This window comes from Corapipo altera, unplaced genomic scaffold, assembly GCF_003945725.1.
Source record: "Corapipo altera isolate COAL_440 unplaced genomic scaffold, ASM394572v1 57, whole genome shotgun sequence".
Lineage (NCBI taxonomy): Eukaryota > Metazoa > Chordata > Aves > Passeriformes > Pipridae > Corapipo > Corapipo altera.
Genome location: NW_020884905.1, coordinates 1,321,142 through 1,465,320, shown reverse-complemented (window position 1 = coordinate 1,465,320; position 144,179 = coordinate 1,321,142). Strand labels below are relative to the sequence as shown.

Genomic DNA, 144,179 nt, shown 5'->3' with positions numbered 1-144,179 from the left:
CATAGAACAACCAAATCTCTCCTGAATATTTCATCAGAGACATCCACCTCAGAATTCTTAACAAATTTGGGACAATTGTGTTAAATTAATTTATAAAGTAATCTCTCTGAAATGTACTTCAGAAGACTCACTCTTCATGGCTGTCTAAATAATAATAAAAAAAAGAAGTAGACAGCCATATGTAAAACTAAGTCAAGAAGCATTATTCACATTAATAGGTAATATTCCGCTTGGCTGATAAGCACAGGAGTATTCATTGGCTGAAAAGAAACAATTTAGTCTGCATTTTTTGTTACTTATTTCTCTTTGGTGAAATGAAATAAGGATATTAATCTGGTGCAATGGAAAACAAAAACCAAAGAAGCTGTTTAGACTAGTAACATTTTACAAAGTGGATACGGGTCTCTGTGAGAGTTTGCACTATTCACCGTTAGTCTGGTCTTTTTTTACTGCTAAGCTTCAATCAGCACCTCAGGAAAAAAAACCAATTCATTGCAAGGTTTTCATCAGGGAAGCTACACCTGTGTACTGATCTCTAGCAGCCGTAATGGTGTACCAGTGCTTTCTCTTATAGCAATTATTCCCATCAATGCAAAACTAAGCCTTGGAGAGTCAGTTTTACATTGATGAAAGTCTCATCTGTTGAATTTCTGACCACAGTTCAATAGAGGCTGGCATTCAGTCTGTAAAAGCAAGATGTCCTAGCGATGCATACAGATTTACTCTCCTTAATACTATAGGATGTGCTTCAGTACTCAGTCTTCCTCTCACCATGTCTGTTGGGGAAGGTTGACAACTCTTACTGCTCTCTTCATTAATTCCATGCCTATAGGAATGGACCACAACATGCATGGGCATGTCCCTGTGTATTTAAGATATTTCATTCCATACCCACTCCATAGCACTGTGGGAATCTGAACACATTTTGCACAGTTTTGTGGGCTGGTTTTGTTTTGCTCTTTTTTTTCCCCTAAAAGTATATCCTAGGGTCAGCAGCTTTGTGCCTACTGCTGTTCAGAACAGTTTGTCCCAACAAGAAAAGATGACACCAAGGAAGAATTGTTTACTGCCATATAGAAGATTTCAAATGGAGCCTCCTTTAATGAAAGCAGTTTTAATAATTATCAGCCAAGATATCTAAACTGACAAAAGTTAACAACACATTTCTCACATTTCTCTGAAATTAAAAATTAATTGGCAGATACCAAAGGGGGGAAAAAAGTGATGTCACATATTGCATCTTTTTATGACAGATGGTTTCAAATGGATTAATGAGGTGAGTGTTGAATTTCTAGGTTGTGGTTAATATTTAATCTCCAGCCAGCAGATACCTCTAAGATTTTTATATCTGAGTGGTCAAGAAGCCTACCTAATGGAACTGTTAAAAGCACTGTGCTAATTTGAAAAGTATCTGCCAAATGAAAAAAAAAATTAACAGATATTGGAAAGTTAAGGGGGGAAGAGGACAAGAGAGACCTTGTCACAACACTGGTATGGAAACATAAATTCAATACATTTTTTTCCCATCTGAGAAGCAGAGGAGAGACATACAAACTACGTGAGTTCATATTGTTCTATGTCAGACAAATTAAGAGAAAGAAAAGGATCAGTAAAATAAGTAATTTCCCCTCCCCCCCCTTCATTTCTAGACAGTTTTAGAATGGTAAAAACTTACCAGTTCATACAAAAAAGATGCCAGAAAGCAGCTCTGTGGAGAACGACTTGGGGGTCCTCATGGACAATAAACTGTGCATAAGCCAGCAGTGTGTCCTTGTGACCAAGAGGCCCATGATGTCCTGAGGTGTATTAGGGAGACAGCAGGTCAACACTGTACAACAGTATCTACAAGAATTAAAAAATGAATGAGAACAAAGTCAAATGAGAAACATTAACATTCCTAGTGCAAATATTTACCATCCTAAAAAAAAATAATTATCAGGACATTTCATTTCATTATCTTACTATTGCATTTATTCTTTTCCTGGGATACAAATTAAAGTCATTCTGAAGTGACTTACTGTTATATTGAACATCCTGCATTTCTCCAACAAATGGAAAAAACAATGCCTAGTCACATACTCTTATACTGTAGCTATTATTCTACAGTATCTGGTTCACAGAGAGCCTGCATAGGCCACAGGTAACTTCATGACATATCCTAATCTTTGAAGAGTATAGGGAGTGTCATTATTCACTAATAAACCAGGAAGAAAGAGATTGAAAAACAAATTATTATCTTGAAAAAAGGAAAAAATGTGCTGATTATGTGGATAACAAATTTCTTTTGGTTTCAAAATCCTTAAAGAGAATACTGCTGAGTAATTTGTGACAAAAGAAAAGAATAATACTCTTCATTTGAACTGCATTCCATATATCTATACACCCCTCTTTACAAATTCTTTATACAAAGCATTCATTTCTACAAAAAGCTGTCACACAAATTGTTATGTAATGTATTTTTTTAAGTCTTTAAGAAGAAAAAAATACACATACATGCAATATACATAAATATAATACATAAAAATGTTCCATATATCTTTAGTATTTTCTATAAAATATATTTTCATCTAAATAAAATGCAGAATATGCTCTTTGATGGCTGGCAATATCTACAACCTTTGACAGATTTGTGCTCTGTTTCAGCATATCCCAGGTAGACATTCAAGAAGTAAAATAATTAGCCAAAGTGGAATACACGGTGATTATCCAAAATGGTACTTAGAATTCTGCTCTAATAAATGTGATGAAACCCTTAATGATTTCAAGCAGCAAGGGGAGGGGGAATTGAGGGAAGAGAGATTGAAGCTGTTTTCATTATGAAAACCGACAGCTCATGGTTCCATTTTCACCCCGAACTGCCATAGAGATTAATATTTTTCTTTCAAAGCCACATTTTTATAAGAGATTACATTTTCCTAAGAAACCAGAAGAGCTCCATTCAAAGACATTCCCATTTGTTGTTGTCAGATTCTGCCTAACTGGGCTGAAAGCCTACTGTAGCTCTGCGGATCTGTGACCTGCACTTCACTCCCTCCAGGCACTATAAATAATTTCCATGGAAACAGCACTGAAGAAGATATCTGCAAGCCAAGAGATATCTATAGACTTTCTGTTAGATTTATGTCTTTTATTTTTTCTCCTACATTTTGTCAGTTAAATACAACATTAAATACATTTATTCTATAAAATGTGTTGCACACAACAATAAAGTTATAAAAGAAATAAAAGATACAGGGGAAAAAAATGAAGGAGCTTCCTACTCCACCATATGTATGCATCTACAGATTACCTTCACATCCTGCATTCCCCTTTGTCCTGAGGAAACAGTACATTGCATCCACACTGCATTTTTTTCACACACAGAAGCATTCTCCCTTAGTCATAAGATACGAAGAGGTATATCGTAATATCATAAGGTATTTAATGAAGACTGTTCTAATTCACACCTTGATGAGGCTGAGAAGAAGATATATGTGAAATCACAGCTGAAGGGCTCTGAAACAGCCACATCAAACCAGGAAGGGAGGAACTGAACACAGTGGAATACATGGCAGTCTTGCCAAATGCAAATCCGCAGCTCTTCAGGCCTAGATGTCAATTCACAAACAGTGAGAGTCAGCTAACTTCCCAGCCACTTCTCTTTCAGCAATGGAAAGATAATGCTCAACATGGGCACTTAGTAAAGATAATCTGGAAATCTGAATTCTGTCCCCTCATGATCCTCCAATTAATGACAGCCCCTGTATATTGGAGGTGTACAGTACTCCCTCTTTCTCCTCCTGGCCACAGTTTGCCCTCCCTGCGAACTGTACAGCCTGTATTGGTTTCTTTTTCCACTGAAAATGCAGATGACTAATCCCAAGTTATAAAAGTCTCTTTATTCCAAGATCAGTCTACAGATATGGGGAGAAACGGAGATTGCCTTTTCTCTCCTTTAGCTGGACTTATACAACCTGCCTGTAGCTTAGGGTACAAAGGAAGCGAGTCAATGCATCAGCTCAAACACAAGCACCTAAGGAGAAATAACTGTAATCACTGCTCTGGTTTTGGCTTTTCAGTATAACAATAGCTGTCATTGAAAATAACAATAAATTTAATTAATTTTTCTGAGGTGTTTTTGCAGCTGCTTTTCCCCTCCATGCTCCGCCTATAGGACGTATTTTATCCTCACACAAGTTTTGAGTGCTGACTATGAGGTTTTTCTTCACTAGAACACATCAGATTCCATATAATTGTCTACATTTTTTTCCTGTTTATTGTTCTCACGTCAGGAAGAATTCACACAGTTCATAGTAGTATCAACACTGAGATTAAAAATAATGACCTAGGCTTCCTCAAGCCACTGCTATAAAGGAAAGGTTGCTTGCTACTACATAAGTCTTTAGCTGCACTCACCATTTAAGGCTTCTCTCTTTAGTGTAAGTGCTAGAAAAATACTTGAGAAGCCAAGACTCCTTTGGAATGTTTTGATCCAATGAAGTTTAGAAAAATATCAGATAGAAGCTAATTCATCGTAAGAGACACTTGTATTTACATCTTCTGATAGCTACTGATATCCAGATTGCTATTCAACTCATGCTTGAGTTTTTAGGTCCAGTAGCTAAAGGAACGGGAGTATCAAGATTAGAAAAACTACTTCTTGTTCTCAGTCTAAGATATTCCAAAGGTGGTTATTTTTTAGGTTGTTCTCAGATCCCACGTCTACCTGTCAGAATTCTTACCGTAACTACTTAAGATGCTACCAAAGTATTTAACATCATGTATATTACTTAACTTCTCTGTGCCTTGTCTTACCACTCTAAAATTAGTATCTCATAATAATTACCAATCTTCTTTCACAGAATTATTAAGAAGGTTAATTAATTAATGTTTCTAGCACTCCTGAGATTCTCAGATGAAAAAGCAGTACATCTGTGAAAGGCTTTGGAGAAACTTTGAATTCACTGTCATAATTACAATTAAATCAAGGAGAAATTTTACATTGTTATTCTCAGATTCTCTTTTCTTAAGTTCACTATTTTATTTTTTCCTGCAAGTTGCCATTTGTTGCAAAATATCTATAATATCTATTCAAAACTCTATAACTTGCTTTAGAAAAAAGTAAGTTGCATCCAACACACCTTAATCAATTATGTATCCAGATAACATAGGTGAGGACAGATCATGTTTTTGCAATCACCCCTGTGGACTCAACACTCTCGCCTCTTTCTTTCCTTGATTAGCCACACTGGACCAAAAAAAGATTAATATAAGCACAATTATTCTCTAACTCCTGACACCAATAAGATATCTCATCAGAATCTGCTCACTGGGAACAGCAACTCACAATAATATATATGAAATCTACGCTGATCTTCCTGCCATTGTACTTTGACATTCAGCCCTTAGTTACTCCTGCCATCATTTTGAATTAACAACAGAGAAACAAGTTATTTTGTAAAATATGGTCTAGACATTAAAAAAAGTAATAGTCAAGAATACATGGATTAAGAAACAGTAAAAAAAAAAGTAAAAGAAGAAATTCAATTCTACTATATTGTGTATATAAAATGTATGCTGACTTCTTTCTGGCAGTTTTCAGTGGAAAGATAGTCCTTTCATTCAACTTACCAATGTTCCCAAGATACATTCATTTAGTGTCTGCAGTAATTACCTGATTAGAAATCTTATAAATTACAGTAAGATAAATAATGTTCAGAATTCTGCTCAGAATTTAAGATCATGACATTTGATTCATCAGAAATTGCAAACTGTTATTAAAAATATGTGGTCTTGTTTCAACTTTCTGAATACCTGTTTATTAGCTAATCATATTAAATAGCTCAATATTCTGATAATTACTCAAAAATTTACCTTTGAAAAATAAGTCTCCAGAAGCATCATATGCAGGTTTGGTCACTGAAATATACACCTTCAAGAACTACATGCGTTTATGACAACAGCATGCATGCTTTCAGTATTCTCTTAATTTATATTTACCACTGAACCTGAGGATGGTTCTGACCTCTGTTATATTCAGGGTAACCTCATACATTTATTCCACTAACCTGAATTGGGTTAGCTTTAGAATTCAGTTTGGACTTACTTTTATTATTGAGGATGCTTTAGCCATAGTAATGTACTTCACTGTCACACAACCAAACTGCATTTGCCCTATATGTAAGTACATACGTATGAGTTCATATTTCTTGTTTCAACTTATGATCTGATGTGGAAAAACAGACCAATTAGGTATTCCAGTGGCTTCTACCAGAGCATCCTGAGCAGCACCACTGTGAACCTCATGCTGCCACTGCAAGATCACCACACAGTCCCATCTTGGACAGCCCGAGGGAGGCAAATGGGACATAAGCCACTGGCAAAACAGAACTGTCTCTGCAGCAGCTTTTAAAAAATTAAAAATCAGTTTTCTGCCAACTGTTCTTAGCTGAAAACTTTCTGACTTAGTGTTTAAGCCAACTATGAAACTCCCACATACAAAGCCACCTTCTGATTTGTTCTGCTGGAGAAAAAAAAACCAGTAAAAGCATTGTTTGTGGCTTCCACTTTGTGTGGTTATTCAAACCCATGGAAGTTAGTGCATACTAATATGCCTGAGGAAATTTTTCCCTTTAGTGCCTTTTTAAGTTTGCACAAGCCTTCATCTGTTCCTTGCTAAGTCATTCCCTTCGAAATAGAATACTAAGAGATTACCCCATTGCCCCTTCATTTTGGGCCATATAAGTTGCTACAGCAGCAGAAGGTGCTCCAATAGCCAGTGGGGAAAGTTTAAAACATGAAACAAACAGAATTATAGGCAAAAATTAAAGAAAGTAAAAAGAATCTTAACCAATTTTTGAGCCTTTTTTGATGGGCTGGCTCATAATGTTGAAATGAATAGAATATTACATTATAATAATAAAATATTATTAAAATAGCAATTTAAAGATTAATAAAAAGTAATAATAGTAAAAAATAGAATATTTTATATTCTACATTATATTATATGTTATTGTATAATAGTAATTATAGTAATAATAAATACTATTAATAACAGTAAAATATTACTAACCAGGCAGACATCCTGGTGGGAATATGTTATAGAACTATTCTATAACTACAGAACTATTCCATAAAAGGCTGGCTGATGTTTCACAATTGTCAGCCCTTGTTCTTGTGGGAGACTTTAACTTACCAGATGCCTGCTGGAAACTCAACATGGCAGAGAGGAGGCTGTAGAGGAGATTCCTGGAGTGCAAGGAAGAAAACTTCCTGACATAGCTGGTGAGTCTATGAGTGGTGGTGCCATGCTGACCTGCTTTACAAACAGAGAAGGGCTGTTGGGAATGTGGTGGTCAGAGGCCATCTTGGGCATAGTGACCATGAAATTGAGTTCTCGATCCTCGGTGAAGTAAAGAAGGGAGTCAACAAAACCTCTACCCTGGACTTCCAGACTGCTGACTTTTCAGCCTGTTCAGGACACTGGTTCAGAGAGTCCCACAGGAAACAGCCCTTAGAAACAAAGGGGTCCAGGAAGGCTGGACATACTTTAAGAAGGAAATCTTAAAGGTGCAGGAGCAGACCATCCCTTATGTGCCAAAAGACGAGCCAGCAGGGAAGACTGGCCTGGCTGAACAGAGAGCTTTTACAGGAATAAGCAGAAAAAAGAGAGTTTATGACCTTTGAAAGAAGGGACAGGCAACTCAGGAAGAAGAGAGGGATGTCATTTGGTCATTGTCTCAGTTTGAGACAATTTGGAGGGGTGGAGACCTCGGACAGAAGTCTCCTTCTTTCTCCAGTACAGAGAGAGAGACCAAATATGCCTGGATGTAAGTGAAAAAATAACTCTTTACCTAGAACACTAATAACAACACTGACAAAACTGGCTTAAACAAGCAGATGAGGAGGAACTTCCCAAACTCCTCCCGCTAGACCAGATCGAGATGGCGACCGGCCTCCTCTACCCAGAAAAAACACACGTGGCCACAGGACAGAGACAAGAGGGCTGCCCTTCCACGTGGTTTGCCTCCCCCACACCTGGAAAACATGACAGGAATGGTTGGAGAGTCAGCACTGGCAGGAAATGGCGGATAGCTGAGATTAAATGCTGGCAGATGCTGGTGTGGTGCTGGAGTGAGGCTGCAGTGCTGGTACAGGCAGCCAGAGCTGGGCTTAACCTTAATAATTCTATGATTCTATATCTCATTTGCATTCTATTTATAGGACCAGAAAATTTTCAATTCTATTCCTAGAATGCTTTTTTATACTAGTTGCTACTTTCCTGCCGTATGTAAAATTTCTGAAGAAATTCAGCATAGTAATAAAAAAATTGCTTAAAGCACTTGAGGTATTAGAAATAAATATATATATGATTTATAGATTTCTAAATGATGTTTGTATCTTGCTTAAAATAAATGGAACTTTAATATATTATTATAGTAATACATGCCTATATGTTATACATCTAGATACACTGTATATTTATGTTAATATATCCTAAATATTTGTACCTATTTTAGGGGAACTTACTATAATGTGATCCATAACCTTTAGGAGTATCTTAGATTCCCTCTGAATGTATAGAAAATAATTAAAAATACTATCACAGTTATGTAAGTGTCATAGTAATGATGAAAATACAGAAACACAAACATGCACCTTCACAGCACTGATACAGAACATTTAGGGTGACTTAACAGAGCCTTTCAACACCTGCAACAAGGTTCTTGGAAGGATAAAGTTTTCTGCAGAGATGCCTTACAGGAGGATGGGAGACATCAGACATGAACTAAAAAGGAAGGTTCTGACTTGATCAGGAAAATAGTATTTGACCGTGATAGGACACAAAGCAGCAGAACAGGTTGTCCAGGTAGCCCAGTAAGTCTCCAGACTTGAAAGTTTTCAAAACCATGAGAAACCTACTTTGAGCTCAGTACAGATCCTGGACTGAGAAGTGGGTTGGACTGGGTCCTGGGTTCCATTCCCCGCATGAGTTTGTGAGTCTATACATGTCTATGAATAATTTCTTATACATAGATTATGAAGCATTCCAGATGCTGGACTTTTAATTTATTTTTCCCCTACAATTCAGATTTTTGAAATGAGAAAAAAATCCCAAGGATATATAGAAGAAACATACTCTAAGTCTTTGACAGCTTTGGAAGAGAGCTGACAGATGATCATAAACATGTAATTGTGACAGAGGTGCTACTTGACTCCTGCACTGTGGTCACTTCCTCTGAAAGTATTCTTTAATACGACCCAAAGCTGTGGTTTAAGCTTTGACAGGGCAGAGCGTAATGCTGAGATTCACAGTTTCAATTCAGAAGTGATAGGTAAGAAACAGTATAGGCCAGTCTCCACTCTGGTATTTACACCTCTGAGCATTCAGACCTTCCACATCTGTTTGTATTTATTCTTACCACCTGTTTGACACAGTTGACCTACCTGAACAAGTTCTCCCTCAAGCCAAATAAAGCATAAAGTTTAAATGAAAAACAAAAGCTGCAGACATAGTCAAGTTATTGGAGTCTTTAATTACAGGATGAAAAATCCAGTTACTCTCACCGTGGTTTCTGGTGCCTGGCAATTTGTAACTCTGGTAACATACATGTAAAATTATGGCTGCTAGCAACCCATGAGCACCAGCTACAAGCTTCACACTTCAGCTGTGGGTTTGTGGTGGCCTGGTAACTAGTTGATACGTTCCTATTCTCAGATGATTCTCATCTTTTACAGATATTAAATTCTGTGGTTTAATTACTAAACAGTCTTTCACAATCTTCTTGCTCTGAGTACTCAAATCATCTGGGACTAGGCTATAATTAATTATGAACAGCATTCCTTACAAGCACACCCACTTTCATGAACAAATCTAGTTTTTGCATTGGGTTTTGCTCCTCACAGCTAAGCATGACTTATGGTTGGGCTAAACAGGCTTCAGCCAGTGGTCTCTTCCCATCATGGCACAAGTGGGTCACTGCAATATCTTAGAAAGTAGGCTGCCTTCTGCATCATTCCTAGACACAAAAAACGCTTAAGTCGTCAGGGTTCTCCTGTAATTGGGCATGACATAAGCCTCAGGCTCCTACTATAGTGTTTTTACAAAGGACAATATAATGCTACAGTCTTAGATGGCAGTGTCTAGGATTATCTTCATGTTGAGTTTCAGAAAAATGATAGCTAAAAAATGCTGCAGAAGGGAAATAAAACACAACTGTTTTATACAAGATGTGAAACAAACAGATTTATTATATAGCTTTACATAGTTTAAAAATGCTTCTGTGAATAAATCATAGGAGTTGTGTTTGTGAGGATGTACAGTATCTCAGAAGCAGTGACACATATATATTCACTGAAGTAGAAGCCAAGCATTGTTTACATAACTCCTTTTCAAAAAAAACCCCAGAAGACTTGCTTTCACTTAGATAGTCACACAGCTGCAGAGCTTGCGCAAAAATTGAAGTTGGGGGGGCTTAAGAGCAGTGCTGTTGGGTTTTTCCCCTGAACGCTCCTTAATTTTTGTCTCATCCTGCCCCCTGGTGGGAGCACAGGTCTGTTGGTTTCACAGAGGCACATTTCTACACTGCATCCCCAACCTACACGGCATTTCACAGATTTCACAGAGTATGCTGAGTTGGAAGGGACCCACAAGGATCATCGAGTCCAATTCTTAAGTGCATGGCCTGCACAGGGATCAAATCCATGACCTTGGTGTTATTAGCACCATGCCCTAACCAACTGAACTCAGCGTCATTTCTTACAGAGCTATTTGTGATAAAGAATCTGTGTCACTTCACATGGGAAGGATTTAAGTGAATACTAAGGGAAATACAATAGTATTATCAGTTAATAAAATAATTGTGTTATCTAAAACTTGACAAATCACCTGCAGATATTCACATTGCAATAAATATCCTTCCTATTCTAGTTAGATATTTAATAGTCATGATTAAATGAGAATGGATAGTAAATTATACATATATATATGTATAGATAAATAGAGAGAGAGAGAGAGAGAAGCATACAGTGTTTATTATTCAGTGGTGTTTTAGTTGGACCTCAAGATTTAGCAACATCTATAACATGAGAGAAAGTTTATCTACTTAAAGATTATATAAATTCCTTTATTTCTAGAAGGATCAACAAAGATGATAGCACAGACCTGCTGTGGGTTACAGCTTGGTAGTTGAAAAGGTACTTTAGATCTAACAGGTAAGAAGAAGAAAAGCAGAATCAAAGGCCTTAACACTTGCCATCCATTTAACTGCTGCAACTCTACTCTCACTAAATGATTTCCTCTAAGAGTTACAAAATAAGCTACTACCAGGGCAAGTTAATGCTAATTTTAACCTCTTCAGCACATTCAGCCATGTTTAGATTATTTTTGACACATCTGTATTGTAACCTCAACTCCTTTAAGCTCAAAACACTTCTGTATCCTCATGAACTCCCTCAGGCAGCCAGGTCACCCACTGGCATTTCAGCTGTCTCTTGCCTCTAACTCTGGGTGCTGTAGACTATTGGCTGCAGGCAGCACATTCTGCTCTGGTCTACACTAGAGCTGTAGTGGAGGTGGGAAAAATCATTCAGCCCCACTCAGTTCCCTGAACAGACAGTGAAAACAGCAGCACTGCAGTCTCTGAACACACCAGTCATTGAGGCAACATAGTTTGGCTGAGGTGTGACACTGGAGTACACTCACCTCCCCGTGCTCCAGGAGCCACCATGGGCATCTTGATAAACCAGATCCGTCTCAGCTGCAGCCAAAGCCCTATCCACCCTGCTTTCTTCAGGTACAGCTGTCAAAAACCAAATAGTTTCTTACACCTTTCCTTGGTTTCCTATCACAGAGAGCAAGAGTTACTCTTGAACATGTATGTATATATGCAAACTGATAGAAATACTCAGTCATGTTTTCACCCAGACAATACAAATGAGAAGCTACTGTAGAGGCATACGTCAGAACAAAATATTAAAACACCAGAAAATATCAGCAACCATAGCGAAAGTTTTATGATTTCCATATATATTTTGGCCTGGATTCTCAGCTGGTATACAGCAGCGTAACTTCCACTGCCTTCAACTTAACTGCTTTGCAATCACCAAGAATCCAGCCACGTGCGCCAGCTTGGGGCAAAAGGAGATTAGACATCTTACTGCAGTTACATAACAATTTGCCTGAGTGGTAAATTTACAAGTTGCAATCAGATGGGTCTACCCTGCACAGGCAGCCATGTGAAAATACCTCAGGCTGTGTGACACAGAACTACATAATGTCCCTGACTGATCAAAAACCCCTAAGAAAAGGTAGGTTGCAAATAAAGATGAACTGCCAGCTGCAGTCTAAAACCAAAACGTTTAGAGAACAATTTCTTATGACTGTGTATTACCATGGGACAACCTTTTCTCTACTTAAGCACCCAGTCCAGACTAGTTGTGCTGAAACATTTAGGAATTATGTTTTTATGACCCCCAGCTACTGGGGTATATAGGATTGTGCTTTTAGGGCTGTTTGATGACTTATTTTAATTATGCTCTAGCCATACTGTTAAAACCTGATGAGATCTCGGTTTGGTTAAGTTCAATTAAATTGCCAAGGGTAATGTAAGAGCTATAAAGCCTAATTAAAAAAAAAAAAAAGAAAAGAAAACTTCACTCTTCTTACATGGAAAAACAAAGAGGATTTTTGTTCATCTCCAGTGATTATAACTGATTTATACAAATTCATATTCTCAATAATTCAGATGAGGACTTGATTCTGCAGTCCCTGTTTATGTCAAACAGCATATACTCAGGTGAATAATAACACTGATTTTAATATAGTAACTGCACACGGGAAATAAGTAGGAAATTTTGCAAGGTGAGAAATTATCTAATTTTTTTGGCATCATGCTTAAAAGTTGTTTATCAACCCCATAAGCAATTTACTTGATGTTCTCAGGGAAGAGGCACGTAGTCAAAACCTGCCTACTCACAAACATCCTGGGAAGTCAGAGCAACCTTCCTGAAGCAAACCAGAGATGGCACAGATCTGTCTCACCTCTAGGTGACAGAAAGGACCCCTTGGGGCCTAGCTTGTGTTAAATGCTGCAGGAGCTGCAGAATGGACAAAATTCCCACCTGAAAAGGTCTTGGGCTTTCAAGACCTCTCTGTGTGAACTACATTTACCTGCTGTGATGCTCCAAATTTCTTGCCCCAAGACCAAACACAGAGTTGGAAACAACAGAGGGAGGTGGCAAAGGCTTTGGACATAGTTCTCAGGCATGCTGCTTCACATCTTGGGGTTGCTGACCAGGAGAGCTGACTTCTTTCATCAAAACAAAAGATACAGCGGGGGAAAAAAAAGCAAGTTTTCAAGATAAATGCTCCTTAATGGCTTATATGTGCCTCCAAATTTTTTTTTCCCAACCAAATAATCTGTCTATTATAAGGTATTACCCTCTGCCTGTTCATCTTGCATACTCACCAAGCACTTAAAGAAAAACCTCTGTCATTAGAAAACAGATTCTCTTCAAAGAAAAAGGAGTGGTTGATACACATGTCTTGCCTCTAGCCAGTTTTTGCTGTGGACTGCTAGTGGTCCTCCCTCATCTAAGCAGTGCACAGCAAAACTTGTATCTGGTTCCTTTCACTGATATCACACAGGACAATTTCTAGAGTTCTGCATTTCCCAGCAGTGTTAAGTACAGCATGAACCATCAATATACCTCTATGTGTGTGCTGAAAGTGGAACCAGTTGCCCTGACAAATACCAGAAAAGCAAATTCCAGCTGTGCAAAGTTTAAAAATCAGTTGCACTCACATTCTGTTAGGTTGCATCAGACACAATATTTTACTACACAAAGTAGATTGCAAATATTTGTTTTCACTATAAAAGAAACAAACTGTAGATAATTAAATATCCCACTGCCTTTGGAAAATGGAATAAGAGCCTGAGAGGGATATCTCTACTCAGGTCAGGGACCATTAATATAACCAAGGAACCTGTCTCACTTGTATCACAAGGCACTGGTTTGTATTTTCATTGCAGGCTGTGATCGGTGGCTGGGCTCTCACTCCCTGTAGCCTGACTGGCAGTGAATTCACCTTCTGGAAAAACTCCCGGTAGAGATTTTGTGGCAATGCCTAGTGGGGATAGTCAGGTTATCCTTTTCTTCAGACTCAAAAGTGTTTTAAGCATTATGACCAAAGGGTGAATGACCCAGCTCAAGAATTAAATATCATTAATATGTTGCCGTGGGATTTAGGTGCTGAAAAAATCTCCGGAGCAGTTAATTAGGGGTGAGATAAGAAAGGGTTTATTTGCCAAGGCTAAGATGTTACAAGACGCACGCGCCCCTGTGCCCGAGAGGTTACATTTTATAACATCATCCATCCAATCCCAGATGCATCCACCCTGTGGCCTTTTCTCTGGACCACCCTGGGGTCCACCCCCTTAAAATGGGTCTGGGGTGCATTTTGGGACCACCTACTTCATCATCTTCATCATCATCGGCGCACAAAGGGTACACAATTACATAATTCTTGACGCATTCTGTGGTTTAGGCCCAGATATGCTGTTCTGTCAACTGTCTGGGCCTTGCCTTGACAAAAGACTAAACATTCCTATTAGATTCAGGAGTAGGGCTGATATGGGGAGCACAGAATGGGGGAAGAGGGTTAAGGAATGTATAAACAAGGGTGCTGGAGGGAAAGGGAAAGGAACAAGGGACAAAGAAGGGAGGGTTTCTGCTTTTCAAACCTACTTATAAAACTTACAAGTCTACAAATACTAAAAAATAAAAAAACATTAGGGGCTTAAGGCATCAAATACTTGTATATTTTCTGTCTCCTAAGCAACCACTCTTCTTTCTTATTTCAGAAGATTTAAAATATGAACACACATATGAAAAGGTTAAGGCAAAAATACACATTATTTCCTTCAGAAGGATGCGTGCTGTCCAATGCCAGACATGTTTCTTTGCCATAGCTTGTAACCAGCAAGTGTTAGAAAGACATTTGCTTCACCTCATTGGAGAGATGTGAATGAACCTGTTGGCTACATTAGGGAGGTCCCATCCAATTCACATCCTGGATCTCTGGTCCTGCACCTGGAGCTCCTCCTCCTCCCTCTCGCTCTCCGACTCGGGGGTCACAGGGCTGTTTCCCACACTTTTTTCCCCTCACTCCTCACCACCTTTGCGGCATTTTGCCCTTTCTTGGATGTTTCCTCGAGGGCTCAGCGGTGCGCGACTGAGGGGCTCTGGGGGAACCGGCTGGCACCGGCCCCGGCTGCCCCTCACAGCGGCCGCCCCTCAGCCCTCACTGCCCCCCGCACCCGGTACGGGCAGACCCGGCACAGAGAAAACTCACGGCAAAGGGCATTTTCTGGAATTCAAAAAAGTGAAACTTGCACGGCTTAAGAATGAAAATAGTCTCCTGGTTTTCCTCGATGAAAAGTGCCAGTTTCCCACACTTGCAGAAGGGACTTCTCTTTAGTAATTTTGTGAAATTTGTGTGATTCCTTACAGTCCGAGAAACTTGAAATTGAATTCTCCTTAGTGAAATGAGTCATTGCAATCTTTCCCTGTCACATTCCTAATCATATCCCTGTCTGACTATCTGAGCTGGTCAAAACTACAATGAAAGAATTATACCATCAGCTGAAAAGCACCTGTATGAAAGAAGTGAAAGGAATTTGAGAAATACAGCCATTCCCAGGAGGCAGCTGTGTTGCCTGTTAGCAGCTAAAGAAGCACCAACCTGGTTCTCCTAAAACAGAGCTTTTACTCCAAGAGAGACTGTGAACTGTTAGCTTTTTATCGTAATTCAGGGTGAAAATAAATCTTAAAAGAAAAAAAACATAACTTGAATGTTTTCCTGGAGGAAACTTGCATTTCCCAACTGCCTTCCTATCTCCTTTGAGCAGTCCCTCTTTGCAAGAGCACTTTTACAAAAACTCTTCCAGGGCAGAATATTTTATGAAATATGTTTGAAAGACATGTTCATCACTCATAACACACATCTTAGGTTGCCCAGTGAGTAACGAAATTCTCCCCTCAGATCAGTCAAACACAAACGTACTTCAACAGAGCAGCAAAAAAGACGGCTGTTCCTATCCTCTGCTTCTCCAGGACACACTGCTGGAAAAATGCTCACTGCTCACTTCAGAAAGTGCAGGTTGTTAGCAGGACAATAAAGGATGTGTAAATATGCAAATAAGTGTCTAATCTATTTCTTATCTATGACCTATTCATAAACTAAAAACTAACAGCTTGAAATTAATTGTTGAGGGTACTTAGCATAAGAAGAAAAAAAGGCAGTCAGAATCAAAGGAAGATTCTGGACCTACTTTTTAATCTTTGCTATGTTTTTAACATGGTTAACATATAAGGTCCACAAATCCTAAGGCCATTAAATCCTCTAATGGCCTATAAGGCCATTAAATCCTCTAATTTTACATTTAGAAGCCCATAGAATTTCTTCAAAACCAACAACCATCCATTTTTTATTTGAAGCAATTTAAAGTTCATCTCCCCTTTCCTGGTTCCTTTCAGTCATTAATACATCTGACTTACAAAAATTTCACCTGAAACACCATATACCCATACAAATAAAATCATGAGTCACCTTCTTTACTGCAGAGGGATTACAAATAGGAATGCTCCTCCTAACATGGCTGTAGAATTGCAGTCCAGTTTCTTAATGCTCAGGGTCAAAGACCTGGATGCTTCCATCTGGGCAGAGGTGAGAGTTTAGAGAAATCATAGTTTATAAATCACATGGCATGTGCCCTCAGAGCTGAGAGTTGTCAAGGAGCACAGTTTCCTTTTCCTACCTTCATCACGTGTACCATGATTATTGTTTATATCTTCTCACCAGTAGTGCAAGTTTCTTCTCCTGATGCTGTTTGATACAGTTATCAGATCTACACGAGCTGTATTATGTGAAAATTGGGACTTTCATTAAAGCGAAGTAATGAGGTAATTTTTATACTTGCATTCAGTTACAAAAAATACATCTATTTTAACAAAGTAGTGTATATGCCTAGGGATGATATCATTCCTTTGTTCCTGTGACTTCTTCAAGAGAAAAAAAATGTTCATCATACTACAGTAGTGATTATGTCCCCCTAGAAGTGCCTGACTGTGCTAGGCACAGTAAATGCATGAAACAATAAAGTCACTTCCTGCCTCAAAGAGGTACACTTAAAGCATACATGACAACAGATGGAGAAAACCCTGAAGTATTAATATTGCATGCACCAGAAGGGATTATTTTCACTATGTGTGAATTAGACTGTATGCTGTTGCTACTTGTACTGAAAGTCCTTGGTCCAAGACCACATCTTGCAGGACTGGAGGTGGAATTAAATTTTCTTTCAAAGTCTGCAGATTGAGTGCTTCCTCCCACACACTTCATTATACTGTTGTCAAGGTTCATTCTCGCTGGCATTGTCATTTTTATTTTGAAAATGTTTTCAGATTGCAAGAGGAGGCAATGGGAAGAATCACTGACACAGATTTGGCATGCTTTTCTGTAAGCAGTAGAAGAAAACTGCCTGCATTGCAGGCATGACAATCAGCATATCCCACGGGTAAGAGTACTTGTTTCCCTCATCTGAAAGCAGCACAGAATATAGGTGTACTAATAGTCTTCACTTGCCCTGTATTAGCATACCAGTGGTCAGCAAAAAAGGAAAAGGAGAACTTAGTAAAATCTAGCATGTTGTCCTTAAATATGCAAGGTCTGAAGCATTTCTGCAGCAAACTACTGACCTGAGAGTCCAGATGGTTTGTAAGTAGTACCCTTAAAAATGATTTTCACTCTGACCAAGCCACTTCAAAGTCTGTGAAGCTGTTCTCTACTGAGAACAGTGTTTGGCACATCTCAAACACATTGTAGAATGGACTTCATTTTTGAGAAGCTTTGTTTCTTCTTCTTATGCCTAATACATTTGAACTTCCACAGAAGGACTAATCAAACCAAAAGAATACTCTGTCATAGACTGTGTGTGGACCAGATGTGCTTCTGTTGATGCTGCTGAGAGGATTTTCCCCAGTGGATTTGAATTGGGAACATGAAGAGGCCATATGGTAGCAAAAATAATTTACAAAGCACCTTTCATCAACAAATATCACAAAGGACCTTGCAAATCACCTACTGTACAGGAAGAATTTCACTCAGAACTGAAATGCAAATACCTTTGGGGTAAAACTTGGAAATACATAATAGCACACAGTAATGCTATAAGACAGTTTCTAATTAGTTGTGAAAAATAAAGTCATAGCAAACTGAAATCATGAGAGGAACACAAGCGAGCAAGTGGCAATTTGCACAGTCTCACCCTATATGTGAAGTAATAATTTATTAAAACTAGTTTCTTCTTCTGATAAATGCAACTCTGATAATATGATATGCAAATATAGACATTGAAAAAGAACATAAGACTAAGCGGATAACTTCATTTTAATTTTGCAGACGTTCACTGTACATATGCACACTAAATGTGTACACATCATCTTAATCACAAGAAAAATCATACTATCTTTTGTATTTGTTACAGGAGGGAGTTTGGGAGGTTCTGGAAGTTTCCAATACTGCCTTGAGTGTCACTACTAAAGTTAAAATAATCAAGAAAAGATATTTTTTTCAAGTAAAATATAATTTTCTTTCTATCCATCTTGGGAAAAAAAATGGACAGTAGGAGAAAGAAAACATGAGAGATTGCAATATGCATCAAGGTCAGCAAAGAAAACAGTCATAATTTTCAGATAAAACTATGCAAAATTCCTTTAGTGAGGTTTATTTTTTGAAAATGTTAACTTCTATGGTTACTATTCTACCACTTCCAGACTGAACTTTTTTTCAGCCCTGAATCTGTCTAATGTGCTGTAGATACATTCATATTATGTTTATCGGCTGTAAGAAGGCAATTCTAAATGCTGTTCAACAAATCAAATTAATATTAAGTAGACATACAACATAATTTATGTTGCATATTTATAGAGCTCCCAGAAGAACTTACTACAAGATTATTCACTGCACTTAAAATGAAACTGGAAATGTAGCTTTATATAAAGAGATTTTTGAGACACGGATTTTCAAAAAATCCTGAAAATTCAGCTGCTGGGTCCTACTTTTTGATTTTCTAAGAGCTGCTGTCCACCCACAGTAATCCAAGGCTGGTCACACAGTCACAGCAGTCTTAATGTCATATTTATCCTCATAACTAGCCACAGCAGTCCTTCCTATAAAGGAAGGGTATATATGTCCTATAAAGAAAAGATAAAGATGTAAAGACAGTGTTACTGATTCTAAGTAAACAGCCAGCACGTCATTCTCATTCCAGCATTGCAATGTTTTGTAACCAAGAGTGCAACATTTTTCATCATAGCCATGTAACAGCTGCAAAACTTTTGAATATTTAACTAGCTGCTAATTAGGAGTAAAGTGTTTTCTTGGAGCTATTCAGACACTTAAAATTGACTATGACAAGATACTTCCCCAGATATTCCTGTTCACTTCAAAGGAATAAGATAGAGAAAGGCTGTACGGCAGACACACCAGTACTTGGTTGTCTTGAAAATTATGGGTGAGGAAAGACACCAAAGATTTCATTAATAGAACTGTATATCTCTGAGAGGGAGCAGTGCAGCCATGTACTGAGGTTCTGTGTGCTTACCCTTGACATGCACCCAACTAGCATTCCTGGAAAATGGGCACTAGCAGTATCACTCCACAGTTATGATGCTCATTTTCATGGTCATGTTTTGTTCACCCTTCTGATGACAGTATTTACAATCAGAGGTGTAGAACAGCACAAACACAGTGCACTATACCCCCAGGAGCAATTTTATTTTTTTTAATTTTTTTTTTTTTCATTTTTAGAGTTATATGCAAAAATTCCTTTCTTCCAAGCCTATATAAAGTGGAGAGTCTAATTGTGAATGTTTTATTACTGTGTTGATAGATGTATCATATCATTCATTCCTTTTCAGAAAAATTTCACACAGGCCTCTTTTAATACAGTGTTTTAAATATCAAACTCAATATATCTATTTAGAACAGCAATCTTAGTTGCAGCAAAAATAATAGTAGCACTTACTGTACTTTAGATCTTCAAAGCGCTTTATGGATATTAAGTAATTTGTCTCTCTTAGGAAGGATTTTAGTTTGCATTGGACAAAATGTATCAGCAGGTATCTTTTTTTTTTTTTCATAAAGATTTATTCCACATCGGTTGGAGGAGTGTGCCGCTTTTCTGAATACAAGAATTCCAGAAATTCCTTACTGGTGCTACTGAATGGTTTGAATTTGCTTTTACCAGCCAGAGCAACCCATCAGACCCCTATTATTTTTAAGATCTCTCAGGAATGGAAAGGAAAGTCAACTTTCTTCTGAAGCCTGCTCTTTTGCCATAACACTGAGTTGTCCTGGATAGGTTTCACAAGGAAATATCCACTTGTGGTTTTTTTCTAGTTCCAATGCTCTTATTTACTACCACAACTAATAGAACCAGAATAAGCCAGAATCTGTCTTTTGCAAGTGCTGGGGTAGAAACTCACAATGAATGTAGTCTCAAGCATGGTGCTTACACAAATACAAGAATAAACATTATTGTTCTTAGTTCTTTTCAAAGCAACCCAGTGAAACATGGCTTGACAATCCCTGTTTTTCACTGGAGACTACCTCCTTTTCAGGTGGCAGGAAGTGCAGGCAAAAGAGTCAGTTCTGCTTACAAACTAGGGTAAAATGTACTGTAACTGAGACTTGCAGAGTCCGAGCCTGTCACAGCAGCAATGAGAGTTTGCCATTCCAGAAAACAGTTGGACTTAAAATGTATTGCACTCCTATTCCACCTAGGTACTCAGAAACTGGTAGAGTCTCCACTCCTCTTTGCAGCACCTTTCGTTTCTGTACGTGTTCAGGATTGCTTAGTACCCATGTCCTTGAAATGTCTAATTAAACCCCAAGGAGACTGAGGAGTCAGCAGATGTAACAAGCTTTAATTCAGCCGTCTCTGTTGGCAGAAAAGCAGTCGATGTTCAAGTGCATTACAGTCATTTATCGTCTGCTTACCCAGGAAACTATTTCTATGAACTTGTGAAGGAAACATTTTCAATAAACATAAAAATAAAACCATTGGAGCAGCTTGGCTTGTGGAACTTCTCCCAAACTTGAGAGCTACCAGCAAACAGAGGTGCAGTCTCAGCGTAGATGTGAGGCATATTCACAGCAGCTGTGAATGTCATGACTTTGTGCCTCCTCGTTGTCTTCTCTTCCTATCTCCTAACAGTACGTGTCCTGAAAGCACACGCTTGCTTTAGTTACAGATTAGGTCTTGATGACAAGAAATTAGGAAAGTAGAGGGTAGGACTTGCTAGAAGAATTTATACAGCTGACGACAAAATACAAGACTTCATGTTCTGAAAGGGTGAAGCAGAATTGTTTATCTCTGATGCCACATAGAAAAGATTTCTGAGCCGATTTATTGTGTAGCTTTTGAAAGATCAACACATGTTCACAGAACAAAATCACTGTTTTCTTTTCTTCTTCTCAGAACCATAAACCTATATTTCAAAAGCCACTGCTGAAGTGGAAGATCAGATGAAAAGCTTTATCCCTGACTCAGTTTTCAAGGGCAGGTTTCATGCTACTTAACCCAGGAATTTTCCCAGTTTTCTGTTGCATTCTATGCTGCCATCATCTGGCTCTTTTCATAAAACCTGGCATTTTCTAAATCTCAGCTACCTCCAGGCCTGTGTTTCTCTTTGGATAGGAATCTTCAATGTTTTTTGTGATGATCTTTCACAGTATGAATTTACCCCCTTGTTCAAGCAAGGGTAAGAACAAGTGTCTCTCTCAAGCTATCATTCCCAGAATATTTACCCGGACTCTGGGTCAAGCATCCATCTGCCTTTGCCTAACTGAGCACTCATGATGGAGGGAGGATGTTGACTTATGTGTCTTTTTATACTCCAACCTACTATTCTGATCGTAAATCTTCTTAATCATCCAGCAGAGATTTCTTGATAGCAAGCTGATTGCCTTTACCATGCCAGCCACCAGAGTCCTGACTATGCCTTCCTAACTTAGGGAACGCAGACATGAGGTCATGGAAAACATCTCGCCTCCTACAGTAAAAGGGTGTTACCAACTCTTCCAGTGATTAACTTAAATATAAACAGTTTACTTACTTACTTCAAAGCAAATGTTCTCTTCTGCCTGGCAGGGCAACGGTAAAAGGTGACAGAATCTTTCTAATCAGCTTACACTGATGCAAGGCCACACTTCTTCCAAGAGATCAAAACCTTCCCCTCTTTCCCACATGCCTGGCAACCAGAGTACTGTGCAAAGGTTCAGAAACGTTGATCTGGCTACAAGTTGGGTTTCTTATGGCAGGTAAAACTCTGAGGGGACCATGAAAACATTGACACTAATTCAGGCATGGGGGGGAACAATACACACGATAAACTTTGCTTCATGTTTAGATTGCAGCACACCATTCTGGGTCCTCAGAAAAGGCTTTTTCTTTGAGCATTTCCAGTGCTTGGCTTTTTGTCCGCTCTGATCTTCACAGGAGCCCTCTAGTCTCTGTGCATGCCAGACAAAAGTCTGCCTAGCAAAACATGCTCAGCTGCTTTGTCTTCCCGCCAAAGGACTCACCTAACCTGTTACATAGGTAACAAGGACAGGAGAGCGAGGTTGCCTCTCTGTTGCCCAGCCACACCCCAGTTCCCAGCGCAGAACAGAAAGACACTGCAAAGAACATTTCTGTTGTACATGAACTGCAAACAAGCAAACACAGCAGATCCCCTCTCTCACAGCGCACATCCATCAAGGCGTGCAGTTCTTGACAGGACACTAATCGATCACCGAAGGGAGGCAACAGCATGGGGTTACTGGGAGACATTCCAATGTGCTTTCCTTTATTCTTTTTCCTGAAAAATTGACCAGGAAAGGCAGGTTGGATAAGCTTCTGCTGGAGCTTGGGATGCACATTTTTCAAGGTATGGGAATTACTACATACAAAGGAGACTTTGAAGTCCATAAATTGGAATGAAAAAGTATTGGGGCAAACCAGAAAAAAATACATATTTACATGGGGACTGTAAGGAGAGATGAACCTAAAAAGAGATAAGAAGACCTGGTTTTAGAAAATTCAAGAACAGCTTCTGAGAAATTCTACAGAATAAAAACTGAAATTAAATAGAGACTTTACAAACAAAATAAAAATCTGCTTAGTATTTGGATATTGAGAAATTACCACTTCTTCTGCCTGAGTACGAACTTCAAGTGGCAGAGTGCTGAAATTAACAGATTCTGTATTTGCTATTTGTTTCTGTATTGACTGAGCAGAGATGGGACAAAGAGGCTGGAAGATCTGACAGCTGAATCAAACTTCCATTCTGAATTCAAATCTGAATTGGACCTGAACTAATACATGCAGGTCTTGAGCCTCCCTTAAAATCTTCACTGCCCTGAATACTAGATGAGTGCCTCATGCATCCTGGCAGAACTGGGCTGAGAGTTTCAGACCCATTTGAGAACTGGTAGAAATGGAACTGGGCTCCCAAGGCTTGAAAGAAGTATCAATCCTAATGAAGCAACACAGAAAGTAAATGTGTACCTCTAAAAATACTCATGTCAGCACAGTTAAATATTGGAGGCTTGAGGAAATATCTTACATACAGTTGTTGGCAGAGGAAATGCAGACAAGTCCTATATTGGCACCATATAGCATTGGTGGCATTTATTTCTTTTGCAGCCAATCTCCTAGCCTTGACCTGCGTAACTTTAAGAGTAAGAAGAAAATAGAAAGGAAGCAAATCATGTAGAAATATGTGCCCATGTTCCTCACTCATGGATTAAACAAAACAAAGAATGTTTCATTTCAATTTTCTAAGCAGGCTCTCTATGTTTCTGAAGAGGGCTGATGCCCTGTGATATCCGAGCAAGACAGCATTAGGACTACACAAACTGTATTCCTTCTTGCTTTATTAATAAAAGAATAATGAACTCAGTGGTGCAGAAGCAACACAACATGCTGCTATGAAGGAGACCTCAAAGCCCACTCAACTGCTTCACTGGTGTATATTAAAATTAATGAGTTTCTGCTGCAGAAAGAAAGAGGTGTCCTTACATGGGAATGAGATCTATGATCTCTGTATTGTAGCACAACCACTGAGAAGCACAGAAATCTACACAGTTCAGTCTCAAATAATAAATTTCTTCCAACAGAGGGAAAGTGAGGACCGGCAGAATACACTAGCTGTATATATTGAAAGAGGGTAGAGAGGAGGTTTTCATTTGCATCTTAAGGACCTTCTCACCAATAAACACTGGATCGCTGTTAAAGTCTCCTTCCCCTCTTCCCCCCAGCTCCCCCCCTCCCATTTTTATAGCTAACAGAGAAAAACATTGGCAATAATGAATGCCAGCCAGCACCTGAGGCTACTAACTCAGCCAATATAGCCACAATACTTAATGGGTCTCAATTACAGAGCCCTCATATTTGTAAATGGGAACATATATCTGGAGGTCAGCACATTTCATTAATATTTTTGGCTAATACATCCTTCACAGTGGTTTTGAGTTTTTAATGCTTTTAAGTTAAAGAAGCAAAATTTTGAAGCTACTATTATCTTGGTACATAATACAATTTTTAAAATGCTGTTTCATTAGGACAGCCCAATTTTATTCCAAATTCTCCAAGGCTTCATTCAACTGCTAAGGGGAGTTAACACCACACTGTTACAAGCTTATTTCCTGCTTAAGAGTTCCAATGAGAAAAAAAAGTACTAGTATTTCATATCTGAAAAGCAAATCAAATATTTTATGTGCTCCATTCAAACCATTTGTTTGGACTGAATTTGTAATTAAAGGATACTTTTACCATCCTAATTCCATAAAATAACTGCTCAAAATGTTAAAGAGGATCACTTCCTTCTCTTAGGTGCTAGAGACACATCAACCTCAGATAGATTAATAAATGTTGGAGCTCTAACTATAGTATAAAACTACAATACCAAATCATGATAAAAATCAGAGGCCATGTACACATCTGCGAGTACTGGACTTCATGAGAAACAGAGCTGTGGAATGAAATGGTGCTGGTGACCCGACATGCTGACCATGCATATTTCCTGGGGGCTTATGTCAAAAAAAACAACTAATCAGATCTGACTAGGGACTGAGTGTAGTGCTCTTGCAACACTTGTCCTTTCAGTGTCATCTGAAAGAGATCCAATAACGCACCCCAAGACTGCTCCATCACATGAATCAAAGCACATTTAACAGAGACAAGCAGATTCAGAAGCACATTCCTGATCTGAACTAAACTACTAATCTGACACACTGTAAGGTCTTCTGTATGAGACCCTAACAGTAGAATATACCGAAGAAAAAAATATATGCTGTGCTATGCCCAGAGATGCGCCCTTGAAAAGTGGAATCAGGATGCATCTTCTAAAGTGAGGTGATGCTATGCAAAAGACAAAGAGATAGGCAGGCAATTTTTTTACATTAAGGATAATAGAATGAGGCAATTTAAGGTAATTTTCCTCCCTTCAAGAGAAAAAATTGCTTTTACATTTTAATTTAATGAGAGTGGCTATGTAGTATAAGCCAAAGAGCTAAGCAGTGAAAAGTGTCTCCTCCAGTGTCTTGGATCTTTCTCCAGTGACATTGAAGTGACAGAAAAAAGATTAGGATTTTTTACTGGCTTAAGACCTTTGACATTCTCAGCTTTTCTGTATCTAATCACACAAAATTAACCAAAGGTATTTTGACAATGCCTCAATAGAAATAAAATTCTTTTTATTCAGACAGAAATTAAATATTGCAACAAAACTCCAAAAGAATCTATTTTTAGTACTCTGTGAGAGATTAAATTATGATAGGAATTGTATATATTTGTTTGGAAATGTTTGCAACAAATTAAAGAATTTCTTAATTAAGAAATTTCAAGAATACTAATGCAAAAGGTGGTCTCCTGCCAAATAAAACACAATTTTCTATCCATTGCAATGGATCAGTTCTTAATGTTCATGGGTAGTATTTGCAAGTCTGTAGAGGCTTCAAGTCAAGTTGTAAATTTGCATTTCAATGTCTCAATATTTTTACCCCAATTTTAAGAAAGCCTAAGTGTGTACAGCTCTTGGCTGATATAGGTAGCACTTCATGAGAACTGTGTAGAAAAGCTGAGACTTTGCTATTGCCTCTTAGACCTGACTAGTTGAACAAAAAATAATGAAGCGTAAATCCATCAGCTGCCCCTGGTTGTTCAGTTGCCAACTCACCTTGCTACTGTTTTTCTGTTCTGGTTAAACTGAGCAACAATAACAAAGTTAATATCTTAAAAGAGGAACAAAAGGCATTCTTTTACTTGAAAGCTGCTTTGGGTTAAAATACAATAGCAGTAAGAGTCAAAAGAGAGTAATGAAGAAAGTAAAGAAAGTATCATGACATCTGTAATACCCTGTGGCAGTTCTGGGAGCAAAAATTATCTCTTCAGACAAAGTTCCTGTAGTACAACAAATAATATTAAGATGATTTCAAGTTACAGACACTACTATACAAAGACACAAGTCTCCGTATTGCCAATGTGGTTTGTGGTCCTTTAATGTAGAACTATGCATAGTTTTGATTGTCCAAAACAAAACCACGAACTGCGTATTCTTGCCTCTTGCATCACATACTCAGACAATGCTTTCATGAATAAACAAAAAAATCCTCATGTTATGAAGGAACATTTTCTTACCAGTCACAATCTGGCAGGTACCTCTCTGTTTGGTCCAGTCTTTTCTGAATATCTGTGCAAGTTCGTTACATTTTCGTCCTGGTTTTAATGCCATCATTCAGCCATCAATTTACGCAAATTTGACCAAACCATTCACAGTGGACCAGAATGAGACCATTGTGAGTAACACTTGAATGCAGAACACGGTAAGTCTTTATTAAACATATATATATATATATATATTAAACATATATATATATGAGATGCATACAAATTCTATAGTTATAGTTCTGTAATTTCACTTCTTACCCCCTCTTAAAAAAGCTTGTAGGCTCGTAGCAAAAAATAATTCCATGGGTTATGTTTTTAGAGATCATAAATAAAAAAACAATTCAAAAGAGAAATATTTGAAAATAAGCTATACTGTTTCCGTCCAGGCAAGAAAAGCACAAACTATTAAATGAATTGGGACTCTTGCACTGCTGTGAGAATAACTGTGTCCTGAGGTACTAAAGAGTTACCGTCCCCGACATGGAACCAACGCTGTCCGCCCTTGCCTGCCCGCCCCTCGCCCAGCCGGCGGTGCCGCGGAGCGGGCCGAGCCCCGCGCGGCAGTACCGGCACCGCCCGCCAGAGGGGGCCGGCACCGCGCCGGAGCTCGGCCGGACACGGCGGGGCGGCAGAGGGGTCTCACCGAGAGCTGGCCCGCGACACGGACACGGGCTACGGGCGTCCCAGGAGAGTTTAAACGCAAAGAATCCTTTCTAAATGAAATATTTTCAGAATTACGGCATTCGGGTTCCTATGCGATCTAAAGACGCAAATATTGAATAAAGGAGTTAAAGACTACTCTTTTAATCTCCTTTGAAATTATTTCCTTACTAGTATTTAACATATTTTTCTTATCTTTTTCCGAAGGCAAATAACTAGGGCAACATATGCATGAGAAGCAAAAGATTTTTAGGCGTTCTACCTGGTCGAGTAAAGAAAGGACACCCAGAAGATGGGAAGAAGTCAAGAAGGAAAGCTAGGAGGTGGTACCATGACAGAGTTCACTTTCAGCTCTGTTGGTAGGAGGCCAAAACTCTGTAACTGATGAGTCTCATAAGTCAGCAGCTCCTCCGCGTCAGCAAGGAGCAGAGCTTATTTACAGCTGGTAACCTCACACAGCAGGAGTTACCTCTGGGAAATGGGGCACACTGCTGGCAGAACAAAGCTTGGATCAGCCAGCACAAGCCTTGTAGACTTGGACACAGATTACCACACAGCTAGTGTTCCTGTGCCACCCAAAGCCTGTGCCAACCTACTTTTACTTCTATTACAAAACACAAAACAATATCCCAGCTGGCCTTTGAATATTTCCACATCTCAAAGAGATACCACATTACCAAAATGGAAATAATTAAAAAGACCATATCTTTCTGTTACAGTTCAAAGATTTACATATCAGGTTCCCCAATCCCTGAAACCTTCAGCGCAAGGGGCAATGGCCCCTCACATTTCTGTCCTGTTACCAATTTCCCTGTTTCCTTAACTCTTTGTTCCTGACCTATCTGCTTAAGGAAGCAGCTTTTCCAGATTTTTCAATTTGTCTAATATACTGCTTGAATATTTGAGAATGCATATTCCTCTGGCCAAACCTTTGATGTAGGTATTCTGTTATGGAAGCGCACGCTGCAGTCTGAGATATGGCCCAGGGGAAAGTATGGCACCCTGTCAAAAACAGAGATGTTTCCTTTCATTCTTCACATGCTACTGGATGGATAAATCAAGGCATCATGAAACTTGACACAGGAAAAATCGAACAGGTGCCATGAAATTATTGCTTTCAAAGCAATTTCACATGAAACAAAGCATGAATTGATTACATATCCACTATAGTATTCTCACTGTACCTCTAAAAAATTTTAGTATTCCTGATCACAGAAGTTCCATTTTAGAATGCATTTGCTGTGATGTTCCTTATTTACTTTGAAACAGTTCATGATATGACAGTTTATCATTTTTGTTAAAAACAACCTTTAGCACCTGTCTAGCATTTTTATCTGTCCCGAAATTACAGTAAATCACGATCTTTACCTCACCTGCTAATTTAGTTAGGCTATGTCCAGAACAAGGGGCCACAATAAATGCCAAAGTGAAGGCTACACCCACTTATAAATCACACAGTCCCAGGTCTCTTAGTTAGCAAGTTAAATATTTACTAGATTATAACTGACAAAGTAGGACCACAAGTAGGTCCCTTAGATGACAACTGATTTATCAGAAGAGAAGTCTTTAGCAAGTATTCCTTAGCCCACCATGGACATTTCTGAAATAGCAGTCTCCATCTGCTTTTCTTAACCCCACAAAAGAAGGTCAGATTTCACCTGGATGGATATGTGCAAGAATAAAGCACAATAACACAGAATCAAAAGGATTTATTGTCTCAGCCTGTACTGCTCCCAGTCCTCTACTTTGTTGTCAATTGCAAACTGGGAGTGATAAATGTGACATCAAAATGCAGTCTCACACTTTGGTTTCTGAACATCAACAACAAAAAAGGTAAGGTCACAATTTCTTAAAATCTATTTAGGTTGCATACTGCTTTCAAGAAATGTGCCTATCAAAATCTGTCTTTACATAACATTTTGATTCTGCTCTTTATTCTGCTTTTCTTACTTACTAAAAAATATTCCTAGTTTATATATCTACAGTTATGTTATGGGTCTGGATTATGAATTTCTGTGCTTTCAGATGTGAGAGGACATGACAGAGAACTATTTGTACGAATGCACTATACCTTCAATGCATTTGTGCCAGCTCATAGTGGATGAGAATCTATTTCAAAGTTAGAACTACACAAATCTCAAAATATTTGTGTGACTCTGGCTATAGCTGTTCTTGAGAGACAAGGGGGAAATGGGGAGAGAGGATAGAAAGACAAGTGGAGAAGAAAGAAGAAAGGGTTGTTGAAATGTAGTTAAATTTAATCTAATTTTTCTAAACCTGCTACAGAAGAAATACAGTAGTCACTGTGCTGATTTGGCCATCAGCAAAGCAGCAATGCATAGCAATAATCACAGCTCACACAGATACAGATTGCACAGTTTGGCCTTAATTTAAACCAGACTTTTCATTGTCAAAACTAGAATAATTTATTTTAATATGAGAATCTAATTAGCCAGTTCTAGTTTAATCACTCTGTATGATCAGGAAAGGCATCAAAAAGCACTGTGAGGAGAGCCATCACCAAGTAACAAATATAAACAAAGATGACTTCTGCCTTGCTTGGTCAGAACTATATCCAGGAATGGATTGTCTTAAACATCCCCCACACTGAATTTCCTACTGTCCTATGTGATTACTCCATTATCAGAAGTTGCATTTTCATGAAGCTTACGTCTGACCTAACTTCTCAGTCTCTAACCTCCATAAATTACAATTCCTGCTCATCTTTTCTCACTCTCAAAATTGGTTATTTCACCTTTCAAACACTCCAGTACCTTAATCTTCTCCTTAAGTTACTGAAAAAAGATAATTTCAATCTGTTCTCTCTTGCTTTTCTAAATTATATCCTCAGATTGTCCTTTTATTTCAGTCTCCATTTTCTCTGTTGCATTTTACCCCTCCCCTCCTTAGTCCCCAACCTGTCAATGGAATTTGCCTGCACAGACAGAGCTTTTCTGTTGCATGAAGAAGACATTTCACCTGACTGTTTACCTTTCTGTCACAATGTGCTTTAACAGTGATACTCAGAATATTAATTTCAGGTTAAAGTCTCAAAGAAGAAAATTAACCACAATAATTTTTGCCTGCTTGTTGTAAGTTATAGCCTTCAATATTCATTGTTTTCCATCTGTTTTGGTAGAGACATTTGTCTGTTTTAGGGAAATAAGCAGGTGAATCAGGAACTGATTTAGAAATTACCAAGTTTCTCCCATGCTTTTACTGTAGCTGTTGGTGTTCATTATTTCATTTAAATAATACCCATAACATAAAATACAGGGGTTTTTCCTTTAATATGCTAAGATACAAATTAAAGTGTTCTCATGCAGATTACCTAGGAATGTAGAATCTCAGTTCCACTATCAATCAACATACCATGCATGTCACAATAAAAATTGAGGTGCTTACACAAAGGGATCCAGGCACACTAGGTGAATGGACACAAAGATGAGAAAGGAAAATCAAAGCTGGTTAATGTGGGATGAATTCTAGGACATTTTGCTGAATTACCCACAGGTATGTTTATGTGGCAATGTTTGGTCAATAAATGGACATCAGTATTATCTTAGTCAAGTGAAGATGCAGCTGTGTACACAGCTCTTGCCAAAAATGCAAAGAGGACATGTCAAGGCTGAAACAGAATGTTAAAGAATGTCAACAGAATGTTAAAATGTGCTTATAGAAATCATTATCACAAATTTTCTAGAATATTGTATGCACTCTCATCTCTGCATCTAGGTAAAGGGTTTTTGAGAATTAGAACATATTTGGGGAAGGGTAAATAAAATACTTTAGTCCTTGAAAAAGAAACAATACTAAAATTACTTATTTTAGAAACGCTGCAGAAAAAAGGAGACAATGTCCGAAATGTTAACATCTCCTAATCTGTGTGCATCTCTGTTCAAAAGCAAGGAAGCATTTTATAAAAGTGAAAGGTAGAAAAATTAAAATATTTTACACTCACTGCAGTCAAACTGTTGAACTAGGAGGCTGTTGAAATCTATAATTCAGTATTAAGAAAAGGATAGAGTAGTTATTTCCAGAATTTTCAAGTTCAATTAGAAGATGAGCTTTGTAGAATTATTTAATGTTTCCAAATTCAAGCCAATCTTTAATTGCTACAGATCAGATAAGGCCCATGAGGGAAGACGGAAGAGCAGTTTATTCCTTATCTACCTACTGTGAGTCTGATAGGCCTTTGTCAGAAGTATCGGGATTGGACTGTGCAGCACTGGCAAAGGGATAACAGACATAGATCCAGCTTGGATCTATCCAACTTCTGGGATGACATTTCAGTTTTCCTAGCCTTGTCAGTAGTCAAATAGTCCAATAGGCTTAACACTCCTGAATACCCATATTAGAGGGAATAAAGAATTTACATTAACCTGAAAATGCAACATGAATACTTCTGTTCACATTAAAATGTTTATTTAATATATTTTCAAAGTGTGCAGAGTTTCCTTTGCCCACATACTAGACTTGTTCTAACATGCATTGTTTGGCGGTTTTCATATGCAAAGAATCAAGAACATTGTTTTGTTAACAGGAAAACTAACATGGCAGAAAGAGATGCTGTAGTCAGCAAAGGGAGTCAGCCACTTTCAAGAAACAATTAATCAATTTTAGGAATGGCCAAAGTGCCTCTGGAGCCACCTATCCCCACTGAGTGCACAGGGAATTTAATTTCTACCTTACTTTTACATTGAAACTTGCACATGGAATTGGTAGAATGACATTCTCCCACAAACTTCTAAACAATATTAGTGTGTGATTACTTTAATCTCAGGATACCAAACTCAACAAAGAACTGCTCTGCTAACTTCCTGTGAGAGGTATGCAGGTTGATGTAGTGAAGATTTTTACTGATTTTGGTTTTAAAAATATCACTTATTTTAAAAACGAAAATAAATCCAACCTCAGAAACAGAGAAGGCTGAAATTAAAATCTGGCAGCTTCAGTCCAAAAAACGGCCATTGTACAGAACGTGGCTATATAGAGCAAAAGGCAGGGAGTGAATGGCAGCGCTGTGATTGCCTGGCACTGTCCATATAACCTTCAGGCTGGGACTTGTGTAAATCAGTCACAACCAGCTATGCAACTGATAGCAAAGTTTATCTGCACACAGAGCAACAGGAGCCCGTATGATTTCACTAATTTAAGTACTTGGAAGCAGGAAAGAAAAGGCGTAATAGGTCATGTCATGAAAGTCTGAAGGTAAAAGGGTTCAGGGGAGGGTAGGAAGGGCGGGTGTTGAGGGAAGTCTGGACTGACTCAGTGACAGCAAAAACAGCCTGTTCCACTGCAGTCTATCAGGGCACACAGTTTCCAGCAGTGCTACACAGCAGGACTCAGTGTAGTCATCATAGCTCAACACCTACCCAGCTGTTTCCAGGTGGTATTTTTTGTAACAAAACAGAGTAACTTTATGGAAGCATTTGAATCAGAGTAAACTCGTACTCATGGAACACGCTCATGCCTTAAGAGAGATGCTTCTATTTGTTTAAAGAAACTTCAAGTTTTGGAATTCCGGGGGGAATTCACAATCTGCTATGGAAACACACTGTCAGATTCTCCAGTATTATATGTTTCCATACATGGCAAAGGACAATGTGATTCTTAGTAAACACTACATATATGTGGTTATAGCAGTTTTTTTCTACCTATAGTTTTCTACATTTAGCACCAAACTTTCACTTATTATCATTTTGGAAAGTTTTCCTTTGCTTATGCTGAAGCCAACACAGTTATCTTACTCCTTTTAATTCCTGCACCCCTTGAAGTACCTTTGTCCATACTGATGACTGAGGAGGTTACAAGAGTTGAGTTTCCCAGGGGCTGGATGGCAAGTGATAAGTGTGAAAGGGAAACCGCTAATGAGCAGCACTTGCCTATTAGTCATTAGCTAGGGAGACTCCCACTCCATCTGTTGATTGAGGCACAGTTCAACAGAAAGATTACCCAGATTTGATAAGGAATATTCCCAGCATAGGAAGGACTCATGCTTAATAGATGGTAATAATATTAGTCTAACGTTTCACGTGTGTCAAGCAGTGCAAACAGCCTCAAAAATATTTGATTATGGATTCCTTGGGGTATACATTAACTAGACTCAATGGTGCTATGCTGATAGTTTAATTCTCAAATTCATATGTAATTTTCTACTTTGGAAAAGCCATGCATTGATTGAAATAGTCAACATAGACCTCTGGAACAACTAAATCATGAGAGAAGAAGTGAATATTTTCCAGGTTTACTTTATAACGCTGTACTTACTTTCTGTCTATAATAAAATCCCTGAAATGAGCATTCCAGCAATTTTCAGGCAATTAACAAATATAAGAAAGATTTTGGAGAGATCATTGACACAGCAAGCACCTGACAGGCCTGCCAGTATTTTCTTATGAAAACAAACACATAGAAGCTACTGCATTTCTTTAACTTCCCAATAGCCTGCTTGGGTCCAGATATCAAGTGATGGATGACTTGTCACACTCTTCCTACAAAGCAACCATTTCTAGCAATAGTCTATATAAATATGCAAGTAAATATAGAAACCAGTACTTTTCGCTATTTTCTTTACTTGTTCTTTTCTGTCAGCTGCTACATGAAAGCTACAGAAAAGTATGCTTCCTCTGTTATATATATATATATATAAACAGAATGACCATTCAGTAAATAATGGATTTCCATTTCCTAATCTCATTTTAAGACAGGGAGATCCCAATATCTTAATATTTAACTATGAAATCTGGTCTGTCTAAAGCTTGTTACAGAAAGTTGGAATATTTTTATATGTCCGTTTACTTGTAGCTTAATTTCTGCGGTTCTGTTTTGTAATTGAGGCAGTTCTAAATGTGCAAAACTTCCTTAACTATAAAGTTATTCCATATACTAGGTAAACCTGAGAAACAACTCAGGAGACCAACATTTTCTACCATGAACAAAATAGTACTCAACTCTGACTGCAGATTGCAGAAAAAGAATAAACACAACAGTCATGCTCTTTTGGGAGGCCTGAAAATGCTGACTAGAGAAAAAAAAGATCAAATTTGCAGGATCGTGCATCCCTGTCACAAAAATTACACAAGACCTCTCTTAGGTAGGTTACAGACATCTCTGTCACTCTGGTTGCACCCATAATACCTGACCACTCCCATTTATAGAACAGGATCGACCTACTAAAAGTACGTCAGGACACAGGCTCGGAGATCCTTGCACTTTAACAGCTGCACGTGGAGGTGGACACGTGGCCCGAGTCCAGTTATAAAGTTTCTCCTGATGACTGGAATGGAATTTGGGTGTGAATCCATTAATCTTCAACTCCTCTATCTAGAATGTGATAAGACCAAGCCAACAATTCAGGCTACAGTTGTGCTTCATACTTAAATGCCTTCTTTTCCTGTTTGCCACATTTCCTTTTTCAAAAGGCCATCCTGTGGGAATAAAGAGCTCAAAAGTCAAGTAAAATAATAAATTTTTGCATTTCATGATGACACGTATAGAGCACTAATCTTCCTTCACATTCCCAAGCATTTTTCCAGGTCATGGCTATTTCAAAGATGTGCTTGAGGTCTGGACACAAAAAGTATTTATGATAAGATCTCATTTCTTTGCATGTAAAGATTACAGACATTTTCCATTTTCAAATAGATGGCATCACAACTTGCTTCATTCAGAAGAAAGTTTCCACTAGTTTGGAAACAGGTAATGTTGGCAGTGCTAGCTGAGCAAACAGTAAGCTGGAAAATACAGCAGATGTTATATGAAAGAGAAGAAAGTAGGAAAACTAACAAGCATTTGTCTCCAAGCCTGGACTTGTCCATCAGTTAGTTTCACTGTGATGGCCTCCCTAAAGCAAGTACTTGAAGGTAGGTATTTGTCTGCTACACAGACTGGAATGTCAAGTATTTGCAACTTGCTCTAGGGTTGCAAGAGATGTGAGTCAGTCCTGTTGAAATCATTATAACACGATTGTACAGTTGAGGTATTGGGGAAAATCTACCACGGGGATTATCGGGTACAGAAAAAAAACAATTTAATTCTCCAGGAAAAAGCCATCACAAGGTAGCTAGAGAAAAAAATCTGAACAGGAGTTATGCTCTTCCTATGTTTGTGGGACCACATAAGCATTTATGCAAACAACTTCTACTGCTGTTTGTATCAGCTTAAGAGGTAGACAAAATCAGTCTCTACATTAAGAGTTAGGGGAAAGGAGAACAAGTATTTTTTTCTTGCTAATGACCTTGACAGTAACCTAGGTCAAAGCCTACAAAGACACCAGGCCTACCATGACTTTTTTACACACAGCAGAGAGTATGAGGTAAAGAGACGGCACTCAGATAGCAAAAGGAACCCTATGAGTCTTTTGGGCATCAAGAGACCTTTAAATGCAGTAATGGAAAAAAACCATTGTGATTGAAATGCCTTTTACCCTAGCTGACCCATCTCCTCATCAACTCACAGCATATTGATGGGCCTAAGCAGCATTTTTAATTGTTACATGAGATTTTTCATGTTTCGCTGAAAACTGAGAAAAGGCGAAACCACTTCTTTGCAAATGCATCTTTTGAGCAGGCAGCAGTGTGACTCACGATGAATAATGGAAAGCCACACTAAACAGTGCATCCATTAGAGAAAAACTCTCAAAAGGGGATTCTCCTGTGAGATTCAGCAGTCATTATACTAAAAAGCTTCAGAGTCAGAGGAGTTATAACTGTACTGACTTGAAAGATACCCAAAGAATTAATTTGGCCCTGTTTGTTTTGGTAATGGCTGACTAGTTGAAAATGAAAGCTAAAAGAATTGAGAAACACCAGAGTAATCTTATTTCCTTTTTCCCTAATGCAGCGGGTGCAGAGTTCCCACTTGACTACAAAATACCCAGGATGATGTCTGTCTTGACTGTCATTTGTCCACATGTTGCTGCTAGAAATCAAAGATTTATGTTCTCAAAAAAACTTCTTGGCAGATACTCCCAATGGTGTTGCAGAGTAATTCAATGTACTGAAGCCCATTAATGCCGTTTGTCTTGTATTTGGGCAGGGGGCAAATATACTCCTCTATAGATTTAATCCTTAGATGCCATTTCCCATATTTTCTGTCTTGAGTCAACAAGTTTGAACTTGAATCTGCTGACAGTTTTTAATTATATGTTTTGAACTACAAATATTTAATATCTAGGTGCTCTTTGCCTCCTCAGCCCCTGCATGGTAGAGATTACCATGCCCTGAGATTGCTCAGTTAAGTTCAAAAAGAATCAGCAAATTTCTTGGAAGAAATTTCTTATAATATGAGAATATTTTCTAATTAATCCTTGTATTTCAAGACATTGTTTTGCACAGTGAAACAAAAACTAAACTCTATCAACATATTACTGCATTTAAGAATTAAAATTTAGGGAGGCTTAAACTAATTATGCATGGTTGCTCTTTTGGCATATGCACTGTGATCCCTGCAAAACTGAGCATAAAGATGGACACAGTCCATTCCCTAAGTGGGATTTTTAGTTCAAGTTCAAGAATTTTTGTTTCAAAATAAACACTTTCTTTCCAAGAGGTTCACAGAGTACACAGAGATTACCCTCTTGAGGTAGGAATTGAACTGCAGAAGAAGTGATTAATTCCCACCTACATGGAGTTTTTCAAGGGCTGCCAGGTAGAGGATAAATCCAGGTTGTTCATTAATCCTAGCATAACTCTACAACATCTCTCAAAATAAAAGACAATGATAATGCTCCTTACAAAGCCTATGCTAGGAGGGTAAAGATTGTATTTGTGTCTTTAGAAAGACATACACAAGAAACATTATTTTAGAAAACTACCCCCAGGAGTCTATGAATGAGTCAAAACCTACCTTAAGCATGTCACTGAAAATTACTTCCAGCTTTCCAGTCAATTTTGAGCATTACAAGAGTAATGTTCTTTTGCCTGACTCTCTCAAAGCAGATGAGGTGCTAAACTCTTTGGCTGGCCCCTACTTCAGCCCAAGCTTGCCATATCCCAGCGCATGCTATAAAGAAATTACATTGCACAGCCAGAACCTTCTTTAATAAATTTGATCTCACAAATAATTAAAGCTACTTCCCCCCGACTCCCAGGAGCAAACTTTGGGCTGTAACTCAGGAGATGGAAGCTCTTTGGAACCTCATGCTCCTTGACAGTCCTCAGAGCTGCTCACAAACAGGCCTGATTCTGTGAACTGTTGGCAGAAACTTGAAGGTTTCACATCAGTTTTAGGGGGTTTAGGCTGGATATGAACTGATGAACAGACATAAGGATCAGGTTCTATAAACTGAGGTTTCATGAATTTCTGTTCTGTATAATTAAGTTCTAGCCACACTGAGTTGTTAGTATTAATTTCTCTATGCTGCAGGCTGGAAGGGTCACAATCAATCGCTATGAAGTGTGTGCTAGCACCCACATGGCTCTCAGTCATGGCATACAAGCACCTATGGACACTTCCTTGCCAACATTAGCTTAATCCAGAATAGAAACATGCTAAGGGAGCTGGTGTACCCTCAGAATCGTTATCGCATCAGGACTTCAAAAGAGGGAGAACTCTCTCCAGCAGTGTCTTTTTGCTCTCGACAGGTTTCATGCAGTCTGACGGTTGTGTCACTGTGTTGTACCCACACAGCTACTGTGTCATCCCACATTTACCTGTCAGAACACAACACAGCCCTCTTCCACAGGCAGTGCAGACCCTGCAAGGGTCTGACGAAACAAGTCTAGAATGTACCCACGCACCACAAAGAGCAGAAATCTACAAGCCCCAGCAAGTTCATCCTGGGAGGAAAGCCAGTTTCTGTGCTTCCTTTCTTGAAAGTGTTTCCTTCACCACAGCTGAACAAGTAATACTAGACATACTGTGGGTTAACCTTTCCAGGCTCTTACTTCTCCTACAAACAGTGGTTGGGAGAGGTTTACTCTGCTACTGTTTTCACTGATGCCACACAGACTCCTGCTCTATGTCCATCCTATAACTCAATTTCTTTGTCAGAATGAAGTATCAGCTGAGCAAGCCCTGCCTCATTCCCAGCGTGGGAGCTGAAGTGCTGATCAAAGAGCTTTCAAGCTGTGTTATTATATACCTGCCGAAGGCCAGACGAAAAGCCAAACTACAGATCATGAAACTGCTTCTTCAGCAATTTACTTTCTTATGTATCAGTTAACTTCTTTTCCTAGTGTTCATCATCAGTCTTTGATCAGTGATCTCTTCCCTGGTTTATATGCTCTTGATGTTCCAATTATGTGTTCAAGCACCATCTATTTGAATGTTTTCAGAGATAAAACTATAAGTTAGTCACTGACATGAAATAGTACCAAAAGTAAAGTGAAACCAAATTAATCAAAAGCAAGTAGTGGGATTCCTGTATGCTTTCATAATTTTTTCTTTTTCTGGTCTTAAATACCTTTCTGGGGTTAACTTTGCCCTCATCTTGCTCATTGTTAATACTATAGCCCAGAGAAATCTCCCACTATCAATGAGCACTCATCAGAAACTGTCATATTTTGCGTATTTGGGACCGTGACCCACTATGTTCTACCTTTCACATTAAAATTTATAACCTTTCAGGTAGTGAAATGCTCTGCATCTTTCCCAAACTGGAAGGTATGGTTAGAAAAAACCACTATAAATACCATAATCCAGGCTATTGTCCAGAATAAATACAGACAACTGAGTCAAAAAAGGAGTTATCCAGTAACAGCTAAAGTTAAGGGAGCAGGAGGCTAAGTAATTCCAGCTAGTTTTACATGAGCTTTGGTCACAATTGAATCATGTTATATTATTTAAAGTACATTAAATACATGTTTTCTAACAGCACAATTTGCCTGGTATTGATAAGGTCTCTAACATCATCAGAAAAGGTAGCACATACCAAGCATCACAGATACAAAGCCAAGACTTTCATTTTCTTAGTTCACAAGCTCCCCACTGGTCCCATTGCCTGCTCAAGTGTTTGTAAAACACCCAGTGTGACTGGAGCACAATATGCTTCACTGGTGGTACAGGACTACACAGACTGTGTTCTATCAATGGTCAGATCTCTGAATGAAGGAGCAGTTGTTTACAGAGATAAATGCACAAGGATATCTGAATTCATTGATTTACATTCATAGATACACATTTAACTAATATGTGCAGACCTCACCACCAAACCAAGTGCTGTCATCTGCTAATGTATGACATCAATCTGGTTGCTCATTTAGAGAGGGCACTAAGGTGAGATCATAGACTCATAGAATCATTAAGGGTCAGAAAAGACCTCTAAGATCATCTGAACTACAGTCCTCTGTGAAGTTAGTCAGCCTGCTACATTCAGACAGTCTTCAGCATGCAAAGAACTGAGAAGTCAGCCAAGTCACACAGAGACATTTTTTGAGGGGGACTAAATCACATGACAGGACCTTCCCTTGGCAAATCAACAGGGATGAGCTGCTTTTAGCAAGTGCAGCTACTCCTGAAAAAGGATGGTAATGGCATAAAATGATTAGCATAGGACACTGTTCAAGGGCAAAGCACATTTGCTAATTATGACTATAGTACATTAGTCTGCTGCTGGGTCCATGCCATAAAAAATAATCTGTTAAAAGGTAAAGTTCTGGACACTAGTAAGGCACAGCAGCCTATTGCAACAAAAATAAAATAGAACAGAGACACCCTCTGAAACACAGGCAGTTCATAGTTCATGGTGAGCACTTGCTTATGACTTCCAGGTTTTCAACAAAAATCAAGCCATTCTCTCCTGGGCTGGGATGGTCTGAATTTTGGTAGCACAATATTCCATTATTGCTATGGTTGGTTGCAATTGTTATTTTATGTGGACTTCCATACACCAAAAGGTTGATTAAAATGATTTTTCCCCAACATTTACCAAATGATCAACCATGGGTTTAGGTACCAAATGGTTTTAGATTCCAAATTCAAATCTCCTCTAAATGGCTGTTCATGTTCAACAATGGCACTCTTCTCTGTGAAGTAGGAAAGTACCATTCTCCTCATCTGCCAGATGGGAAGCAGGAAATACACAGTGGAGTAGGGTTGATTTTCCTGTCTTACACAAACTCATTCACAACTCATCTAGGCTCATGAAAAGACAGTCAAAAGACACAGTCTTTATAATCACATTTCTTGATTCAGACCATTAAAAAAAAAATGGCAAATCCAGTCCCTGTTTGAAAATCACTGGTTCTGGATTATAAAAGCTTACTGCTTAAGATGTACACAGTTCCAAAAGGAAGGTTGCAAGCAAGTGGATTTAGCAACTGTCACAACAAACATGTTCTGTAAATATGTTCTGCAGCTGGCACAGTAGGACTGTGGATGATATTATAAAACTGACAGGTAACTGCCAAAATCACCACCTACCCGAGACAAATAGAAAATTCTGATGTTTTAAAATTTTTTAAAATTTCTCCAGGAGATGTTAAAAGTCAGAAGGTAATTGGAAAAACATCAATAAGAAATCTTTTCACATTGCCCTTAATTAAGATATTTTTGTATCATCTAGTTAGTCACTTACTTGAGCATGCTAAGAAATTTCTGAGGTTTTGTTAGGATTTCATCACTTTGCTTTTGTCATTGCCCTAGAATTATTGTTCATTGATTATAAGGTCAATGGAATCAGTTTTTTAAAGCCTGAAGCAATGGCGACTACACTCAAACCTTGTTCCATCTTAAAAATCTCTTCTCAAATGCAGAAATTTCAATTTTCAACATTCAATCGCTGGATTTTGTTATCATTTTGCTAAATTTTGCCTTTTACTATCAAATTTCTGTCTGAAAGAAACAGTGTGTTCCTGAAAAACCAATGAACTCTCTATTTAATGAGTTAGACTCATTCTGCAGAATATAGTTGCTATTAAATCCTTCTATTATTCTTCTCATAACAGTCTGGTGAGATTTCAGCATGCCTCTTGAAACATTGTCAGCAAAATTGGACAATCTATTCCCCACAACAGTTGCACTCATTCCCAAATACAGAGGAAGTTTCAAATTCTTTACAACATTAAACATTTCAGCTACAGGTTTGCCATCAGAGTTAGTATTCCCCTGATGATTCAGCATGACTCCCAAGTTCTCCTCAGAATCTTGAGGTGTCAGGACTTGCCTTAATGTGAGGCATTTCATCCTTCCTAAACATGTGGCCCTGCTTTTAATAGTATTGAAGTAGATGTTGGTTATGAACATACATTCTGCTAGTGTTCCAGTCACCCCATGCCAGGGAACTGTCATCTTTATTCCTTACCTCTCACAATCTCTGTGTTCTCAAGTTGACTTTATGTAAATTTGATTACTAATACTATTTTCATTGATACCTTCATATCTATTCTCTTACTTTTCCCAAAAGTGACATCAAATCAGAGTAATGGAATTTATTTCCCATGTGTTAGTACTCACTATATCACTTTCGTTTAATGCATTATTAAATCTTGATCCAACACTTTGCCTGAAACTGATGATATTAGACTGACAAGCCAAAAATTATCTGGGTCACACTATCTGCTCCTTTAATAGCAATGCATATTTCTCTCGGAAATTTTGAACTGCAATATATGATACAAATTAAAGCAACAACTTTCTTTTTTTTGAAGACAACATTTCTACTTCCTGTACTAAAGAATGGTAAGAAAAATTTATTCCTCTCCATTCAAAAGGAAAATGACATCTGCAAAAGAGAGAAACCAGTCAGGGCTTTAAGGTTTTGGGGAAGCAGTTTGTATTCTCTTCAAATATCACAGCAGTTTAGTTGGAAAGTAGCATATTTGATAGAAGTCACTAGAAAATCTGTCAGACTTTAATATGATGTGGTAGATGCATAAACTCTTTCTTGATTGTAGCATTACTCATTTTTCCTTTAATGCAGGACTGTGAACACTAATTCTGATACCTCATTGTGTTGATGGGTAAGAAAAAAACATAACTCCCCCCAATTTTGGTGTTCACACAACTGCTCAAAATGTTGCCAATTTATTTACTTCTGTATCACAAGTTTCTCTTGCAAAGAGTTTTTATACAGCAATGAAGATAAGTTGCAATTCCCTAGCATTTTTTATTCTTGTTTAAAGGAGCAAAGAAAAATTTGCAATTATTACATTATTTTCCCAGCCAATATATTAATCTTCCAACAAGAATTGTCTGTTCAAGATAACTAACAGGAAGACGTTACCAGTTGAGTCAGATGTTTTTAGATTCTGTTGCTTTGCATCGGTTTCTGTTTTTCAAAACAGTTGCCACAGGTCCAGACACTGAAGAATAAAAGAGGCCACTTACAGTTTGATTTACAAGCACAGTTTTTCTATTTCACAATGGCACATCAAGATCTCAACCACTGGCAATACTATACCGTTTCAGCTCTAATCAGTACTAGTTTTGAATTATAATAATTGTAAACTAGTACTGTGATTTATGTAATGTTTCTTATATGTATGAGCCTTAAGAAAAAAAAAATAAGATTCACTTCCTTAGCACTACAAAACACGTGGAGCAATTTGTCATTTCTGATTTGCAGAGGGCCATGGCAAGGTTCTGTTTGCCATGTGTAGGCATAACTGTGAGTGAAGAAATATGAAACACTGCTAACGAAGGACCTTCATGAGATACAGGAGTCCAAAGGAAAACAGAGATCTTCAGCTATTCCTACATAAGGCTTTGTTATTGATTTGAGCCTTGTGAACCACAGTTTGAAAAAACTCAAAACCCTGATTAGGCAATTCTAACTCTTTTACTTGGAATTAAGCAGATTGGAAGCAGATGCCATCAGAAACTCTCTAAACTTCTGAAGTACTGAAATTAACCCAGGCATACTACTAATTTGGTCTACAGTTTGAGAATGCATGACAGATCTCAAACTGTTTATTAATCATCCCACATACACATGGAAAGAGATGGCACCCTGTTCATGAACTGTTGTAAACCTTTTCATTACTCATGAGAATCCAATTATTTAGAATGATTAAATGACAAAATAATTGAATAATCAAAGTTGGACAAACCAAAGAATTAAACTAATTTCTATCCCATCTTCATGCCTGAAAACGAGAGGATCTAGTTAACAGAGGTAACTGTAAATTAGAGAGATTAGTCATTGTTCTCACTAGATAGAAGTGTTCCTGTAAATCAGGCAAAGGTTTGTTCATGAATCATGCAAAAGGTCAAGTGAGAAAATTAAAGGCAAAACTAGATTTAAAGAAAATATAAATAAGAGGTTAACATAGGATAATGGACTGTAGGATCTAACCATTTTAGGATTCATTCATAGCATGCAGATAGCAGTAAAAGGGCGGGTGAGGTAGGGAATGGAACAGAAAGAGGATCCCAAAATGTTGATTTAGCACAGGAGGATTTGTGTCAGTCTATAGTATATTTGCCTTTTAAATATGTTTGACAAGCTGTACTACAGGTAGCTTTTACCTATAGTAATTAGAAAATGACAAATGAATCAGTGCTTTCAAGAAAAGGTTAAGTAAAGAATTTAGTTTTCTGCGAAAGAAACAAGAAGAATCATCAGTCAGGATGTTTTGCTGATTCACATTCCTCTTTGAAACCTCTATGTCACCAGAATAAAATCCCACTTGCTTCAGTCATGCTCATGATCTTTCGAAGTCTGTCCTATATACTACTTCTTGTATTATTCATGTTGTTTTTGAAACTGGCATTTAAATTTCACTCAAAGACAGTCCTACACTGTGAGCATTACAAGAATTATACACAACAAAACCTAAAGGAACAAACATTTTCAGAATGTTTGCTCTTTATCACGTTAGGGACAACTAAATGGAGAGATTCAAACTGTCGACTGCAGCCTGGCAGGGCAGACGGTGCTCACTGAGAGCTGTACCCCGGACCTTCCTCAGCAAATGCTGACAGAGGTAGGCAGATTTGCTCAGGCTTTATGGGATTAGTATAGGTAGGAGAAATACTAAGGATTAGGATAATGTCTAGCAGAAGTGGGAGGAGGAGGTGGGAGAGGTTGAGCCTCACACAAGGTGTTTAGGAAAACAGATGCTATCAGTTTGGAGAAAGTACCAGCCCCAGCTCAGCTGTTCCTGTCAGTTTTGCTGAAGCTGTCCATAATAGTGAGGTAATTAAGAAAAAAGGCTGCAGCCAAAGGAATGAGGACTTGGAGGAAGAGTTGCTTTTAAGCCTCTACCAGGAACCACTGAACAGACCCATTCCACTCCCAGTGTTGTCAATTCTAATTGCAAATTTACATATGGTAGCACACAGCTGCAGTGTTAGATCAGCTCTGAAAAAAACAGTTAGTGCAAGCACAGGACACTCACACAGCTCTGAAAATCCCCATTTCTCAAGTCAAGTCCCCAGTTCACGATCTGAACACAAAGAAACTAAACTAAACGTAGGCAGGAGCTGTGGTCATAAGGTGCAGAAGTTTCTCCTTTTCTGATCTAAATTGCACTTCTCGAGAACTCATACCCGTATCTTACAGAATGGTTCAGTTACCTGCAGAAAGCCAGCAACTGGATCTCCCAATAAGGGGAGCTTGTTTCCAAAGTTCCCTGAAGCCAAATGGTTACTACAAAAGCCGTTTGCTGCCTCTGTCAAGAACCACCATGCCTCAAGACATCTCTTATTTGCAGGAGTTGTTCAATTTGTGATGGTAGAGGGATACTCTTAAAAATGCAAATTCATTATATTTTTTTTAACCAACTACGTTTCAACAAGTATTCAAAATAGGAACCTGAAATCATGGCCTGTCAATATTTTATTTAAATATTTACAGAATTATGAAATGAATGACAGGCTAGAAGAGGATATAAGAAAAATGCCTATGTGATTAAAAGGCATTAATTTCTCTAGATAAGACCAACATATATGAAGTGAAACCATGTCGACCATGAAATAAATTCCATACACTCAAACTGGTAAAAAGAATTACTTCAGAATAATATGAATTTTGATGTAGGACATTTCTTAGGACTAAATAGAACTAAGATCCCTCATCTGTGTTTAAGGCCCCTTCAGACAGATTATTAGGCTTCCCCAAAGTCCCTCCCTCTGCCAGCTGGAGGTCTAAATTGATGTTATTAAAGTTGTTTGATCCATCTAACTTTAGTTCTTCCATTTCTGAGCTACATTAAACAAACCAACAATAAACCACTGCAAAAATTACTGAGATTTATGGTACAAATTCCAAGCAATACTGGTATAAGTGGCTGTCACCCCAGAGAATGAATTATTAGTATGAAGATACCAATTATATCATACAATGGGAGAGAGGGTATTTCCATAAAGAATGTTCCTGAATCTCAGCAGAAAAAAATGTACGCGTATAAATAAATTCATTATTGACTTTTACTGATGTTTGAAGTGTAGACTATATGAAAAGATGTTGATACTACTTACACATGGTATTCCTTCACTGAAAGGACAGATTACGGTGCCTGCTACTCATGCTTCTTCTCCCATTGATGACAGTCCACTGGAAATTAAAAATATAAAACTTGTCATACAAGCACTGAGCAGCCATGAGATACTGACAACTTTTGATTGCAATCCTGAGCTGCATTAGCCAAAATAAAAGAACAGACCAATGAAATTAGAGGATGATGGCTGTTAACTAGAGTGGTTGGAGTGCTCCTGACTTTTCCTTCAACCATCAACATTAATTGTGTCCAATCCAGTGTGACTATAAGCAAGAAGCATGGATTAAATTTCTAATCCAAACCCAAACAGGTTTCTTAATGTCTTCTAACTGTATCAGCTGTACAATAAAGCTAGATCCACCTGGCAGCAAGCTGTTAACATTGTGAAATGAGAAATTACCTGACAAGTCCCTTTTCCAGATAAACACAATGCATCAAACCCTTTTCAAAAAGTAATTTCACCTACTGGCTAAATACAACAGTGTTTTCAAATTTAAAAATGTTTTGTTAAAATAAATTATTAAAATAATATTTGACTCCAGCCTTTGCAGGCCATCAGTCTCCAGGTGCATTGGGACAGTGAGAAATCTATAAAGACCGCAATGAATCTCCTAAGAGATCCAGCTAAAGATCCTACTTGCTATGCTGAAGAGGCATTTGCAAAGACACTCTTCAGAAATAATGCCTAATGAAGCAGTACCACGAGCTGCAGATTAGTTTGGCTTTCCTTAAGTCATGGTGTAAAGAACCTGTTCACATCCGAGAAGATATGACAAGGAAAGAGCTTTTATATTCTCCAAAATATTCTTTCATGCAACTTGCAGCCAGATTATTTTTTGCATTATTCATGAATGGTAAGAAAATATTAACCTTTGATCTGCTAACAGTGTTTCAAAGGCCTATTCAGCCTCCAGGGGTAAGAAAAGTAAAAAAAGAAAGTTTCACTACATTGTGTTAAATAGTCTGTAAAGGTAAATTTACATTTAACAGTTTAGTTTATCTAACAGTTTACCACCTTTCTTCCTTCTATTTTCCCTTTCTTCCTACTTGTTCCTCCTCTTCTCCTGCTCTTTTCTCCTCCTCTGCATTTTCCAATAGCCACAGTTTCACCCTCTACCCTTTCCCTTTACCACATTTTGGCACTCATCAGACTTCTCTGGGCAATGACTTGACTTTTTAGCCTAGCAGTAGCCACCTTTTAGCTTGGTTAGTTGCCTGCCAGCTTAGCGAACAGATTCAGTGAGCAGACAGTCAAGACAGCTTGTGAGAATACATGTCCAGGACAGAGAGCAGCAGAATGCCTCTCCTCAGCACCACACGGTCAGTATATCACTTCAAACTTCTCATGTAATTTCACCCTAAGTGAACACCAAGCAAACAGTAGAACACCACTAAGAGGATCCACTTCAGATTCAGATGAAAAGAAGGAAGCATCATTCTGATAAGGAAATGTAGCTATGAAACAGGTCTGAAATCCTGACACTCAAAACAAATCTTGCAAGAAAAATTAGGAAATTGTACTATACCAAGTTTTTTGCTCCTAGTTAATAATCACCCCCTAAGGTAAAGGGTTAAGTAAATATACTGTGCTGTGAGAAGCAGTAGTGAAATATCTGAATCTGTTGAATAACAGAAGTTGGTGACATACTCTCACAGGCATCCGGATGACTACTCAGCCTCAGCTGCTTGTGCTGCGTCCCTGGAGCTCCTCACAGCAGGCTCCACCGGCCAGAGTCCCCTCCCCGTGTTATTCAGATGACCTACCCGGCCCTGCAAACCAACCGGGCACAGCTGAAACAGTTTTAGTGACTGACAAGCTGAGAGTTTTTCCTCAGCCACTGCTTCCAAATAACAAACTCCACAGCAAAAACAACAGGTCTTCAGTGAAGAAACTAGACCTGCATTTGCAACACCTGTTATTTGACATAAACAATCTTATCTCTGCTAACAAAAAAGTTTAGCATAATTTTATCATGTATTTTTTTCTGTTAATACTTGGAAAGGCTTACGCAGAACAAATTGTATGTGGGATATTTTTTGCCCACACACAGCACAGGATACTGAATATCTGGAAGCACAGGAAGGATTGCCAGAGTCTGAAGTCATCATGTTTCCACAGCAGTTTCAAGTTTCAGATAAATAGCTAAACACACATGCTTATTATACACGTCAGTATGAGGCCTCTCATGGTCCCTGGACCACTTGGTAAGGTAAGCCTGAGGCCTGCAGGGTGGCTGAGTCCATCTGGCCACTCATCACTGCCAGAACAGTCACGTTTCTTACACTTTTCTCCTCTCGCTGCTCATCTTGCAGCTGGAATCCCATTCCTTCTTATTCCTCCCTAATGCTACTGTTCCTGTCATCTCCCATTCAGCCTATGCAGCTCACTGACAGTGGACACCCAACGACTTGAGGGTTAAGGTTTGCTTTTGGGTTTTCTTTTTAATTGCTCTCCTGACAGATTAGCAAATTTAATTGGTTCACAGATTAGTCAGACGAAAGGAAGTGAATGGAAAATGTGGCTGGAAGTGTGGGAGGAGAAAGCAGTAATTCCTCTTTGCTCTGCTGGGAGCTATCAGATAAGGTTCATCTCATCTTGCAGAACATCTGAGCTCCAGTAGCTCAGACCTTGCTACAGGTACAGACTGGTTAGGCAGCTTTTCAGAGGAGCAGCGGGAGAGCTCTGCCCATGCCTCCGGAGATGGGAATCAACTGACGTAACCTACGCAGGTTGCTGAACGGCTTCACCACCTCCAGCCTTGTCCCTGTCTCTTCTGCAACACACCCTCCCCAGCTCCAGCTGCAGAAGGAAGGTATTCTCCTAAAGAATTTCTACTTCAGCTCATGTCCTATAACAAATTATCTGTACTTCTAAGGCTTTCACCAGCAGCACTTGTACTCAGAAACCACACCTGGCACAAAGTGTTCACAAAAATATGTCTTCAAGGCCCTAGTTTTGCTCTGCCATCCTACTGAAGCCTCTTAGACCCAAACACCACTACTGTTCTCTTTGTGTTCTCCAAAAGCATCATGAAACCAGAATCAGAAGAATATAACATGTAGTTTGCTTACTATTGACAGCACAGTACCTGTGGGGGTTTTTTTTACTTTCCCCAGAATTTGGCCCCGGTTATGGAGTGTTTGTTTTCACTTAATAAAACACAATCAAACTACGCAACAACTAAAGCTGGTTCTCAGAGCCCTGCTAAACATTCCCCACACAGTTGGCTGGGTAGGATTTAAAACTCTGCCCTATTCTTAGAAGTGTGTATCTGCAGCAGTTGGAAAATACCAGGTTGCAAGCAACGCATTCCACATCATGTTTAAGGCACTGATCCTGAGTATTTCAGATTCTTTGTGGGTTTATTTAATTCAGTTTACATTTTAAAAAGCCAACCAAAAAAAAAACCCACAAAAAAAAAAAAAAACCACAAAATAAACACAGTCCTATTACTTATCTAGGCACCCAAACACTTTCTGATCAGGGTCTCACATTTATTATCACCACAGTAATTACACTGAAACTATTCACTGAAGTGTGGTTTTTTAAGTGTGACACAACCAAGTTTATTAAAGGTGCTTTGTAAAGGGTCCCACATTCAGAGTTTCATAAAAGATTCTGAAAATATACGAGGCAAAGAACTAACAAGTGTCTGGGAACATCAAAAAGGCTACAAAAACATAGTTATCTGGTTAAAAAATAATCAGTGGATTTTGATAAAGTTCACTGTGTAATTTTAGAAAATAGGGGCGAGATGGTCTAATTTAGCACAATAGCATTTATAGGTGGGTTCCACTGTGCATATAAGACACATATCTACCATAGAAGAGATACCTGAGCCCATGCTGCATTCTAAAACCTCTCTTTAATTCTGGAAGGTATCTGAGCAATAGACATATTATAAAATATGATTAAAATAATTAGTGTATTAAAAACAATTGAAGAAAATGACCAATAGCTGTTTCTTTACTTTGACTGTAACAATTTAATATATTCATAGTTATGAATAGCAACAGGAAGGGAGTTGTACTAACAGAAACGTAATAGTTCAAGGCTTTTCCTCCCAGAGATTCGGGGGGGGTGCCTACTCAAACAAGCAAAGGAGATAGAATTTAACTTCATAAAACTGTATAAAATTGAGATATTTGGATATAGTTTTGCTTCAGTGAGAGGACCCAAGAAATGCATTATGTTAAAAGACCTGCCTAATAGGGCATTACTTCCCCAAAATTGGCCTTCAAGGCAAAATTTAATCCCTCCTGAGGGGTGGCAGATGTTTTGTTATGAAATTCTTCTAAGATTCTAAAATGTACACATTTTTTAAAAATAAATAATTTGATGGAGGGACAAGAGCCTTCTTTTAGATTTTCAATTTTTCTGTTTCTTATTGGCTTATTTTTCACTTTAAAAGGCAAAATCATGGTTCTAGCTGGAGAAAAGACCAATCGACCGAGGCATCCCCCATACCAGACTTCTGGGTCAATTGACAGAATGGCTGCAGTAAACATTTTCAATGAGCCCTTCACTGAAATTTATCTTCTCTCCATTCCTGCTGTCAGAGATTTAAGGCTACATGCAAACAAATGCATAGTGGCAGCACATTTGCTCACTGCAAGAATATAAAATTCTCTTTGATGCCAAGTCCAAAACACCCTTTTCCTGTTTCAAACACAGTTACCAAAGGCAGCTCATGACAAAGTGAAATAATCAAAGTAGTTAAGATTCACAAAATGTTGGTTCATGAACTCAGTAACCACTCTTTCCAAAAAGTACAGGCTATGTTTTCAGCTGAAAACAATCTGATCAACTCCGGTCACTTCAAACTCACTTTTTGAAAGACTGACTTGTTCCTTACCTTTAACGCGACGTTTCTTCTCAGAGGCAATTGTTTGTTTCTACAATAATCTATATCTCACTCTGTGTGTATTACCCTAGGTTAATGATGTACAAGGAGGAAGAGTAGAACTGAAGATGGTTTTGTATGTAGAGTATGGCCAGGGAGAGCTGCTACAGTTCTGAAGTGACAGCATTTCTCTATTCCAGTACTCAGACATTGCTCCAGAAATGCACAACAGAAACTGCATTTTCAGATGTGAAAGTACTTCCATGGTCCTACTTCCAGATTTTGTTTCTGGATGTTGCATTCTTCTAAATTACAACCCACTTTTATGTAAGAATTCAAAATGCAACTCTTTCACCTTGTGCTTTGGATTTTCATTATTACTGCTACATTAGGTACACAGTGCAAAATGGAAATGAACAAAGGAATAAGTGAAGCCAAAAAATCCAACCTGTATGACTCACCATACGATACAAAAACATTTTCTGCATAACTCAGAGAACCTATTCTACCAAAAGAAAAACAGGCTTTTCCCCCCCCCCCCCACCCTCCTTAAAGTTGCAGATTAGGCAGGTGGTTTCTTCTGGATGTTTCTGGCAGGCAAGTTCTGAAAAACCTTGTTCCAAGAATCCTGCAGACTGAAAACACAGCTGTTTGGATTCACTGATCTAACCTTTACTCCATGGGTACTCCTATTGGTGAAGCAGGCTTAAGAGCAGACAAAATGACAGCTGGTCCATTCCTTCCCTTGCACATAAATCCCAATTAGAATAGGATTAAGACAACTGGAAAACAACCTATTGATTGAACAACAAATCCTGCCTAGTAAGGGGATATATATGATTTAAACAATTTAAAATGTTTCAAATGGCTTTTAAATACTCTCTTAATAATGGTCATTTAAAAAGGGAAGCAACGTTTCAGAAAACTCCTTCTGGCTACCTCAGTCTACTGGTTTAGATTAGGGAAAGACATGTTAAATACTCTTCTGGTCTGTAACTATATAACATCCACAAGTAGGGTTCTTTAAAACATTTAAATAATTTTAGAGCATAAATTTAGGAGAATATTTTAGATCATAAAAATTCCAAGCAATGCAATCCTATTGATTTTAGTTTGATCTTGAAATACAGATCTCATTCCTCCACCCATTGAGAATAGATACCATTTATATCAGAGTACAAATTCTGGCCCAAACCAGACTTCCTTATTTCTGATGTAAACATTTGCTGCTTTAAATATTTTTAAGCATTCCAAAGTCCACATATGCACTTAAATTTTAAGATGAACTTCACAGAAGGTAAAGATGAAATAAGGGGGGGGGGAGGTTTAAAATATGATAAGGCAGGCTATATTAACTTACGAAAGCTTAAAGAGAAAGACTGTCTCTCCATTGGTTTCTACAGCAAGAATTCATTTAATACCACGTGGTGTTTGAATTCATTCTCAAATCCATACACCAAACTCATATAAATTCCCATGTAATCTATCTCTTGATACACCTCAATGCACTTGCCTTTGAACTTCACATTTGCTTTTATGTGGTAATTTTTTAAATTTCAAGTGCTGACCAAATGAGGTATACATTAATATTTAAAAAATAGAAATAAAATCTTCACTGGAGAATAAAACATGGGGTCTCTGCAAGTTTGAACAAAACCTCAGGGTGGATCACAGTATAAATAAAACATGAAAGCATCCTTAATCCCAGTGAAGAGGGGGATAGTCTGCTCGTGTATATGGGTGAGTGATGACATACTAGAAAGGTGAAATTGAACTAAATATTGAATTATAAGACTGTAACTTCACTATCAAGTATGCAATTCTTTAGCATCTTAGAATTTGCTAGTAACGAGCCTGATTTGCCACCAAGATTAAGGTTACTGTACTGACCTGTAAAATAAACCACCTCACTAAATCCTGCTGAGTTTAGTCATCTCAATGAATTATCAGGTAAAAACCCAAATATGCTGACTGGCTCTCCTGCTGGTGTCCTTACAAAGACTTGAGTTACATGATACTGAAGGTAACAAAGAGATTCCAGATTCACATTACATCTTTATGCTGTTTGATTTGCTTAGAGTTTTTTTCCACAACTGGATTTTCCTAGGGCAGTTCCACTTGTTCTGCAAGTTTCCTAAATTGATTTTGGATGGCTGACTCTCACTTAGGTAAATGAAAAGGTCAGAATGTATGCCATCCCTTAAGGCACATAGTGCTGTTTTCAGCAGAAGTCCACAGCGAGTCAGCTGAATGGAAATGCAGCATGAGAGCCACTGGCATTTTACACTCATCTTGGTAACACTGAAATGATGATCCCGAAATCCTTACTTAGACAAAGCTTCTCCTGAGTCCCAGATAGCTGATCAGTAATTGCACAGATTAACACTAGCATTCAATGACAGACCTGACTGTCTAAAGTTTATCTTACTTTAGGTTAGCAGTTCTAAAACATTCTTCCAGCTATGAATACAACCTTTCTAAAAATTTTATCTAGGACACTGAATTAAAACTACTATCTCAAAAAAACCCATGCCATCTACAGTACTAATATTACATGTTAAAACACATGCAGGTGAAATAAGTTTAATGAGAAATGGGAATACTTAATAAGTTTTACATATCTGTTTATCACCAGAAGCATAGAAAAAGAAAAGAAAAGAAAGAGAAATAACAAAATAATAAAAGTTTACTTCTACCATGGTCCTGCAAGATTCTGTTTTGGGCATTTAAGAGTTAAAGAAGCAATGGCACGCTAACCGAGCACATTAAAACAAAGAGTTGGCAGCTTCTGAAGGAAAAGGGCTTGTGCTCCACTGTTCCAACTTGTCAGTCAACTCATGCCAGCACTCTCCTTGTCTGCCTCCTCTCCACACCCTCATTACATGTGTCTGTTTGGACTGATCTGTTCATCTGTTCAGGGACTCTTCTGACAAGTCAAAAATTCTGCCCTCTCTCTCCTCTGGAATTGGATCAAATCACCTCAGCTTTTTTTGTAGCCCCACCAGGAGGCTTTTTGCTTATAGTCTGATTCTGTTTACCTTCACTACTTGTCTGTTTTTGATTTGTAGAATGGAGGAAGCTGAATTGCTGAAAGAAAGATTCCAGGCCATAACAGTAAGTGCTTACGATTATAACTTGCTACTAGAAAAAAAAGGCTTAGAAGTAGCATTGTCTTAATGAGGTGCTGTGTGTTTGCTGAATAATGATTTAACCCAGGACAGAAAGAGACTTTATGTCTGCTTGAAATTGTTATTTTTAAATACTGGTTTATAGACTATTGCTTTAAAACAGCTAAGTTGCCTGTACTGACTTTATTATGGGTTGTATTGCACTTTCAAATTAAATTCAAAGCACTGAAAGTATGTGTGCAAATCACTACTGGACAGTCTAAAATACATGTTACTGTCATCATACTGAATGTTTGTCTGAAGGTCAGAAGGCAGCTAGAGAATTCCAGAACAAATCAATTTTCTCATTTCACAACATGACTGAGAGATTAAAGATTTTTGGTTTGCATTCTGGAATTAAATTTAATATCTGAATTACTGACAATCTATTATAACTATCGCTGCCTGGACAGTAAAAAGGACAAGCTTGGATTAAGCAAATTCCTACCTGTCAGTTTTTAGAGGAAGGACTCACTGAAGTTTATGCAGAAGACATTAGAAATCATTTCCAGTTTCTCTTCTAAAGGGAAATCTGAGTCAAAAGATTTTTAATTTGTAAAAGGAACTACTGAGCTATTTTTAAAGTAGTATAATCTGATGTAACAAAAACTGGCTGAATCCTCATTCACTTCTGATTTGATCTCCACTGAAACTTATTCAGTTACAAAAGAATTGAACTGAAGCAAAATTTGGCCCTATGGGATGAAAGGAAACCTCCAGAAGGATCACTCACTCTTCTCAGGCATTTGTTTAAAAACAAATTATGGAAACAGAGATATTTTCACACTCTCAGCATGACAGACTAGTTGTGAAACAAATGCTACTGGCAGAATAAATAGTGGGCAGAGTTAAAAAAAATCTCATTGGAATCAAAATAAGTGTGAGAAGGGTAGCTGGAAAACTACAGGAATCTAATAGGTTGGGGTTTAAGTTGGTTGAGTTTTAATTGTAGCACTTGATAAAAGCCAACAGATCCATTTATTGTAATTACTTGAGACCTGATGCAAGCCCACAATAGGGTAATTTGAAACGTTTTAGAGGGTTTAGAGTACATTGGTTTGTTTAACTGTAACGGTGCTTGAACCAGGGTCAGAACCTGGACTTTGTCTCTAGAATATAGGCTCAAAAGATAACAACCGTTTTAGCACTCCAGAGAAGTCCAGGCCTTGCAATCTTTTAGACTTCCTGGGATCCAGGAGAAGGAATGGGGCAGCACGTTTGCCCGATGAGGACTCTATGAAGATGCTGGAGTGTCCTCCAGCTGCAACCTTTGCCTCCAGATGAATAATGAAGAAGTATTTTTTTAAGAAACTGGGGCAGCTTCCAGTGTCTTGCATTACAAGAAATAGGAAATCATATTTAGGCCATGACTTCATTTATTACACTTGCTGTGTAAAGAAACTACTTGTTCTCTACTTTCATCAGTAAATAGCATTTAGTTGAAACACTTCATGTATTTGTTCTAATGGAGTGCAGAAATGAAGCAGCCCAAATAAGATGAGGTTATCTTCAGGCTTAAGAATCTGCAGTATGAGTTGTCTAAGAAAACAGCACATTACAGTTACAATTGCAAGTTACTCAGTGGCTCTGGGAAGATTTGTCTCAAGTAACATGCCTGGGAATTTCCAGTGCTACCCACCAGATGTTTGCTGCAAAGGATCTAAGAGAAGAAAGCAAGGGGCACTCTAAGCAATAAACAACTGCACCTGCACTAAACCTGACTGGTTTCTGTTGTTAAATGCCTGGCTCCTTGACAGCATCTGGCTCTCACAGAGCCAGTAGGGGCTTTTAAATTGTTTTTCATATCTTATCTATGTAGCAAATAAATTAAAAAAATAGTACTTTATGGTTATATATTTTGGTGCTCACATGGCTCTGAAAAAGAAACTTTTTTCTTTGTTATGTAGCTTCCACCTGCTGCTGGTGCACTTAGAATATAAAAAGTAAAACATCAGATGCATCCATTTTATCAGTGAGATTGTAATATCTTAAAATATGAAAGCTGCAATATTTTTAATGTTTGATGGGGTTTGACGTTTTTAATCTCTGGAAAATTATATGAAAAGAAAAATATATTAGCTAAAACATTGGCTGCTCCTTTGACTGACAATACGTGGCATTCGCCATGGGACCACGACCACCAGCACTGGCACCACTGCAGAACAGTGCCACAAACTAATGGACTTGGCACACGAGACACTTCACAAAATGCTGCTCCATGCATGCGTTTCCCTTTCTTTCAGACAGATCCACTTTAGAACACAATTCATTTTTACTCTCAAAAGTCAGGAAAGATTCCCACCTGTTTCAGTAGAAGTGAAAATTAGGACCAAGGCTCAAATCTTACCTTGCATTGATGCACAAGAGAAAGGAACAGCTGAAGGTGCTGTTTCATGAAAAGCAATCCTTCTCACAGTAACAAGAGCATAGTAAGAGAGGATTCAAGGACTTCTGCCAGAACATGATTATGTACAGGGGCAGAGCATGAAGTTTGGTAGAAGCGTGGATCACTTAGCTATCCAGGAATAAACATTTATTCCACTAGATAGGTATAGTATAGTCAAAGCTTTGTAAAGCAAGACATGATGTGCAGACAAGTTTCCTAACAGGTTTTAAAAGTTATTCTGGCACACAACGTCAGATAGATTCCTCATACTTTTTAGCTTCTGACATTAGAATATATAGAGATATAGACTAGATATATAAAAGGCAATCTATTTCAATTTCTGGATAATTGTATAATGGATATTTAATACCAAACAGTGAAATTAAAACATGCTAGAACACCAAAGGGTACAAGTAGAAAGCTTTCAGAAAAATATTGGATGTAAAAGAAACATAGACCTTAAAAAAAAAGAAACATGCAAAAGTTTTGCTACTGAATAGGTTCCTTATTACACAGTTAGTTTAAAATGCAGTTATTTATGCCTTTACACTCTGATTTCTGTCTGCACAGTAGTTTGTGTACAAATTCTCATTTCAGACTCCCAAACTCTTATTACATCTCCACTGGTACAAAAAGAATATTTATATTCACTTAGAATATTTTTTAATAATATAAACCAAGTAAAAGTTTATTTTCTGCTTAGAGTCTCACCTAGAAACTTAGTAAAGAGAAAAAATGTTTCCTTAAGAATTGTAACAATCTGTAAACAAAGCTCTTGACACTCCTTCACCTACTAAATCCCAGCATACTACGAGTAGTGCTTGGCCACCTGTAGTCCTGCCCTCCATCTCCACAAGGCTAGGTGGTTTCTTCTGCTTCCTGTCCTTCTACAAAGCATCCTTAGAGCCTGTGGTCATGCTGCTAATTTCTAATTTCCAGTAGCAGTAAAGTGATTCAGCCAAGCACACCATGTCTCTTCCTGTTTCCAAATCCCAGATCCTAGGGAAATGGTGGAGAACAACTCCCAGCCTTACATCCAGCATTTCCTTACTGACTTTCTACACTCCTCGCACACAGGTGGTTCCTCAGGTGGGCTGGAAGGACAAGTCTCTTCCTATATTTGTGAAGAACTTAACTCCTTCCAAAACTATACTTGTCTGAAAACATACTGTTAAAAAAAAAAAGCTATCAGTTTTTTAACAGAACCCAGCTGTTCTAATTGAAAGAAAAGAGGCATTAGCCTCCAGTCAGCAAACAATTCTGCACAGAACAACAGAAGATTCCATTTACTTCTCTAAAACATACCAAGAAACAAGTGCAAAATGTGCCATGCCAAACAACAGAATTTTATAGCACTAAGGCCAGCCAAGAGAATAACCTATTAATACATCTTATAAAAGTTAGTTTCATTTGGCATGATTTCTTTCCCCCTGGCTGCTGAGGACACAAAGTACTAAATCAGAGTTTGGAGCCACAAGGATACTCCATGTGGCAGTGCTATCCAAAGACACAAGAGGCTCAAGCATTGCCAGCGTTCAGACACTGTTCACTCATTTCCTTTTTTCTACAATCTGTAACAAAAAGGATGAAGGTGGCATTATGACAGATAAGCACTACTTGAGGTTTTTCCTTCTAAAATTCAGAACCATGAAAACAGCCTATGCACAGGTAAAAATTTTATTTTTTCTTTAATTGAGAGGTAACAACAACATATATGAAATATACCACATTTCTCTGTGTTCACCTTTACCATTATCTGACTAACAAAATAAATTTCTAAGTCTCTGTTTATTCCTATTTCAGCTATTAGCCACAAGATACACAAACTCAGTGCTGGATTCACTGACAGCCCATTTCATTTAGTGATGTATCACAGCTGCACAGTGCAGACCATGCAGGCTCTTTCCTCTCCTAAACCATGTGTGGGCTGCCTTAGGAATTTGGGTCAGGTCCCATTTTTAGTCTCACTCTGCATGTACAACTCTGCTCAAATGTACTTTCTTCCTGTTTTCTTCCCCTACCCTTCCTAAGAGTAAATAGTTTCTATTTTGTATCATCCCTCCTTTGTGGTCATTAACATATTTAAACATACTTTGGAGAAAGAGCAGTGGAAACCACACCTGTGCAGGACACGAGCTGTCGCTGCAAAGAATTATGCACTGCCTAAGCATCACCTAAGCTTTAAAATAAGGCTTTATTTGCATGGATTGATTTCACCCTACTGAACAACACTTAAACGATATTTTTGTTAACAAGTAATTTCTCTAAAAGTTTTATTGTTCTCCTTATTTACAGGACAAAAGAAAACTGCAAGAAGAAATTACACAGAAACGTCTAAAAGTGGAAGAGGAAAAAATGAAGCACCAACATTTAAAGGTAAGTAAAGTGTTGGATTTATGTAACTAAAGATAGCCTCAAGTAACACAGCATGAATAAAGGGTTTGGATTTTGGAGTGCAAATCTTCATGCATTTAAGTCATGCTTTTACTGTCAAATTTTCACAGCTTTTTGGAGTCTTGCCAGGACTCCATTTGACTTTAATAAGCATCATTCTTTGAAAAAAAAAAAATTTACATTCCAGAGCTGGTGTTATTTGATCACTTTCATGGCACAAAATGAGATCATAACCAGGAATAACTCACAGATGAAAATTAAGCCTTACATGTCAGACTGGGTGTGCTCACTCCCTAATCCCACTACAGCAACCTTACTTGGTACAGGGTGCAGCACAACCATTAAGTCTAATTGCACTGTTTTCTAGAAAAAAAGGAGCCTATTTTTTGGGGGCAGGTTATAGGCTTTTTTCAGTTTGTTTAGTAAAATAATGCTGCTTCTTTATATATTATAAAAAGAAGAAGAATAAATGATGCAAATATTTCCCTCAAATATGGCCTGGTAAACTCAGGATTACAAATTCCAAGTTACTGAGAAACTAAAAGATACACCTCTGCAGAGACTTGAAATTGCAGTGATTTCTACCCAACATCACTATTCTTTAAATGTCTGTTGCAGTTTGGCAGTACGTGTCATGTAGGGAGATAAGATAAAATCTGTGCTTCTAGAAATATGCAAGTCTTGGTATTTTACATACCCTTTTCATTATGTGAGCAGATAAACAGTTTCAAGAAGATATGTTGAATCTAACACCAGAAGCATGGTGCGCCTCCTCCAGGAAATGTGAGAGAAGCATATTTAAAACAGACTCCTCTTCAAAACAGACACCAGATCCTGGGTTTCATCCACCCTCTTCTTTTGTGTCAAGCCAAAAAAAAATGAGAAACTATGATAAACTTGTTCACAACTGGGCCAGGAGAGCTAACACAAAAGTCACCCATGCTCAGGTTTTATTTTTATTTTACTCTAAGGACAGGCTTGACTGACTGTGTAACATCTTATTTAAAAGGAAGAGGAATATCTTTTCCAAGTCCTGTAACTATTGAGCAGCAAACATATGACTATCTTCACCTTAGTACATCATTATCTAAAGTACTGAAAGTTATGTTTCAAGTTTCCATGCCTATAAATTCAGAATGACTCTTTTGCCCTTCTTTATAGAAGGATAAACGGATCTGTTCTAGACAACCAGCTAATCCTCACTGCCGCTGTGTGCAGACAGAGCCTTAGGGCAGTTTCCTTACAGATTTAGTATGTTTGTAGACAAAATTAATAGGTATAATGGAGTTTCAAAAGTTAAGAAAGCAAAAACTCATCTTGCACTTATTCTGAGGAAGTTTTATGGAGTTTTTACAGATGCTAAAATGCTCCTGGAAAAATGCTGCTGAAATAGTTTTCCTTTGGAAGAGAACAGAGGGTATGATTCCTTCGCCTGTTCCATGAAAAATCATCCAGTAGAATTTTTAAATTAAAATCAGTGGTATTGCATATACAAAGTGAATCACAGATCTATAGAGACAATTATTCGCTTGGCAAAGAAGGATCAAGCATACATTTATATATATATATATAAGGTGTATAAATACATACATATCACTAGCTATTTGGAACACTCAAAATGTAAGTTACTTTTTACAACTAAATAATAAGACAGGCACCCAATATCAAATGCAACATTACTGCTGAACATCCTCTGCTTGACGCCTTAGAAGTTTTGTCCTTTAATGAACATTTATGTTTCAGACTAATCTAGGTATTTCAGTGGAGTAAAACAACGAAAGGATCTAGTACATAAATTGTTTTAAAACATATTTAGACTTTTAAAACATTAGGACACTGGTAAATTTTATAGAAGAATCATTTTCCTAGTGACTGATTTCACTCATTTACACTTTTACCAATTGTTCACAGTGAAGTCTAGAGCTCTATGACCTACTGAACATAACTTGCACCTGTCTCCTAGGTTAGTAAATCTCACTGTCATATGGATGTTCCTGTTAGCTGGATATCACTATCCTGTTCCTCATTTTGTCCTTCATTCCTATTTATAACCCTTAGCAACAGGTTTATTAAAAGGCTGTTGTTTTGTTTGAGGGGAGGGGTTGGAGCTTTTTTTTAATGTTTTTGTTTGTTGTGGTTTTTTTTTAAAAAACTTCCTTTTTGTAAATGGGTATCTCTGCCCTGGCTTCCCAATGACTCTGTTTGCTATCCCCAAGCAAACTTCATACTAGAAAGACAAGGATGAGGTATCATAACAGATCTTAGTTACCTGGTAGAATTATAACGGAGAAGAAATATATATCCCTTACATGTGCGCTTCTGCCACGTGAAGTAGAGGGCATTCAAGCAAATACATCTGTGTGGATAGGGCTGCACAGAACTGCAAGGGGCAATGGGGGCTGCTAGTGAGGGTACAGGGTAAATTTCATCAAGTAATTCTAGATGCACCAGCAACTAATTCTTCCTTCTACCTGAAATCCTTCTCACTGAGGCAAAAAGAGAAAGGACCAGACAAAGTTGCTTGAAATGCAGTCAACACTGATTTGCATGTCCTTTCCATGGGCTTTTATAGTTCAACTTATTAAGTTTCTGGCTTCTGACAATGCCTGAACTCCATCAGTGCTCCCCTGTAGGCGCTAGTCACACACTTTCTTGTTCCAGCAGTTAACAGTGTTGAACTACATTTTCTCTGAAAAACTGAAAACAACTTATGCCTTCCCAAAAATGCCACAAGGTGAACTGCCACAGCCCTGCGAGAGCAAGATCCACAAACTCAAAACGCCCTTGCCTTCCAATGAAGGATGAATCTTTCAGTGCTAGTCCAGCCTTGTTAAGGACTACAGTGGAGTTATACCTGGAGCACACATCATAAATTATTCACAGAATTTGTAGAATATTGTCGCACTACTCCTGATATGACCATGAACTAAAAAAATAAAATTATTCCTTTCATTTAAGTGGTCAGCACTCTGGCCATTCCCAGAGTCTTACCACATCACAGTGTATAAGTATCCCTTTCCCTTAACATACTGAGCCTAATGCAAAATGAAAATGCTTTTATGTCAATGCTATAACACATGCATGACCTAGTACTGAGATAGAAACATTTTGCCATGGAAAGAAATGTCAGACAGCAGAAAGAACCTGGCAGCCCTAGAGCAGCTGCTCCTGCTCTCGTTGGTGCCACTGCCTGGATGGAGCAGACTTGAAAAACATCTTTTATTCAAAGGCTGTTTCCAAATACACAATGTGTCATTCTTTTAAAAATGGCTAATTAAATGAAAAAGGTTACATGGCATTTAGTTGGGAGCAGCAGCAAACTACTCTAGAAAAATGCAAAAATAACACTATTGTATTATGCTTGTATTTGGGGAGTTTGTTTTCTTGGACCTAACCCTATACATACACAAAGCTTTTGTTGATTTCAACAGATGTTATCGGTTTTTGAGGTCTACAGTGGCAGCCCTGCTGTAAATCTCACAAGGAACTATAGATTTAGTTTTGGAGATATCAATGCTAGACTAATTGAGTTCCATCCAGAATCAAAATCTCACTTTCTAGGAGCCCTACTTATCATTAAAATCTAAATAGCTTGATTGAAAGGGACTTAATAACTATGTTCCCTCCAGCTTGAGAACATAGTATTTTGTGGTCAGTAGGAGTTGTGCCAACACTAGGCTACTTGCATCTACCAGATCACATAGAACTATTCTATTAAAATCTGCATTTATTTAATTAGAGCCTAAGACACAACTACCAAGAAGTGCTACCAAGTGATTCTATAGAAAGAGTCAAGGCTCAGGATTGCCTGGAGTAGCCCTTATTTCCCATAGATTTCCTAGGATCCACTGTTGAGAGAGAGAGAGAAAAAAAGAGAGAATACTGTCCTGAGGGACTAAGGCAACTGTAAACATTGCTCTTACATCCCACAGGTAAAAAAAAAAAAAAAAAAAAAAAAAGCACCTCGAAGTGCTACAGACTTCCCAACAAGCCTGTTCCAGACATACTTTCTATGACATCATATATGTCACACATCAAACAACTGCAAAACTGCTTTTAAATGCAATCAGATCCAACATTCCTGTTCCTCTGCCAGTTGGACCTCAGTAATAACCTCACGTAAAGTATACAATAAACAGAAAAGAATAGGAAGCAACAGTTTAAGTGACTCAACACAGGATGCAGGTAGGGATTCCAACAGCCACTGCAAGCAGCACTGAGGTTAATGCAGCCTTCTTTACCACAGCTGGCACAGCTGTGCCTCAAAGCATCAGTAGTCAAAATTCAATCAGGTTGCCTTATGCCAAATAGAGCACAAGACTGTGGATTGGGTCTCTGGCATCAAGACAAATACAGTAAATGGTTGAATATCCTAACTTTAGGGTTCGCTTACTTGTCTGTTTTTCCCCTTCAGAAAAAGGCCTTGCGAGAAAAATGGCTCTTGGATGGCCTAAGTTCTATGACTCCAAAAGAGCAAGAAGAAATGCAAAAGCAGAATCAGGAGGACCAACAACAGACTCATGAGTTGGAACAAGACATTTTCAGGTAGGGTAGTACCCCTGCCCTTGGGTCTGGGTTAAAATGGTCCCTTCTGAAGAGTCCCTTATTTTGTAAAGGATTAAAACTTCAGAAAGGGCTAAACATATCCAGTTTACACAGAGTAAAGCCAACTTTGTTATGTTTTCTAGACAGCTAAAATTATAGAATACACAATGCAAGCTTCCATACTGTGAATTTTATCAACTGTACAATAAATATATTGCAGTGTATTTGTTTCTCTAATTCCAGATATCCCTTCCATGCTGTATTCAATAGACATAAGCCACAATATATGGGTTTTGCTCTGAGATAGCAATTGTTGAATCAGAACTTAAAAATAACAGTAGATACACTAAAAAATTCATCAGTTTTACTAGATCCTGCACAGCCTTTAGTACCTGGCTTTTACCATAACACAGCAGTTCACAACAGTACAGGCTGCTTAGCCCCAGTAATATCACTTGCCTTATTTGCACTTTTCATGCTGTTTTGTATTCAGTTTATTCCCAGAAGCCTGCTATAGCAAAGGTCTCTTCCTACCTTTCATTAAGAGATGTTCCTACCAATCTCATTGCCTAGTGCCTCACTATCCCATATGGCTAACATTAAACTGCAAAGTCTCACAAATGACTCCTTTATTCACTAGGAACATGATTCTAGGTTGATTGATAACCACAGTTGTAGAGTCTTTTGGTACTGTTTTTGCAGTAATTATCCTGATTTTGTCATCAGCTCAGTGGCTTTAATTTTAATTGACTTCGATATAAAAACTGAACACACATAGTGGGTTTTACTTTTCTGAAAACTTTTTTTAGGATTACTAGAACTCATCAAGATTACAACTAGTGAAACAATAATTCAATTAGAGTTTCAAACCTGAAAAACACCTTTAATTCATGTAGGAAAATTAGCATCAAAGGAATATTCCCTCTGCTTGAGATCTATAGACCCAAAACTTAACAAGGGCTTATAAGTTCTAAAGTTTAGCTTTCAAAAAAGATACCCATAGGAATTTGAAAGAAGATTTTTAAATCTATTTGTGCTTTAAGGAAGGAGAAATCAAAGAGCCAAACCCATCACTGGTCCCCAGTTGCTTTCTTAAACAGGGAATTTTGTGTGTGTGTTTGTTGAGGGTTTCTGGTTTTTTTGTTAGTATTGGTGGTTTTTTAATTTCTATTTTTATGCCTGCTTTTAGCAGAAATGTAGGTAGGTATGAACTCTTTTCCCGCATAGTTCCAGATTCAGCTAATTACAAGCACAAGTAATGTTTGTATATCTAAGTGGCTGATCATGTGACCATAACCCAGCAATTTAAATGTTAATGAAAATTAATTAAATAAGTTTACTTGCAACTGTAAGCACTGCAGTGGAAAAAAACTCCAATAAATGTTTGCTTGCAGTTGCTGGGCGTTCTCCTCTTATTAAAAACATTCTTCTTTTCCCAAGAATATAAGGCTATTTGTTTTATTATGCTTGTTCTTTAATAAAACATGTGAATGGTTATTCTTATATTTTTTATATATGTTGCTCTTTCACAGCAATTAATTTTTTCATGGTAAACTAAGCATTTTCACAGCTATATGTTGTTAATACCAGTGTTACCAACCAACTTTCCCTGCCTGTGACCTTTTCCCGGGAAGTTGCAAGAAATTACTTCCTCCTTAAAATGATTCCTTTTTCTTAACATAGATCTGAAATTATGATTAAGTGACAAGGACAGTATAACACAAAATGACGTGCTGTCTTGACTCTTACTGTAACACAAGTATAACATATCCTAGAAAAGAAAATCAATACAGAAATGCTCCCTATTACATTCCTGAGCCTGGTTTTAATTCACCATTGGTGAAGTTCTAAAGACACTTTAGACGTTTTTTTTAAGGCCTTGATACCAAAAGAAATATTTTCATTACTGATATATTTACTTTCCTTAAAAAACAATATATACACACTTTAGCCTTTAGCAGCTTTTATCTTCACAATACACAGAGGACTCGGACAAGGACATTTGATTTTACAGATGAAGAATGGAAGCAGAAGAGCGTACCTGGAGTCATGTGGGAACTTTCCTCTGAACTAGTAATTTACACAGGTTTATTCACATCAAGCATTTTTTTGCTATAAATTATATTTCCTACCATTCCTCAACAGCTGTCTAGGAAAGGCCTCTAGAAAAACATGCATGTTGCCTTCCAAATAGCATTACATTTTGTTTATACATACCCAGGACAGTTTCAAACCAGCCAGTAGCAATATAGAAACCTAGTAACACAGAGTTCAGTGTGAACAAAGTCCACTAAAAAAACCATAAAATATGCACTATTCAGTACTTGCACAGGGCCTTTGCTATGCCATAGATATCACCCAAGCAAACAAAAGCTTGCTTGACCTTTGACCTATCCTGTAAATCAAAGATTGCTGACCTGATCATATTGACATATTGTACAGTAAGAGTAACAAATTTTGAGAGGCTCAGTAAAATTTTTTCTTTTAAGCATCTGACAATTAAAATTCCCTTGATTCAGATACATTCTGTCTCCTGTGACATACAACCCCCACATGGGTTTTATCTTCAGTCAAAAAAAATCTGAATCACTTTAAAGACTTTTTGAATACCCAATACAGTCTTTGTTTCTTTCTGCTGAGAGGACAATTGCAGAGAGATTTACAGTACTGCCATGATCCTTCCCATCACCCTCCTAAATGGGACCTCTGTTTTGAAACACACTTTACTCCAGTGTCAAGTTGAGCTAGTGTATGTCTGCTAATCAGTTCAGATTTGAGTATTTTTTGATAAAAGGGAGAGTTCCATTCCCTGTAACAGTGACAAAACAGTGAATAGCAAGTGGTCTGAACCACTTTGCAGACAAATGGCTGAATGCTTTGGTTGCAGACAAAAAAAAAATTGCATTTACATTATCAGTTCTATTAACCCTCTTTACATGTTAGAAGCTTCAGTGAGCAAGTGAACACATCCTGATCAGGGTACAAGGTGAGTGAAGAACTAGGAGTCCTGTTTTCTTGTTTAATCTTCAGCTAGTAACATTCTTGATGGAATTAGTTGCTAAACAACATACTTAAAAATGCAAAACAACTAAGGTCTATTCAATTGTTTGTAATATGATACATGAAGGCAGACTAAGGCTATACTCCAGAGCTGCAAAAGCATTTGACTCACCTCAGAACACGTGAAGACTTGCTTAACTGCCTTTTCCTCTTAGTCAGGAATTCTTCAGGGTGGTATCCTCCTATCTGCTTTTCATTCTTAAGCCCTTTTTTTTTCTAGGGTGGCAGTGGTGCCAATCCTGGCAGATCAGCTGGTGGCCAGCAGCAGCCAAGAAAAATCCATAGATTTTCTTAATTCAGCTACTACTTTGGCAGAAAAATCTTCCATTTAGTGTCTTGGCTTCTAAGGTTTCCTCTTTCATCCACACCTCTCTACTACTTATTTTTCCCTCTCAGATAAGCACTACTCCAGAGAAAGAAAACATTCAAAGGATTGATTTAATACAGTAGCTATATCATACTTCCATTTCTTTCCAAAAACCAGAAGCCCTGTCAAAAAGATCATTTCTTAAATAGCTCATGTAGCTGCTACACCCTTTCAAGACAAATATAAACTGTGATACAACTCCATAAAGATATCATTGATTTAGAAGTTTCTGAAGATTTAAACACACCAGAAAGATCCTGGCCTAACATTTTAACTGCATGAAGTCCATTTCTTTGAACTATACAAATTGCATTATCTTAAAAGTTTTCTTGCCTCAAATTCCAGTATACACATTTACAACATCCTCTGAAAACAAACCATCAAAATCTATGTCTATGAGTGCAAAAGAGATGCTTAAGGTCTAGATGCAATCCCAAGTCATAGGTATGAGAACTTTTCTCTAACCCCACTGAGCACTGAATCAGTTCTCTTTATTACCATACAAAGTGGGTGTTAGCATGGGTGTGAGAGCATATATAAACTTTAATACTTTTTGAGTGTGAGAGTATATATAAACTTTAATACTTTTCTTGATCACCCAGCTAAATATATGCGGTTTATAATCTTTGATTTATTTGTGGTAGTGTTTTCTCTCTCTCTCCCCACTCTCTCTCTTTTTAATATCTCCAAGATTTTTCCTCCTCTTCTTTCACCTGTGTGTCTTCAAGTGTTTCAAACCAAGAATAAAACCCACAGTATAAGTTAATGAATTTTTCAGTTCATTATGCTTATGTGCATTTTTCATTATTAATTTTCACATTATGATAAAATTGCCATCAAGTCTCATCTAAAAATACAACATTTCAATATATTAAATGAAGACTGTTCTGTAAGTGCAGAAATATGGCACACAGTCTTTACATTATTTTATGGTTGTCCAAGTATATTCATCCCCCTCATTATAAAATTTTTAAGTTCTAGCACTATAATCAGTACCTTTGATCAGGGTTCTAAGGCCATCTTGCAGAGCTCAGGTCTAAAGTGTTGGTAGCTTTTACGTATTTTTTTTTTTAACTTTTACTTTCATCCTGAATTTTTGTTCACATATCAGGTCTGAGATCTGTGATACCAAAAAAGATGTTTTCACTAACAGATGAAAGCCCATGTAGTACTCTATTAGTGTAGCTCTACTTATCTGAGTTTAAATAGGGCAAGAGTCATAATATTAATTCAGATTCCTCAAACAGTCACACAGAAGGAAACAAATAATGCTTATCTGCTGGCCTGCATTCAGCTCTTCCAGTCTGCTTACTTTAAAAGGGATGACAGACTTTTATTATTAATGTTGACTGTGGTGTAATATTGTATATCCTGGCACATAGTAAAGAATAAGTCAAAATATAACACATTTTTTCCCCTCAGGGTTATAGGCCAATATTTCTATTACCTTATTTGTAACTGTGTCTCAGATCATCTAATTGTAACTATTCTGACTGATCTCAGCAACTAGTGATACCAGTTGCAGCTAACTTAAGTCTACAGTCATTGATTTCTGACATGGATTCAAAAGCAAGGGAAGGCATGTTTCACTCAAATGTGGAAGGTTTTGAAGTTTTTTTTATTTCTTTACAGTTTTTTTTCTTAATCGTTGTACTCAGTTTTAACATGTAAGAAAAATATAGACTTAACATGTAACAACCTGTGATGGCTTTTAAGCAATACAAGCCTACAGCAAGCGTCAGTGGCCCAAAAGAAATTCTGACTGCTGAGCCTCAATCTTCCTTTTACATAACAATAGTTAGCCTACCAGCCAAGATTAAACTGGCAAAATAGTTCTGGTTTACACTGCTAAAATCTGACAGAGAATATCCAGTTTGTATATTTGATATCCCTAAGAGGTAGGCTTATAGCTCTCACTTACTAGACCTGGGCACAAACAAGGCTCCTCCTCTAACAAAAAGCCTCTCAAAAAATCATTCCTTAGTGTTGGAAATCTCACTCAATTGCAATCTTAGAAAGGGAATGCTATTAGCATCTGATGCAAAATGTATCACACCTATGTGAACTACCCAGTTTTCTCTTGCAAATTCCCTTGTGAGGATACTGCTTGAGCAAACAGTGCAAACATGACGCTTCCCAGCTGCCTGTCCTAGGTGCACTGTGCATTACATGGTTGCCATTCTGCTGAATATAAATGCTCCACAGAAATGAGATTCCAGTAGTTTTCCCAGAAAATTAAGAACACAAAACGCCAATGAGTGACTAAGGACACATGAATGTCAGTAAAAGCCTTAGTTCACAGTGCCAAAGAGAAGCCCTTAAAACTTTCTAGTGTTTTTAAATCTGTGGCTACACAAGCTCTGGACTAGACTATTATGAATGCTACAAATAACATCACATAAGCATATCTTGCATTTTTAATCAAGATTTTTCCCCTGAAGAATCAACCTTCAGGCTGTCAGTCAAGCACTGTACCACCTGTTTTATCAAAGCAAAGAATTTTGAAATTCCAGAACCCACATTCACACATGTAGAACTGTGGAAAACTATCTTGGCATCTTGGATCTGAACACAGACAGACATACCCTCAGAAAGCCCCTACGTGATCCTGGGTGTTTGCAAGGTTTTCATTCTCAATCCCATACAGAATGGAAAACAGAGTTTAGTCTCTTGAGCAGGTTTGTTCCATTTCAAAATTCACACAATTATGAAGTTATTACTTCTTAAAAGTAGTGTGAAAGCATATTGTTATTATTATTTATAGCTGTATTAATTTTCATATTAGAATGTTAGTTAAGAGCAGTTTTATCTACATGTACTTGCAAATACCATTATTATTTTACCAAAACATTATATCTGTTCTACATTTCAGAAATACATGTGCAATTTGATTTCCATTGATAGACATGGTTCTCCTGAAATTGTAGCTTCTAATTATAGACTGACTGGAACTTTTCTCTGTGGGGGATCCTCCAGAATATGGTTTGGCTCCATAAAATAAAATACATATGAGGTGATATACTGTAGCCCTTTAAGTACTACTGGGTACAAGAACATTCTCCTGACTCTCTTGCAACAAAAGAATTTGCTTCTTTTCATAATCTATACCAGTATACATGCCAAAATCATAACCCTGGTGTGTGTATACTAGATTCCTACATCTTAGTTACAACAGAAAAATCACATTTCTTGAGACAACGTAGAAAATTTGCTTAGAAATGAGGAAATTATGTGCAGGGCCTATATTCCTTTTCTATTCCTTCCCTAAACATGATAATTGCAGTCACTGTTTTCAAAATAGGCTCAAAAGTAATCTATGGCAGGTTTTGTTTGTCATTTTTTTGGGTTTTTTTTAATGAAAACATTATTTCACACTTATTTCCCAATGCATGTGAAATTGTAAGCTGACATCATATTAGAGCAAAATTTTTCAGGGTAAGTAAAGCCAGCTTTACTGATGTCCATATTCACAATGTATCAACTCTGCAGTGCTGTTCTCTGTCTGGTATTAAATCAAATACAATTGTGATTGCAGACTGGAGAAGGAAATTGAGGCTCTGGAAAGACAGGAAATGGAAGTCTCAGCTAAGGAAGAAGCGATCTTAAAGAAACTGAAATCTGTTGAGAAAACAACAGAAGACATAATAAAGGTTAGTTCCAAATTATTCCAGAAATAGAGTTTATTACTCATTCATCATCATAACCAGGGAAAGGGGAACTAGCTGGATCCCATGAGTGGTCATAAGCTTTTGTCTAAAATGACAGCAGTCACAAGAGGGGCCAAGATATTCTATTGTTTAAGTGCCCAGATGTCTCCATTTGCTTGTTTATGGGAGTGGGGAAGCAATTCCTATTATTACTCATCTATAGCACATCGCCAAAAAATAGCACTGCCACTGACACCAACCAGCAACTTTGCATCTCAGCCACAGACAGACATAACAGGTACAGATCAAGTACAGACGCAGGTGTTTTCATACTCCTGCAGGTGATGTGCCCAGCTAAACTGCATCATGCTTTCCCCTAAGCCCCTGAGAGGTTGTGATGAAACAAAACTTAATGCTATCAGTCATGAGTCTTTGTCAAAAGATCATTTTAGTATTTTAAAATCATCCTAAATCATCTCAAAAAATATAGTGATGAAACTAAACTTCAGTTCTCCAGTTTTTCTTGTATACACACACTCTCTAAAGAAACTCAGGGAGGTAAGTAAAACTGGAAAGCCAAAGTGTAACCTTTGAAAAATCTTTGAAGCCAACCAGGTTGAGCCACAGTGGGAGGCTAAGTTACTGTTTAACACTTCATAATATTTTGTTCTTCCCTGTATGACTTGGAATCATATTGGCAAAAAAGACCATAGAAATTTAAATTCCTCCTTGCCATGCTCCAACTGAGCATGTTTCACTTTTAGCCCCTTCTCTGTATGAAGCTGTGCACTCAAAAGGGTAAAACTATCAGGGAAGCCTAAGCAGTGTCTAATTAACATCTTAAAACTAATTAACGCATTTATTTTTAACGGTTCTCTTTCCCACCTAGTCTGTGAAGACTGAAAAAGCAGGATTTGAAAAAGGTACGTTTAGTTAAAAGAATATTTTTTCAAAGGTTCTTGTAGAAGTCAGTTAAAACATACTAATGCCTTATGGATCTGTGGATGTTCTTTACTCAGAGTCAGCAGACTACATCTATGCCAGCATACCTGACCTTCCCAAGCACTTCAGGCCTTCTGCACTGAGAAGTACAGCACATGCTGCCACTGATGATGAAGAAAAGAGAAAAGGTACTGCTTATTAGTAACTAGGTGTCAATATGTGCAAAAACTTCCTATTAATTGAATCTAATACACCTTAAGCAAAGAGTAAACATTACAGATATGAGACACTGCTGTTCTCATTTAAGCTGTGTTACTGGTTAGATCATCAAAACTGAGAGGTGAGACACTGGTGTAAGATATGTGCCACTGAGAATAAGTCTTATCACTACTGACCCTTCTTTCCAGCACTTCATTCCTCTGCCTGGCAAAATTTTAAGTACATCCTCCCTTCATATCATACGTTTCACATTTTCTACCCACACTTACAGCTGTTGGGCAGCCAGCAGTAGCCTGGTTATTTCCCAACTACCACAAAAGCCTCCTAAGCTTCAGAGTGCCCAAGACTCTTTAGTATCACAGCACATTGATCCCTTTCAGCTGTTATTGCTCAGCACAACACCAGGGGCAAGGTTAAATCTGGATTTCTCAGTCTATCGTGTAATGAAAACTGGCTCCTCAGCAGTTGATTTTTCCTCACAGAGTTAGATCCAAATGAAAGTGTTTTTTTTCCAGAGGATGACAGGGGACATTCAAAATGAGAATCCAATATATTGGTTGTGTATGTGATAATATCAAGTATTTGATAATTCATTCCAATAGTCATTCTCTATCACTGTCAGAACTCTTCTATATTTCTTGTAGCTGCTGCATTATCAGTTTAATCACTTGTTTCTTTCAACAGCATTGTTTGCCATGGAAATTAAAGTTGAAAAAGACATGAAGACAGGAGAAAACACAGTGTTATCAACAATACCTCTTCCATCAAAGGAGTTTAAAGAGACAGGAATTAAAGTCTACGACGATGGCAGGAAGTCAGTCTATGCAGTGTCTTCAAATGGCAGCACAACACAAAATGGCATGGATGAACTTGCTCCTGTTGAAGTGGAGGATCTGCTACGGCAGGCAACTGAAAAAAATTCCCAGTCTCCCACAGAGTATCATGAGCCTGTGTTTGCAAACAAATTTTGCAGGCCAGTTACTCCTCAGAAAGACAAATTAGTCCCTGGACCAAAACAGGAAGACACTGACAGAAGAGAGATTAATGGATTCAGCAATCAGACAGAACTCTCCTCCAAAACAGAGCTCTTTATGCAACAAAATAAAGAGAATGGGCTTGATCTGCCAACGGTAATACAGCCAAAGTCTCCCTCTCCAGTAATTTCCCATTCAGAGAAGAAAGTGCACACTGACACTGAGAACAGGATGATTCATAATGAAGAAAGAAAAGCTGGACATGAGGAATTAAAACCTTACCAGAACATAAGAGAGAGACATGAGACAAGGCTTTTAAGTCCCCGCCATCTTAGTGAAACATCCCCTGCACCTCAAGAGGAAGAAGATGTTCGATACAACATTGTCCAAGCTGTGCCATGTTATGTGGACGATTCTGAGCCAGTAACAATGGTTTTCATGGGTTATCAGCGCATTGATGATGACGATGCAGAAGCAGACCAAAAGCTGTCACAATATGATGGGGTTATCCGTGCAGAGTTGGTTATCATTGATGATGATGATGAAGATGACAGCAAATCTGAGAAACCAGCATATCATCCCATAGGCCACTACAGTCAGGTTTATCAGCCACCAGGCAGGAAAATCACAGAAGCCCCACAGACAAACACTGTGAGCAGTCTGGGCACAAGCCTGAACAAGGTACCCCACAAAAATTCCATCTCCCTGCAAGAACAAGAGGAATGCTTAAGCTCGCCAACACACCATGCTCATCTTCATGGCCAGGTGTCTGGAGACGGTACAGAAGATCCCTCACTAACAGGTAATAGAAAAGGAAAATCATGTCACTGCTGTTTGCTCATGTAGCAAACTGATATTGCTCTTACCTACTGGCAACTGTTTCACTTAGTATATTATTTGGATTGTTTCACAGACTAATATGATACTAATAATCATTTCTTTGCTCTTATTTGTTAAGAAATGCCAATCTACATTTTGGAACTCTTGAATTATTTTGTCTTTAGCAATGCACTAGCTACCATACCAAAGTTTGGAAAATAAAGTACCTCAGAAAAGCCATTTCTGTAACCTTCCAAGATTAAAAGTGGTTCTCTTTAAAGTTCCATTAATGCTACCTCAATTAGCAGAATTTGTTTTCATTTCTACCAGGTAACTAACATCATTGCTACTTATCGCTTCCTCCTCACTGGAATGTTTCCGTGCCTGTCTGCATCCCAACTACTTCCTAGATCATCCAAATTGCTCTTTAAATCAGAAAGACAGCTTAATAACCAGCTTTACCTTGTATTGTTTTGAAATCAGCATTGCCAACATTGTCTTGACAGTGTTTATGCTAATTTTAACCTTTTTTCATTAACCTGAGTTTGATATTTTTATAGCTTGATAAAAAGAATTAAACAGTTTTCATCACTACATGTGGTTAGTGCAATAGTCCATAGTATTATTTTTGAATACTTTTTATATTCTATTAATACAAAAGGTATCTATTTCTTTCTATAAAGTTTTTATTATAAAAGTTAAAAGAGCAATAGCAAAATCTTCCAGAATCATGGAAAGCTCTTCTTATTATTAAACTGCATTTAAGTATACTTACAGAGCAGTAGATTTCAGACAGTAGTCACATCCCACATCAAGGAAAGAAAAAACACTGTGCTTGAATTACGGGAAGATCAGGGATCTTGATCCCACATGCTCTCCCTCCAGACTATATTTCTGCAATTCAGCAACAGAAGTGTAAGGTTGGGCCCTGCCTAAAGCTGTATTAACAGCCCAGCAATTCTTTACACTACAGGTGAAGCCAAGAGAGAGGGTGGTCATTGGATCATGTGAGGAGTTTCAGGTATTTTTGCATCAGTAGGCACTGATTGTTCAGTAAATGACGCTCTCAGCTTTTAGGAGTACCAACCTCATGGAGTCACATACTCATCAGCTTGAAATACTCCAGCAGTGCTGCCCAGCCTTTCTGATCAATAAGATCACCACACCTTTTTATCACTTGATAGACCTTCCTTCTCTCAAGCACCATTCCTGCCATCTGCATATTTCCCTGTATCCTCCCGTACCAAGGGCTGCTGCCAGCAGCTCTTATGCCAGCAAGTGAAGCTAGTACAGGTAAGATAAACCCTTCCAGCAGCTGCTCCAGCCCATTATAATTTGGGGATAGCCCTTTAATCCCCACATTGCATATATATAGGCAGACAGAGAAGTGACCCACCAGCAGGTTGCTACTGAACAGTTTTTTCATCCCACAGCCTGCTGAGTGGGTGCTCCTGAACAGATCCTGAGAAAGAGTTTTTTAAGTAGTAACCATAAAATCGCAGTACCATTCAGGTGGGCCATATACAGACCATGAGATGTTAGTTGAACACCTCTATCTGTAACCATCTCTGCTTATTTTTGTCTCCCAAGAGAAGCATCTGAAACTTCTACATTTTTCCCCTGCCACTTGAACACTTCCCAAATAATCTGGGTTCTCTTTTGAAGTTAATGGAAAACCAACACTGACTTTCAGGAAAAGGAGCTAAGTGTAAATCCAGCAAAGACATTTGAGAATCTTACGTAAATCTGTATTTGGTCTCACTCATTTTCTTATAACTATTCCAACCACCGATGAGAAAGTAGCCAAATAGGAAAAAATTATCCCAACTAAATTAAAAGCAGTTGGGCAACTGCCTCAAAAATTCTCCCGGTCAGCACTGCCTCAAAGAGAGTGTCTTAATGCCTAGTACAATTTGGAACTAGGCCATATTCTTCTTTACCCCTCCACCTATTTATTGCCACTCCCTAGGACATTTTTGATCAGAGGAAAAAGCCAGGAAGTGACTCAATTTTTCCCAAGCAGTCCCATAATCCTACTGAGACTTCTAAAAGGGAAACAAAACCAGGAAAGCCTCTCAGTCTAAAACAATGTATTACACAGAGCTGTTTCTTAGAGAAATGAATTGTTTTCAAAGCTGATGTCCAGCCTAGCAGGTTCACCCTAAACATCACCAGTGAAAAGAGAGAAGTCAAAATTATTTTTGGTAACTCATCACTCATTACTAAAACAGCAAACTGTAAAACAGAAAAAAATCCTCTCTGAAATTAGAGCTTTGGGAGGCAAATGCAGCATTTAAGCATCAAACAAGCACTGAGAACTCTCTGAAAGAGAATGGAAAGCAAGGAAGCACAGGACACACAAGGAAGATGGTCCCTTATGTAACAATCTTGCTTTGGGAAAGAAGTGAGCCTTTAGAGCAAGTTACTGAAAACATTAGGGATGGCCAAGGACAACTAGGAGGTAGAGGAATTGTTCCATGTGTCAATCTGTATAGAGAAACATCAGACTAAATCAGGAGCTTCTGGCATGCCCCCAAACTTACAAAGATGTAGGACATACCTCTTTCCATATAGGAAAAATTTTTCTTTCCCCCTAAGCTTGGTGGGGGACCAATATCTCAAAGTATGTGCCCTCAGAAAAACCATACAGAGAGAAGGATGACAAAGCTATAATTAGGACACCAGTGTTTTGCATTAGTAGAGCTTATTTTCTTCTTTAAATTTCAGGCAAATTAATTCAAGTGCAAATGTTTTGAAGATTCAATACTCATTAGGGAAATAAGGAGTCCTTGGGGGGAACAAAGGCTAGACAGAGCAAAATGAATAAGGAAATGGAAAACAAAAGCTGAATAAGCAGCAAAACCTACTACAGTGTGGAACAGGCTCTCATGGGCACAAAGGCCCAAGGCTTTTGGCAGTCTAGGTGAGCTATTCTGTTTCCTTACCACTGGAACCTTTGCAACCTTCAAAAAACACAATGGAGACAGCTCCATTTGCATTGAAGAAAGTAACATACAAAAATCCTTTTTAATGAAGACTCATGCATGCCATCTGTGCCTGTAATATATAGAGTAAGACAAAAACAGACCAGGACCAGGACTTGAATCCCTTAGAATTCCTCAGCCTGCAAGCAGTATACAGTCTTACACGGTCTTTGTAAAGGCTAAGGTTAACATCAGTGGCCCTATGATATAAAGTTACACTCAGATGCTTCTACGATTTGCAACAACTTCAGCATTCAAAACATAACTCAAGTTGGACATTTGCTGACATGTATAAATCAAGCAAACAGCTGCTTTGACACCCTGTCTCAGTACAGAAACATATGCAGGATGAAGGAACGAGACAGGCTATTTTGGGTGACTCTTCAAACTAACAGGTCAGAGGACTGGAGATTATTCCCACTGCATTCTCAGCTCAACTGTGTGCTGGGGGGGGAGGCTCTTACATATCAAACAACGGCATTATATTGCTGTTCTAAAAATAACCTTAAATCATTTGCCCTGCACTGTCACTTTCAAACTAACCCACATTATACCCAGTTGCAGGCAGTAGCCATGCTAATGTTTATACAGATACTGTTACTCCATCAGATGAAATCAGGAATATGACTAACCTCCACTCTCACTCAACACCAAGTGAAAAGACAGTTTTCTATGAACATCAAGAGAAAAGGAAAAAGCTTCCAAACAGTTACAGCTCCCACTGAGGAGTTTAGTTTAAACAAAGAGTTTGTTTAATTATTCATGCATCCTTTTAATCTGTCAGCATTCAGCCAAGGACAATACCATTTGTGTTCAATGAGTTAGTGAAGCTAACAGACAAACAGAAGATAGCTGCACTAATTTTGAAATAGCAATAATGGAGTAATTGCTTAATATACTCGCTTTATTGCAAAATTACCACAACTAACACCGTCTACTGATTTCTTTCTATAACACTAAATCAATGCTTATTCTGCTGGATCAACCACCCGAGGTATGTGTATTCTTCATTTTTCTAAATAAGGAAATTTTCTTCTTTTTCCTTCAGAAATAGAAAGAAAGTCTTAAAATGTAATGACTTTGGTTTTTCTTTTTCAGCTCTGAGGATGAGAATGGCAAAGCTGGGGAAAAAGGTGATTTAACAGCTGTAGTGACATGGAAGTAAAATTTATTACTCAAAGCAGAATAAAGCTAAGAAGACTTTCTTCCACATGCTTTTTCTGGATCATAATGCTTGTTTTGCCCTCTGTTTTATGGGCTATTTTGCCCTCTGCATAATCCAATGGACTTTAACAGACTTTCAGATTTGACCAACTGCCACATACACACAAATCACATCCTGAATTTTGTTAAAAGTAGTGGGAAGTTACCTAAGGCCGTGTATATACAAGCATGAAGACATGTGCATACCTGTTCCCACAATCAGGAATATGCTGTTGCTATATACACAGAGCAGATAAACACCCACTGCCATGGAACTTCATGGGACATTGCTTCACATCAAAGTGTGCCAATCTATCCCATTTTAACCAAAAATGCCATCCCAGCATTTTCTTTTTAAGAGCACTGGTTAATAAAAAGCTAAACATGAAAGAAAAAATCTGGAAGAAATGTAAATATAAGAACTGCTTTCCAATCATGCTACCTTGGCTGAAATTTAAAGCATTCCTTTTTAAGTGACAGCAGAACAAACTAAAAATAGTTAAGTCAGCATTTTTAAATATTTAGCCACCTTCTAGAGCTCCACAGTCCATTCACCCTCCTATGTTACATACAACAGTGTAGCCATCCTCAAACCTTGCTCCCTTCCCTGTGTCACGTATGTGCTGCCCACTCACAACCTCATAGATCAATCCTGTACATAATACTACAAACAGCCTGACCTTCTGAGCATAGTTTCACCTCCCAGCTTGCTCAGACAGTCCTGCTTTTCCAGGAAACTGGTCGCCAGACAGGCAGTGCCTGTTCGTCAAAACAAACAAACAAAAAGAAACCACAAAAAAGAAAACCAACCATAGTGTTTGGTATTCAGGTTTCAGTTGCTGGGGAGCTAAAATTAAGCAAGCCTCCTATCAAAAATATATAATTGCCAATGGCTTGTCCTGCAGCCACAACAGAAAGTCTGTTATAGCTGCAGCCACTGCTGGGCACAGCTCTCCAGCAAGGTCCAAGGCTGCCACCAAGGAACAAGTTAATTCTTTTCATAAGGGAGGGGATAAGGGCCCTAGAAACAGCCATAAGGTACAATCATACCTAGAAAAATTGCATCCAGGGCAGATTTTTCCAGTACATAGTTTTGGGGGGGGAAGTGCCTCATAGCACACTACATACAGCCTTATATTCAAATCAGTACAATAGCTTTAATTTGGTAGGTCTTAGTCTGGTTTGAAACATTAAGCAGATAAAGCTCAGGTTGTGTTATTCTATCATAGCTGACTCAAGCTATGCACCAGCAAAAAACCACTAACTTTTTCACTGGTCTTCTTTTCAAAGCAGGAAACTGAAGCTACTACCTCATACTGAGGCATGATAGTAGTAATTGGCTGACGTGTAGCCTCTAAACACTTGGTGGCTCCCAGTCTGCAGTATGTAATAATCTCAAATTTTAAGACTTGTCAGAAATGGTTACCTGGAGAGTGAAATAGTAAATAAGAACAAATAAATTTAATTGTAGCACACTTCCTCTATGTCTATCCTGGGATTTTTTTGTTGTTGTTGTTTTACAGTGGGTTTTTTTTCTTATGCTTCTTCTGTTATTTGCTGGTTGTGAGACCAGAGAGCTTTACCCTCAACTGAAGAGTTGGACTTGATGATCCTTGTGGGTCCCTTCCAACTCTGAGTATTCCAGTGATTTTGTGAACTCTTAACAGGATACACCAAAAAGTGAGAGAGTAGGAAAGCAATATGATTTAGTCACAAGCAGTTTTTGAAACAGCAGCAGACTGCTATGCCTTCCCCCACAATCTGTGCTATTAAACTTAAAAGCTCTGGAAAAGAGAGCAAAAATGCAACGACCATCATAGTACTAGTCAAAGCAGTTCAAAGGGAAGGAGACTGAAAAAGACTTCACAATAGGGAATTCATAATAACCTACAAGTGAAATTCACTACCAGTACATGAAAAGTAACGTAAGAGAAGCACATTCCAAAGAACTTGTCCTGTGCTGATTGTGCTGTGCCACTTCTTCAGGTATACAGAAGAGTTCTTCCCTTCACACATACCCCTTGGAGAAGCTGGGATCAGATTGATGTGAGCAAAGAATTCAGACCTACTAGCAGAATATCCCTGTTAACCATCCCTCTACTCACTTGGACTCTTCCTTCAGTCTGTACCAAACGTCTAAAATCACTGAGATATTAACTTCTGCATTGAAATACTTAGGAAAAACTGCAATATTCTGTAACTGCCATTTATCTTAAGTTATTTGGAAAGGGATGTTCCCACACAGAGCACAATTCACGTGCATGACAAAAGAAAACAGTCCATACTTGCTCAGTCAAAAACTTAAGCACAGGTATCAAGCAAACACTCATTCCAAAATGTCCATCCGTATGAGCTGACTTGAAGACTGAGTTTCTTAATAAAGCTTGAAATTCTTCCCAATTAGTTCATTTAGGAATACTTGCTATTTTGGACAGCCTTCACGTCTCAAGTTTAAAGCAAGCAAGTAAATGAAAAGCACTGTTATCTGAACAAGGGCGCCACGCAGTGTTAGAAACCGGGATGGAAAACACAAGGCAGGCGATCTCTAACCTTCCCTAGGTAAATGAAAAACATGGCCGTAATTACTCTGAACATAATTACTCCCCATCTTGTGATTTTTGACAAAACAGGAAACAATTTAGAGTTCAGTGTAAGGAGGAGAAACGAAGCATACCTTTTTCTGGTTCATTCTGCAGCCCGAAATGTCAACTAGCAAAAACTTACTCCAAATAAAGCACAGCAGCAATGAATTCTATTGCACTTGAGTTATGTCCATCAATTAATTTTCCTTCAAAACACAGGCACGGAACATGATTTGTAGCTAAGCCAAGAGCAGAGGACAAGTATTTGGAGGCTGCACCTAACAACTCAATCAAAACAGTAAATTACTTGTTGTGAGACTGATCACAAATTTCTACTTGGCTGGGAGTGTTTGCCTGTCTAGAAGAAGCCAAACAGAAATATGCTAACTTTAATTTGTCATCACAAGTTTGAGAAGAAAACACTGAAACCTCAATCTTTTCTGGCAAAGAAGTTTTCTTGACTTCAGTGTGACTCTTTTAGGAAGCAAAGCAATGGGAGTTTTCTTCTATGCAATATTGTATAATTCAAGGAAAAAAAAATACAGCAGCCACTAGTGTCTCTACAAGACTACCTGTCACCTCTTTTCCTGCCAATATCAAACACTTCCATGGACTTTTTTTCAAAGGAGTATACCGGAAATTTTGCAAGTCACTAAATACAATGACACTTTCCTTCCTCTTATCAGTCATGCAGAAAAAGGGCAGGGGTGGTTATGTGAACAGACATTACATAAAATTAGCAAGTCTTTCAATCAATTAAGTTGCAATACTGTATATAAGGGCTCATGTAAGAAACTGCACAATCTTACAAGCAATGGGAAGAAACAAGTTCTCCACAGCAACTAACGAATTTGCCAATTGTGAAGTTGTATTAGATGCTGAACAAGCATTTTTTCTTATTCTTGACGAAAAGAAACTGCATTATGAAGTGAAATTATTTTAATATTCAATTTCAGTACTAGTTTGTACAGGAAGGATTTAGATAGCTTTAATTTATAAAACAACATTGACAAAAAAGAGACAATCCATTTTGCTCCCAGGCAAGACTTTTCTAGGTTCTATTTGGTAGTGTTTTCACATTACTAAAAATGACAAAACCTTCTACTGAGATATCTACATCCAAGTTTTAAAACCCCTGTTTATGTGTTCATTGTCACAGGTAAATGAAACAACACACAGTACAGCTCTTGTATTACAGAAAGAACTACCATTGACCTTAATTTAAAAAGCCATCGGTCATGTCTATGTTGAGTGATTTGTCTTCTATAAACTCATGGTATATGAAGGAGTCCCAAAAAACTGAAGTGCTAGACAGGCATGAGATTCCCAGGCTTTTGAGATCAGAGTTCTCTAAAAAACCCACAAACCCACACAACTGGTCCTATGCTTTTTGCCCTTCAGCCTGAGTTGTGACTCATTTCTTCTTAGTCCCCCTTTCCCAATCGGACTAACATGACTTTTTCAGCTTCCAGGAGGAAGGTGGATGATTCAAGTTAGGCTCACTCACAGTCAGCTGCTGCTGATGAAAGGATTAATCTCAGCTCTATAAATGCCCTCATAGATAAATCATACACTTGAACAGCCAGAAAGAAGATCACCAACTACAAACAAACTTGTAGTTTTCTGAATATTGTGTCCCTGCACTGTGGACTTGGGGAGATGGAGGAAGATACAGAAATAGACAGCTTTAGTAAATGGAGAGAACCACCATCTGACCCGCACCTACAAGTATTTTAGAGCTGTCCATCAGGTAGTAGAGAGATGTTGCTGTAACAGTCTATACCAGGTCAGGTCTTACTATTTACTATTCTATCCAATACTTCAACACCTTCATTCCCAGCTAGCTTAGTAGCCCTGGACTGAAAATATATTTTGAGGTGTTGCAACTGAAAATCGATAATTTCCAGTACCAAAAATGAAGACACATGGAAACAAGCTGTTCAGGGCCATAAAACAAATGTAAAGTACTGTACTGCATAGTATATTAAGGGCTTGTTTCCAAGATGCCATTTCAGGAGTGTCCTTTCATACTTAAGCAAACCATGAACCAAAAAGGTTAAACAATATAGTCTCTTTCTGTTCTCTGTACCTAGTTCATATACTTAGACAAACCTTTTGACTAAAAAAAATGCCCTCCCATACTCTTAAAAAATAGAATTGTTATAGAATTCTTTTAGTTTCATCTTCTAGATATGGCAGCTAAGTGACTCTCACTTAACATCAACAGAAGGTGCTTTTCCTGAAGTCATCTTAACTCCTAATGCACATTTCACTCAATAGCACAAATACAACTGCAACATTCCTGAGCAAGTATTTTCACTTCTGTTTATGCATCAATTGGCGTAAATCCATTGTACTCACACAGAAAAGTAATTCAGAAGCCACAAGCAACCAGGGACAATAAAACACAGAAATCCATACACAAAGAGAGGTTCTTCCTGTTTGAGTTTTGGATAAGTACAACTGGGTTTAATACACTTATGTTGCAAATGCTTTCTCTTTATGGTTGAGAAGCACTGAGTGGGACGAGATGGAAAAGTATTCTGAGTGAGGCAGATGGTAGTTTTACCAAAGGACTGAAGTTCCCACGCTCCTATGTTTGTCATGGAAGTATACTGCTCTTAGAGCAGAGAGAGCATTTCTTGCTTTTAACTGTTGTGTATTTAGTTCATGCCTCAATCTGCATTTGTGACCTTTTTTTCCACTGCGTTCTGTATTTTGGTTTTGGGGTTTTTTTAATGCACAAAACTATCACAAGCAGGAAGTAGTCACATCATATATCACACAGAGAACAGATATGACAAAACCCAGATCAATCTTTCCAGATTCCCCAGTAATATTTACAAAAGGTTTAGGGAACTGGTGATCAAGACACTTTCAGCACATCTTCTCAGTCTTCTTAAACTATAAGCTTCAATCAAGTTAACTACTGTGCTTAAAAAAAAAAAAAGACTTCATTCCTTACTCAGGCAAAAATTCCCATTAAAAGTCCTGCCAGAAGACAGCTTTTGTAGGACTGCAGCATCCTTCTATAGATTTGAATTCCAGATCTCCCTAACACCAAGCATGACACACACGTGCAATTTTTCTTCAATTACATCTTCAGGGAGGTGTTGAGAGAAAAGTTGTAGTAGAAACCATTTTTTTCATATTTTTCATCTGTGCAGTATTTCATCACAAAATTCTCCATTACTTATTTCATGTTTTGTTGACTGCTATCAGAAAGGCAACAAGGAATACTATATTTCCACAGACATAGATGGTTAACACAACCTGTTTAAACAGATGACCCTGCAAGAAAAGGGGAAAAAGTCATAGAACTGTCAGTCTTTTTATTGGTTTAAACAATCATCCCATTTCACAAAAGTTATTTACCAAATTGTGACTCACCTCTGCTTCTGCAGATGTTAATGACTGCAATATCTGTACTCTGTCATCCTCTATCACTTCAACTGTTCGTGGGAAGGAAAAAAGAAGTCTGCTTTAAAGAGGAAGGGGGGGTTCATTTTTATACCACAGAAGTCTGTGACAGTCTTGCACAGCATCAAGTCTGAAAAAGGACCTGGAAGCTGCATTTGACACTTCATGCACTGTGCTATCATACTTACAGTACAAGAGAAAAATTATTCTGAGTCTGACCTACAAAAAGTAAATTCTGGACACTGAAGTGGAAAAACATTGTCTCTTTTGCTAGACTGAATAACCAAAACACTGAGTTTTAAGTTAATATCCTTTCCTTTTACACGTTAAGATAACTAGAATTCATTAAGAAGTATTTTTCATTAGCCAACATCAGAAAATTCATTGTCCAAACATTTCTCTATTTCTAGGAAGTAATTACTGCAGTTAAATCTAAATTCACGTGTTTTATAATCACTCCTATTCCACTTGCCACCTTACACAGCCTCTTAATTACACCTCTTCAATTCTGCAGATGTCTCATCTTTGACTTAGATACAGGTCATTTACATGCGCAGTCATCTCCTCTCTGTGACACCAGCCAATGAAGATAACAATTCCAATAAAAGTACTACCTGTCTCTTCACTAGACACACTAGTCAGGATTTCACCTTCATTCCCCATTCACTCAAAAGTGCAAGTATCTAAGCCCAAGTTTCTGATCATTCTGTTCATACAATAACAGCCATTCATAGCAGCAATTTGTCAACAATAAAATGCAGACTAAATCTGTGACTTAGCCTAGACTTAACATACATCCCCTGGGATCAAAATTGCCAACAATGACAGATTCTTGGAAGACACTTATGCATTTCAGTCTGCCCCTATGAACTGTAGTTTGAGAGATGAGAGGCTACTATTGAAAAAGGCACAAACCATTTTTCAAGACAAAAGTGTTCCAGAAAAATGGGGGTTATTTCCATATTAGTTTGTACAGAAGATATAACACTATTACCCAAAAGTTACTCCTTTTCAGCTTCCAAATTAGAGGCCAAAGAGCACCTCCTGAAATTCAATCCACACTGTTACATTTTTTATGCTCAGAGAACAAAGTGACAACAAGAGTTGTTGTGGGTTTGTACCTTTACGTATGAGACAATAGCTGTGTATTTCCAGAAGAACATCAGTACCAACATGCCAAGCTACAAAGCCAATCATTGTATAGGTGTCCCATGTGTCTGGCAGGTCAAGGGCTGGTAGATCCATTCCCAAGAACATAGTCACCACTAGTCAGTAAAAACAAAACAAAAAGATGCTAAGAATGCTGTGCCAGGCCACTTCTAAAGCACTCTCAATGCTTTTGGCAATAGATTTCCCATGAATTGCTTACAACTGCTAGAGGAATGAGGTTAAAGGAGTTCATGCAGCTGAAAGTTTTTTGGTTTGTTGTTTTGTTTGGGTTTTTGTTGTTGTTGGTTTTGGTTTTTTTTCTGTTGGGGGGTGGGGGCTTATGTTTTCTTGGTAGTGTGAGGGGCAAGACAGGAAGAAAAGGAAAAGGCCAAGACAGTGCACTAAGTAGGTTGAAAACTAACACATTACAGTCACAAATGCTACCATTTGTGACTTCCAGCAAGACCACAGCACCACACTATTTGTGCTTAAGCTGCCTGTGGAAACCTGTCTCTATTACTAGAATTAAATCCAGCTTCTGGTTCAATAAGTGAGACTTCCCTCTCCCATTAAATAACATTGAACTATGCTACTGTAAGAACATTACCCTCAAATCTTCCAAGATCAAAAGAAATTACTGAAGATAAGAACAGGTTCTCATTACAGAGATATTTCAAGTTTGTCAGTAATTTCTTTAGTTTTAAACAGCCACCTTTTCCTCTCTGAAAGTGGTACCCAAAGGTCACTTTTAACTCACGCGGGAGATGGCCAGCAAGGAAAAGAATCTTCACACATGCCTGGACTGAATGTCCATAGATGTTTTAGACCAGCAATAGGCCAGACAATGAACAAAATTGCTTTAAATCAGTTAAATGCAAGTTAAAACTATCATTTCTACTCACCAGCTAATATTCTAGCTGTTGTACCAGTACTCCAGTGAAACCAGTTAAACAATTGCCTCCTACAAAACAATTAGACACATTTTATTGATTACATAATTGGGGGAGGGAGGAGGAAATCAAAAAAATATTTTTACCTACTTTAAAGTTGTAAAAGCTTTTCATTGTAAAAAGAATTTGTAAAGAAACAGGCAAGTTTAATTCCTGTGGCTGTAGCTTGATGAGTTAGTTGTACCTTGGTGCATGACGAGATGGTCTGAAACCTGCCATGAGTGGCTGAAAGATCATCAAAGCCATCACAGCACAGCCGAGATAGGGATGAAAACCTGCTTGCTAAACAGAGAGGACACTTTTTAAAATATCATACCTATATAAGCATAGAGAAAAAATACCAAAAGGTTGAAAATTGTATTTATTCTTTTATTAGTAAGTTACAATGGTGGAGCAACACTGGCAGAGGCAACAGGACACAGTAAGCCGTCCTGCAGCCAGATGGATATCGTTTACCTTGGCAGCACACACATCAGTATGTCAGCCCGGGGCTTGTCCCACCTTTTTGCTGTACTGAGAAATTCTACAAGCTGAAGAGCAGAGTAATATGACTGCAGAAGCTATGCTCTAAGCTCTTCAGCTTTGATTCTGTGTCTTCAGGAGAGGCCTATTTTTTTAACTCCTCCCAGCATGGTCTCCGTTCTCACCCTGTCTATTCTAATATTAATCCTAAAACACTTATTCAATTTCCCTAGCTCCTAGTTCATATCTGTGACCACATTATCCCATCTTGAATTCAGATAATCTCTAAATTTTCCAATTTCTGGTGTCACCTTGTACCAAATATAATACAGATGAGAGCAACAGGTATATAATCTCTATCTACTGCTCCAGGCTAAGTTTATCACTGGATACAGTTACTCACATCTAAATTCATAAAAACACTGATTTCCAGGTTTACCACACTAATGTCATCATCACTCCCCTCCCAAATTCAAGCTCTCCAAGGAAATATGAAGACCAAAATAATATATAAAGAAATCATGAGCAAGGAATTTATTTGGGAGAAAGAAAAAGGAAGGAAAGCACTGTCATTTTTCAACTGCAGGTAAAGGAAACAACATTCCTCTTTTGTGTTGCTAGGATTTGAAACCAGCCTACTTAAGAACACCTTTCACAGCAATTTGCTTGGAAACAGTCATAATGTGTTAGTGATCAGTGGACCTCTTTCTCATTCATTTGGTCCCATCTTTGTATTTGAGTTAAGACAAAAGCACACACTTACTTGGCTCCAACCTCCTCGGTAAATGAAAGGCAACACAAAAGAAACGCTTGTAAGCAAGACTGTGGTCAACATAAGCATACGATGCACCTAGAAAAGTTAAGTTTGCTTTAAGAAACTCTACAGTTTTCCTAATACATCACTGAAAGACATTAAACAGACATCAGTTAAAGATGTTCTTGGTACCCTCTTTAGACTTTGCTTTTACTAGTAAAGTAGATGAACTGATTCATAATTGTTTCATTTTATAAAATCAAAGAAAGATGTAAATCACACCATGTTTAGTCTCCTATTTCTTGAATTTAGTAGGTTTATAGTTCAGCTTACAATAACGCTAGAAAACACAGCTAGAGATATGGGTATTTGGCCCACCTGAAACCACATCTCCTTTCCAAACAGGAATGAATGAGCCCAGACAGGTTTGAAGAATCGTGCAACAATAACACCAATACTAACTGTGGTGATCCAAGCAACAAACATTAGTGCTCCTGAAAATTGAGGGGGAAAAAAACAAGGTAAATTAGTAACTTAAGAGCATTTGAATACAACTTAAAACACTATGTAATAGTTCAGTCCCTATACATATGCTCAGAATTAACCAGTGAGTAAAAAACTTACCACCTGGTTCAGACTACAGCCTTACAGCATTTATCTTGCTAGAGGGCAGAAGCATCCATGTAAAAGATAATCATACTATGCCCACACAGCTCAAACTGTTCCATACAAACTGCACATTTCATACATGCTAATACAGTCCCTGCATACTGGTGATAGACACCATTCTGTCACCAACTCAGATGTCAGAGGATGAAAGATGACATTCCTACAATCTGTGAGAAATAAATGAGTGACTCTCATGGACCTGTGTTAAAGTCCAGTACTGTGAGAGAGAAAATTGCCATTAACTTCAGTGACTTCAGACAGCCAGTTGAGTGGTTTCTCATTTCAAGTAGAACTAAGCAAATAATGCAGTTAGAACAACCTGAACCAGAGAGTAAGAGGTAAAGAGAAACAAGTCCTAATCATAAATTTTAGGGAAAAGGCAAAGGCAAGTTCATTTTCCAGGGTAGAAAGAAAAAATGCTGCTCTTGAAATGAAAAATTATAACTTCACTCTGCCACCACAGAAGTGGATCTTGCTAGCCAACATGAATGCCAGAAAAACAAGAGGAAATAGCTACTCTGCAATAACTCTACAGTCTCAGGAAGTCTAGAGCTGGAAGACAAAACTAGAAGCTGCAGCTTACCATGAGCCTTGATAAGTCGTGGGGACCGGGAGCCTCCAACATCCTGAGGAGGACCCGTGACATTGTACAGTCTGTTGGTGATCAGGGGCTGACGACGATGTTTGTATATTAGTCCACCTAAGCAGTGACAGAGTGGTTTATTTATTGCTAATGAAAGCCACTGCACCTGTAAGTGTGCCCATTCCTTATTCATGAATGTTGTGACCATTGAGCATAATTGTACAAACTAAATTTTTGACACACAATACACTAAGAACCTAAGATGTCATCTAAGGTATCTTGCACACTTAATGTACAAGAACCAACCCACCACTCTACAGGAAATATCTTTCTCCTCCACATGCACAAGACATGAATAATAATTCCCTTAGATGCTAGTCTCTATTTAAAAAAAAAAAAAAAAACAAAAAAAAACAAAACAACAAAAAACCCAATGTGTCCAGTTCTCAAGAAGCTACCAATTCCTAGCATCAAGTGAGCACACAACAACACATATATGAGTAAGTTTACAACTTCAAAAAGCAAACTCATGATCCAGAAAGGTAGTAAAGGTGCCTGGATTAAGGTCCTCAAACTTGGGAACCTTAGTTCAGACACTAGTTCTCAGTTAAACCATATCTTACAGAAGGGTTACTAACTCATTTAGAGCTGTTTAAAGAAAAGCAACCACATGTAAGTCAAAGTTTACCTTCACTAGCTTCCCCATCTGCCAGAAAGATGTAGTAACTGGCATCCAGATTAAATCTCTCTTTATATGCAGGAAGATGAATACTCCTTCTGAAAGAACACTGAAGAATACCATCCACAAGCCTCCATGACACATCTTCAAGGGCATTCTGTGAAACAGCAGATACTTAATACCCAGTGTTTTCAGACTGGCAGAGTAATAGGCTTAAAAGTAACCCTGAAAGAGTTACTTAAAAGTAATCCTGCACAAGAATGTCACTGCTGCACAAACAATATCAATGACCTGAGGAGGAGGAATCTCTCTTCCATGCCAGTAAGTCAATACAGCAACATAGGGGTTGGACTTATTATCACCAATTTTTCCAGCTTATGATCTCCTCTTCCCTTTCAACCTTTAATCTAAGATATATCAATTGCAACTGCAGCTCTAGCAAAGGGATAGAGTAATAATAGGTAGAGGTTCTCAATACAGTAAGCTGCCACCATGTGACTTATTTTTACAAATTAAAATGTAGACTTCTTAAGTTAACATTTACTAGAAAGTAAGTCCAACCAATCTCACCTTAACAAACTATGGATCCACCTTAATATTTGCATCTGCTGTGCAAAATAAAAGCACAAAGAAACACTATACCTTACTTCAAAACTACATTTGTGGAAGGGTCTTAGTTGTTTACAAATGTACCTCTGAATCCAAGAGAGGACGACTTCGTCCCGTCAGATGGGCAGTGCTCACGTGAACACGGTGGTCTTCATTAATGCACAGGTACACATCATCACCACCCTGAAGAGTTTAAAAGAAAAATACATATAGCTGAATGAAAAACACCACTGGCAGTCTCCAAAAGCTCTTTGATTTAATATAGGCACAGCAAGACCTCAGACAGATTTCTGTAGTTATCAAGCTATTACTTCCCATCTTTCAAACACATCAGCATTATTACAGAGGAACCACATTAAGTCCAACAGATGACATAGAAACACACATTATAATTTGGACATCCCTCCCTTCCAAACTAACAGACATATTATCAGAAGTTTCTTTAATTATTTAGAATTTACTGAATTAACTAGGTAAGACAGAGATGAATGTTGATGTTATTTAAAAATCCACTTCAGTTACATGATGCTTTTCTTCACAGTTGTAAAGACAAAGTGTTATTAAGAACCAAGTGTTCCTGCACTAGGGATATGAATATAAACACCATCTCCTTTGTGCAACAAGGAGTTTATGGATTATGCATTTGTCAACAGCATCATCCCTTTACTTTAACATCAATTTGAAAAAGGACCTTTAAACATTGAAGATTGAATGGATTTATTTCTATACAAACAACCATCAAAATCAAATGGTTTTCAGAATAACAACTCAGCTTCTAATAGGTGAGGGGTTTTGGCTAGGTAACAAAGAAAGAATTAACCAGTAATTTCAGTCAACAGACAGGCTGGATTCTGCCATAGCAGATATCCATAGGGAAATTCTACTGCAATTAGTCAGTCCTGAGCTAAAACTGAATATCCACTATAAAAGGAAACTTCTGTTTTAGCACTGTGGGAGAGTCACACTTCATCTGACATGTAACATTATCTCCATTTTCCATATGTATGTTTTAGTAGAGTACCATTCAAACTTTACTGAATTCACAAAAGGAACTATGGAAATAGATTAGAAACTCACCATCCACTGGTCATGGGACAATGCAAATGCTAAATAGCCTTCACTTGGACCACTCATTTCAATAAATACTGAACTCTCCTCTTTTTGGAAGGATAGAAAAAAACAGGAAGCACTTTCAGGATCACAGTTTGAAGGGTTCCTAACGCAGAACTTCATACTTCCACAGTCCGAGGCACTAAACTAGATAATTAAGGAAACAAACAAATCAAACAATGAGAGTTTCCCTCCTCTCCCACCCTTTCTACCCATTCTAGAAAAAGTATACAAGGAACAACAAAAAAAAGTGACATCTGTCTCTACACACCAATCTCTTAACCCATGTCTACAAGTGTCCTAGGACAAGTAAAATGATGATGAATTCCAAGTTGTACTTTTACTCAAGCTGAACTTCTGCCTTAAAGACATTACAGTAGAATAACTTTGAAAAGGTGGTAAAAATTTCAGAGAAATTTCCTTTAATTTAATATTTAGAGAGGTAATATCAGCTGTAGGATAAGGAAGCTTTGTGTTTCCTTTTCAAAGTATAAACTCCACTGATACACACTGAAAAAAATACATGGATTAAAAGTCACAGTTATCCTGGATCAAACAGTGATGCTTTCTCAATGCATTCAAAAATCAGTAATAGAAGTCAGTAACACAGACAAACTCCCAGGAAGAAGGTTTCTGAGCCTGCAGTTGCTAAATAGGAAACTGTTGGTCAAGACAGTCTTTCCCATCTCTCTTCACAGTTATGCATAATATTTTCTTATCATTAAGTTCTAAATATTCTATCTACCTTTTGACCTGTGTGCAGCATGAGAACATTTAACCCTCAGAAGTTCAGGCTACTCAACTAACACAAGAGGGTAGCTGGTTACATTCTTAGTCTGAGATACCAAAGTTACTCATCTCTCCTTTTCTGTCAAGAGCCTGTATCAATGTAATCATGTTAGATTCCATTAATCATAAGCACTAAAGATAGATTTATTTATCATTACTTACTGGCTTTGATAAGTGGGAAACTGGGTATGAAGTTGACACAGCCTCTGAAGTTGCATGCAAAGGTGTTGTTGGGGACAGCACATCAGGCTGAGAAACAATGGGACCTGGAATCTTCACCCAGAAAGTCCTGTATTTCTTGACAACTGTGGCTCTTAAACACAACTCTCAGTCATTACTGTATACATCAACAGCCAGTTGCTACTTTAAAAAGGAAAAGCTTCTATAGTTCATACAACTTATTTGTAGAACCCTCATCTTTATGTAGGCCTCTACCATTTTAGGGATTGAAGTAGGAAAATATCTTAAACGTCAGTAGAAAAAGAATTTTAAAACATAATACTGCATGCTGCTGTGGGTATAAGAAACATTCATGCCCACAGCATAGATTACAACTTCAGAGTTGCATTGCATTTGTTGTTGTTCACATTTGTATACCCCTCTGTTGTAACAGAGGGGTATACAAATGATTTGGTTAGATATAAGCAAAGAAAGAAGATTCTTAACACTGTACATTACAGGCACAAGAAGTGAGAAGTTATCTAGAAATACTCAAGAAGTCATCCTCCAAATTCCCTTCTACTCTCCCTAAAAAAAAACCAAACAAACCAACCAACCAAACAAAAAAAACCAACAAAACAAACAAACAAAAAAAAACAAACAAAAAAAATCCCACGAAGTAATCACCTGCAAGCTCTCCCTAGAGAACAAGTGTCTGTATTAATGCAGGCTCTGCAGCAAGCAAGGGATGTTGACTTTTCAGGCCATTGGTCCAAGGGTACTTTTTCAGTTGCTGGTCAATATATGACACAAACAATGGTACAGTTTTACCTTGTTTGCATTTTAATAAACTAGAACTGACACTAGATTTACTTACAGAAACTGTACATGTTTTGGTGCATCTCCAGGAGCAATCCAATAAACTTTCATGTGTTTCTTTTTTGTTTTACTTGTCTGACTGACAGCTGAATTCTGAAAACACACACATGTCAAGAGTTACCACCACAGATATGCACTAAAGAGATGCTAATTAACACAGTCAGCACAGATTGCAGTTAAATCCTAAAGAGACACTGCACAACCCCAGTGCAACTGGTTTTCCCCAGTCAGTCATGATCAACTCAGACGAAGTGCACCACTGCAACTTTCATACACTGACAGACTTCAGGGCTAAAAGGAACAACTTTCAACCCAGAAGACCCCAGCAATGAGACAAAGGCTGCTGCAGCACTTACGCAAAAATGGTGGGGTTTTGATAGCAAAACATTTTGACAGTTTTTTGACAGTAAGAGGATGAAGAGACAGTGCAGTGACTACAGAGAGAACAGAACTAATATTCCAGAGGACAAAACCTGGAAGTAAGTCTTGGGATCAAATAATTTTTTAGACAAAATAAACAGATCAGACACAGCACTAAGTCCTCTGAGCACAGAGGGCACCACCCAGATATCCCCACGGCTTTACAGCACTGATGAATACATCGAGCGCCAGTGGGGGACAGGTGATAGAAGTGGAGAGAAAAAAAGTACATCTAGGCATATTAAGAACTTTGTCCACACCAGCTCAGATGACACTGTACATGTTCATGAATTTCACACATGTTGCTGAAACACTAGTCAGAGTTCATCTCTCTTGCACATGAAGCAAATCCATTTATCTAAAACAGATCTAGCCTGTTACTGAGAAGGCTCCACTAACCAGTAAATGACAGAGCAATACTAAAGATAATAGCCTAGTGTTTGGCCAGGTTGGAAGGGGTTCTCAGCAACCTGGAATAGTGGAAGGTGCCCCTGCCCACAGCAGGGGGTTGGAACTCAATAATCTTCAAGGTCCCCATCCAACCTAAACCACCCTATGAAATAGTGTTTGTTTACCGCAATAATGGCCCTAAGCTTTCCTTACTCTAAGACATTTTCTCTGTCTTTAACAAGTATGAAAAAGCAAAATAGACCATGCTATCCTCCTTTTAATATTAGGAACACGCTACATTCATTATGCACAAATACAAATTATGTTACTCACTCCAACAAGTTGCAGTGAGTCTGCCTCTATACTCCAAGTTGGACCAATTTCCGAAAGACTTACTAAGCTCAAATAAAGTCACGTAGTTTAGCTCTGTCCTGTCACATAGTCTAATACAAACACAGTGTCTCAAGGCTCATTTTAGGTCACTAGACTATACCTTGGTACGACCACACGTCAGAAGCTGAGAAAGTCTCCGATCAACTAACATGAAAGAACCAACTGCAGGGCCATCCAGGTGTTCTGCATCCCGGGCTTGTATGAAAAATCCTTCAAAATCTGGTCCAGACAGACTAACTGAGGCAAGAAGAAAAATAAAAGTAAGTCGAAATGTTCTCCAAAGGAAGAAGGAAATATTTCAACAATAACTGCCAGATGCTCATTGTACAAGTACTGAATGATGGTTAATAGATCATCTAAAGAACATTCAATTGCTTAGATAAATCTAGTATAGCTAACTGAGTAAAGACATCTACAACACAAAGAAACAGTAAATCAAACTCTTCAGCTCTAACTGACCTTCCATGTTGTCCCCTGGTTTAAATTCAGTCCCATTCACTGTGATGGTGTGCTCAGGTGACAGTTGTGGAGAGCCACCATGACAGGGTACCATGCTAGTGCAGGCTGCTCTTACTTTTCCATTTGGATAGCCACCCACAGGTGCACAGAAGCAAACAAACATCCAAACAGCAACAGCAAGACCAGGTGGATCCATCTATATAAAATACGATTTACAGGCATTTAAATACAACAAGTATTTATATTACAGGTCACAGCTCGTCTTTGGAAGTCAGTTGAATACAAAAATAAAAAAAAGTTAAAAAAAAAAGCATTTGTGAGAAAGCATCATTTCCAGTTGCTGAATAACTTCTGCTTCTGATAACTGCCAGACTTTGCAAGAATTTTTCAGGCCATCAAGAATAGAGGTGTAGAAGGATCCCTCCATCCAGAAGGATGGATTATTTCCCTCTGTGCATTTTGACACCACTTTTAAAGTGTCTTTTGCCTATCCCTCTCCTATTCTTTCTCAAAAAAAAAAGTCAAATCTCTTAAACATCTGCGCAGGACAGATGGGTCTTAAAACTTGTTTCACAAATATATAACGGTCAAAAGTATTGAGGAACTATATGGTTAGTATGAAACCCACTCTTTTATTAATCATAGCTCCAATTTTGCATCATTAAAGGCTCCCTTTCTTTTTCCACAATCCGTGTCTATTTCTTCACATATGACAAATAATTCCCCAGTAATAAGTTCTTCTTTCTGTAGAGAAACTAAAGTTGCCAAGTGTCAGAAATAAGTTTTATATATGCAAGATGGAGAAACTGGTATGAAAATTTCAGCAAAGAAATGTGTATGTTTACTGCAGACAAGCACAAGACTTTTCCTTTGAACTCTTCCCTTTTGGATATTGGACCTCCAGACAATTAGTCAAACAATATCATTGCTGGTCACACTCTTGTTAAGGGAACAGCACGTATGAAAAACATGTGGAGTAGTAGAACTACAGATCCTAACACAGGATGAACCCCTGATCCCTGATCCCATCACAATGTTTTGCTCAGTCAGAATGTTTTCATAAAAGCTGTGGCAATTGTTTTATTACTCAGTTACATGCAGGGTTTACAGATTTACAGTTACTGTGGTTTTACAGAACACCTTCACCAACAAAAAAAAAGCATTTCCATGTCCAAAGGGCCAGGAGAACAGAGATGAACTTTCTTTCAATCCTAAGGCACAAGAAAAGGCTATCTAGCGAAACATAGACACAGAACTCTGCCTTCTGGAAGAGCCATGCCCATTTTGCACCAAGTGATAAGAAGTATCAGGTTATGCAGTTCCCTGACAGCGCACATGGACCTGAAGATAGGAAACACATTGAGCCATTTCGGTCTGAACTCTAGAGACCTAAAAAGCAGCCAAAGGAAGACAAGGCAAGTCATGATTCTTACACAATAAGAGTCATCAACTCTTCCAAAGTTCTCATACATTTGGTGCTAAAAATCCACAATATCCAAGGGAATGCTACATTTGTACTTCAACTTAAGAGCTCCTCCACAACTTTAAACTGGTAAATAGAAGAAAATCAGAGGCAGGAGAGGTTTGAACAATTAGCTTTCAGGAACCAGAAAATAAAAACCCAACACTCAACTCCTCCTCCTAAATATTCAAGATAACATTACGATCATATCTTTAACATCTACTTAAAGTGAACTTTTCTTTCTAGTTCCAATACTCTGCAAACTGTCACAAGTTTACATCAAAGTGATTTTACTCACAAGTTAAAAACCGTACAGAAATCTAAGAACTAAGGTTCAGTACAATTATATGTACCAGAGAAATCTTCAAAACAAAGTTTCTGTAAGAAGAGATAAGGCTGCATATTGCAGAGACAAGAAAAATAGTAGGCTAGAATTCTGTTTTAACTAGCAAAGGATGTGGTAGAGATTTAAAGTGAAACAAGAAATATTCTTCGGCAGACTTAACTAACTCAAAAGCTGACAGATGAGAAAGATTAAGTAAAGATTAATAGAATAAAAAAAAAGATCAGAACCTGAAAGCAATTAAGGTTTGTAATAAGCAAACACAATGAACTGCTGAATATTTAACTTTTTTCTTGCTATTACCCTTTGCAGAAAAAACAGATGAAGACAACTAGATCTCTCAACTACATACATAAGTACAACTCTGATAGAAAAGCATCAGGATTAATGGCATGGAAAGGATTTGTTACAGAAAGGTTAGATTTAGGAAAGCAGAAGTGTGACATGTGAATCATTCTTAGCCTTACCACAAAAGAAAAAATCCCTTTTAAAGATTAAAGTAAAAGCAACTCTCCATCTGTAACGAAAAGGACCTGAGTGACTGATAAAAAGCTATCATATCTTACAGAACTAATTCATTCTACTATTCTACTCCTTTTAGAAACTTGTCTAAAATTAAAAAAAAAAAAAAAAACCAAACCAAACAGTTAATTTGCTTTCTAATAAAGAAGAATCAGCAGATCCCTGCAAGATCATCTTCACTAGATAAGGACATAAAAAACTGAGTCAAAATCACCACGTGTAGATTTAAAATAAGAATCTACATTAACTCAAGTTTGAGGTGTGTGAGCTGTCAAACAGGTGGCTGTTACCTACAGCATTTGAAAATACTCTCCATTTGCATTGTAATTTACTATAAATTTTAGATTTGCCCATCTTGACAGAATTGGCTTGCAAGTATTAAAAGCTTTGGCCATAATGATTTATTTATAACCCTTTGAAACAACTAATTTGTGAGAGCCAATAGGAATTAGCAGACTGCAAAGCTCCCTGTAGTAAAGAGGAATAGGAATAACTGACATTAGGACTGAAGCATGAAGAGGTTAAAAATCAAAAGCTAAATGCAGTATTTTTCAACTGGCAATTCTCTAGTACTTCTTGTTAATTTACTATCATTCAAACAGTCTGGAAGAACAGGGCATTGAAGGATTTGTGCACTATCCAGTGACTTGTTTTCCAAGATAAATGCATTACACTGAAATGCTCATGTTAACCAAGATCCTTAGAGCACATGTAATCCAGTTCCTCTGTCCTGCCTGCATGCCAGCTGCACATCCCGTGGTAGCATCAGTAAATGCCCCAGTCAAGGTTACAAATGTGTGCTACAGAGCATATTAGCTCTGTAGTCAGAACACAGTCACATACCACTGACTGTTGATTTTACTTAGTTTGTACCATACACAGATTTTTCAGTATGTTCTATGTGACCAAAGACAGCATAAGACCCAGAAGTCTTCTCTCTACAGATACTATCACATACCACACCATTACAGTATAAGAGAGTTATTCAGAGCACTGTTTCATACCTTTATTTAGAATGGGAAAAAAAATACTTCAATACTCATTAGTTTGAAGCAAATGTGTTACTTTCCTCATCCTCCCTTCTTAAATCTTCAGTATACTACATAATCCATGCCCCCAGCAGGAAAGAAAGCTTCAGAACAAGTTTTTTCAACGAAACTTCATAATTACTTGTGATTCTAATGGTGTTTCAAATATGTCACTCTTGGGGTAGAGAGAGGGAGAGAATTATGTACTTGAAGCTATTTATCATACAGTCCTCTAATTAATAAAAAGCCCAAACCATAGTGCGATAGCCATCTTCTTCCATACCAAAATTAGGTGGGAATCATTTCACAATATTTAGTATACATGGGAGCTTATTCTCCTGATTATATCTCACCATCTTAGAGTAACTGGATTTGGATAAATGGAGAGCATAAGTTACTCCCTTCCTGTGTTCAAAACAACTCCTACAGTCCCTGCAGCTACCAACAGCTAAGAAAGCCTGGTAGCCTAATGGCTCATGAGTACAATACTCACACTTAGGACTCCTCACAGAAGTTATCTTCTTTCAGTTGTTTTACTTTATTAGCTGCAGAGTGTGAAATTTAAAACTAGCTTCAGAGAAGAAGAGATGAAAGGGTGGGCAAGGTACAAAAACCACCACAGCCAGAACTTTTCTTCTGAGCACCATCAGACAAGAGGGAAAGCAAAAAGGAAAAAGTCATCTGAAGGAGAATAAGCTATATTAATATAAGGGGCCAGTGACATGTCTCTTTAGAAATATACTCTTACAAAGCAAAAGCAGACAGACTCGCTGTCCAAGTCACCCTCCCTCCGAATTCATGAAAAGAGTTTAACTAAGCAGGAGAAGTCAACTCAAAGGTGGTCACATCACAACAGTTGGACTAAGCAAGGGCAGAAAACAAGTAGTGTTCACATTCCTAATAACTCATTACTTTTAAAATACAAAACCACATTCACGCCCACATGATGACAAAATATACACACCTCAGCCTTCTGTCCTTTCTACTCAGGAAATATTAAAAGAGAACTTCAAGCATTCCATCCTTCAAAATTACTTTTTTGTAACAGTTTGAGTGTAGGTACTTACCTTACAGTCAGTCCTTCTGTTACAGCAACCAAGTCTGAGTAAAATTGCCATTGGCTCTCTACTCATAGTAGAACAACTTCTATTACATTATAATCTCTTCCATTTGGCTTGCATCTAACAGTATGAACTTTTATTGTATCCAGGAAGCTTGCCTGAAAAAAGAAACAATACGCACACACAAAAAGAAAGATGACTTATATGAGTGTTCTTACTCCAGGCACACATTATACAGCTGTCCAAGCTGAGCCCTTAAGACAGAACACTTCAGCTGAAATGTATGAAGTTGTAATTAAGCACCGACCCTGCAGATCATTTGCTCTGTCAAACATGTACTTCCACAGATCTCAAAGAGTTTCACATTAAATAATTAATTGTATTCTAGTGCAGCTAAGGGGAGAAAAACCTACAAACAACTTTTGATACCTTCTTCCTCAAAATATTAGTTGACAGAAATTTGCAGCATGATTTTAAAGTTCATTCTGCATTTACTCCCAGTCAAAGAGACACTTTCTTTTAGAAGAGGAATAAACAACCTTATGAAGAAATATGGTAAGTTCACCTTTTTCCCATATATCTCACCAAGAATGAACAAAAGGCAAGGATTTTGCCCTGTTCAGTTGTTTACTTTCATTATTTTAGTTGGGCAGTTTCTCTGCATACAATTTTTAAGGCCCCTTGCAAACTTTTATCTATATGAAGAACCTAAACTTGGAGGATGACCTGAAAATGACACCGTTTGTTACCCCAACAAGTAAATTCAACTACAGCATCAGCACACTTACTGTCACGGTTATCATACAGCCATCTCCTATGTATGTAAGTGAAGAAATAAAATAAGAAAGTAATATTCACATAACATCAAGAAGCAAACAAGATGCAAGAAGAATATACTTGGTGTGGCTTCCAGTTAAGATAAGCCACCTTTATTCATTAAGGCACACAGGCTTAGGAGTTTTCTCTAAAGCAATTCAAAAATGCTTGCATGAAAAGCAGCAGCTACAAGGTGCTTTAAAAGCTTCACTAGATTTTACTTCGCTTCATACCTGCTGCAGATATCCTAAGTAAATACACTTTTCAAAAAGGCTGCAGTATCCACACTTTGAGCACTCACAGGCGTCAGTGTAACCAAAGCGCTCCGGCGCTACAGCAGCTCGTCAGCCCCGACCGCCCTCGCTCCAGGGAGCCCCACTCTCCTCTCCGGCACTGCTCCCACGGGGATGGGCGGGGGAAGGTGGGGATGGTCCAGCCGACCCCCTGCTCTGTTCGGGCCTCTCCCCGATGCAGAGGCGCCCTTTCTGCCCGCGCTGTGGGCGGGGCGGGGCCCGCGGGGGCGCGGGCGGGGCCGCGGATTCGCCCGGGGAGCCGCGAACGCTCCGTGTGCTCGCCCGAAGCGCTGCCCGCTGTGGACATCCAGAACCAGCGCCTTGGGAAACGTGTCAGGGCTCCTGATTTCTTTGCAGCCTCCGGATGCTGGGGGTCTGGGTGGCCGTCCTGATTTTGCAACTGCAGTCTTGCCCCATGGGCTTTACTGGGGGATTGTCCTTGTCAAAGCTTGCAGGGCTCATCTGCGCTGCTGTTCGTGTGACGAGAGGTGCTCCCATACACAGGCTTGCGAAATCAGGTTTTTCTTATCAAGAAAGCAAATAAATACTGGCTGTAACTGGGGCTTTGCTGGCAGAAACTGCAGCTGGTTACACAGGCTTCTCTGACTTCTGCTTTGTTTTAATCAAAGTCCTCAAGTGTTCACAAAGTGGCACAAAAGACAATTACTTAATAAAAATCCAGTGGGAATTTTGCCCTTCCAAAACATAGAAATGTTGTGTTTGTGTTAACAAACATCTTGACTGGAGGCTTCCAGTAATTCAGTTATTTATTAGTAGTTCTGAGAAGTTCTAGTGACCTTAAAACCAGTGACCTTAAATTAGTAATATTTTCCAAAAAAATTTCTATCTACTAAAATATAGCAGATAGAAATGCTCTATTAGTGTTCTATTGTTTTCTCAGTTTCTATAAAAGCAGCACTGACCTTACAGGTACCCTGTAATAACACATTATAAGACATATTTAATGTGAAATCTTACAAGATGTATTTAATGGACCACTTTGCCTAATTGGATAGATGATTTTACTGTTATACTTGTATTATCTTGCTCATAGAAGTCACTGGAAAGCTGAGATCTCAGTGTATTGCAACTGAAGAAACATAACACATAAGCAAGAGCTTAAAGTTAAATATGGATATTTCCCCCTGGCTGAGGAAAAAAAATAATTCTATTTACAACTGCCTTCATAAAGTTCCCTTATATGAAAGAGTTCGATAAAATTGTAGGCCTAAGTACATACATGCTTTGCTAAGTGCTTGTGTGTTTCTAACTAATTTATGCTAATTAAAAAAGCTTTCCTTGTAGATACATCATTAGTAAGAGAAATAATAACATAAACACATCTACAGTAAGGAAACTGGTGACCAGAGGGACCAATATTCTTGACAATATTTAGGTTCATAACTTTCACAGATTACAGTGTAATTAATATACAAATGTTTTTAAGATCTTATTATAGGGTCTTGGCTCATTGACAGAATGGGGCGTACAGGTCTGAAAAATTGTAATAAATATAAGTTTATATGGAAGTAATTTCCTCATTAAGACCCACAAGGATGAAAATGCAACCTACAATTATGTTAGAAATGGCAATCAGAGTTTAAGAAAAAAAATCATTTATCTGTGAAAGCTAAAGTGGGTAAGGGAGGGAACACTGTTTTGATTCTCATTGTATAGCTTCTCTTACTTCAGGAGGTATTCGCTATTGCCAAAGGGCTGTGAAGCAACAGAACCAGAAAAAAAATTACTCTTTAACTACTGAGTACAAGTACTCATACTCCTTCTGCACAGGCAATCATCAGTGTGTCTGGAAGGGCTCTTTTCAAACATACCAGTCTCCTTAAAAATAAAAAAAATAAAATCAACAGTTCTACAGCCTTAATGAAAATGTTTCTATGAAAGGGTACTGCATACTAATTTGTTAAGTGTCATATCCAATATGTATCAAGGAAATAAAATGCATTAGGATATACAAACTACAAAAAAGTCCAGAGCTGCATTTTCTTTGTAAAGTGTACTGCAATTGTGTGTTCTTAATAATTCTGTATTTATTGCAAAGCACAAGTCCCTAGCTTAACGAAATGAGGTAGAGACAGAGGGCTGGGGGTTGGTTTTGAATCTTCCTGTGGGCCTGAAGAGAGATAAAGATATGTAACCTACTATTGACCTATGACAGAGGATGACCATGTCAAGTGGCAAATCAACACAACATCTAACATGAAAAGAAGCTGATGACTTTTTTTTTGCATAGTTTGTTAACAGGGCCTTAAGGAAGTAAGTGAAAGCTCATAATTTTGAAAGCAATGGCAATTTCATAAAGGAGACTTTATGCCAAGTATATAAAGGGGAATTTCTGTTGCTTAAGAACTGAGGAAACAAGTAAAATACATATAATTTTGGAAATTAACTATTGGGCAGTGCAATATTTATTTTTTAAGCCCAAAGCAATATGGAAAACAATAAGCCATTGAAGCTAGATCTGAAGAGAACCCATGTTACTATGTGGTTCCTTGTAATCAACTTTCCACTTAGGTATTAAGCTAACTATACAGCAAAACTGTGTTATTTTACTGTGGTATTTTAGAAGGTCAGACCTTGGTCAAGTTTCATATATGTGTGCACTGGGCTCCATGTTACTGGCAAGGGTATCACCATAAAACATCATTTGAGTTCAAATCAAGTGATGTGCAAAAAGGCTGCATCCCTATCAGACTGTTTTGATGATGGATAACTTGGATCTGAGCATTTTTTGTTACTAGTGTTATTTATTTTGAAATGCTGACGTGTTTGAAAAAGCGCATTTGGGTTTTGCTGAATACATGCTGGATACTAGTCTTCCTCTGAAGATAACAGTCCTGGTACCCACATTTATTCACCTCCATGTTGCACATCTTACACTTATGAGGCTAGGTTTCAGAATATTTCAAGCTTTTCATTATTATTGTCTTAGCTAAATATGTATTAGGAATTAATAACAATAATGTCATCTTAGGAAGAATTCTTCCTACCAAATCAATTTGTATATGATGATGTTTTTTCCCTCCAAAGTGAGGGGAGTGTTGAACCATTGAAACAATCCTGACCATCTAAAAGGAAATAAATTATGATAAAGTCACAATATAGGATATTTTTCTCCCTAATTAATCAGTTCTTTTCCCTTGAGCTTTGGCACTGTTTCATACTTACCTGTTTTACCAACTGTCTTAAGCTACAAGCTAGATAAATAAATGTGTTCCCCTGATGTCCAGAAATATCCCTTTCATGTATGCTTTTTTTTTTTTTTGTTCTTATTCCTGTTGATTAATCAGCCCCTTCTACTTTCATTAATTTGGGGGTCTTTTTATGTCACACATAAAAATTCCGACTTGGAAACGTATATATACAAAAATACTTGTTTACCGAGAGGTAAAACGTATTTTACAGTTTTCAGTCAATGACTGTAACAAACCACCTGGTGGCAGTAGCCACTCAGTAAAATAAGGTTTGCCACTCGACTGCAGAGATAACTACTTTCTTTCTGTATCTCTCGTCTGACACAGTAACAGCTGAAGTAGGCGCACCATAGCTTTTCACCAAAATACGTATCCACCTTGATATAAACAGATTAAAAACAACACAAAAAAAACCTTCCTTGCTAATATGAAATCAGATAATTAATATTGGTTCCCTCATATCAGTTAAAGCCAGGTCTATGTTGGTGTTCTGATACAATGATGGACAACCTGTCACTTTTGTGAGAGAGCCTCAATTCAATGCACAACACGAGTGAATCAATGGATAAAAGACTGCAGTGAAATCATTTCACGCACTTCAAGGTATGTGGGCCAATGCTTTATCAGATGCACACTATGAAGTTTTAGCTGATAAAAGTACTGAATTGTTAACTTTATTGAGTTTTCTGCATTTTTTTAACCTTCTTGTGATGCTTTTTAAAATCATTAACTGTATTATATTAGTGAGATGTGATAAGTTCCTATTGTTCTGTTTTACAGGGAGCAAAGACCTTGCTGGCAAAGGCATTGACCTGTAAGTGCTTCAGTTTAAGGCACTTTAGACCTGATTACAGAATTCATAATGTGACAATGAGATTAATTGAAATCTTGTACAGTGCTGTTTCACACACTTATCAGTTTCTCTGCCAGCCAATCTCAATTCCACCTTTGCCCCACAGCTTTTTTCCTCTTCCCTTTCTCTTGGACTAGGAACTGATTTTCCTATTCTTTTTCATCTCATCTCAGAGGTCTTTTCACAGACAACCCGTTTCCAGTCTTTCAGCTTTTCTCAGCAGCTCTTAATTTGACTCCTTCATGGCTTCTAAATGCATTCCTTGTTCAGACACAGTGTATCTGTGGGTTTTGCAGTTGCTCTAAGTTCAAGCACAAGCACGAGCAATCCTGCTGTAGGGATGATGCGTGATGCACAATGCTGTTGTTTTAGCCACATGCTTGTTAGTACATGCCCAGTGCCCCTGCAGGGGAGCCATGTGGTGATGTTTGAGTACACTTGGCATGAATGGCTTCAGGGATTTTAGCTCTCACTTTTGGCAAGTTTCACCTAAATATTTGCAGATACCTTCAAAAGCTAAAAAACTGGTCAGACCACAACAGAGCTGGTAAAAGGCATATCCAATGTGGGAGAGTTGTGAATAAGTGAGAGAAGATTGTTTCATAGCAGTTTTCAAGTCCTGTAAGCAGCAATCCTTGCTTGGCAAGCACAGGGGAATATCATGCAAGGTGTGAAGTGACTCAGTCCAGACACACTATGGAAAGCTGCCTCCTGCACAGTCAGGTTAGTACATAGTCACTGTGCAAGTCAGTACCCCCAAGGAAGTTCCAAATTTTGGGGGAACCTGTTGCACAGCACCTGCGGCGACTGAACAAATATATCACTGACATTCCCAGAAGCAAAATTCCAAATCTGCACTATTGTACGGACACTAATTCCTCCACCAACAAGAATCCAACTGGGACGAAGAGGTGAGATTTTAGGATGATTATTCATAGTAATCACAGCATATCTCACTAGTGTTTAATGGAACAATTCACAGCAAGATAAAAGTGCTCATAGTGGGTCAGCACACTGGTATGATATTTTCTCCTTCTACAATAAAAATTGGCCCAGTATACCTGAATTTATTTTATACTTAACTAAGTTAAGTGGTACAAGAGTACCATTCAGACACTTAGTTTTAAATTTTGTTTGCCAAGTCACCACATTTGCAGATTATTAATATCAAATTAATCTTATGCTGTTAGCTAAAGCACAGTCAAACATATCTTAAGCAATAATGTGAAAAGCAACATTTTATATGGACCTCTATAAAGATACATGCATTGAGTTTTATGATTTTCTGTTAAAAATTAAACTCCATTAAAAATTAACTTTATATGGAAGTTAAAGTAAAGCATTGATTGTTTGAGGCCACACAGTAAGAAAATGTCAAGCTGGGATTAAAAACTAACCAAAAATGTTTCTGCAATCCAAAAATTCATGATGACACCAGGTTAATCTTTGAAAGATCAAACCAACACTGCCAAGTAACTACAGGAAAGGTCAGTAAGAGCAAACTGAATGGGTTAGTGTCCTAGACTGTCCATCTTATTTGATTTCTTACTTATTTTTATTCTTACATTTTTATTCCAGTCTACTATTTATTCACTGCCTATCCTGCTATTGCAATCTGTTTAGCTATTTAGAAGAGATTTTAAAAAATAAGTTACAGCTGATTACTGTTCTCACCAATGTTTTCACTCAATACTAGATTTTAATGTCAAAGAACATATATAAATTCCTGCTGGGTACATAATTGTCTAAGAACAGCACTTGTTTTCAGTCACTGCATAGCAAAGATCTAACTCTTAGAAAAGACTGCAGTTTAATCAAATTGCAGACATACGGTTTTAAAGAAAAGGAGTTTTCGTTCAGGTTTGCATTTCTGGTTGAGATCTCCCCATTAGAAAACAAACACTCGACAGAAGATTCAAAACCTCTTAAGCTTTCTATTGTTTGAACAATAACACAGTGTTAATTCATGAATTGACAGGGCATGAGTGTAGAGCATTGAGAAAAAATGTGCTATCACTTTAAATTTTAAAAAGTCTTGTATCTCCTGTATACAGACTGAAAGAATCTGCTTTTAATTTTAGTTAGCTGTCCAGTTACATTCTCTCTGTTCTAGTTGGCTTTTATCGTTATTGGGAACACTTTTTCTGTTATTAAAAATAAAAAATTATTACCATCATGTAAGTACTCCAAGTGTGGGCACTTTACAGTCATAACCTTTAAAACAGGCGCAAGTGATCTGACATCAGTGTGATCTGACACCCGCTGAACAGGTCCTCAAAGTGTGTTGACACCACTGCCAGGATAACTGTTCTTTAACACTGTGTTGTAAAACAGAAGGCAGGAGGGGAGAAGGACTAGGAAGGTGTATGTAAAAGGAGCAAGGGATTATGGTATGAATACATTTGAAAAAGCTGCAAAATTATTTCCTGATAATAACTTTGATATGATATGCACTCTTATTCTGAAGCAACTCTTGATCATTTCCTGCTGTGGTATATCATATCACACACTGAGAAACTGCAAACTGAAGATAAAATGGTGCTGTGAAAACCACCCTTTAGATACCAGTGTAGCAAATGTCACGCACACTTGCTTTTGGCTGTGTCCTTGACAAAATCTGCAATGCTCAGTGGTAGCACTTGTGCACTGATGTTCCCACATACAGAAAACCTGCTCGATTTAAATCTGCTAAACTAACACAGACCCTAAGTCTGTAAGGGATGTGCCAGCATAAGAGATGATGCTGATGGAGAAAGGGTTAGAGCAGTCTGCTCTGCTTTCTTGATCAAACTTCATCAAGAGACCTGCAATATTCATTACCTGTGTAATAATATTTTTTTTATATTGAACTGAATGCCAATGAAATTATATGGTTCCAATTATTAAGTAACTTAACAGTACCTAGGGAACTTTTTTGCTGTGTAGTGGATCAAGTTCTTCATTTACACTGTTGACATCTGGTTTAGCTACAGTCACAAATTATGGTCAAAATAACTGATTCAGGATTGGTTTCCTAATGAATTTTGTCCAAGACACTTAAAAATCCTTTTTCGTAAACTCAGATAGATTTCAAAACCTGTCTCAATGTATAGCATAGAGGAGATGTGGCAGTGCAAACCTAGTAATTAGGGTAGGGTGAGTTTCCTTATTGAGTAGTAAAATCAAAAGAGCCACATTTTAGAACTTAATAGCAGCGGTGAAATTCCCTTCATAACACCCTTTTGTGTTTTTCTTGCTCTTCAAAAAGTATTCAGCATCCACTTTTGGGTAACTATTTATGCAAAGGACTTGGCCACATGGGCATTATTTGCTCTCCCTCTCTTAGAGCTGTTCTGTGTAAGCAGGTCATGAAATTCCTAAATCCCATTCCATTTGCAGTACATGACAGAACAACTGCAAGCCTGGAGGAAGGACCACTTGTGCCAGGCTCTGTGACAGACCAACCTCAGAGTCACAAAGCCTTCTGAGGACACCAGCAAAAAGATGGTCCAGGTCCTTTCTTCCTTTCTAGGACACATCAAATTCAGAGGAAGCAGTCAGCATACCAGGAGAGTCAGGATTCTATTGGGTGCAATTCTGTATACAAATACAGACCAGCAAGCTGAGCAAAGAATTAAGGAGCTACGAAAGACAAGGACAATGGGAGAATCCTACTAGGCCCTAGGAAATATTCATGTAAAGTATCTCAGATTAGAAGTACCACATTTAAATCATATTTGAATGAACCTCACTGAGGCAAATGTTAGGGAACTGCACTCACAGGGGAGCTTTTACTATGAATTTTTCCCTAATATTGTCAGGGGCATACAAGTTGACATATTCACCTACACCAACACGAAAACCTTTCTCAATAATACCAAAAAACGTGAACTGTAACGATGAACAGTCAGATTTCTTACACTGTTCACAGGGAGAAGCAGGTGAAGGGAAAAAGAAAGAAAAAGAAAGAAAAATAGCTACCAAAAGATAAAAAACCTCTGTCAGAAATGGATTGGCAGTGTTTCCATGAATATCAAGGCCTTTGAACTGTCCCTAAATGCACTGTAATTGGATGAACTTTGAACTGTCCCTAAATGCATTGCAATTGCATGAACACAATGTGGTAAAACACAGTTATGAGGGTATGCATGGGGTGACTGGAAGTAAATGGTTTAAACCTAAATGTTTTTGCAGACTGCTTTCAGTTCTATGAAATATACAACCTCTAATAAGAAAAACAAACAAACTAACAAACAGCTCAGTATAACATAGTGACTGTAATTTGAGAAGCACTTTTTTTAAAAAATGTATTTCTGGGCAATAAAAATAGACTGACCTTCCAAAGATGCAAGGCCGACCTTTACACTGGGGTGCAGTTAATGACTCCGGTGGTGAGAGGCCTGGAGAAACTGTTCCAGGTGTTCTGCAATATAAAACAATGGTAATGCTTTATACAGTATGCTGCAAAGTAAGGGATGGGGGCATGTTTTGGTGTTGTCTTTTTTTTTAGAAAAACTACGCTACCTCTTGGTCAAAGACACATCCACGGAGTTTGTAGTCTTGTCCACACACTATATATAGCGCTTAAACCCTGGCTGACATCATGTTTTTCCCGCGGCGCAGCCTATCAGCACGGAGCCGGCCGCGCGGCGCGGTGTGCCGGCCCCGGGGCGGCCCGGCGGGAGCGCTGAGAGCCCGGCGGTCACGGCAAGGAGCGGCTGGGCCAGGAGGCGTCAAGCGGGACACTCCAGGCAGCCTTTAGAGCCACCGCGTCCTCAGCGGAGCGCCCGGTGAGTCACACAGAGCTCCGGCTCCAGGTGCCCGGGCCCCTGTGGGCATCTCTCGTGTCTGCGCGCCCCAGCCGAGTGTAAAGGCGCTGGCGGGGCGGTGGCTGTACAGGCTGGGACAGGACACAGGTACCGCCGTGCCGCGATGCCCGGGAGCCCCGCGGTGCTCTAGGGCACGGACCCGCAGAGAGCTCAGCCCGCTCACTGCCGCAACAGCGCGGGGCAGGAGTGTCGGCCCTGAGGGAACCCTTAGGTACCCCCGGGGCAGCTTCTGCCCTCAGGGTGCGCTCCCCGCGTCGGGCTGGCGGGGCGGGGCCGAGAGTGGAGGGGCGGGGCCGAGAGTGGAGGGGCGGGGCCAGCCCGGGGGGGGGGGGGGCGGAGAGGGGGGGGCGGGGCCAGCCCGGAGGGGCGGGGCTGAGGACGGAAGAGCGGAACCGTACTGGGATGGGCCGAGGGCGGAGGGGCGGAGTCTGGCCCCCCAGGGGGCGGGGCGAAGAGGGGATGGGGCGGGGGCCGCCTGGGGGCGGGGCGGAAGGCGAGATAGCCCCGCCCGGCCCGGCCCGGCCCAGCCCGGCCCGGCCGTCCCGCAGCGCCGCCGGGGCGGGCCTTAGGCTCTCGCGGGAGCTGTGCAGGCGACGCCCGTCTGTGAGCGCGGCGGCTGCGGAACCAATAAAGTTTGTTTCAAAAAAAGGCAAGAAAAGGGCAGGAAAGGAGCCGTGTCGCCGCGGCTGTGGGCAAGTGCGTCACTGACCGCCCGGCCAGCCCGGGGCGGCCGGAGCGGGCGAGGGTGGACGGGCAGCTCCAGCCCCGGCTCCGGCTCTTCTCGGCCTCGGCAGCCGTCGTCCTCCGCGGGGAGCGGCGCCGCCGCCGCTGTGCGGGCCCGCTCGTGAGTATGGCGGGGCGGCTGCGGCGGACAGCGCTCCCCGCGCAGGGCGGCGGGGTGGCCGTGCCGGGCCCGGGCCTGGCGGGGTCGCCGGCGGTGCCGGGGCGAAGAGTGACAGGTGTCAGGCTCCCCCTCCGCGGGGACACTCCCGCCAGTCTGGCTGCGGGCCGGGCCGTGCTGTGCTGTGGGACGGGAGCTGCTCCGGAGTGCTGTCGGTCCGGGGCCGAGGCAGCGCTGGGCGCCGGCTGACTGCTCGCCCCGCGCCCGGCTGCCCTCCGCCCTGCCCGCAGCGCCCGTGTCCGCAGTGCCCGTGTCCGCGCTCCCCCGGCGCCGGGGAACATGTAAGCGCGGCCGGCGGCGTGAGGCGCTCCCGTGTGGCCGCTTCTTGCGGGGGGGTCGCCGCTGACCTGCGGGGTTTTGTGTGTGTTCCCTCACGGCAGGGCTCGCCTCCCCCTCCCCGCAGTGAGTGTCCCGGCGCGGGGGCAGCGCCGGACGGGCGACCGCGGCCATGCCGGGCGGTAAGGAGACGCGGCTGCTGCACCTCGGCGAGATGGAGAAGCTGGACAAGACCCTCTTCAGGCTGGAGCAGGGTAGGTCGGGGCGGCGAGGCAGAGTGAGAGGGAAATGGTCAGGACCTCGACACCGTCTTTGGTCGGCGGTGGAAACGGAGCTCAGCCTGTTTTGGTGGGGGTTTTGGAGTGTGGGGGTTTTGTTGTTGTTGGTTTGGGTTTGGCTGTGGCTCTGTTGGTTTGGTTTGGTTTTACTTTTTCTGTTGTTTTAATGTGAAACAATTTCTGACGCTCTTGCTTCCACTGCAGAGCTCTATGGGCTCCAGACACGGCTCGGTCTGACTCATAAAACTCTTGAGAAATGAAGAACAGATTGGCCTGGAGCCGTCAGTCTTAATGGGAGTGAAGTACAAAGCGTGTTTTGGACGGCTCTGTCCCTCTCCTTTTATAGCCTGTACTTCAGGGACCCGAAGAAGTCATATAAGTCAAGATCTCCAGTGTTTATCTGCAATGTCTTATGCAGCATCCCATGTGTTAATATTATAATTCTGAAATCTGTCAGTAATACGAACATTTTGCAAAGTTTGAAAGTTTGAGGTAGTATTTCAGAATATAAGCTCTTTAACTCCTCCTAAATCTCATTGTCAGATTTCTTAGCACTACTGAATACTTCTAAGAACTTGACATTATTTCTCCTTGAAGTGTTCCTAAGTCTATTTGGAAAACAAAAACATAACACCAAAACAAATAAACAACCCCCCCCCCACTAATTGGTTGACTGTTATGCCAGTCATCAAATTCAGACTATAAAACTAAAATCACTGTCTTTAAAAAAATATTTTTAATGATGAAACAATTTTTATTACGAATTTTTGTGGGGTTTAGTACTGTGTGTTACTGATCTAGTAACCTAATATCAAAGTGATTTAGTAAAGGAGCAAGATTTTGATTCTTGAGAATAAAAATTCTCTTCAACTATATTGATTTCAAAATTTTCTTACAGTCTAATATAAGAAAATGTCAGTACTGAAGAAGTGCAGAGTTGACCCTAACCTCCATTTTTAACTCTTCCATCTAGTTGTGTAGATTTTCTTGAGTGACACAGAAGTGCAGGACTGTCAGACATTCAGAGTGCCTTTGCTGGTAGAAGTCTCCAAGAGGGCATAGCTAATTTTGAGCACAGCATTCCTGATGTCAGTATTACTGTTACAGGAAATAAGATATCAATGGCATATATCCCTGTCCTCTAATTTTAGTAATCCCTGTAGCAAAATGTCAGGTCAGTACTGAAGAGAGTGTACTTAACATTCCAAAAGTGATTTTTTTTTTAATTTTTTTTTTTTCATTCAAATAAACTTTATTTTACCTGCAAGACATTCAGATCCAAAAACCATTACTCTGCATGGTGGGTTTTGATGCAGTGATGATTGTTAGTAAGAGGAATGCCAAACGTGGATGGACATATTTAAATGTGTTCAGACAGTGAATTCTGGTATTAGAGTCACCATGATTCTGCTTAATAAGCAAGTGGGGTTTTTTTTGACTTATGATACTGGAACTTGACATCCTGATATTTTATGCTTTGATTCATTCTCGGTGTATTAATAACTTTCTCTTTTTTTAAAAATACTCAGGTTTCTTTTACTCCCTATTTTATAGACTGCTAGAGCTAGTAGGTGTTTTACTACAGTTACCTATGTGACTGGCATGTAATATAGAAAAGTCACTGTGCAAGAATTTATATCCATTTCATTCACTTGAAAGAACCCTGTAATTAGCCATGCTGATGGTGGTGCTAATTACATGGTGGCCCTCATACCCGCAAGTGGAAGCATATTCTGAAACCTTTTGACTAAATTGAATTTTTTTTATATCCAGCTCAACAGACTACATGTGGTTTTAGGACCTAATTTTTTAACTCAATTTTTTCTCATTTTCAAGGGAATCTTCAGCCTAAACTTAAGGCTATTTCTGTGTGTGTAGCCTGCAGCATGTATACAAAACTCCCTCTGGTTTGCTGAGCTCTCTGAAAGTTTAAAAATTTGTATATTGTAGATTACACACAAGTACATATAATTTTACATTATATATCATTTTATGTATAAAAGCATAAGGAGTTTAGCACTGTTTAGTGAACCCTCAGTGAATAATGAAGGGATTTGAAATATTTTCTGCTTTGAAATGTGTTCCTAATTTTTTTTCAGGCATTTTCATGAGTCAGCCTGTGATTTGGTAAACCTACATACTTAAAGACTGCATAAAATTTCATGCAGTCTGATGATCACTGTGTTTTTCTGTATTTCTTTGTTAAGACTTTTATGTAGCAAAGAGAAACAAATAGGAAAGGAGACGAATAATGTCATATAAGTAAAGGAAAAAGAACTATATATAAAGTATGCAAAGAGCAATGATAGGAAGGTAGGGAGAGATGATGCAGTTTTGGGTGCCACATCTAAAGCTATTATAGAGCATCCAAAGAAGAGTGATAGTGAAGGGCCTGGAGGGGAAGCTGTGTGAGGAGCAGCTGAGGTCAGTTGGTCTGTTCAGCCTGGAGAAGCGGAGACTGAGGGGAGACCTCACTGCAGTCTTCAGCTTCTTTGTGAGAATAGGAGGGGCAGGCACTGATCTCTTCTCTGTGGTGACCAGTGACAAGACCTGAGGGAATGGCCTGAAGTTGCCTCAGGGAAGGTTTAGGTCGGATATTAAGAAAAGGTTCTTCACCCAGAGGGTGGTTGGTCACTGGAACAGGGAAGTGGTCACAGCACCAAACCTGACAGAGTTTAGGAGATGTTTGGACAATTCTCTCAGGCATGTTATGCTTTCTGGGGCTGTCCTGTGCCAGGAATTGGACTTCAGTGATCCTTGTGAGTCCCTTCCAGCTCAAGATATTCCATGAGATTTTGCAGTAGAAATATGTCATTCTGCTGAAATTCTTGTCAGATATGTTGGTGCTTTTTTATTAATATGATATCAAAGTAGGAGTTATAATAACAGACTAGAAATACCTAGTCATCCTGATAGTGATTTTCTTTTTTTTTTCTTGAGGTTTTGAACTGCAGTTCCGACTGGGCCCAACTCTTCAAGGCAAGCCCGTTACTGTGTACACAAATTATCCAGCTTCTGGAGAAGTGTTTGATCGCCACAAGTTCAGGACATTATCATGGCACAATCCTGCAGGAAAGGAAGATGACTCTGACAAATACTGCAAGCTGGATCTCCAAATTTCTGGGTCATATCAGTACTATTTTAGTCTTGGGTGAGTGAAATTCTTATATTTACAGCCAAATGCAGTCTGCTTCTACACTTTAACTTGAAGAAAACTAGTTTTCAAAGTGCAACCATTGGGCCAATCCAAATCTACTAATGAAAGACTGACTGGTGTTTTTTTGAAACCTTCTGATGCAGAGATGTTCTGAAGAATATACAGAACCAAGTTAAATTTCTGTGAATGCTGGAGAAGCAGTCTATTTTTACAAGTTTTCAAATTCATCAGCATTATGAGCATATGAATGATTAATTTGTACTTTCTTCATTGACTTTGATGTTTGTTTTCTACCTTTCTAGCACAGAAGTTCTGGCATTCTTTACTTGCATCCTTTATGTCCTCCTTTGTTTTAGTGGGACAACTGAAGAAGAGAATGCCAGTAGCTGTAATAATTGTAGTCTGGTATTTGGAGTTTCTGGAAGATGGGTGGTAAAATTCTTCCAGGCTTAGAAGGAGATTTAGCTTTGGGTATCTACCTGAGGATGGTGCTCGCAATGGAGATCTTTGTCTAATAGATGGGCAGTCAGGTTTTCTGTGTTTCTGTCCATATGCCAAAGGGAGGAACCTGTACTCTGTCTCAGCAAATAACAAAGGTATCTCACTTTTGCAGAGAGTTTAAAGCTCTGTGTTTCAATTGCGTTCTTTTAATTCCAGTAGAGAGATGATGCCTAAAAGATGAACATTTCAATGTCTCCTGTTTTCTTCAGGTGCCTTGCAGTCCTGTTGTTCCTCTCCCCCCAACCCTGTACTGGGCTACTGTGTTTTTTAAATAGCTGTACTGCTTGGATTCTCTTTGTGAAAGACCATGGCTATTAACTGTACCAATGAAAATTAATTTTTCCTAGAAATGAAAAAAGCGGTGGAGGTTACATAGTTGTGGATCCTATTTTGCATGTTGGAGCTGATAATCATGTACTACCTTTGGATTGTGTTACGCTCCAGACATTCCTTGCTAAGTGTCTGGGACCGTTTCATGAATGGGAAGATAGACTTAAAGTTGCAAAAGAAACAGGTAATGCCAATACACCTATTGAAGGATATAAATTTTTGTCTTATGATCAAAAAGCAAAGTTACACTGAAGAGCTTCAGTGTGAGCTCATTTATTCTTTTTTAGATTAAATATTTTATACTATGTTCAATTAACTGATTAAGTCACTGAAATTATTAAAATATTGCCAGAGGTGCAAAAATTCAGGGATTTCCTAATATGGGAAACCACTTCTGTTTTATTGTTTTGATTTCAGATAAACTTGGAAGTTTGTAGAATTGTCAGGGTGATTTTTAAAGCTTGTGTTATGCAGAATTTCAAGGGGAAGATTCAGATTAATTTATACTGATTATCCCAAAAACGAGCTCTAAGTCTGTGCTATAACTACAGCTTATTAAGCTTCTTCCAGTTAACTTTGGGTTTTTTTCCTCATTGAATAAGTGGTTTTTTTGTTACGTAGGTTACAACATGATTCATTTTACACCACTGCAGAAGCTTGGACTGTCTAGATCATGTTATTCACTGGCTGACCAGTTAGAAGTAAATCCTGAATTTTCAACCCATAATAAAAAGTGCACTTGGAGTGATATAGGAGCTCTTGTGGAGAAAATGAAAAATGAATGGAATATGCTTTGCATCACAGATGTAGTCTACAATCACACTGGTACGATTTTTGTGTGTTAATAACCAGATTATTTCTATAATTATATTTCATTATTTCCCTTAACTTGTCCCTCTTGAATGCATTTTTTAGTAGCTGTTTTAAGCAATGTAGTTCTCTGCCTTTGAATCTCTCAAGTTCAGAACAACTACTTACAATTATAATTGATATATCTCTGTAACAGGTGTAAAAGAATGTAGTATTGTTACTGAAAGAGTGAATAGAGCCCTTTCTAAAGAGGTTTAATGAGCTGTGTATGTGTCTATATAATATGCTTATTTTCATGAACTGTGGTGTGCAGTTCCCACGTATTTGAACAGAGTCTGCATTATGAATTATTTGCTGAACATAAACTGAGTCCTTGTTAAACTGGGTATTATGCTTGTAGTTGCTTAAAAACTCTGATTTGGGTCTAATATGCAGATGGTAAACAGAGCTGGGACAAGAGGCTGGGATTAAGCAATAGAGGAAATGTTATAGCTCCATCTGTGGGGAAAGAAAAAAGAGAGCTTTGAGTTGGGGGCAGGTTGTGTTTTAAGCATAGATATGCTAATACATCAAAGGTGTTACTTATTTGCTTGAGGGACAGTGGGTTTTGTTCTGTGTTGTTATACTGTAATTCTAAAGATCATAATAATTAGAATTCTTATAGCAGAGTACAAGTAGTTATGTTTTACTGATGTCTTTTGAGGCTTAAAATACCCTAAATACAGATATATGTGAATTTCAAGCTTTAATTGCTTTGGTTCTTTGGTGTTGACTGCTGCCAAACATTCCGATCCAATCAGTCTGCAGTGCAATGTGGGCTCTGTTTGCCCTATCTGTTTGTTGAAAAGTTACTAAATATAGTTGTTGGCTGTGTGTCTGAGGGAATTAGGCTTTTAAACCTTCTCCGAATTCTGGATAAAAAATTTCTTGCACTTGACCAACTAGAAGTCCAATTTCTGTTACATATGCTTGAGATCCTGTTTGTACAGTGTATATTTGTGTGCTACCAAGGAGACAGTTTGGGGTTTTTTATGCATAGAAATACCTAGCTCTAAAATTTAGACACCAGAATATATTTAAGAACAATGTCACATTATTTGGCTACATTTGTAGAAGGACTTTTTCAGGTTACATTCGGAGTTAGTCATCTCCATTGGGGATGGATGACTCAACATTTGCACTATGGTGAAAGGATGTTGAGAAGTGTTTTCTAACAGGATAGAAATACTCAGATGATTGTGGTTCTGACTTACATCATTAAGCAAGGTATACTTGCTGGCTTTGCTGCCTGCTTTTAAACTTGAATTTCCTCCCCCCTCCTTTTTGTAGTTTATAATCCAAACCTCTTGATATACAACTGTCTCCAAACTTTATTAAATGATAAATGTAGCATTAGCCAAAAGGTATGTTGATGTTATATGCTTGTGGAGCTTTTTGGATTTCTTTTTGAAGTAAGAAGATAGGGAAATAGTTTTTGGGATTCTTTTTGTCTGAATCTTGATTAGATGGAAATTTAACTTTTTTTTTCCTCTTAATTGAACAGTGATTTCCAGTAGTTCAGTTAATTAATTCCTGCACATTAGGGTGGTTTAATTGTAAAACATGTTTTATAGACTCATTTGAATATGAAAGGCACAAAATGTATAGTCCATTATTTGAGCCGATGATGGATACTTGCACATCATTATTAATTCTGCAGCATGTCTGCCTGAGAAGCTTAAGTTGTCTCACTGTAAATCCTCTAATGTTGTTAATTCAAACAGCTCATGACCCCTCAGCTTACACTGGTTCTGTCTGTTGGTAGTTTCTTCTTTCTGGTTGAGACAACTGTATTCCCCTCTGTTCCTGTGGGAGTCAGACAGCTCCCTTTCAGGAGCAAGCATTAAGATGTTTGGTGTTCACACGGGATTGGAGACCAGGCTGCTTGCACAGTAGAGAGCAGTGGGAATCGGTTTTTGTTGTTAGCATCTCTGTAAGGCTCTAATGAAAGCCAGCATCCATGGCCTGACTTCAAAAGTGAAGTCGTGCACTGACGTGTTAAATGTCAGTGCACCTTTGGCCTCTTCACAGGAGTATCACAGATAAACTGCCAGACTCTCTCTGGGACCTGCGTAGATTGAAGAAAGAAGTACATGTCAACTGGCATTTACTTTTCACTGGGAGATAGAAACAAGAGATTTGGGTTTTTTCCTTTTCTGAGCTTTCAGTGGCTGTAATAAATTGTATAAAGGAATAAACTGAGATAAATTTTATATTATTTATCTTTCACAAGAGGCTACTATTCTGTAATGGCAATATAGTACTTGAGTAAATGCTACTTTCAAGCACTTAACTGATCGCATCAAACAGCACCTTTTTCTCAGCTTTAAAAAGAATTTAAAAAAAAGGTCTTGGGCCATGAGCATCACTACTAAATATTAAGTTTGTGTTTAATTTATATAACAATGAGTTAGTAATTTAAAGAAATAATTTCAGATTTTTCAAAGAAGAATTTAATGAATTTTAGAAAATGTTCTGTAATTTCTTGTCTTGGTATTTCTGTATTCTTACACTTACTATGTACTACACACACACACACATACGTATATATATATACACACACACTCTGTACTATACTTATTTTTTCCCTAGCTGTAGCAAATGTAATCACCAGTAATGTTTTGGGCAATTTTTTTCCTGCAGGGTTAGATTTCTTTTGGTGTTATGTTGTGAATCACTGAAGCTTGCCTTCTGATCAGGAAATATCATTCTGTTCTGTACCAGAATTATTGGAAGGTCTGCTGACTTTTTTTTTTATGTTAATCCCTTAGATTTAAATTATATATTGCCTTTTTAGAATTATTTGTATTTACTCATGAAAGTAATTTATAATAAATCATAGTTCTCTATAGGTGAATAGTACAAGTGGTTTTACTTTTTGGAGAAAAAAATTTTTTTCAGCCTAGCTGAAAAATTTTTTTAGGCCTTTATCAGCCTAATCTTATTGTTGCTTTATGTAACTTTAAAACATGGTGAGTTTAGTTGTAGGTGGTATTTAAACCATGAAGATCTTAATTTCTACAAATGGTTTGACCTTATAAACATGGAATTTTGCCATGTGCATAACTGTCTTGAGATATAATGTTAAAGGGTGTTCAGAAGAGCTGTTCACACTATGGACTGAGCTAGGATATCTTTTCTTTCCCTTTGACATTTTTGTTGTAACTTCTTTGAACTAAGCAAATTTGTATTTTAGGTGTTATTTGTTCTGCTATAATTCTGGGCATGTTAGTGACTCTTCATGTTTCCAATACAATAATTTATTATATATTTTCCCATGCATTAAGTACTACTTCTGTTTTTCTGTGCTTTTCTGAAAACCTGAGTTTTGTTCTTAGGCATTCTCTGGGTTTTTCTTCTTTTTATTTAGTTTTTCAACTGCAAGTATTTATTCAGAAGAATATAACCGAAAGCATTTTATGATTCTGTGAAATTTATTTTCAGTTAGACAGTGTTTAGGACAGGTTCAAAAATGAAAATAAATTAACTCTTGGATTTTTTTCTTCTTTCCAAAATCAAATTGTTCTACTATATGTATTTAATCATATTGCTACATGCACACTGTCTATATTAGAATACTACACCCATTTTTGGTGAAGACTCCTTACCTTCTCTGAGAGAATTCCTAATGTTCAGCATATTTTCTGGTGCTTGCTGATGCTGCAGGGGAAACTTGGAAAATAGACACAGAGTGTAGTGTTTGATCTCAATTACTGTTCCATTTGCATGCACCAGACAGTGCACTCATCTTCCTGTGGAAGACTCATTGGCATCGCTTCCTGCCACTCTGCTTCTTATGTACACAAAGTATCACAGCTAATCCTTTCTTAAAAGCACATTTAACCATATTTTTCATTAAATTAAAATTTCATTATTTTTTGGGTGGTGTGTGTGAGCTCTTGCTCTCTGGTTGTGTGTGATGAATATTAAAAATTAAACAGCTTATGTCATCATAAATCTTGGTTTGAGATATATGTTTGGCTTTCAACACACAAAGAACATCAGCATCTCTTATTGGTTATTTAATGTATTTCCTGCAACAAAAATGTGATTTGTTTTCTTTTTTTTGTCAGTGTTTTGTAATTGGTGGTACTATTGCATATTTTTATGTCACTAACAAAAAGTTTCCCTGCAGTTTCTGCAGCTGTGTTTGTTGCAATAAAAGTGGCAATCAGTAGGAAACACTTCTGCATAAAACATGGCTTTCTATTGACTTGGAAAACCTAGTTGAAATGTGAATGAACTGTATGTGCCATAGTACCTTAACTTCTTGGTGTGAAGATGATTGCAAAAGACAGTGTTCAGCTTATGTACTTATGTTTTTGTTTGAGGGGTTTTTTTCACCACCCTTTTCCTTTCTTCAATAAGCTACTAACAGTGAATGGCTCAGGATGCATCCAGAATGTGGCTATAACCTTGTAAATTCTCCTCACCTGAAGCCAGCTTGGGTATTGGACAGAGCTCTGTGGCACTTGACTGGTATGGTGGCTGATGGGAAGTGTATTGCCAAAGGGGTCCCTCCCTTGATTGAGAGTGATCAACACCTGAATGTAAGTGAATGAGAACTAAGTATAAGCTAATGAACAGCATAAATAGCTGATTAAACCTTTCAGTATTTCTACGTTTATACACCAGTATAAAATGGTGTATACTTTGCAGATACATTTAGTGAAATAAGCCTTTACTCTCCAATTTTTTTCTAAGCAATTTGTGTCAGTGCTTAGGTTTTTAAGAATATATGAAGCAACATTTATTAACCAACATAATTTTAATTTTTACAGTGTTTACGTAAAATAATTCATGAAGATATATATCCAAGAATTAGACTATGGGAGTTTTTCCAAGTGGATGTTAACAAAGCTGTGCAGCAATTTAAAACCCTTCTAACTCAAGGTAAAGGAGAAGAGTATGTTGCTGAAGCATGTGAGTTAAATATTTATAGTTCAAGAGACAGTAAGATGGAAAACAAAATAATGCCATTTTTTGCTATGTGAGATATCTGCCGTGCTGACTTAAGCATCATACAAGAATGCTTTGAGAGCTAGGAAAGGCTTTTAATACTTTGTACCACTTCATTGCCTTCATCCACCCTTATCTTTGCTGATACTATAACTGTAAAAGTTCTGTGCCCTTTGAATGTAATTCGTATTTTTATTTTGAGTACTCTTTTTTTCTGTCTTTTTCCTAGGCAAAATGAGCACTAAATCTGATCCAAATCAACATCTTCAAATACTTCAAGACCCTGATTATAGGCGATTTGGCTGTACTGTAGATATGAATATAGCATTGGCAACATTCATACCACACAGGTATTGTATTACTGATTGCAAGTTAAAATCACAAGTGAAGTTAAATTTGTGAAGCCAAATCACATTATTTTCAGAGATGAGAAAAAATTTAATTTTTTATTCCTTTTAGTTGTATATACTGTGTGTTGTTAAAATAATTTTTTGTAATCGTTTTCTTCTTTTATTGTCCTCCTGATAAGCAATGGACCAGCTGCAATAGAAGAATGTTGTAACTGGTTTCGCAAGAGGATTGAGGAACTAAATGCTGAGCAATACAGACAAACTACTCACCATCAAGAACAGGTGTTATAATTACTATGTTTTAATACTGAATTGTTTCAAATTACGAACAAATGCAGGCATTTCAATAATGCATCATTTAATTACTTCTAGGCTGTCAATTGTCTTGTGGGGACTGTGGTTTATGAACGAATGGCTTGTGGTGGTCCTAAGCTGGGTCTTATCAGTAGAAAAAATCCCTTAGTTACCAGGTATATACATGTTTTTTTGTTTGTTTGGAAACTATTAGAATCTATCCAGGGAAAGCAAGTTGATAGTTCGTTAAAAGTAAACATTAGTATGTATGATAAGTGCATGTTTTCTTTCCCATGGACAAATGCCACTTAATGAATTGACAGGGTTTTTTAGGCAACAGTGGTTACTGTTTAATAAATAAATGTGACCAGAAAGCATGAGACAGTACTCAGAGCACATCAAAGCCTTACATAGTGCACATTGCTGTTGTAGGTGGAAGAGGAGTGGAACTAAAAGTTTACACCTTTCAAGTTTTATGTACTCGATGCCAGTCATTTATCTGAAGAGCTAGGGCTTTAATCTTATACTACCAGCTGACACCAAGATAGTGCCAGCATCTGTCCTTTGTTCTTCAAAACTTGGTACAAAATAGAAAACTCCCCATCGTTTATACAAGCTGCTTTTTTTTATCTGTATTATGTACAACCCAGTTCCTAGAGTACTTTAATTTCAAAGGCAATGGATTGCAGCTTAGATTACCATATGTTTTTGGTGTTTGTCTTTTTTTTTCCCCCTCTTAATTGTCTGTCTATTCCATAGGTATTTTACGTATCCATTTAAAGAGATGACTGTGGAGGAAGAAGAAACTATGATACATCAGCCAGATAAAGCTTGTTATTTCATGGCTCATAATGGCTGGGTTATGGGAGATGATCCTCTTAGAAACTTTGCTGAACCAGGTTTGCAAAAGAACTTTGAATTTACTTAGAAACCATTTGATATTCTAACCAAAGCAAAAAGGATTTTATTTAGTCAATTTTTTTTCCAGATGTATTCCTATGAAGCTGCAGAATAGCAGATGCTAAGCTTATAGCACTTTAATTTCCCATTCAGCATACAGATCAGCTGTAAGAACTGGAATTTGAGGTACAATTTTACAAGATTTGAGAGGGAAATTACCAGCTTTTTGCCACTGAAATGGGGACGTCCTGCCTCCCCACTTTTGTCATTGTCTTTGTTGCTTACTTTGTACTTTGTTCCAACACCAGTGCTTGTTGGCATTTCCATGAGACAATGACAGTGTGGCAGAAAACTAATGCAATGAAAAGGTGAATAGTATTTTACTGCATTAGTGAGCAAAAACTGGATCCTTGAAAAGTCCACCGAGTGGTAGTCAGACAGTCAAGAGATGAACCAGTTAATGCAAATTAAATATGCAGATTACTTGTGATGGTAAAATAGGGTATGAAATCACTGTGCACTAAAACATTGAAATGTAACTCCTTTAGGGACAGTGTTGCTATGCAATAAAAGCAAAAAAAGCTTGCGTTCAGGCTAGTCATTCACTTTCTAAACCAAATCAAACAAAGGCCAGTTTAATTATAATTAAAAACAATCTAACAGTTTGGGACTCTTTTAGAAGCTAATCTGTTGATATTCCAGAGTGATCTGGAGTTAGCAAACATTTAATTTTTGCATGGTAATCTACAGCCCTTTCTCTGCATTTTATTTGCTTTTATTCTCCTTCTCAAGGATGAAGATAATACGTGTTTCAAGGGTGGTTTTGTTCAGTTGCCATTCAGCTTATTGCCTTTTCTTCTAGGCAGACTGTTGTATTTTTTCCTTCAGTCACTGGCTTTAGTTAGTGTACTTAATTTGCATTACTGATTTCTCTCTTAATTCATCTACAGCTTTTTGAGTACTTTATACTTGTGTTACGCCTTTGTTTTGTGCCACACATTATTTCAAATGAGAACACAGTGTGAAAATATGGTACATAAGGGCACAAATAAAGGAATTGCAAAACAAATGCAGCCGGTTCTCTAAATGGTCCTTTAAAAATCACAGTGTACATCCAAAGAAAGCCAATTTTTCTGTCCACGTGGCTATGCTGCTCTTAGTGAAGATAAAGGTCAGCTGTGCTTAAGTGACTTTTTTTAGAAGTAGTGGTAATTTACAGTCCCTGCTTTTTACTTACTAGCTTTGGAAATTCATCACAGTCTGCTGTTAACAGAAGATAAAATTGTAAATCATGGCTGTCACAGTTTATGTTGGCAGAGTGAGATGCTTTTTTGAATTTGGCCCGTATAAACAACCAAAATACTGATTTTGTTCATTTGTTTGCTGCTCTTTTCTTTTTTCAAAGTAGTTTTTATACTACTTTGAAGAATTAAAAGGAATTTGTTTTCAATCTGAAGAATTATTTCAGTATCACTATAGAAGCTAAACATGCCCTTGGAGGAGTCTGAAATTATACCGTATATTATATCATTGTAGGGCATATAGATTTTGAGTTGATATGGTTATTGTTAGAATTATTATTGTTAGGTTATTGTTAGAATTTTTACTCTTCATTAGAGTGTTGTTCTACTCCTTAGCAGTAGAAAATAAAATACCGCATTTTGATTTTGCTGCACATTCTATAATATATTTACACTGAAGTGAATTTATTTCCCTTACAGGTTCGAATGTTTACTTGAGAAGAGAGCTCATTTGTTGGGGAGACAGTGTGAAACTGCGTTATGGTAATAAACCTGAAGACTGCCCATACCTCTGGGCACATATGAAAAAATACACTGAAATCACTGCCAAATATTTCCATGGTGTTCGTCTTGACAACTGTCACTCAACGCCTATTCATGTAGCTGAGGTACGGAAAATTGTGTTTATTATAAAGGAACTTCTGCCTGTGAAATAGGTCCTGCACTGTTGCTACAAAATCTACAGGATCTACATGGCAGAGTCCAGGTGTGAATTAATCTTCCTCATAGCATAGGTTTCTTTTCTGGTGATGTTTAAATGTGGTTTCAGCTACTTTAAACAAATAGCAGAGTGGTGTAGCTATTGTATCTTTTAATTCTCTACTTTAGCTGAAATATTGTGGATGTGGTCAGGCCTGGCTAACTTTTCCCTCACTTATCTATGGACTTAGTGCAATGACTTTCAGTATCCAGATTGTCAGTTTTAGATGGAGTCATTGCCAAGACTTGGTTGAAAGTCTGGGTTATTTTTTTTCCATATATATTTTTCTGTTGCTGAATTGAAGAGGAAGTGATTCACTTCCCAGAATTTAAAAGTTGGTTAAGAACACCTGCAAAAAGTTTAGTCTAGCAGGTATATTTTTAAGACTAGTGCTTGTTGTTTTCCATGGAGCTGACTACATCGAGAAATTGTGCCTAGTAAATTGGCTTTAAATAGGTTTTGAGTAGTGCAACTTGTTAGTGCTTAGTCTTAGCTTTGTTGCAGAGCTTATCTAAATCTATGAAGAGCTCTCTAAAACAAGTTGATTTCCCCGTACAAAAGTTGTAAGTGGCTCTTAAATGCAGCCATTTCAAAACTTCTGCCATTCTTTCATTTATTGTTACTGTTTTTTGAATGGTAACTACGAAGGCTTAAACTGAAATCTTGCTCAGATTTCTTACTTCAAGAGACATCTCTTTTATCCAACCTTTGCATTTGCATTTTGAGCTAAGATTTTGTTTAAAAAGAAGGTTTTAATTAGCTTAAAGTCTACAGAAAATTTCCTAGAATTACTCAGTCCATCAATAATATCTGTAAAATATAAACATATTTTTATAAAACTTACATGTTAAGAGTATTTTTAATGTGCTGCATGTTTATGTTTGGTTAACATTCCTGTTAATGATTGTGTATACATAGCTGACAATGGATGTCTTGCATTAAAAATGTATTATGATCTATAGGAGATGCTAGCAACAGCCAGATCAGTCAGACCTAATCTTTATGTGATAGCTGAACTCTTCACGGGCAGTGAGTACATTGACAATGTTTTTGTCAACCGCCTGGGAATTACCAGCCTGATTAGAGGTACAATAAGCAGTTGAAAATTATGTAGGATTGTTGTGTATGGTTTGGAGTTTTAACTGTGAAACTAACATTGGTATGCTTTTTTATTTTTCTCACATATTCATGTTCTTTGCTTATGCGATTACCTTTTCTTCATGTTTTGTTTAACGTCTCCTGTGTTGTGTGCTCATTCTTGGTTTTGCTTATGTTTGTGTGTCGTTTTCTGTGTAACAACTTGTTTTGTTCCTTAATTTTGGCTTTCTGTTTATCTTTGCTGCATGGCATTTTCCTATTGTCCAATCCCTGCCTAGCTTTGAAACTTGTCCTTTTTTGTATCTACCTTTCCCCTTTCTGTGGCTTTTTTGGCTGTGCTTTTTGCAGTACATGCTGGACACAGCTAGAAAATTGCGAGCCGATTTGTATGTAGTGGCTGAACTGTTCACAGGAAATGAGGAGCTGGACAATATCTTTGTGAATAGGCTGGGCATTACCTCCTTAATAAGAGGTAGGCTTGCTGCGTGTGTGGTCTCTTTCCAACGAGAGATTATAGATGACGTGCTTTTTCCAAGAAAAAGTTTTCTACTGAATTATGCACTTTTAATTTCATACTCCATGTAATTGGAAGTACAGGTTTTGTATTGTAACTCTTTTGATACTCAGCAGAAAATACAGTACTAGCTGTTAAATAAGAGAAGACTTCCTTCATTAGTTTACAGAAGGTTAAATATTTCACTCTTACTCTAGCGAGAGGAAAAAGAAGTTGTAGCACAGTTCTGCTGTGTAAGTGCTGCATCGTGTCTGATTTTTGTTGCATGAGTTTTTTTTAAAACCTATGAGAAACAGTTTGATCTCTGCTTTTTTGTCCTTTTTCCCCTTTCTCTTCCTTAATATATTATAGTCAATAGAATACTCCGAGGCTGTGTGTCCGCATTGGAGAATATAGTTACATGTGATTTTTTGGGGTTTTTTTAATGATTGAACACACCTAAATAACTTCTAAATGCTACATTAACATCTTTGTGCATGCTGTTCTCTGTGATAGCTATTCTTAGGCAAACACTTACATATTTTGTTCTTTAGAGGCAATGACTGCTTATAATAGTCATGAAGAGGGAAGGTTAGTTTATCGTTTTGGAGGTGAACCTGTCGGCTCTTTCGTTCAGCCGCGTTTGAGGCCTTTGACGCCAGCTATTGCTCATGCACTGTTCATGGATATTACACATGATAATGAATGTCCAATTCAGGTGAGCACCTAAGGCAAAAAACTAAGTTTACATGTAATATTTTCTGAAGTGATATTTCTGAACCGTGGGACGACTCGATGCTATCTGGATATTTTTTCTGAATGATATTTATGGGAAAGAAAGTGTTTCAGATGTTCAAGTTTTCATGTAGTGAAGAAAATTTTTTAACAGCTCCTTCTAACATTCAAGATTTTGTCTTTCCAGGGGATAAGTATGAGAAGTTACTAAATAAACTGTTTTGAGTCTTTCATTCCAGTTTCTGTAAATGATTCTCTCTCTGCTTGTTGATCTGCTCACCTAAGCTTCTGTTTACAGGAGAGAATGAGAGAGAGTGGTGGGCATTGAAGTGCTTATTTTGATGGTTTTTCTTAAGTTGCTTTTCTTAGTCCATTTGTAGTAATTTTCTTCAATAATTCTGTTGTGATTGAGGAAATAATGATCATGAGTTAGCACTTCCTCTTTTAAATATGTCTTCTGTATGCTAAATTGAGAGGATTGAATTATCTTTGTTTCACTGTTTATTGCCTGTGTATCTTTTAATGCAGCATCGATCTGCCTATGATGCTCTTCCGAGTGCCATGATTGTTTCCATGGCTTGCTGTGCTACAGGAAGCACCAAAGGCTATGATGAACTAGTGCCACACCAGGTATGGGTCTACAGTTCAACTCCTAAGTTGCTTTTCAAAATATAACCTTTTTCTTGTCCTATAACTCGTATTTTAATGTTGTTAATTTGAAATTTCAAGCAGTTTACTTGATGGCATTACTTGATGTTGTCTCGTTGCATATGAAATTTGAATTTATTATATATTTCAGACCTCAAAGCGTGATAGTTTGAGGTTTTTTCCTCAGAGTAATTCATATTTGCTTAAATCTTAATTTCTTTACAGATCTCTGTAGTATCTGAAGAGAGGGTTTATTCAAAATGGAATCCAGCAGCACATCTGAGTTCTGGTGAAGTTAATTTCCAAACAGGAATTCTGGCAGGAAGGCTGGCCATAAACAGGCTGCATCAGGAGCTGGGGGCTAAAGGCTTTAATCAGGCAAGAAGTGAGGGTGACACTGTGATTGCTTCATGTATATGCTCTGAGTGAGCACAGTTGTAATGGGATGTCTTTTCCAGGTGTATGTAGATCAGGTTGATGAAGATATAGTCGCAGTGACAAGACATTGCCCTACCACACACCAGTCTGTCGTGGCTGTGTGTCGAACGGCCTTCAGGGATCCTAAAACTTGCTTCTATAGTAAAGAAGTACCTGAAATGTGTATCCCAGGTAATCAGTTTTCTTTTCAAGAGATGGCAGGTGTACAAAAAATTCGGGTTATTCTAATTCCATGCTTTTTCATTTCAAGCACATGCATAGGAAATCCATATGAGAATTTTAAGTGTATAACACTGCTTTTATCTGTCCTAATATGTATGCACCAAAGTGGTGAAAGAAACCACAAATTTACCTTAATTAGGGTTTTTAAAAACATTCATATTTGAGTATACTTTCTGCTGCAAGCTCCTCATGAGGTTGTGTTATTGTTTATAGTCTTGTTTGTGAACTAGTAATAGTTAACAGCAAGATGGTTAATTGTACAGACTTGGGGGGATTACTATTTATTAAGTGTGTTATACTGGGGAAAAAGGCTAAAATCTTACTGTATTTGTTGGTATCATTGCTATTCAGCTTTCTTATATATAACTATTTTGTAGTTTTAAAATACATCATAAACAAGTCTGTAGTGCATAAATTAATATAAAGACAATATATATGGAGTGCATACATAATATTAATTAAATATGCAGAGTATTGACTGTACTTAATAGTAGCAAAATGTAATGACTTTTACACATTAGCTGGACATATTTCTGAAGAGAAGCTTTCCAAACTGGCTTTTTAAGTATACTCATTTCTTTGAGTGCATGTGTGTGTGCCTGTTTTAAAATCAGTTGCGTTATATGTTAAGGCATTTACAAGATTTGTATACCTTAGAGAAAATTAGAATAATTGCATATTAATAATAAATTGCTACCCTTTAAAGATAAACCATCTATAACTGCAGTTTGGAAAGCAAACTAGAACAGTCTCTAAATGATAATAGGGAAACTAAGAAAACTGGTGACCATAAAAAACAGGCTGTAATTCACTAATTGTTGTCTGATATTATGGTTAATTTATTATAAAATAACAAAAATCACCATTTTAAATACAATACAGCATATGAGCATGTAGTGAATGTTTATAAGATATTTAAGACACTTTCCCATATGTTTCTGTTCATTTGCTGTGTGACACAGACCTGTATGTTGAGTATTTAGGTTTTTAGTTTTAGGTTTTGCTTCATAATTTCAGAAGAATCACTTTTCATTTGAAGTATCTTAAGAGCTGCAACATGATTTAACTTTTTTTAGGAAAAATAGAAGAAGTAGTACTTGAGGCTAGGACTATTGAGAGAAGTGCTAGTCCTTACAAAAGAGATCTACATTTTATAAATGGATTGCCTAATTTCGCAGTGGAACTCAGAGAGCATATCCAGGTAATTAGCCCGCTTCAGTCATGTTCTGATGTAATATTTTGTCATTCGTTACATTAGAAAAAGACACTGAATTCCAGTTGCAAATTTGTTTTCTTTTCTAAGATAAAAGACAGTAAAATCATAAAACAAGCTGGAACTGCCATAAAAGGGCCAAATGAATTTGTTCAAGAAATAGAATTTGAAAAATTAACACCGGGAAGTATAATAGTATTCAGGTATGTTATTGTCATTGCCAAATGGCTGTGTTACTGAAAATAACTATTCTCAAGTCTTTATCACTCTATTTTAAGGGCTATATTTCTACAAGATGTGCTTTCGTATTCACAGAGTCAGTCTTGACCCAAAGGCACAGGAGGCTGTTGGTATACTCCGCAACCATTTGATCCAGTTCAGCCCTCATTTTAAATCTGGAAGTCTTCCTGACGATCATTTAGCACCGATTTTAAAAACCCCATTTTCTTCGTGAGTATTCTTTGAGTTTCTGAAGTAGAACTGAGAGATATACAGTGGGAGCAAAGAATATTATGTAAACTTAGAGTGAGGAGTTGTTGGATTTTTTTGTGGTTGTTGGTACAGATGGATTTCGACTGTCAGAGTGCAATAAAAGCTCTGAGATATTCTTCTTGTATGTATAATACTAGGTATGGTTAATACAAAAAACTTCCCAGTTCTGTGTAATCGCTGCCTAAAGTAAACTTTCTAATATGGACTGCTTCTCACTGTTGGGGTGGGTGTGATTGTTTGAGTTTTATACTTAATAGTGTGTTTGTAGGTAAATACTGAAAAATGTGAGAAGAACATCTCTGAACATCTGAAAAATTAAGCTCTTAATTTCCAAGATTAAGTGTTGTGAGAGTTGTATATATTTTAGTATTTTAATGTAGATCTGAAATTAGAATTGTTTGTGAAATCCTTTCCCCGTTTCCTTACTTTCTTTTGGGTTTTATTCTTTTTTTTTTTCTCCACTGTTTTTTCAGTATTGCATCTAAACTAACTTTGGCCGACCTAAATCAAGTCCTGTATAGATGTGAGGCAGAAGAACAAGAAGATGGTGGAGGGTGTTACAATATACCAAACTGGTCACCGCTGAAGTATGCAGGCCTCCAAGGTAAGAGCTTCAGCATTTCAATAAAAAAAGTGAAGTAGAGCTGCTCAATCTAGATCATACTGTAAAGAGTGGCTGTTGTATTGCCACTGACATTGTTTGAATAAAAAACAGTAAGTTTTTTCTACTTGACCATGCTACTAATCAGTGTTGTACCCAAGAAATCACATGCTGTAACAAACTCCCTCTCTCTCAATACTCTGAAACCTAACTTTGCAGCCCAATATATGTTTTAACACCAACGCCTGGGCTCTTAAAGTAAAAAGAGAACAAACATACCTCCAGTGAAAAGTTGCATTAATCAAACCCCTAGGCATTACTGGATTGCTGAGGACTGTCTGTCATTAATCAAACATATGAGTTCCATCATGCTCGTTATTCCACCATGGTTTACATAACTTTCTAGGATGTATGCTGAGGAAATGACAATTGAGTGGCCTAACTCCTTATGCAGATCAAAAGAAATAATATTCAAATCTAATTGAAGCATCTGTTGCTGTGTACCTTTCCCCTCTGAATTGTAACAACTGTTTGTGATAGGGGTGTGTCTTTTAATACACAGTTGGGTTTGTATCTTCAGGGTTAATGTCAGTGATGGCAGACATTAGACCAAAGAATGATTTGGGTCATCCATTTTGTGATAATTTAAGATCTGGAGACTGGATGATTGATTATGTCAGTAATCGTCTGATTTCACGTGGTGGAGCCTGTGCAGAGGTCAGTAAAAATACTTATTTGGTGACTTTGGGGTTTTAAATTGCTACTTTGTTTCATTTTCTACTACTATTATATTTTTAAATTCAGACTGTGTATGACATGTTTCTTATATAGGCAATTTCTTCTAGGTGATTGAACCATTAATAAATATGTTTTTCTTCCCTCCCCTCAATCCCATTTAAGACTAGATAAATACAAAAAGGAGGTGAAAAATATGTAGAGTGTAGAGGGGTTGTTAGCTCTTGCATAAGGGCTGGCAGGTGTCACTCCCTGTTTATTACTTTTCCCCAAATAAAAATGAAGTTAGTTTTTGGGTTTTGGTTTTTTTTTTTTTTTAAGAAAGTACTTTCAAAAGAGTGCCGAAGTACTGCTAAGGCACACATGAATATTATACAGTTATAATGTTTATTTTGACAGGTACAATCTTCATCTGCAAGGTTTAAATCTTTAACGACTTCCTAGTAGGTTGTCTTGATGTTATTTAACAAGTCTAGAAGGAAAGAGAAATACTTTTCAGATGTCAAACATTTTGCAATGACACAAGGATGCTTGCATTATAGTGATGCCTTTCGAGTTGTGGTTTCCTTTGCTACTCAGTTTTCATGACAACTTTGTGATAGTTCTTTTTTTCCCACAAGACTAGCAAAATATAGTCACTTTCTATACTTAATGTTTGACCCATTTATATGTGATATTACAAATGAAATTTTTCCTTACTACTTTTCTTAGAGTTCATCTCTCTTAGCTGAAATTTTGGAGCAGGAGGATGCAGCGTAACTTGGGTGTAATACATGTTCAAAAACTGTGACAAATACTGTAACTGTATGGATCATGAAAGTACGGGGTTTTGAGCCCTGATCTTATCAAGTTCTAATTATATTGTACTTTTAATAGGTTGGTAAATGGTTGAAGGCCATGTTTGTGTACCTAAAGAGAATTCCCCGTTACCTCATCCCGTGTTACTTTGATGCCATATTAGTGGGTGCATACACAACACTTCTGGATGTGGGATGGCATCAGATGTCTAGGTATGCTTGGCATATCAGAGCTATAGAGGTATCTGTATGTATTTGCATCTTCAAGTTTTGTCTGCTAGAAAATGTAATTTTAATGTTTTCATACTCTTCCAGTGTAAAAGGGTAAAATGGGTAGTGAAAATTAAATCTTCTAACAGTGGTGGTTTGGAAGACTGAGAGTTCAGATTCCTATCCAGGGTTTGAATTTAAAATTCCTGTTGACATTGTACAGTAGGAGGAGGAACCCTTAAACCAGCATTTCTTTGCCAGGCTTTGGAAGGGTTTTTTGCCATAATTCTAGTACCACTGCAATGATTCCTTAAAGTTCAGGTAGGTAAGAAAATATCAGATAGTATTTTATGCTCATGCTTTGTTCAACATTTCTTCTCTGATACAGCTACATATTCTTCATTATCTGAGCACTTTGCTTACTTCATAAAATAACTATTTAATCTTCAGTGTCTGCTACTCTGTCTCTTGCAAAGGGAAGGGAGATTGATTTAATAGAGGCTTTTTCCTAGCTATAAACATGCTGAACAAGTCAGTGTTGTTTTGTGAAAATACAGATATTAAAATGGGAATAGAATTCGGTATGGCTGTAAAATCATGGACCATAGTATATTTTATGAAAATGCTTGAAGATTAACTAGTCAGGAATGCAGATTGTATTATTTTAGAAAATGTGTTGTCAAATTTTTTGATTTGCAGGTTTTGTGTGTATATATGAATATACATAAAAATATGATTTCAAAAAAGACTGACTAGGTTTCGCAGATTTTTGTTCATAGTAAAATATTTTTATTGTATTTTTGAAGTCTTAGATCTGTGTATAGGCATCACCTAAACCAAAACAACTTCCTTTTTTTAACCCTTTTTTCTGGAATATTTGTCATAAAAACTCCTGTTAAAATTAGTAAATGTTAAGACTAACATTGGGCACACATTTTGGGGAAGTGAGTGATCTACAAATAAAATTTTATGTAAAAATTATTTAATGCGAAATACTAGCATTAATTCATTTTTAATACTAGTATTAATTCATTTTTAGGTTTTATATTATGCATAATACTTAACATAGCCTTCTGTAAAAGAAAAAGGGAACATTTTATAGACTGATATTATTGAATGTAAAATTAATTTAATTATGTTGCATTACAGCTTTGTGCAAAATGGATCAACATTTGTTAAACACCTTTCCTTGGGTTCAATCCAGTTGTGTGGAATAGGAAAATATTCTTGTCTGCCAAATCTGTCTCCTTCCTTACATGATGTTCCCTATAGGCTCAATGAGATTACAAATGAGAAGGAACAGTGTTGCGTTTCCTTGGCAGCTGGTAAGTGAGAACAGCCTTTAAAAAAAAAGTCTTCTAAGATAGTTAAACTGTTTTTAATAACTATATTAAAATTTTCTGTAATGTGTTTGGGATCCATATGTCAGCAACCATGTATGAAATATAGGTAGCAATTTCACTCACTTTTACCCTGTGTGTAAGGTAAAGATTTACCCTATTAAAAGTATGGGAGTTTTGTCTAGCAGTGCTTCTTGGGGACAACCATTTTGTTACTGTTCATGGGAACTGGGGAGATCTTTATTTGTAAGCACTTTATTAAAAGACATTTTTAGCTGTCTTTGTTACCATATTCAGAGATCCACAAGTATGTTTTTCTTTGCAGCAGACTTGCTTGAGTTGAATATACTTATCATGATGGGTTTTAGTTTGTTTTCTAAACATGAATTTAAGAACTTAATTGTACTGGAGTAATAAGAGGGAATTTATTGTTTACAAGTTCTTGGAAAAAGAACCATTAACAAACCAGAACTCCTGATCTGAAACTGTCTCCCAAAGGAAAGAGAATAAAAGCAGTCAGCAAATAGTGTTTATACCTCCAAATGTCCTGCCAGCATCTGGCAATCTTCCTATGGGCACTTTTCTATGTCCCAAGTATTATCTTCTGTGGTTTAGAATGAATTTATTTTTGTTCTGAGTTAGCCCATTCCTTTTCTGAAGCCATAGAAACTTTTAAACATCTACAGATGCAGTGGCATCTCGCTCACTGGAGTGTTTTTCTTCTTTTTTTTGCCGTCTGCCTTTCGTGTAGTTTTACTGCTTTTAGTTCTGGATTTTAGTAACATTCCATTTGCCTGCTTTAGTGTTACCTAGAAGCACAGAGGCACAGTGTTCCCTTAAACTGGTCATAAAGATTAATTATACTAAGGGGTTTGGTTTTAAATATTCCCTTCACATATTCACTGCGAGTTGTGCCTGAGATTTTTGATTTGTACATGGATTGTCATTCTCAAGTGCTGCTGCCATGTACTATAAAATTGCAGAGATGTGGAGGCCATATTAAAGTATTAGCAAATACTGTATTTAAGTAAGTGATAAAAGTTAAAAGGTTGTTCTATCGAGCATGCACAAGAGACTGCTAGTTTGAAACTTTCTGTTTGAGAGATCAGAAAAGTTAATAAATGGAAGAAAAGACAAATATGGACCTTACTGTTGTAATTATTATGCCTTGTTATTTAGAATCATTCTTAAAGCTATATGTTACAATGTCTGCAGTAAAAAGTAGTTCTATAAGCTGCTGGAAAAGAAAAACAGGATGTCTTTCATAGTAGCTGAGAACAGTCATATCCCTTTTATGCTACTGAGATGGCACAGCTCTCGTAAATAAACTCTTGCCAATAAAGTGTTATAATCTTACCGTAGTTCTGACTTTTTGTTAGTTTTCTTTCTGTTTCTTTTAATTAAGGGACGGCACTTGGGTAAGTTACCAAGTGATTTAATACAAATTTAAATGTTACTGATATGAGAAATGCTGTTGTGTGATCTTGAAATTCTAGAAGATATTGTTCTAGAATAAGGTGTATTTCATTCTGTCAAAAACTTGGTCTAGAACACTGCTTACTTTAAATATCTTAATCTAGGAAAAAATTATAAATAAGGATATATTTTCTACTTCTGGTTACTTTATACATACTTGTATGCTTGTTGGTTTCTGCTATATCAATGAATTAGATGAAAAATGACATTTCTTTTCAGGTTTACCTCACTTTTCTTCTGGAATTTTTCGTTCTTGGGGAAGGGACACTTTTATTGCACTAAGAGGTCTAATGTTAGTTACCGGGCGCTATCTCGAATCAAGGTAAGACTGACTTAGCCTTAGTTCTTATTGGCTCTGTAGGTAGTTAGGAAAAAGCAGTGCTCTCAAAACCTGAGATGACACTCAAGCTTTTTGAAACAGCTGATGAGCAGTATGAAACTTTAATGGCACTAGATGTATTTGAGAGTTCTCTCTAAGTGGAATTAAAAATAGCACTAAAATGATTCTCTTTTGCTTTCTTAGTGCTGACACAAAGCTGATGTTCTGTATAGATTAAGGTAGTTTTAACCTCTGTAACACTACTGTTTGTCCTTAAAGTGATTGTTTCACATTTACTTGCATCTCTGTTGCTGAGAAATATTTTCTGAATTTCTTATGTAAAAATTCGAAGTAGCAAGAGAATATTATTTTTATAAGAAATGTGTGATTGCAGGCATAATTTTTTTGTAACTGCTACTATTTGGCTGTTAATACTAGAAATCAGCTAATTGTGGATTGTTACAGTCAGGTGTCTGTAAATGTTTAACCTGACAAATAAACCGTACATAAACCAGATAGATTTGATATTTTGATTAATTTTAATTTGGGTGGAGCTTGACACTGATAGAAACATAAAAATTGGTTGGTTTAAATTAGCATGTATTTATGCTGTAGAGCATTTGGCCACCTATTAGCTTTCTCATGCAGTGAGATCTGCAGTCTAGTAGTATGTTTACCTTTTTAAAGCTAGTTGGAATCCATGTTTTCTGCAAGGTATGCGCAACGGTTCTCAAATGAAACTTCTCATAACCTCAGCTGCTGTCACCTCTCTGTATTTTAATAGGAAATTCCCATCTACTCCTGCCCTCCGTCCCCATTCCACCCCACCCATCAGAATGGATACCAGGGTAATCATAAACAATATCAATAAAAACCTTCCCTGTGACCTCAGTGGGATTTGGATTTAGGGTCTATATTACTACCTGTAAAAAAACAAACTATCTCTTCCATATGAATAGATGTTGTATGTTTTGTGCCAACTGATTTAAATGTATTCATGTTGAGGAATTTGTAGGGATTGGGTGACTTCTTATTGCAAATGAAGTTCATGCTAAATGGAGTAATTCGTAGCTTTCAACAGCAAACTTTTGGCATCTATCTTTAAAATCCTTTTTGTCTTCTTGACCTACCTTGCTATTAAGGTAATCCTGTATGCTTTGTGCTTAATACTTTGTCCGGTAATGGCCCTGAAAGCAACTTAGCCAAGACTGTGGTTTTCTTTTGTTCTAGAAACATCATTTTAGCATTTGGTGGGACTTTAAGACATGGTCTCATTCCCAATCTGCTTGGCGGGGGCACACATGCCAGATACAACTGTCGAGATGCTGTGTGGTGGTGGCTTCAATGTATCCAGGACTACTGTAAAATTGTTCCAAATGGATTAGACATTCTCAGGTGTCCCGTTGCTAGGATGTACCCGAGAGATGACTCTTCTCCTCAGCCTGCAGGCACTGTGGTAAAGATGATTTCTAAGTATTTAATACAACTATAATATTTTAATGAAATGATGTTATTTTTTTCTAGCTACAAGAATCTGTTGCTATCTGTTGTTTATGGTGAAGTTTGATTATAGCACAAGAATTCTGCATTTTAGACAGTTCTTGCTACATCTGCATCACTGATTAGACAAGTGCAGGGGATTGGGAAAGGAGAAAAAAATTCCATCAGCGTCTAAATTGTTTTGTTGATTTTAGTCTTGGAAAAATGTTTATGTGAAAAACTGTATATAGCATATTGCCATAGTTAAGGATGCTCATGGAAAATGTTTGGTGTTTTTCTTTTGAAAGATCATAAACTAGAGGCTTAAGCATTGCTACTATTTGCACATTAGATAGAGCCTTTCTACTTGTTTTTCATCTTGCCTTTCACATGTCATCCAAACATGCAACAAATGTAGGATCAGCCACTTTATGAAGTAATACAGGAAGCAATGCAACGACATATGGAAGGCATAAATTTCCGAGAAAGGAATGCTGGTCCACAGATTGATCAAAACATGAAAGATGAAGGTAACATACATGGAACATCTACTGTACAAATCAGAAGTTTATGATAATATTTTATATTTTGTTTCCTCTAGCTACTGAGCATATTTTTTAAAAATTATGTTTACTGTAACTAAAATTATATTACTTTAAATATACTTAATATTTTAAAAGTGCCTAATTAATTGTTTATTATTGGCAACTGTTTATATGCTATGATACAAGTTACCTTTAAAATTTCACTTAAAGTGCACTTGGTCTCAGGAACCCACCTCAGATCTCTTGTTTGGAGGTTTTATTGCTTATTAAGGAGGTTTGGGTTGGCAGGGTCAGTTGGCATTTTGTTTTGTCCAAAAACCAAACTTCACACTTGATATTCTTGCTTGGCAGGTTTTAATGTAACTGCAGGTGTTGACCATGAAACTGGCTTTGTGTTTGGAGGAAACCGCTTCAATTGTGGCACTTGGATGGATAAAATGGGAGAGAGTGAAAAAGCACGCAACAAAGGAATTCCAGCTACTCCAAGGTATGAAATCCAGGCTCTGGGGACAGGATTTTTAAATTATGTTTTTATTTGAAATTCTTCTGCAGAACTGCTACTGTGCCTTCTATTAATACATCCAGGAGGTGATATCTCAAATGTTCTGAACGTTTCTGCCTACTAAAATGTTAAAGGATTTTTTTTTTCTTTGTTCTGATTTGAAGTAAAAAGGTCTGTTCTTGGCAGGTGAAGCCCTCAGATTCTGTCAAGGTCTTAACTCCATGCTTAGAGTTGAATTTTGAATTCCATGAAGTGTAATTTAGGGAAAACTGTATGCTTGTAATACTGGCAGTGCTTTGTTATTTAGACTTACTTAGAGATACATATTGATAATTGTGTTGTTTGAATAATTCTTTGAATTCAAAAATATCTTCAACATCTACACTTTTAGAGTTGAGATTTAAGCACTTTAAAAATAAGCTCTATTATGTGCTAGCCAACTGTTGCAGGTGTCCTTGCTTGAATTTAACACAGTTACAGAAGTGCATGTGCAGATGAGAAACTCTGTATTAAATGCAGTTTTGAGATCAGAGGACAAAGTTGTTTGGGGTTGATCCTTTTTTCATGTTCTTAATCGCTCGTATATAATTATCTTCAATCTATGCTAATTAGCTAGGAATGATGATATGACTTTAAATAAGACTGTTTTACAGAAAAGTATCTATTAACCAGTTTACAATCAAGTTTGTTCTCTGACTGAGAAATAGGGGAACAGTAGGAAAATAAGTGTCTAAATAAGATACTTAAAATCTGAATTTTTTTCAGCTACTCATTGAACTTTAATAGCCTTCTTAAAGTAATTATTGGGCTTCTTTATCACTACTATTTTAGAGATGGCTCTGCTGTGGAAATTGTTGGTCTGTGCAAGTCAGCTGTCCGCTGGTTGCTGGATTTATCTGGGAAAAACATATTTCCATTCCGTGGAGTCACTGTAAAAAGACATGGTAAAAACAGGCACATTTCATAATTGTATTACTGGGGTATAAAAATAACTAAAACAATGAAGCTGTGACAATATAACCTTAGGGATTATTATCAAACTACCCAGAAAGGTTTAGGGGCAAATGGGGAAAAACTTTATCATTCATTACAGGAATACAAAGTAGAATGATGCAGGCTGCGTGTCTTTATTGTCTCTTTCTGGTTTTTTTCCCCCCACTATTCAGAAGACAGAAAACCCCTTCCTGGTAATATTTACATAAATATCATTGCAAGTCCCCTATGTTCTAGAAACAATACTCTTCTAATTACAAAATTACTTTAAGCATACCCAGCCCAAGTGAATATGTGCCCTGTAAAGACTCTGTTGTGCTAGTCTCCCTAGAAGTTTCAGTGAGCTGTTCCTATGAAATGTAGAATTGACCTAAATGTGGGGAATCACCAGCTGGAGAGAGGTGATCCTAGGACTACTCCTGTTAGGTGTCAGGAATTTGGGAAGCATACTTCTGGTGTTGCCACTGTGGCTGTTTTCAGAAAATGAAACCCATATATAACATCTTGCAGGAAAGGAGGAAGTTATCACATATGATGAGTGGAACAGAAAAATTCAAGAACACTTCGAAAGGCTGTTCTTTGTCTCTGAGAATCCAACAGATCCCAATGAAAAACGTCCAGATCTCGTCCACAAACGTGGAATTTATAAGGACAGCTATGGAGCTTCAAGTCCATGGTGCGATTACCAACTCAGGCCAAATTTTACAGTAGCGATGGTTGTGGTAAGTGAGGGGGAATGGGAGGAGGACTTTGCACTTAAAATTGTCTGTATTATTAAACTAAGCTTGCATTGTAAGGTCCATCTGCATGACGCTATAGCAGGAATATACATTGCTAAGAATAATTTTTTGAAAGCTTTTTTTTTCCCATGCTTTTAATATTGATTCATCTTGGACTATCTCCTAAAAATACAGCATGACAGGACTTGCCAATTTACCGTGTTTGCTGTATTCAGAATGTCTTTTTAGATTAGGTCTGGGAGGCCACTTTTCTCATCAAATTAGCTAAAAGGCATGGTCTGCTTTTGGATTTTTGAAGAGCTTCAGTAATAATACTTGAGAAGTGTATTTAAAGTAAAATTAAAATTGAAAAAAGCACTGGATAGCTTCTGTCTTCATGCTTACCGAATCAAGTTCTGGAACCTACAAGTCAGAGTAATATAAAACTCAGGCTTTTTGTTGTCTTCTGAATTTACATACACAATCTTATGTATATGCACAGAGACTATTCCTAAAGTCTTTATTATTTTATTAGGCCCCAGAGTTGTTCACACCTGAGAAAGCTTGGAAAGCTCTGCAGATAGCAGAGGAAAAACTACTCGGTCCATTAGGCATGAAAACCTTAGACCCAGAGTAAGTACACTAGAGATAAGTGTTAAGTACAAAACAGGACAGTAGGAACTACTTCTTGTGGGGAAGGGAGTGGGGGGGAGGTAGTGTGTAAAATCCTCATACCTGTGAAATAAGGCTGCAGGAAGTACTTCCAGAACAATCATTTTTCTTTTCTAAAAGTTCACGAAATTGATTTTTTTTGTTTGTTTGTTATGGAGGCCACACAATAAGCAAGTCTAATTTGGTATCATAAAAGACGTTGAATTTGCATTTGGGACATACTTATATATGATAGAGTGTACAGCACTAAAATTTGAGTAAAGCATAAGGACAAAATTAGGAATTTAAGTCCTTCAACGACATTAACCGTTTTCCTACTAGTCTAAACAATATTTAAAATTCCATTATTATGTAAAATACAGAACCTTGTGGAAACGTCTTAAGCATCATTAAATGTAAATGCCATGACAAATTTTTTGGTTAATTTCTGTTTTCCTGTTCTGTGTATCATTTTTGTTAAGGCTTTGTTTACATAATGCATTTTTTCTTTCTTGCAGTGATATGGTGTACTGTGGAGTATATGATAATGCTCTTGACAATGACAACTACAATTTAGCCAAAGGTTTTAATTATCACCAAGGACCTGTAAGAGCCAATTCCTTCAATTTTAGAAAAAGTGTTGTCAACTTTTCAAACAGACTGCTTTAATAATAATCTCTTTTCATGCCTTGTTTAGGAATGGCTGTGGCCAATTGGATATTTTCTTCGTGCCAAATTGTACTTCTCTAAGTTGATTGGTCCAGAGATATATGCGAAAACTGTAGTTACAATTAAGAATATTCTTTCTCGCCACTATGTTCATCTTGAAAGGTAAGATACCTATTCCTTCTAGCTAGTGTATCTACCTGTCCAATTCCATGTAAAAGTAAAAATCTGCAATATATTGCAGATATTGCAGATCGCAAGTCAGGTTTCAAATACAGGTGAGATCTAGTGCCTTTTATAGAGTGCAGAATTACCAATACCCATGTAAAGACTGGATGAAATAAGTCTTATGTAAAAATTAGGATCTAATTTCAGAAAAAAGTGTTGGTGAGGTTTTTTATTTAAATCAAAATATTTCAAAACAACCTTTAAAACATATTGGTTAAAGGGGTAGTAGTGACAGATTAAAATTGCAGCAAATAAGATGATGCAAAATATTGTTAGGATTTCTTGTGTTATAAGTGAGGAAACTTAAGATTCTGAAACTGTCATAATATCTTGCTATTCTAACAAACAGAGGAACTTGCTTTTTGAGTTCTCCCTCAGACCAAACCACAAAACCCAAACACTGTTTTTCCCCTTTTGCTATTATAGTTTTAGTTCTTAAGGATTTCAGACAAATTAAAACAAACAAAACATCTTGCCCTTGATATCTCTTCCATATAATCTGTTCTACAGCACATCAAACATGCATTTATTTGTACCCAAAAGAGCAATTCAGTAGGACTGATCATGACAAAAAAGTTTGTCATGAGGAACAAAAGCAATATTTTGCCTTAGTTTTTGTCTTTTCCAAGTCTCTTATTTGGTAATATCACATACAGCTTACAGTTTGGTAACACTCTTTGTTTTTTCTGTTTTATTAAAGTAGTGTGCTTTCACTCTGTTATGATATTTCATAATGTACAGAATAATTAATACAGAACAGGCTCTACTTATGAGTTTTTCTGTAAGTATGCTAGTTTGTGGGGTTCTTTACTCCTAGGGAGGCAGAAAAGGCTTGTGCAGTCATACTACCTGCCAGATGTTGTCATGTTTTAGTACCATAATTAATTTCCAGTGTAGTTTGAATACCATTCAGGTGTCTCACAGGTCATTCATATTCTTCCAAAACCAAAACTACCTGAATGAGAAACAGGAGCAACATGCCAGTAGTGTAAGTTCAGTTATTATTAGTAGCAGAGTCCAATTTGAAGATGACACCTCCACTACAATTCCCAACTGCAGGGGAAAAAATATTTAGCTATTAATTATTAAAGGACATACCGTGCCTGTAGGAGAGCAGACCTTTAGTCATGCTTTTCAGTTTCCTACTGATTTAATCTTTTAAAAGGTTTTAAATTATTCTTTTAATTTCAATCTATAATCTAACAACAATACTCACTTGTTTTTTCTTTTATTAGATCATCCTGGAAAGGGCTTCCAGAACTAACTAATGAAAATGGACAGTATTGTCCTTTTAGCTGTGAAACTCAGGCCTGGTCGATTGGTGTTATCCTTGAAATCCTTTATGACTTGTAAAAGTTTATTTTGATTGATTTGATGAAAGTTCTGTGGTCTTATTATTGGGCATAAATGAACACTTGGCTTACACTGCAAGGGAAATCAACTGTTCTGCACAATCACTTAAGCTGTGTCCTGACTTTCAAAGACGCTGAATGCCAGCAGCTCCTGTGTCCTATAACTGTGTGGGGCTTGGATTTTTTGAAAATCAGGCCATGACAATAAAACTGCAGTGCACACTTGATGCAGAAACTTTTGGTAAGGAGCAATTTTGAGAATATGCACAAACTAATTTTAACTAGCTTTGGTTTTGTAGCCTTTTCAAATCAAAATCTTAATGTAACAAAGTAGCTCTTTCCTGAGCTAAAAATAAGTAGCACAGCTCTTATGTTTTTTTTTCTTTGTCTCTTAAAGAGTAAATGGATGTTTTGCAAATGCATGCTTAAAGGGGAGTAGAATAACCTCTAGCTTTCTGAGTTTGGTATGCTTTGTGCTCTAGCACCATACATTAATGAAGGCATAATATGTTGTCTCTCCATTGAAGTGTAAGATGGGGATTTTTTGTGTGTGTGTTCAACTGAGCACTTCACTAAGCAACCACAGAAATAAAGTGTATGAATACTGTAATAAACCAACCTTTGAAGTTATATATAAAATTTTGAGGACTTTACTTTGAGAGTTAATTCAAGCAATAATAAGATAATGTTCTATGTTAATCCATCTTTAGATTTATTTAAATACTGTGGGCCATGTAGCAAACCTATTTCTTCATTTAAAGCTGGTTTTCACCATGAGTAATTCATAAGAAATGTGCCTACGATGCACAGCCTATATGCTAGGGGAAGCCAAAAATAAGTCAATGTGCTTCAGTGCTTCATTAAATGAATTTATTGAATTATGGTCACCTCAGCCCTTCATGCTTGAGAAAGTCCTAGTTCTGTTGAAGCAGGTGGAAACACTTAATATCAATGGAAAGAGATACTGGCCTACCATCAGAAAGGAGAATATGAGGTTTCTGGGCCTTTTGAAATTACACCAATAACAATAAGCATGCTACCTCTGTGTTGTGTCCTTTGGGAATAAATCCAGTGACCATGAAGCAAAACATGTTTTTTCATATTTGAATGCCTACATGCCTTATTAAATTCAGTTCAGTATTCCCAGACTGAAAGGTGGTTAACAGAAGCTGCAGTTGGTCATTCTCAACTCTGTTCATACAATTTTTCCATCTTAGTGCAATGAACAGGCAGAGAGTGAGATTGAAAACACTCCCCATATCACAGACAGGAAAGCAAAAGCACTATTGCATTTCTTAATGTTAAACAACAAATGCTGAAAAAAATAAATACAGGATGTAATTATAATGCACTAAACATGTAGATCAAGATTTTATCATATCTGTATTTTAATGTTTCTGTATCTTGTATAAAGTACAGCACCCACGTGCCGTCTTGTTCAGGGAGATGTATTACACAGGGATACATGTGAGGGCAAGTTAGCAGGCTGAGGAGAGATGAATTGTAAGAAGTGGCTATATTCACACTATTTATTTGAAAGATTAGTAAGCGTTTGAACTCCCTTGCTGAAGTGTTCAGTCCTTAGAAGTTATGAATAGGAAAGGTCTATATTATACCTAAACTTTGGAGCTGCTGCCGTACAAGGGTTGGGAAATTTTTATTTTCTCAACACAATGCATAAGAAATGTCATTTGATCAAAAATGTTACTGAAATGTCAACTACAGATTATTTTTTTAATGTGCAAGAGGCATATAAAGTATTTTTCATACTGTACTGAACTTTCCAAAATACTTGATAGTGATATCACTACCTTTTTACTGTTCTCCTAGATATTTATTTCCTGTTTATTGTTTCAAGGTATGTTTTATAGCTCCTTTGACTTAGAAAGCAGGAACAAGATGGCAGAAAAAACTGTTCTTACTTCATGAAAACATTTTAAAATTGTAAGTGCAACTTAAGAGCTTTGACTGTTGAAAAAGATTTCCACCAGGTATCAAAATTAGATACATTGGCAATGACACTCTTTAAGTGTTTGGAAAAAAAAACATGAGAAATTTTTCATCAAAACCTTCCTATGTTATGTACAGATTACTTTCCACTTTTTTTCAAACTGCACTGCTGATAGAGACTGCATATTTGTCCCTGCTAGGGATTTTTTTCTAATTTAGTAGTAAAATTTTAAAGATAAATCACTGCTGTGTACACAAAAAGACACGTTACGGAACTTCTAAACATGCCCATTTATAATGTTGCTTCTGCACTGATTAGTTGAGCATAGTTTTAGTGACAAATATTTTAAATAGGGAAAAAATATGTATCGGTTGACTTTGCTGTTAAGTAGCAACAAAAGTAAGATTTAAGGTTATTAACTTTTTAGAGGGAGGTGGTTTATTGGTTTGGGTTTTTTCTTTTTTTTTTTCCTCAAAAAGCTACTCAACACTTTGTCAGGCCAGACAGTTTAAAAATGAAGAGGGAAGAAAACAATGTTAAATCTAACACAAAACATGAGCTGATATGCATCTATATTGTCATTATCCCCTAAAAATAGCTGACTTATGTTGACAGATCCTGAGATGTATTTTCATTTTTTATTATCATTTATATTTTGCACTCAAAAACTTCTAGTAATGCAAAGATATAATTGGTAAAATATCTTTTAGAAGTAAACTAAAGAACTTGGTAAGAACTGTGCATCCATTGTGTTCCAGTTAGTGCTTCTTGATCTGTATCGTCATGTGTTTTTTTTTCCTTCCCAATTGAAATAATTTTAACTGTTACCAATGTTCACACAGTTTATAGCTCTTGATTTATTCAAGGATGATTAACTTGAGAATTCAAGTAAACTAATGTATCATTTTCACACTGCATGTTGTAATGTAAAATGGAAACATGTTTTACATGTATGTCTATCACAGCAACAACTGATTTTAGAAAATGTCATTATTCATTTCTGAAATGCACAAAATAAAATTCTTTAATTCAGAGTTAACCTTTTCATGTGGTTGTTTGAAAAAATAAGTGAAACTTTAGAGCTAATGTTGCTTGTTAACTTGTAGCAATTTTGCATTTTATACGGGAGAGGTCATTAACTCCTCAGGTCAAATATTAATAACAAGAAATTTGTCAACTTATTAAAAAACTGCATGAACTTGAGCCCTATACACAGATTCTTGGGTTGGTGTCAATGTAAGCTGTCTGAGCTGGGTTTTAAGAGGATTTGGGCTAG

General features: G+C 37.7%; 3 protein-coding genes across 6 annotated transcripts; 2 read left to right on the top strand and 1 right to left on the bottom strand.

Moving 5' to 3' along the window:
- The first annotated feature begins 28,925 nt into the window (after nt 1-28,925).
- PALMD (palmdelphin) lies at nt 28,926-78,829 on the top strand. The gene is made up of 9 exons (XM_027651551.1): nt 28,926-29,249; nt 53,712-53,757; nt 58,492-58,572; nt 63,005-63,135; nt 70,098-70,212; nt 71,099-71,132; nt 71,229-71,339; nt 72,055-73,146; nt 77,246-78,829. The coding sequence occupies exons 1-9, from the start codon at nt 29,206-29,208 to the stop codon at nt 77,287-77,289; spliced, it is 1,698 nt and encodes a 565-aa protein (XP_027507352.1). The 5' UTR covers nt 28,926-29,205; the 3' UTR covers nt 77,290-78,829.
- A 2,071-nt stretch (nt 78,830-80,900) lies between these two features.
- Nucleotides 80,901-108,026, bottom strand: FRRS1 (ferric chelate reductase 1). Of its 3 annotated transcripts, XM_027651548.1 has the most exons (18): nt 107,900-108,026; nt 107,712-107,798; nt 98,229-98,380; nt 93,807-94,002; nt 93,448-93,584; nt 92,143-92,237; nt 91,269-91,419; nt 90,285-90,464; nt 89,292-89,390; nt 88,608-88,755; nt 87,920-88,036; nt 87,046-87,161; nt 86,677-86,763; nt 85,636-85,733; nt 85,404-85,462; nt 84,474-84,617; nt 83,323-83,384; nt 80,901-83,223 (listed from the first exon to the last, which is right to left on the bottom strand). In XM_027651548.1, exons 3-18 carry the CDS (start codon nt 98,292-98,294, stop codon nt 83,131-83,133), a joined length of 1,848 nt encoding a protein of 615 aa, XP_027507349.1. In that variant the 5' UTR covers nt 98,295-98,380; nt 107,712-107,798; nt 107,900-108,026; the 3' UTR covers nt 80,901-83,130. The 3 variants fall into 3 exon arrangements, with proteins under 3 accessions (XP_027507349.1, XP_027507350.1, XP_027507351.1); XM_027651549.1 differs by lacking the exons at nt 107,712-107,798; nt 107,900-108,026 and adding an exon at nt 99,272-99,496; XM_027651550.1 differs by lacking the exons at nt 107,712-107,798; nt 107,900-108,026 and adding an exon at nt 99,340-99,496.
- A 1,464-nt stretch (nt 108,027-109,490) lies between these two features.
- Nucleotides 109,491-142,299, top strand: AGL (amylo-alpha-1, 6-glucosidase, 4-alpha-glucanotransferase). Of its 2 annotated transcripts, none has more exons than XM_027651546.1 (33): nt 109,491-109,635; nt 112,600-112,810; nt 113,665-113,831; nt 114,269-114,472; nt 118,865-119,046; nt 119,278-119,389; nt 119,685-119,805; nt 119,985-120,087; nt 120,178-120,275; nt 120,859-120,998; nt 122,721-122,908; nt 124,447-124,570; nt 125,146-125,309; nt 125,855-125,956; nt 126,200-126,352; nt 126,433-126,583; nt 127,711-127,835; nt 127,938-128,050; nt 128,163-128,297; nt 128,813-128,943; nt 129,521-129,657; nt 130,552-130,685; nt 131,832-132,007; nt 133,718-133,820; nt 135,048-135,273; nt 135,715-135,826; nt 136,193-136,328; nt 137,175-137,287; nt 137,847-138,058; nt 138,591-138,688; nt 139,225-139,312; nt 139,404-139,537; nt 140,836-142,299. In XM_027651546.1, the coding sequence occupies exons 1-33, from the start codon at nt 109,554-109,556 to the stop codon at nt 140,951-140,953; spliced, it is 4,593 nt and encodes a 1,530-aa protein (XP_027507347.1). In that variant the 5' UTR covers nt 109,491-109,553; the 3' UTR covers nt 140,954-142,299. The 2 variants fall into 2 exon arrangements, with proteins under 2 accessions (XP_027507347.1, XP_027507346.1); XM_027651545.1 differs by lacking the exon at nt 124,447-124,570 and adding an exon at nt 123,963-124,086.
- The last annotated feature ends 1,880 nt before the right edge of the window (nt 142,300-144,179 follow it).

Excerpts from the sequence above, each read along its gene's own strand:
- PALMD (XM_027651551.1), top strand. The coding sequence starts at position 29,206 with ATGCAGTCTCACACTTTGGTTTCTGAACATCAACAACAAAAAAG. Across the intron at positions 29,250-53,711 it reads GAACATCAACAACAAAAAAG|AATGGAGGAAGCTGAATTGC; the intron begins GTAAGGTCACAA and ends TTTGATTTGTAG. Across the intron at positions 71,133-71,228 it reads AAAAGCAGGATTTGAAAAAG|AGTCAGCAGACTACATCTAT; the intron begins GTACGTTTAGTT and ends TTCTTTACTCAG.
- FRRS1 (XM_027651548.1), bottom strand. The coding sequence starts at position 98,294 with ATGAGTAGAGAGCCAATGGCAATTTTACTCAGACTTGGTTGCTGTAAC. Across the intron at positions 89,391-90,284 it reads TGTCCCATGACCAGTGGATG|GGTGGTGATGATGTGTACCT; the intron begins GTGAGTTTCTAA and ends TAAACTCTTCAG. Across the intron at positions 86,764-87,045 it reads GAAAGGAGATGTGGTTTCAG|GTGCATCGTATGCTTATGTT; the intron begins GTGGGCCAAATA and ends TAACTTTTCTAG.
- AGL (XM_027651546.1), top strand. The coding sequence starts at position 109,554 with ATGCCGGGCGGTAAGGAGACGCGGCTGCTGCACCTCGGCGAGATGGAG. Across the intron at positions 112,811-113,664 it reads CAGTACTATTTTAGTCTTGG|AAATGAAAAAAGCGGTGGAG; the intron begins GTGAGTGAAATT and ends AATTTTTCCTAG. Across the intron at positions 127,836-127,937 it reads AACTCAGAGAGCATATCCAG|ATAAAAGACAGTAAAATCAT; the intron begins GTAATTAGCCCG and ends TTCTTTTCTAAG.